This window comes from Felis catus, chromosome D2, assembly GCF_018350175.1.
Source record: "Felis catus isolate Fca126 chromosome D2, F.catus_Fca126_mat1.0, whole genome shotgun sequence".
NCBI lineage: Eukaryota > Metazoa > Chordata > Mammalia > Carnivora > Felidae > Felis > Felis catus.
The window spans coordinates 49,709,137-49,852,649 of NC_058378.1; the positions used below are offsets into that span (position 1 = coordinate 49,709,137).

Sequence of the window (143,513 nt, forward strand, 5' to 3'; positions counted from 1 at the left end):
TAAATATCTATCTTAACATACCCCAAACTCTTACGTAACAAACTCTTAAGCAACAATGTTGAGGAAACAGTGTTGTCAAGTATATAAGAAAACGTGGGATTTAAAAAATTCATTATCATTTCTTAAAGAACAAATAGAGGCTCTTCTCCAAATTTGGTCATAATTCTGAAGAAATTACGAGAGTGTAAAATTGGAAAATATGAAACAAGAGACATAAAGGGCACGGAGAACACAACAATAGGTCTAACATGTTATTGGAGCTTTTGAAAGAATGAGGTAAAGACAATGAAATATAATAGCTGAGTATCTTTCAGAACTGATAAAAGACAATAATAATCCAAGGGGCCCAAAGAATCTCAAGCAGGATCAGAAAAAAAACAAAAACAAAAAACCCCCAAAACTCTACAAACACACATATCATAGTGATACAGAACAAAGAGGAGATCCTGAAGGCAGCCAGGAAAAAAAAGTTGATTACTTTCAAAGGAGTATCAACCTTAAGCTGATAACTTACTTATGAGGGAAATAACTGAAGCCAGAAGACAGCAGAATAACATCAATGTGCTAAAAAAAAAATTCCCAACCTAGAATTCTATACTCTTCAAAAAATATTTTTTAAATGAGATAAAGATATTTATGAACCGAAATGGAGTTTGCTATCAGCAGACCTTCACTGAAATTCTAAAGATTGACTCTTGACTCCCACACTATATACATAAATTATTTCTAGATGCATCATAGATCTTAGTATGAATGGCGCAACAAAGATGAGAAGGGAAGTTATAAGCAATCTTAATAAAGCACCTAAAAGAAAACAGGAAAATTTCTTCTTTACTTTGGAGCAGGCAAAGGTTTCTTAAATTGGATACCAAAATCACTGGCTATCAAAGAAAGAAAAATGATACAATGGACATTAAAATTAACAGCTTTTGTTTACTAACAGCATTAAGAGAATGAAAACAGTCCCCTGCCCCGGGGAGGGTATTTGCAATACATAACCTGACAAAAGACTTGATCCAGAATACAGAATTCCTACTAATCAATTAAAAAAAAAAAAAAGGCAATTTAAAAACAAGTAAAAAAATTTTACTAGGCATTTCAGAAAAGAAGATCTTCAAGTGGCCAATAAGCACATGAAAAGATATCATCTCCCTAGTAATAAACTAATAAAACCAAAATGAGAGAACTGTACATACTCAATAGAGATTAAAGGGTCTAAATTGAAAACATTGAAAATACTATGTTGGGACAATGTGACACAACTGGATTCCTCACACGTGGCTGGCAAGAGTGAGTTATTTGAAAGGACTGAAAAAATTGGTCAGCCTCTGGCAAGGTTAATCAAGGAAAAACAAAAGGCACAAATAATATCTGGAATGAAAGAAGGGTTATCACTATAGATCCTGTACATATTACAGATATAAGAGGATATTGTAAACAACTTTGTATATTTCATCTAAATTTTCAAATTTATCACTATAAACTCCTAGAAGACTGCACCTTATCTAAAATAACACAATCAAAACTGACTTTAAAAGAAAGAGAAAATCTGAATAGATCCATAATCATTAAATAAATTGAGCCAGTGATCAGAAATCTTCCCAAAAAGAAAACTTCATGGTCATGTGGCTTTCAGGTAGTTCTGTCAAATATTCAAAGAGGAAATAATTCCAGTCTTACAAAACTTTTTTAGAAACAGAAAGAGGAAGACCTATCACTGACTTCATAGGTCAGCATAACCTTAATAATTAACTCATGAACACAGATGAAAAACACCTCAAATATATATACACATAAACACCCATACACACACGATACATACACAGATATGCAAATGAAGTGTGTGTGTGTGCACGCACACACGATAAACTAAATCCAGCAATGCGTAATAAAAATAATATATCATGAAAGATTGGAGTTTACCCTAGGAATGCAAGGGTACTTCAGAAAACTGATTAACTTAATTTAACATCTCAAAGATGGAAAAAAAAACATATGATCATCTCAACAGATGCAGTAGTATAAAGTAACTTTGTTAACTTGATAAAGGGCATTTATAAAAACACCTTCAGCAAATACCATACTTACTGATGAAACACTGAGAGTGTTCCCCTTGAAATCAGAAACATGGGCAGGAAGTCCACTATTATCACCTCCAGTCAACACTGCACAACAAATTCCAACAAGCACAGTAAGACACGGAAAATAAAGACATAAAAACTGAAAAGAAACAAAACTTTTACTACTCATAGAGATATGATTGCATAACAGAAAAATACGAAAGAAGCCAGAAACACATCACTAGAATTAAGTGTTTTTGGCAAGGTTGCTGAACACAAGAATCAATTGGGTTTCTAAGCACCAGCAACAGACAATAAAAAAAGAAAAAAGATAGTTACAATGGCATAAAAAATGCAAAGTATCTAGGAAAACTCTATAAAATAATACATGTAAACCCACTGTGTGAAAAAGTATAAAATTTAATTGAAAGACAATAAAGACCTAAATAGATATGTCGTGTTCAAGGACTGGAAGACTCCGTATCATAAAGATGTGAAATGTCCCCAAGGTGATCTTAGAGATTCAATGAAATCCCAATCAAATTCATGAAAGTTTTGTGAAACTTAACTAGCTTATTCTAAAATTTATATGAAAATACCAGGGCCACAAATAGCCACGACAATTGTTAAGAGTGGGCAAGCGGGCTAGCTCTTAGAAATACTGATTTCTTATAAAGTTATAGTAATTTAGGCCATGATGTAAGGGTATGGTGATGGACAGAAAGCCTAATTGAACAGAGAGAGCCCAGAACCAGACCTCTCCATGTATGGAGATCTGATGGATGGGAGTGGTTCTGCAGATCAGTGGGTAAAATATGGACTATATTGTAAGGTGATGCTGGAAAAAGTGTAATACAATCCTTGCCTCACGGCACATATAAAAAGCTCTTCCAGTTAGGTTAAAGACCTAACTAGGAAAAGCAAAGCTATGTATGAGGTATTCAGAAGACAATATAGAACAATAGCTTTAAGCCCTCTTTCCTTCATATAAGGTTATAAATCAATAATAAAAAGTAGAATCCATAAAGGGAAAAAATAGTCACATTAAAGTTAATTTTTATTAATGAAAAAGTACCAAGTACCATCAAGAATGGGAAAAAACAAGCCACATCCTGGGAGGAGATAGTTAACCAATAAGAACTGGTTATGTGATGAATTCCTATGAACTGACAGAAATGGGCAAAAAGACTGAAATGCAAATTGTAATTATAATTCATGCCTAAGGCCTACTAGATTAGCAAGAATTAATAAACCTAACAAAATTATTGCCAAGGATGCAAAATGAACTGTCTCACAGTGCTAAAGATGGTCCACTTTGGAAAGGAAACAGAATGTACACACAACTGATGACCCAACATTATTACTAAAGAAATTCTTGTACACTGACACATATATAGTCGGGAAAACTAAGAAAAACAAGTGAAAAATTATCACAGAAATCAGAATGGCTACTATTATGGGGGGTGAGGGTGTGTGATTAAGAAGGGGCACACAGAGGCCTTTCACTGACAATGTTCTTTATCTCACTCTGGGTAGCTGTTTGCTTTATTACTCTTTGAATTACACAATTACATGTTATATTCTTTTCTGTATTTATGGTATTTTGCAACAGAAAAAAATTATCACATTTTCTTTTAAATTTTGATAATAAAATACTTTATTGGTACCATTTAATGTCAAAGCCACAGTGTGTTTCCATTGCTTAGCTTCCATTTTTAAATTAAAGGCTAGTTTTTTTAAAAAAGGAGAAAAGGTAAAATCACTTGATTCTGTCAAAAAACAAGATGCAACTTACCTTCGCAAATAATTAGGTTCTCTCAGTTTAAATACCAAAATTCACTGGTCTTCATAATAAATAACTGTATATAAAGGAGACAATGGCCTAATAATTCTGTAGAGAACATTTTACACATCTTAAAAAAAAAGCCTAAATGCTACCCAACTTAAAACTTGTAAGAATAATTCATAAGAGTTACTGTAAAATGAATTCATGTAGCACCAAGAAATTTGGAATTTATATTTCAGATGATATGATTTACTGAGTAAAAAGTAATGACTTTTCTTCTGTGAATTTTCAGGGGTTTATATACAAATAGGAAGGATACAATATAGGTCCCTTTTAAAAGCCAAATCAAAATCTATGCATGCCTTTCACCTTATCTCCAATTTCTGGATCTAGCAATTGACCGTATGGTAAAAGGTCCATGTGTGATAAATAACATAGTACAGTCCTATCTGAATATAACTTCTTATGCATCTTGTCTCATTAACATAATTTATACCTCAAGTAAAACAATATTCTATCTGCAAACAATACATTTCTCTAAAATATTCTGTAATTCAGATTTCCATTCAGATTACTTTCCCCTCCACCTCTTTTTGCAAATCAGTGTAATCTATGGTATACCTCATTAAATTGTTTTTCTTCAAGAAACTCTCTCTCAACTCAAAGTAGCATAACATTACAAATACAGATGTAGCATATATTAACATATTAGGGAAAAAAAAGGATAATAAATATATACGGATTCAAGCTAAATGAGACAACGCAAAGCAAAAAACACACAAAAGCATGCTATGTTCATCTATTCTGAACCACTATAAGAAGGCCCCGGTAGCACCTGGCTCATGTAAACGGATGTTCCCAGATATCACCTGCTCTCCAACATAAGTAAATGTTCTAGTAAACACATTTCCATGTTTGTTTACTTAAAACAATCCATAGCAACTCTGACTACTAATCCAGAACACGATAACACATTATAGTTTTAATCATGAGTCATAGATTCTAACCTAAGTACTTTCACTATTACTCATTTGTTTAATACCAGACATTCAGGGAGCTAAGCAACATTAAGCGTTTTTATTTCTGATTTCTTTTGATTGATTCTGAATTTCAGATGTGTCATTTAGTCATCCTCTGCTTCAGTGAAAAGGTTTCTTCAAGCAGCTGACTAAAGGTCTTAATATAAAAGCAATTGACTCAGTGGTCAGCAGGTGAAGAACCCTTGTCCACACAATCCCTCCATAACACTCTGTCCTCTGTGCAGGACTGGATGCTCCTGACCCACCCTGAGCACAACACATTCCATCCCTCAACCCAGATGCAACCCGGGCACATCAGAACATGGGTGCAGGGTAGAAACGACCTCAAAACTACTTTTGGGGCAAACACCAGATTTCAATTTGTCAGTGATTCCAAAGTATGGTATTCTCACAAAACAGGCTTTGCACTGAAACACTTGCTTTTTCTTCCCATATCAAGTTAAACTGCTTAAAGTAAAGTAATGCCAGAAAGAACACAAAAAATAAGCATGTCTTCTCTGAAAGAGGCACTGCATCTGTTATTGGAATTAAGGCTAAAAAAATAGTGCTGGTTTGTGGTTCAGACTAGTGTGCCAATGATGACATTAACCAACAGCTTCACTATTTGTCCTGTATGCCTGTTTGTGAAGATGGGTCTCTATTTCCTCCCTGAAGACCAGCATTCCCAGGTGCGAGTGAGAGGCCTCGTTCATGGCTTTGGACTGGATGCACATACGGTACTGCTCGGGGGTCAATTCATCAGCACAGCGTTTCTCATGCCAGAGGTGGAAAAGACCAGGAACCGGAGTCCGAATCACAATCAGGTCACCATGTAAGTATTTTCGATAAAGATGAACATCTTCTCCACCCCAACCTTTTACTTCCATGTCGAATCCACCTGCAGGATTAAATGGACACTGTACGTAACTGACAGCTAGAGCACAGTCAGACCTGATAAGGATCAAGATGTTCTGCTTCAAATGACATGGCATGGTATGGCCTAAAGACACCTCATGGAGAAGACTGACATCCTGCTTTGGAAGTCAGTTAGGAGCAGACATCTAGGAGTGCAGGGTCTGTTGTCGAGAGTATCAAAATGAGATTAAATATTTGAGAATGCTTTGTAAATGTCAAAGTTATCTAGAAAATCTGGAGAAAATCAAAGGAGAAGGAAATATAAATCACCCATAATCTCACCACCCTTATTATAATTAACATAATTATCCTTTGAGACGTAAGTTTTTCTGGGTCACAGAAAATTTTCCAGAGGAGAAAAGAGAAGAAATGTCTAAGCTGAACATATACATTTGAGAATGGGCACACAGATGATTTAAAGCCATAGGAATGGATGAAATTACTGAAGGCGTTTAGAAAGAAAATAGGGCTCGGGTCTAAATCCTAAGTAAGTAATGCCAACATCTGTAGGTTAAACATGCAGAGAAAGATAAGTCAGCAAAAGAGTCTGACAAATGGCACCAGAGGATGGAGAGAATTCTGGAGATCAAGCTATCAGAGTAGTGAAACGAAGAAAGTGTCGTGAAGAAGAAATGGTCATGTGTGTGCTGCTCAGTTAAGAACTTAAAAAGACCCAGGTAGACCTGGAAACATACATGTTATTTATAATCTTACCTACTAGAACAATTCTGATGCAGTGATGGGGCAAATGGATAACTGGAATGGGTAAACACATGAAACAGGAGAAAAAGTTGAGACTATTTTCAAACTGGCTTAAGCTGAACAATGAACTTTCTAAAGAAGCATGGAGAACATAAACCATTTGGAGTTTTCTGAAAAACTAGAAAAGATTCTTAAAAACTGAGAACAACCTAATTCTTTAGGAGCTAGGTTTCCAAATTATGTCTTCTGTCAAATAATTATATGCCACTTAATTTCACCCTTGAAGGATGACAATAATCCTGAGCTCTCTGAAAAGTATTACTTTAAATAGTCACAGCCTTACTAATAAACACTATGTATAATATGTCTTGGTTTTTCTTCCTTGTAGATATCAGTTGTTCAAATATTAGAGATGGTGTAGATACTTAACATAAATGGGAGACTTCCAGTTTCTGGTCCAGCACAAACAGAGCTTAGAAGTCATTTCATCCTACCAAAAAGTAAAAAAAAAAAAAACAAACAAACTGAAAAATGTACAACTCTTCTCAGATCCCTCAGAGAAATAAGGTCACAGAGCAAATGGCTACCTCCAAATTGGAGAGACAGGCAGGTAAAACAGAATCACAAGTATCAGAGCAGAAACCTACCAATAGAAATCTCCAGGGGAACCAGTACTGGGGTAAGGTGGCGGTGGGCAGAGTGGGGTGGAAATCTGAACTGTAAAAGACAGAGAGTTGAAAATTTCAGGCGGCCCAGTCATAGGAAGGTCCCTATACTCCTTTAGGAGCTCTAGCAAAACTGTGACGACTGGAGCAAAATCCCCTAGTGCTTTCAGCAGGGCAGTGGAAAGTGATCATTTTGAAACAAGCCAGAGAGAACACTTTATTCTTCTTAACAAAACCTGCCATTAGGAGAAACTATTTTACCTGAGTCGAATCTACCTGGGGGAAGGACATACCCAACTCTAGCCCACTCTATCCATCCTGTTCCACCTTAGATTGGGGCAGTGTCTGAGAAACACTTGTGAAGACATATAATCTCACTTCAAGGACTGAGGCCTAATCACAGGTATATAGAATGCTTCCTCTTTTCCTACACTTCACCACCGATTACTAAAGGCCTTGCCCAATACATTATGTTCAGCTATGAAGAGAAAATGAGGCATACTAAAAGACAAAAAACGACTGAAGACATAGAGCAAGTATCAGAACCAGACTCAGATATGGCAGGGGTATTGAAATTATCAGCCTGGGAATTTAAAACAACTAATTGATATGCTAAGGACTCTACTGGGAAAAGCAAGAACAGATGGGTAATGTAAGCAGACTGAGAGCTTCTAAGAAAGAATAGAAAAGAAATGCTAAAGATAAACAATGTAACAAAGGAAGAATGCCTTTGTACTGGCTGAGGAAAGAATCTCTGAGCTTGAGGACACACCAATAGAAACTTCCAAAACTGAAAAGGCAAACCCAAAGAAGACTGGGGGAAAAAACAGATCAGAACAGAATTTCTAAGAACTGTGGGACAACCACAAAAGGTATAACGTATGTATAATGGGAATATCAGAAGGCGAGGAAAGGGAGAAAGGAATAGAAGCTCCACAATGAAAGAGGCCAAATTCCAAACAAGTGCTGAGAGGATTGGGACTCCCTTTCTCATCCAGCTTATAGTTATAAGGTAGACGCTCCATTCCAGAAGGGAGTGGGACTGCTCTTCCCCTACCCCATAAGGTAGGGATGCCACTCTGAGAGAAGGGTGCCACTGTCTTCGACCCCCCCCCCCCCCCCGGAGGAGAGGCTCAGACATTTTTTCCCCAGGGGAGGAGGCAGTACATGAGAACAAACTGCTTCAAAGCTCGACCCCAAAGAAACTGACTTTATTTGAAACAGTGTGCAGAAGTTCAAGCCTAACAGGGCTCTTGAAAATAACGGAGATTTTGGTGGTAAGCAATTCAGAGGAAGCTGATAGCTCCATTAGAGCAATAAGCTAAAACGTAGGCCAGTTAGTTTACTGGAGAGAAACAGGGAAAGAGACAGCTAAGAAGAGCCCTTTTGAGGTCTGAACAAAACTCAAAGATTTGCCTCAAAAACTACCTTGCAAAAGGGTTCAATTTAACTGGGTCAGACTGTGGAGCAATTTATGCCCCAGAGCCCTGTCAAAAACAAGAGTGCAAACCAGTGAGCAATTAGTGGAATCTAACAGATGGGAGTTACCAACAGAGGCACAGAAAAAGTAAAAGAGAGCTCTACTAAATTCATGTCATCCCAGGGTGACTGTGCACATGCCCTAAGGAGTGACAGGAGAGGCTTCATATTGCTGGGGGGTGGAGGGAGGGTGGGGAGTTAAAATTCATTAACATAGTAAAGCCAAGTCAATAAATAAACAAGCAGAAAACAGAACAAAAAACAAGCCCTGGAGGCAGGGGGGAATTCAATATCCAGACTTGCCACAATAGATTAACTAAGATGTTCAGTTTGCAAGAAAGAAATTAGGAGGCATGTTAATAAACAGAAAAGTGTGACCTGTATACCAGAAAAAAAGTAGGCAACAGAAACTGTGAGAGGGCCTAGATGTTGGTTTTTACAAAAATTCCAAAACAACCATTATAAATATGTTCAAAGAATTAAAGAAATCATACTTAAAGAGAAGGTAAGGGGCACCTGGGTGGCGCAGTCGGTTAAGCGTCCGACTTCAGCCAGGTCACGATCTCGCGGTCCGTGAGTTCGAGCCCCGCGTTGGGCTCTGGGCTGATGGCTCAGAGCCTGGAGCCTGTTTCCGATTCTGTGTCTCCCTCTCTCTCTGCCCCTCCCCCGTTCATGCTCTGTCTCTCTGTCCCAAAAATAAATAAACGTTGAAAAAAAAAAACAAAAAAGAGAAGGTAAGATAACAATGTCTCATCAAATGGGGAATATTAATTTCATGGGGAAGTCATACATATATATAACATATATATAGATATGTATATATATAGAGAGAGACCGAGAGTGCCAAATGGAAATTCTGGAGTTAAAAAAGTACAATTTAAATAAAAAACTCATTAGAGCAGCTCAACAGAAGATCTGATCTAACAAAGAATCAACAAACTTGAAGACAGATCAACTGCGATTATGTAATCCAAAGAACAGAGAAAAAAAGAATAATGAAAAATGAACAATCCCAGAGAAATGTGGGACACCGTTAACTGCACCAACACAGATCAAACAGGAATATGAAGAGAAAATAATGAGAAAGGAGCAGTGAGAAGTAACACAGGTTAGAAGGCAATGATGTATACTCCCTGTTTTATTAAGCCAGAAGTAAGGGAAAAGGGCATTAGTTTCACTTAAGTCTTTTCATTGCTATTTGCTGATTTTCCATGATTCAAATGTTACAATAATAAAGAGACAAGGTGGAGGAATTTCCAAAACAAATGCATGATTATAAAAATGAATGTCAGACAGACCTAAAAAGTACATAAAATATATTCTATTATAAAATATAAAAAAAATAGATGTGTGTATATATATATATATATATATATATATATATATATATGTGAGAGAGAGAGAGAGAGAGAGAGAGAGAGAGAGAGAGAGAGAGAAGGAGGGAGGGAGGGAAAGCGAGCATGCACAGGAGGGGGAGAGACAGAAACCCAAGCAGGCTCTGCATTGTCAGCACGGAGCCTGATGTAGGGCTCAAACTCACGAAGCAAGATCATGACCTGAGCTGATATCAAGAGTCAGACAATTCACTGACTGAGCCACCCAAGTGCCCCTTCAGCCTGCTTTCTTAAACTGTACTCTGACAATCTATTTTTTGCTGGGTAAGGCTGAAGCCAGAGTGGGGGCAGGGGGCTTAGACCAGATTCTTCAGGGTCATCTCTGGCTTCAAGGAATGCATGATTAAGCCAGTGACTGTAAGTCCCCCACTCTAACTTCAATCAGAGCTAGAAAGACCAGTTGTCTTTTCATTTGTTTTTTGAATACTAGGATTTTCATAAGAGTTAACAGATAATTAAAGAGGGGTTTCATCTCTAAATAAAAAAATGCCAAAGCCCCTGGACTAGATACTCTAATATTACTTCCAGATGTAATAATCCATGAGCACAACACCAAAGTTATGTAGAGATCTTTTGTAAGAGCATTCAAAACAACTGCAAATATTGGTAACAAGACAAACCGATGTTTTTAAAAACCAGTGTTTGATTTTCAAGAAACAAGTAAATATTCTGTTACACCTTCATCTTTATGATCTCATTTTTGCCACTCAGAGACATTATTATAAACTTTGCCTTTCACATCTCCAGACTCCTCTTTTTAGCCAATCTCAGACATTCATAATTTAATAGGAAAACACTCGATTCTCAGACCTTTAGAAAATGCCATAAGGCCCTACAGTAAACATGTATAGTCCTATTCTTAAATGTAAGATACACTTACCAATGGTCAGGAAATCTGATCGATACTGACAAGTCATTCCAAAGCCAAAATCTCGCCAAAAGCCAGAATCCTTTTTGTGAACCTTTGGTTAAAAAAAAGAAATTCAATTTAATCCCTCCAGACCTAGGTGTCAATCAACAATGAAAAAAATTAAGATACTTTCCAAATAATAATTTTTCCTATCGCTTATGTGATTGAAAATGGATCACATGCATTTGTATTATTAAATCCTTACAAAACCAACAAAAAAACAGTACTCTACATGAGCAAAGGATTCTTGCCATATTTAATTTACCCGAATTCAAGCCCTCACAAGGTGCAAGCTGAAGTTACTGGTAAACAGTATGGTGTCTGAGCTCAAAGGAGCTTACATTCTATTCTGGGAGGGTAACAGTTGCACAAACGCATACTGTAATACAATATAATTACTTCTACACAGATCTTATTTGGTGCCTACTCAGCATTTATTCCTTGCCCCTTTCCTGACTGTACACACTTCTGCTCTGGTAATTCTCTGGCCTCATGTAGCCCATGAGCTTCAGGGAAGCTCCTTCCACCTGCAGCTTCAGACTGGGCCATGACTACTCTTTACCAGTGGCACACTGTCACCCCACTAATTGGAGGAACTGGTTCACTAACAGGAATCAGACAAAATTCAGGACAACATGGCAAAAGAAGAGGGTTGTTGGGAACTCTGGAAGACAAAGCCCCTTCGTTCCTCTGAGAGAGAGCTACTAGAAAAGACGCTTGCTTTTTTGGAATGGTATAGGGCAGGAGTCAGCAAACTACAGCCTCCAGGCTAAATCTGGCCTGCTGCCTGTTTCTGAAAATAATTTCATCGGAATATAGCCACACTCATTTGTTTACAAACTGTCTATGCATATTTTCATGGTACAGTGGCATAGCTGAGTAGTTGCAATAGGAATTTAACTGTATGGTCCCGAAAGCCCAAGATATTTTCTACATGGCTCTTTACAAAGTAAGTTTGACAATGCCTCAAGTAGGGGTGGACATGAAGCTTGGAACTGCTGCACTCCTTCTCTATCACATGGGAGACCAGTTTTAAAATGAAGCTGTCACCACTAAAGTCCAAGCAGAGAAAGAAAAAGAAAAGCAGGGCTTTGATGAGATAGAGCCCCCAGAATCAAGTAAACGTCGAACCTCGATAAACCTTCTTTATTTTATTCATGCATTCAACAAGTATTTGAATCCATTAGACACAGTACTAGGAGCTGGGACACAGCAGTATGAATAGAGCAGTATGAATAGACTCTGCCATCACAGAGTCTCTGTTTTGATGGAAAGATAGCAAATAAATCTATATCTCAGGTGGTAACATGCTAGGAAGAAAAATGCAGTAGGACAATGGGAGAACATGAGAGAGAGAAAGCCTATTTTGCCATAAGGGGCTTCTCTGAGGAGATAATGTTTGAGCAGGGACTGTAATGAAATACTGAAGTGAGCTGTGCAAATATCTAAAGGAGATCATTCCAGGTAAAGAGGGTAACATGTACAATGGCTCAGAGGCAGTAAGTGAATGACTAAGGCAAGAGTAGAGAAAACAAGGGCAAGAGCAGAAGAATGAGGCCCTGCAGACAAGAACGGGCTATTAACATTTTAAAAAGGTAATTGGTATTACATGATTTTTGTATGTATATGGTAATGATCCATAAGAGGCAAATGTTAGGATAGGAGACAGTGAAGGATGGCAGGGACGGGAGTCCTTGTTTAGGCATGAGGGATAAGCTCTAGTTCAACAGAAAAGGACAGGCTAGACTTATGAGGGGTCACGGGGAATTTGTCCACTGGGAATGGGGAGAGGCTGAGAGATCTCACGACAGAGTAAAGAAGAATGTCTGACCACTCCTCTAAGTGAAAAATGAAGCAAGATATTTGGAGAGGGAGGAGTGGTGAGGAGTGCTGGGAGGCACGAGAAGGACAGTGTGGCTGGCTTGGAGGACAGACAGCAGGTAGACTATGGTCAGGAGCAGAACGTTAGGGCAGCCATGGAACCCTGAGGCCTATGGTCATATATTTAAAGCAATGGCCCTATAGTGGGGCTGTGTTTCTTGCCCTCCACATTCACTGCTCAGGGGCCTGGGTGAAAGTTGTCCTTAACCAGGCTGGGGTTTTAAGAGAAAACATTGGGAGGAGGGATGAAGGAGGTGAGTATAACAAGAAGGCTATGGATAATGACTGACTATGGAGTCTGAGTTGGGTAAGGAGAGATGTAAGGATACGGACATGAGGAGGATGACAGAAAAGAAAGATCTCATCCAGCGTGCAGGGTTCTGAAACAGCTTTCTAGAAGAAATGAAGTTGGAGCTGGGATCTGAGAGAGAAGCAGGAGTTAGCCAAGTGAAAGTTGCAGACAAAAGAACAGGTTGTGCAAAGATCCAGAGATGGGAAAGAGCACTGTGGGTGAAGGAGGGTGGGACCACATGAGAGACAGAAGTAGAAGTGACCACAAATCTAGGCCAGGGCTCAGCAAACGCCTGCAACACAATGGGCAGTAAATATTTTGGGCTCCGCAGAACACAGAGGTCTGTCACAACTATTCAACTTTGCCACTGTAGTGTGAAAGCTGTCATTGACAATAAGTAACCAAATGAGCATGCTGTGTTCCAACAAACTTTATTTACGGCCACTGAAATTTGTATTTCATATCATTTTCATCTGCCATGAAGTATTATTTCAAAAATATTTTCCAACCACTCTTCACCCCTGGGCCAGAGAAAATCAGGCAGCAGGCTGTTTTGGGCAGCAGGTTGTAGACTGCTGACCCCTGGTTTAAGGGATCCACAGGCCTCATTAGAAAGAATGGGGTACCTGGTCACATGTTTTGGCTTTTTCCTAATGGCAATGGAAATTTCCCTGAAGAGTCAGGGCAGAAGGAGTAACGGGATCAGATGACATTTTTGAAAGATCACTCCGGTTACAGTGTAGAGAAGAGATATAAAAGGGGACAAGAAGGGAGGCTGGTTAAAGAGGCACCAGTTATAATCTAGGAATGGGAAGCCTAGTTTTAGACTATCATGGTATGTTCAGAAAGCAAAAATTGCATGGAGGTAAAAAAGATTGAGTACAAAAACTGACAAGTTAGCAAGTGACTAAATGGGCAGGAGTAAGGGTGAGAGGGAAGGATCAACCAAGAGTGACAGCAGGCTGCTGTCCTGAACAATGGTAGTACCATCCCCCAAGAGTGGGGGCACTAGGGAAAGGGCCAGCCCAGAGCAGAACAATGCAGAGCTGGGTTCTGGATATAATGAATGCGAGTGATCTGTAAGCCACATGGGAATTACTGCTTATCTATAGAGGAGGCAAATCTTGAGGGGAGTGAGGAGAGTCTGAAAAAGCTGCTGTGTGGAATAGAACTGGCTGGAAACAGAACAAGGCAGCAACTGAGGACTCAGCTTTCTTTCTTTTTTTTTTTTTTTTTTTTTTTTGCAGGAGAGGGGCTTCTTCCCCTTCTAGAATGTAAAGCGAGGATTTTGATCACTGCCCTATCTGTAGCACCTAGAACAACATGTGGCACATGGTAGGCTGTCAATAAACATTGGTTAAATGAATAAATAAATTTATAGAGGCATAATTTCTGTGGCAAAACCAGGCTCTAATATTCTTATCTCCTTAGTCAAAACAAAAGTATTAAAACAAAACACTCACTTTGACATTTCTACTCCATGACAATTCTGATTTTACAAATATTATGACTTCCTTTATAACTTAACTTCTTTTAAAAATCTCCAGTTATCAGATTCGGGGAAAGAAGTCATTGGTTTTGTTTGATTTTTAAACCACCACATTTCCACTGTCAATAATCCCTGGTTATTCATATTTTATCTGTCCCTCTCCTAAGCATGTGGGGGACATAGCTATCCACATTATAACCTGTATCTCTAGCCCTCAGTGCCTCACAGGCTGCCAGGTTCAAGAATCCATGTGGCAACCTGACACCTTCCCTTGAGGATCTAATCGACCAACATGTTCAGGTTGACCTCTTTATCTCTCCTCTTGCCATTCTTGTCTTTTTCCTACTCCTCACATCTTGTCCACCAGCAAGTTCTGTCAGCCAAATCACACCCAAACCGTTCTCCACAATCACCATCCTTACTCAAGCCACAGTCACCTCCCTGGTCCGCTGCAAAAGCCCAACTGGCTCTTTGCAGCAGGAGCCACACACAATCCATTCTCCATAGAATCAAAACCCTCCCAAGGCTTTCTATCACACTTAGCCTAAACTCCTTAGCGTTAACAAGCTCTACGTGACTGGCTCAGCTTTGTGCCCTACTGCCCACTGAGCTCCAGCCGCCTTAGGAAACCCACTAGTGTCTCCTTCTGCCTGCAACTGCTTTTCCCCAGTAAGGGTAGCAGGTTCCTTCCTGTTACTTGGATGGCCTCTCCTACAGCCCAATCTCAGAAAGGTCTTTCTGACCAAGCACACCACAGAAACCACCTAATCACTCTTCACAACTCAGCCTATTTTAATGATCTGTATGGTATCTATTAATTGACTTTATCTTCCATCTCCTCCTACCAGAATAAATATTCCTGTGAATGGTAACCATGTCTATATGGTTCCAGGTGCTGGGGGTTCCAGCGGTGAATAATGGCTGGTATAGCATGAACCCTACTGGATGAATTAATATAACAGAGGCAGTTTGTGCACTGGGTAAGAGTGGAGACACATGACCCAGCCTTCTGGCCCCAACCCTGCCAGGCCCGTGGGCAGGCACTCAATCACCATACAGCTGTGTCCTTGTCTGTAAAACCGGGGTAAAAATAGCACCTACTTCAGAGGTTGTAAGAAGGATTAAATGAGTTAACATGTATGAAAAACAGAACAGTACCTTACACAGAGAAAAGGGTACATAAAAAAATAGCCATCCTTAACATTAAAGTATCATCTAAAAAAGATACACCATTTCCCGTTTTTTAAAAATTTTATTTTGATGTAATCTCTACACCCAACGTGGGTCTTCAACTCATGATCCTGAGACCAAGAGTCACATGCTCCTCTGACTGAGCCAGCCAGGCGCCCCCATTCCCCACTTTTTAAACTTTATATTTTCCGCTACATTTACACTGCTGTCTATATCTACATTTCATGAACATTTTCCTTTAGGTACATATTCACCACTGTAGGTACTATAATTCAATTTATTATTTTATCATTAGAGTTTTACTTGCTTTCAATGTTGTCAATATTATTATGTGAACTGCTACTCCAGAGCTCTGCTTCCTCAGGAGAGAATCCTGGGAGTGGAGATTACTGGATCAGAGAGATGAACCTGTTTGAAAACTCCTGGCCCAGGGAGCTTGCCTGCATTCCTACACCACCTGCAGGGATGGGAGACTTCCATCCTGCCGGCCTCGCTTGCATGGCTGTTTTAAACAGTGATTTTACAGCAGCAAAAAAGTTTCGCACTGCTGTTTTAATTTATTCTTCGTAATTTTACTATTTAAATATGTTTATTGTGAATTATTACCAACTGTCTTTTAATCATTTTTTTCTATTGGTGTATTTCCTACTTACTTTGAATATTAAGGAGATAATATTACACATTAAGGAGAGCAAGCTTTTGTCTTACTTTAAGTGGGGAGACTGAAGTTTAGAAAGGGTAACTTGCAAAGGTTACAAAGGAGCGAAGCTAGAGCTTGAAGTGGAAGCACTTAAACTTATCTTTCTGCATAACATCTAGAATGAACCTACATTCAAACTATTCTTTTCCCACATCTTCCCAAACCAGACAAGAATATTAGTATGCTTTTATATTCCTCTTCACCCTCATATGTTGACTCCATTTGGCACTTTTTTTATCAAGTAATTTTTTTATAAATAATTTTTTTTTTTGTTTTGGAGTAATTTTACATTTATAGAAAAGTTGCAAAGCAGCAGAGAGAGTTCTCATATACTTCTCATCTAATTCTAACTTCCCCTAAATGTTATTATCTTACATTGTTGTGGTACATTTATAAAAACTAAGAAATCAACACTGGTACATTACTATTAATTAAATTTGAGACTTTTGTTTGGATTCCACCAGTTTTTCCTTTAATGTCCTTTTTCTGTTCCAGGATCCAGTCTAAGGCACCAAACTGCATTTATCTGTTATGTCTCCTTGGTCTCCTGAGAACCTGTCACAGTTTCCTAGTTTTGTTTTTAACGACCTTGACACTTTTAAGTTTATTTTTTTTAGTAACCTCTACACCCAACGTGAACCTCGAACTCATGACCCTGAGATCAAGAATCATCTGCTGCTCCTCTGAGCCAGCCAGGCACCCCTGATCTTGACAACTTTGAGGAGTACTGGTCAAATATTTTGTAGAATACTGGTTTTGTCTGATGCTTTTCATGATTAGGGTTTTGGAGGGAAGGCCACAGAAGTGAAATGCCCTTCTTGCTACATCATATCAGGGGTGCATAACAACCCTGGTAATGTTAGCCTTCATCACTTAGGGCTTAAGGTGGTGTCTACCAGGTTTCTCCCCTGAAAAGTTAGTTTTTCTCTTTCCATACTTGATTCTTTAGAAGTGAGTCACCTAGCTCCACCTACTGGAAAAGAAAATACCTACATAAGTTGTTTGGAATTCTGTAAGAAGACTGATCTCTTTCCCCTCATCTACTTTTATTTTATGTAAAGAGCTTGTCTACCCATTGATTATTATTTATCTACTTGCTCATTTATTAATTAAAAAAAAAATTTTTTTTTTTTTATGAGACAGCGAGAGAACAGGGGAGGGGCAGAGAGAGAAGGAGAGAGCATCTGAAGCAGGCTCCAGGCTCTGAGCTGCCAGCACAGAGCCCGATGCAGGGCTCGAACCCACAAACCGCGAGATCATGACCTGAGCCGAAGTCGGACGCTTAACCAACTGAGCCACCTAGGCGCACCTCCACTATTTATTTATACCAGTATGGGCTCAAGGATATTTATTTTATGCTTGGGGTTGCAATCCAGGACTATGTTATTTATCTTGTGCTCAAATTGTTCCAGCTTTGTCATTGAGAGTTCTTCCAGGTTCCTGTGTCCCTTTGACAGACCCTCACCTCACCCTTTTGTTGTTTGAGTACTTCCTTACTTTCTGGACCTTCAGGCTCCTTAATTTCCTGTCCCAGCACTAAGATCTGGAAGCTTGGCATGCTTGTTACTCTTGGGGTATCACTGCTTCTAGGTCTTCTTAGGGGACAGAGCTAGGTAATACTTGTAAGCATGTACCGTTTGACTTCTAAATCCCCAATTGTTATTCATTTCTTTTTTATTATGTGTTTCATCAACAACTGTTTAAACAAAAGTTTTACTGGGGTTTTGTTGTTGTTGACTACTGTTACATTCTCAGATTTTCTTTCATAGAGGCTCATTTCTCATTCTGCTGAAGAGGTCTGTAAGAAGTAAACCGAGTCCCTGAATGTTCAACAATGTCTATTTTGCTCTCAAACAGATCAAATATGAATTCCAGAATTAAAGTTGTTTCTCTCAGAATGTTCAAGGTATTGTTTGATTGTCTTCTAGCACCAATATTATCAAAATGAAGGTGAATGCCAATCTGATTTTTACTCCTTTGTAGACAAGCTGGGGTTTGCTATTTTTGGTGTCTCTAAAAGCTATCAGGATTGTCCCTTCATTGTTCTCAAATGCCAGAAGACTTGTCTTTCCTTGGCTCTTTGAAGTTTTCTTCTATTTCCTCCTCTGTTTTCTCTTTTTTCTCCCTTCTGGAACTCCTATTCAATCAACAATTTTGGGAGCTTCTTGACTGATCCCTCATGTCTCAGTTTTTCTCTCACATCATCTCTCTTGGTCTTTGTGTGCCCAGATGGCTTGTCTTCTAGTTTACAAATTTGTTTCAACTGTGACCATTCCACTATTCAGCCCATTTACTGAGTTTTAGATTTTCGTGATTTCCCAATTCTGACCTTTTTAGCACCAAATCTGGTTTTATGAATTTAAAGTTTTCTCTTCCTAAACACATATTTATCTTAAAGTTGTTTTCATTCTGTATTCATATTCTCATGTGTTAACTTTTCTGTTTTCCTGGTTAACCGCTACTGATTTTTGTTTCAAAAATCACTGTTCAAAAACCTTTGGCTGTTAGCTGTGAGTAGAGGGGCTTATCTCCAGTAATAGTGGAAGAGGGGCAAATGTGCCAAGAGTAGCTCATCTTCAGAGCCTGGGGCTCCCTATCCACCCTGCAACTCAATATTCCCCAAACCCTGCTCTGCCTCTCTTGCTCCAGAACTACATACCCTGCTGCAGGCTACAGTCCAATGCCTAGGATGCCTGTTGCTGAGCACATGGCCAGAGAATACATACTTCACTACTCTCTGCCTTCTATGAGCTCAGAGGATGCAAAGCAGCCCCATCTTGTGTTCTCCTGAACACGTTCCAGATTCTTCTCTCCACTACTGATCCTATGCCAACTACTGCCATCTTACAGAAATTTCTCAAAATATGGATCTACCAGTGAGTGGCACTTCTCTCATTTTGCAGTGCTAATACACCTTTTTGTTTTTAGTAATTCACTTTTACGAAGAATTTAGGGTGTCAGATAAGGCAAATGTGGGTGCTTCATTTGTCATTTTGATCCCATCTGTTTCTATATTCCTCAGTAACACTAGCCTACAGATAAGGTACAGGGTATGTGTATATAAACGCCTTGCCAGGTGTTCCTCTGAAGAGAATGTTGGCTTCATAAAATTTATTAAGTAGATCATATGGTACTAACTGTTCTTTTTTGGAAAAACTCACCAGTAAAACATTATACCTATGCACCTGCAGGATAATTTTTTGATAACTGTTCTAATTTTTTAAGTGGTTCTTAGTCTTTTCAGAGCTTCCATCTTTTTTATTCATAAAGCACTAACAAAAACTTTGCTCATGTTAATAGTTTATAAATGCTCAAATCTTTTATCTAGATTTTTTTTAAACTTACCATATAAAAACGATTTCTCTCAATGTTTTCTTATTCTAATTTCCAATGATGTGTTTTTCTGTTTACCCCAAATCTGTCCACGTTGATTAAAATATTTTTTTTAGCATGGGGCGCTTGGGTGGCTCAGTTGGTTAAGCGTCCGACTTTGGCTCAAGTCATGATCTCACAGTTTGTGGGTTCAAACCCCGCACTGGGCTCTGTGCTGACAGCCTGGAGTCTGGAGCCTGCTTCGGATTCTGTGTCTCCCTCTCTCTGTTCCTCCCCTGCTCACATTCTGTCTCTCTCAAAAATAAATAAAACTTAAAAAAAAAAAAGAAAAAAATTTTTTTTGCACATAAAGTCCTATAGATTAGTGAAACTATTATTTTTGGTTCATTAATTTCTGCCTTTATCTTTCTTTCTTCAGAGTTATTTTTCATTTTTTAACATCTTAATTGACTTCTTAGTTTGTTTCCATTTTTATTTAATATTAACAATAAGAGATTAGGCTAAGTGCAATATAGTATCCTGGTCTGGAACCTAGAACAGAAAAAGGATGTTAGTAGAAGAAGTAATGGAATCCTAATCTATAGTGTAGTTAGCAGTACTTACCAATGTTAAGTTCTAATTTTGATCATCACTTATATAGATATTAACCTTAGGGAAACCGGGCGAAGTATAGGAAGGCTCTATATTACCTTTCAAGCCTTTCTGTAAATCTAAATTATTCCAACATAGAAGTTTATTTAAAAAAAAAAAATATTAACTCTATCAAGAACTAGAAGTTCTAATATGTGGCATTTCCACACCATGACTTTCTACGTAATTGCCCACAGAATATTATTCCTTCTTATTTAGTTTTAATTTCTAGTTAATAAGGTTTCTTTTAATTAAAAAAAAAATTGTTTTTTTACTGTTTACTTATTTCTGAGAGACAGAGTGCCAGCAGGGGAGGAGCAGAGAGAGAGAGGGAGACACAGAATCCAAAGCAGGCTCCAGGCTCTGAGCTGTCAGCACAGAGCCCAATGCGGAACTCAAACCCACAAACCATGAACTGAACCATGAGCTGAAGTTGGATGCTTAACCAACTGAGGAACCCAGGCGCCCTTAGTTAATAAGGTTTTTAAAATTAAAATTTATTTTTATTTATTTTTCTTTTATTAAAAAATTTTTAATATTTTTGAGAGAGAGAGAGAGAAAGGGGGAGAGAGAGAGAGAGAGAGAGCATGAGTTGGGGAGGGGCAGAGAGAGAGGGAGACACAGAAACTGAAGCAGGCTGAACCATCCAGGCGTCCCTAAAATTTATTATTACTGAAAATATGTTGGCAGAAATGACTAAAATTTTCATATTCTAGAACATTGCTTTCTCTGTGTCCTAAATTTTTCTTTCCCCCTCTAGAATGGTACTTAATTCTAAAACAATAAATGTGAAACCATCTTATCGTGGGGGGTGTAAAAGAGACAATGAAAATATGTTTATAATAACTACAGTTTTTTATGGAAACTTTCTTTTCTACTTGTGAAACAAATATAAAGGAATCTAGCAAGATCTTTGTGGCTTTTCCTGACAGTGAATCTTACCAGCTGCTGCTCCACAGGCGGTGGTACATCCTGACTGGCATAAACAATGGCAGGGTTGTAAAGACTGAACACCACAGGGTAAAACACCTTCTTACCTATAAATTAAATTATATGATTACATCACACAAAGAAGTCATAAAATGAAAAGACTCATCAGTACTGCATTATCAACATTTTATTAAAGTCTTTCTTCAGTCATATGACTTTATCAATATTGTATTTTATCAATTTTCAGGCTACCAAACATCATGCTAGATTTGACGAAATAATGATGACACATCAGTAGGCCAGGCTATGAAATTATAAGCTAAAATAGACTAAAAAATAGACTAAAGGGTGTTCTACACATTTATTCTCTTTGATTTTAGGAAGATACACAAAGGTGTTCTCTCAGCTATTCATTAGGTAAGCTATTTATTACTCATCATTTCATCTAATTAGTAGGGATAGATGTAGGTTAACCTTTGACAATCACCAAGAACTTAGAAACTTCTGTTAAAGCCATCCTTCAAAACAAATCATAGAAACAGTAAATCCAAAGAATATTATACAATGAACAGATATGTACAGAATTAAAATATAGAACTGTACATGGATTTGAATAAGATTTCTAAAAGCTGGGAAGAGTTAAAATTACCTGATCTAATAGCTGCTGCAGAAGCCTTTGTCATTAGTATTCAAATTGATAGCACTAAAGGGAAGCTAAAGACTAGCTCATCTTCCCCCCAGTAAAGACTGGCCTCAGTCAGTTGTGATAATATGAAGTGCTCAGTAACTATCAAGTACCTGTGGCAATGTGGTAGGCTTTTTATTGCAAGATCCAAACTAGATGCTCATCTCACTTTTGTTAAAACTCACTTAGGAATGGGGAGGTCAATTCTCAGAGGCCAATCTATTTCTAGACATAAAAATATATCTTTCACGTTGAGCAAACATGTTTCCTTCTACTTCCACATTGTGAACTTCATGTTGACTGGTGTCACAAAAGTAAACCTAACCCTCATTTATTCACTAGGTTCTCAAAGAGTTCCTGACAATCATCCCTCATGAAAATAATAAGAAAGTAATAATTTTCATGATATGAATAGTTCTACAAAAAAAATTTACTATGAGATTTTTTAGTACAGAAAACTTCCTTTTCACATTTAAAATAAGATTTGGGGGTGCCCAGGGATGCCTGGGTGGCTCAGTGGGTTAAGAGTCCTTCTCATAGTTCATGAGTTCAAGCCCCACATCAGGCTCTGTGGTGACAGCTCAGAGCCTAGAGCCTGCTTCAAATTCCGTGTCTCCCTCTCTCTCTGCCCCTCCCCGCTCGCACTCTATCTTTCAAAAATAAACAAACATTAAAAAAAAACATCTGGGGGTGCCTGGGTAGCTCAGTTGTTTGAGTGGCCAACTCTTGATTTTGGCTCAGGTCATGATCCCAGGGTCATGGATTGAGCCCTGTGTTGGGCTCCATGTGAAGCCTGCTTAAGATTCATTCTCTCTCTCTCTCTTCTCCGCCTCTCTCCCCTGTTCGCGTGCTTTCTCTCTCTCTCTCTCTCTCAAAAAAAAAAAGATTTGATTTATAAAAATGTCATCTGCCCATACATTTTCAAAAAATATCTACAACACAGGCAAAGAATAGTAAATCATCTAAATCATCCCCATACACATAGCAAGGACACCAAGTACCATCTGTATCTGGACCTGCACGTGTGTCTTTGTGTTGGCACCACCTGCCTGAGGCACAGTGCTACTGACTCACACATCTCCACATTGTCTGCTTGGCTCTTTTTCTGAGAAGTGCTGCTTCCTCCTTGTCAATTTTAAGGCCTTTGCTTATCTGGATTCAATTGTTGGCAACAGAATTTGGCCGCAAGAGAAGAAGGGTATGAACTTCAGAAGGGCAAATTTTCACTTTTCTACTTAATATTCTAGTTAAAGTATGCCTAATATACCTTTAAGAAAACATAATTAACTTGATTCAAAATGTGGGACATGCTGACACTGCGCTAAATTTCTACACTCAGTTCATCTACCAACATTTTACGCACCTGGCTCAGCATTTAACCGGCAGCTGTTAAGGAATTCGGCTGAGAAATATATATCAACATCACAGAAAAACATCAAGACCTCTCCCTTGTCCCAAGCTTGGGCACCCACATTTAGTCCTTGTCCACGATTAAATTCTTCATTCAATGGGATCAAAGTATAATTGTGAAAATTAGACTCACTAGGAGGAAAACATATACAACAAAGGATAAGTCCCATTTAAAGCTTAACAACTCTCTTCTTTCAACACAACTTACGCAGTATGTTTTACGCTCTAGATATTTTTTTACTTTGGTTCTACGTTCATACAGGGAAAGGAAATCTTCAGCTTCACATGTATGATCATCATCAGAGACAGATACTCACTAAATGCCCATATCTGAGGCAATGTGCTGGTGGTGTGAGCTTAAAAACTGTTGAGGGGCCACTGACCTTCAGGATGTTAAAAACTTATTGGGCAGATAAGAAACATACACATGGAAAAATGGCCATTAATATTTGGTAATAAATAATGCATTCCATGTAAATGGTACATGCAAAGAGTACTCTTGCTCTAGAGTTTTTCAGATCTTTGCTCACACGTCTCCTTATCAGAGGAGTCCCCCTCACACCATATGTGAAGTTGCTCTGACTTCCCTCTCTTTCTTCAATATTTACCGCCCTGCCTGGCTTTGCTTTACTCAGTACCACCAGACATGTTTATTCGTGTGTCTTCCCACACTGGAATATAAACTCCATGAGAGCAGGGGCTTTGTTTTGTTTGTTACTATGGATACAGTGCACCTCCTCAAAGAGTAGGGTTCAATAAATATTTGCTGAATGAATGAATGAACAGCAGTTCTGAGAAAAAAGATTGCTTTTGTCTGAGAGTAGTTAGAGATGATGTTAGAAGCAGAATTTAACTTATGCCTTGATTAAAATCCTGACTTCAGTAGTGAGTTTAGAGGTTATTCCAATTAATTATTCTCAAAGGTAAAGAGATGAGAGTAGAAAGCATTTTAGAGAACAGGGATCAGACAAATCAGATTGGAACAAAGGGATCCTAAAATGGGAACAATGAGAGAAGACCAGAAAAGGGTCAGACTGAGGAGTGAGTGCCTTCTGTGAGAAGTTAAAGGACCTGGTCAGTGTCCTTGAGGCAAGGAGGAGTTTTTCTGCCAGGGCCGTGGTTCTCACAATGAAGTCCCCACACCCACAGCATTAGCCTCCCTGGGAAAGTATTAGAAACCTTTCCTGGGTGGGTCTGGGCTACACCCCAGACCTCTGAATCAGATACTAGAGGTGACAATGAGCATCTGTGTCTCTCTTGAGACAGATCATTCCAGGTCGCTCTGATGTTAAAGTTGGGAGAAGTGCTGTGCTAGGGTACAGCTGGCTCAAAAAAGGGACATTTTAGGAAGATAATTCTTGTAACAGTATGGAGAATGGAGAGATGGAAGCAAAGGCTCAAATAGTGTATGGAGTGGACTCCACATGCTCTGAATGCCCACAATGTCCTCCTCATGGGATACAAATCTCTCCTTTCTTTTGGGAAAACTGCTGATTACCACCTCACACTCCCAGCACCCAGCAGAGGAACTAATCATAGAACACCCCAACCACAGTAACTTCCTAGGGGCGGGGACCAGACTCAAGCTGGGCCAATCACAATACCCCCACCCCTCATGAGTGGGCAAAACTCCTTCCCTGGGCTTTTCTCAACTGGATCTGGGAGAAAGCTCTTTCCTCTCTGATGGCAAAGCTGAGAAGATGTGAGCCCAAAGCCGCCAACAGCCATATACCTCACATGTGGAAGAAGCCAATCTGCAATAGGAGAATGAAATCAACATGCAGAGAAAAACAGACAAGAAGATAACAAGAGAATTTTCATGGTATTCAAGTCTCTGGTTCCAGTCCCTAAGATATCAAAGCTGTTTTGTTTTTTTCCCCCAAATTTGGTAATAATCCCCTTAGTTTGGGAGCTGTCCAAAATTCTTTCATAACATTCCCAGTTTCCTTAAGTATTCCCTAAGTTTAAGATAGGTTTCCATCATGTGCCACAGAGGAGTCTTGATTAAAGCAGGGACAACTTCCGTAATACCAATAGAAGTGCTTGGCACTTAGTAGGTGACCTGAAAATGGTAAGCAGGGAAGAAATGAAGGGAGGGGAAACCTGGGTTAGGTGGTGGCAGCAGCAAGAAAGAACAGAGAAGAGGTCCTGTGTAGTAAGCAAGAACTTATTAGAGGTAAAGAATGAGTGAAAGATGCCAGCTCTCAGACATTAAACCCAGGAGATCATGAGAATGGTCTTCGTCTAAACTGAAAGAGGGCCATCGGGAGAAGAATAGCTAGTGTGAAGTAGGAGACAATGTTTGTTTTTTATTCATGTGCTGTGAGAGTCCCTTTGGGGTAGGGACTCCAAGTCCTTCCTCTGTGCCCGTCCTACTCCAACCACCCCAGTCAGACTCCCGAGCGGTGTACCTGGAACATAGTTGGTGGGATTCAATGAATGTTAGTTGAACGGTTCGAGAGGAATGGCCGGCCAGATCTGGACTCTTAGGGAATGGCCACAACTAGCAGAAAGGTAAAGAAGCAAGTAAAAGGATACAGAGTTGGCAGCGGACAAGACAATCAACCTAATACCTTACACTGTAATACATTTATATTTACAAAATATTTACATTTTACAAACATCAGAGGAAAGTGTCAAGAAGGAACTACTGGGTGGTTAGGCATCAAATATAAAAAAGCGATCAAAGAGGATAACACAGAAAAGTTTGAATTTGGCAGCTAGGTCCTAACTTTGGGCTCATAACTTAGAGATGAAAAGGCAGAAGGGCTGTAGAATTAATAATGGAGTATTAAGGAATTACAAATTCATTCATTCAAACCTCTGAGTACCTACTATGTGCCAGGTACTGTATGAGTTGCCTAATTAGAGAATTATTGTTCTATGAGGTTTAGCCAGAAAGGACAGAAACCTACTAGTAGCTGATGAGTATTATAGAGTCAGGTGGTGGTGTCTTAATGACAGGGGAGACCTAAGCATCATTTGCAGGACAAGAAGAATGAACTTGGGGAAATGGAAGGAAAGAAAAGGTGACAAGTGAGAGAAAGCTCAGGAGATAATACTAAAGTGAAGGGATTAGATTTAGAAAAAGGAGAAGAGTCCAACACAAGGGAAGGAAGAAGTAATAAATGGAGGCAAATAAATAGAAGGTAGGTGGGCCACAGAGTGAGAGGGCCCAGATCATGCTAGGCTATCTGTCAAGAGGGCAGGGAAGACATATTATTTAGAGTTGCGTGAGTGAATTGAGGGGTGAAATGAGGAACTTATTATCACCACCACTCATGTGCCCAGCCAACTTTTAAATAGCAGCTATTTAAAATTAACTAATTAAATATCTGAAATTCTCATTCTTCTAATGTTACATATCAAGGACTTCAATGTGGACATGGCTCACCAACCTTGTGACAGATTCTAGGATAGACTTGACTTTAGATAGTCCTTCTTTACCAAAATACACCACTGTGAGATGAATTCTCTTGTCCTGATGAATACACACATCCCTAACAGAATTGAAAAATAAAGTTCATTCAAGAAAATATATAAGGCACTACTCATTCAGAAAGCCATCACATGAAGCTTTAACAAAATGAATGAGGCATTACTCATTTAGAATGAAACTGCAGAAACTTTAAGTAAATATAAAAGCGGCAATATCGTTGAATTATTAAAGAAGTCACAGCAAATGCATAACAACATATGCACATGAATATAACCCTTTGAGGCCCACAGAAGTTGCCATATTTCAAAATCCTTTTGAAACATTTGCTTTGGTATTGCCTTCAGAAGCAAATACAAGCTATTCAAGGAAAGAAGTCTAATCAGTTCATAAACAAATAAATATTCAAGTTGTTGGTCAAGAGTTATTTTGTCTCCAGACTGGCTAATTCCAGAAATTATACCTATCATTAAGGAATAAATATTTGCCATGACTGATGTTACTTACTGTAAAGAATAATGTAGCATCTGAAAGCAATTCCAAGAAGGGCAGTAAAAAATGCTTTAGGAAATCAGATCTCAAGTGAGCTATTCCAAACAGGTAAAACTCATTGGAAGCATGATTTCTATATATTTTGCTACAGAACAGCATTAACTAATTTTTAAGTCCAATGATTTCAATATGAGAATAAAGATGGGATTATAAAGCATTAAAACTAGCATATTAGAATATTAAAAACATGGCAAAGGTTAAATTAAAACAAAAAAGCAAACTTTCCCCAGCTAGCTACCCTAATAACATACTTACTAATTTTTTTTAACACTTAGCATTTTAAAATATCCAAATTTAATGACAAAAAAGTTTTTAAAAATTATTAAACTCTCTGCTTCTCAAGATGGAATAACTGTCTCCCATTTTTAGTTGAATGTTTGTATTTCCAAAATTCATTTCAATTTTGAAATTCAAATTGTTCTCAAGGGAATCTTCTGGGGAAATAGCATTGTCCTATATCGTGATTGTGAAGGCAATTATGAGTGTATAGATATGTCAAAACTCATGAAACTTCTACTTAAAATATGTGGGTTTTATTTATGTAATTTATACCTTAATAAAGTTATTTTTAAAGATTCAACTTGCCCTAAAGTGAATTCACACACAATTATAAAGGTCATCAAATGTAGTTTCTAATAGTTGTCACTCTCAATTTATTTCAAAGTTCAAACTGTCAATAACACACTATATTACACATGCTTAAAAAAAAGAGAATAGCAAAAATTAAAATTCCCAAAGCCTACAAAATTACTCTATAATTCTAAGTAATCATACTCAATGAAGATGACTTAAGTAAATCTGCATGAAATGTGATTTTTTTACAAGTGCTTAGTCAAATCATGACACCCTGAGAGTTACCTGAAGTTCTGCATAAACTGCGCAAAGGCTTCAGTTCTTTCAGCAAGTGGCACAATGATATTAATAATTGATCTAGTAATGTCAATCATCTCGCTCTTCACTTTCATGAGAGGTCCAAAAGGGCGGAAGAGGGTCACATGTCTATATTCCATAAGGTCTGCTTTCTTAAAAAAGAGTTCATACTGTGTGCCCTTATCTCTCTCGGTGCGATAATAACCTAAAGGAAAGAGTTAGGGATAAAGATGTCTCTATGTCAAAGTTTACAAATTCAATGTGAATACTGATTTTACTCAAAGATCAAGAGTACAACAGTAGACTGCAGGGTTTTTAATCATTTTGTGAAAATATTTACCCCATTGTACAGTTGTAAACAATTCTTTCTTTAAAAGGAGAGGTTAAAAAAAATGTTCACTGCTCTGTTATTATTCAATCCATAAATATGCTTCAAGTCACAACTGCCCCTTTTTACATATAACTTTTTTTAAATAGTAGAGCCTATCAACATAGTAATCTTATGATAAAAATAAATTACTTCTAGCAGTATTAAATTCTAGACCTGAGAGTCAAAACTTCTATTGCTCAGTTCGGTTCAATGAAAATAAATGGAATACCTTCGTGTCATTCATTGGTAGTACAAAGAGGGCTATGTGGTCCTGGTTTTGATAAAGGGTTAGTCTAGTGAGGAAGACAAAAATAAGTAAAAACAATACAGTGATATATACCTTACTCTACACACACACACACACACACACACACACACACACACACACACACACACAATGTCTTTCTCTCTCTCTCTGAAGAGAGTGAAGTCAAAGAAAAATTAGTACAGATTTAAACATGGTGTTGTGAGATGCCTCCAGGAGAAAAGTCTGGAAGTCTATCGGGCAATCTGATTTTTAAGTGTGACATTCAAGAGAGAGGTAAGACCTATAGATGTGTGAGTCAGCCAATATCTGGGAATAAAACAATGAACAAGACAGACCGATTCCACTCCCTCCTGAGGCTTACAGTCTAAGAGGAACTACAAATTAGGAAATGGGCAATGCCAACTACTATGATAAGTGCTATGAGAGGAGACATGGGTAGAGGTAACAGGAGGACACAGGAAGCACTGATATCTTAGACTTGTAGGTTGGAGATGACTTCTAAGTGAAGTGACATCTAAGTTAAAGTCTGGAAGAGGAATAGGAGTTACTCAATCTTCCTTCCTTCCATCTTCCTTCCTTCCTTCCTTCCTTCCTTCCTTCCTTCCTTCCTTCCTTTCCTTCCTTTCCTTCCTTTCCTTCCTTTCCTTCCTTTCCTTCCTTCCTTTTCTTTCTTTATTGGCAAGAGGAGTAACAGAGTGGAGGAAAAGTGGGGAAAAAAATATGTTCCATACAGAGAAAACTCTGTCAGTGAAAGATTCCAAAGAGTTATAAGATAAGCAGAGGTTGTAGAATATAAAACTGACATAGCTTCCTTTCTTTTAGGCAAATGTGAAGACATTTTGCATTTTAGTGAATTATTTCCTCAGCAGCTTTCAATTCTGCCATAAACTACAAATATGGTGAAAAGACAAAAACTGAGCTTGCAGAAAAATTAGAAGAGTTTTGAGAGAAACAACCCATCCAAAATTGCAGTAAGTGACAGCAGAAAAAAAAGAAGTGACTACAATGAAAAGATAGCTGCAATGCCACAGAAAAGCACAAGCCCTCCAATGGTCTCAAGGTGCTACCATATTGTAGTATAGCAAGTACTACCCATGATGATTCAGGGTCAAAGAAACTACATACGGTATACTGTTCACAGAATCAAGCAAAGAGAACTTTTTTTTTTTTTAATTTTTTAATGTTTTTATTTTTGAGACAGAGAGAGACAGAGCATGAGCAGGGGAGGGGCAGAGAGAGAGGGAGACACAGAATCCAAAGCAGGCTCCAGGCTCTGAGATGTCAGCAGAGAGCCCGATGCGGGGCTCAAACTCACAGACTGTGAGATCATGACCTGAGCTGAAGTCGGATGCTCAACCGACTGAGCCACCCAGGCGCCCCAAGAGAACTTTTAAGAAAGATTTATATCCAAAATGGTTTTTAACTTTGTAATTAAACATCTAGCAGGAGATATAAAGTTGGAAATGGGTAGGAACCTGTAATTATTCCTGTTTCTATCCATCAGCAAATGTCTTAAATTTATGGAAGTGTTCCTCAACTTTTGAGTCATACCCCATTTTGGTATGTATAAATGCCATCCCCTCTCTGCAGTCTGTATTAGCAAAACAGGTTATTTCTTTACTTTTCCAAAAGCCAAATATGCTTTTCAAAATTATGTATGCCTCCTTGATGTTCTGACATGTGCTTCTCTTCCTCCTAAAATACAGAATAACTACCAATCTACTAAATTAGGGTTTTTTTTCTTTTCTTTACCAAATAGTTTTCAAATCATTAACTTTAGTTCATACATTTAAAAAAATATAAAAAGGAATATCAAGACCAGATAAGAGAGGAATGCAAATACATACATGTACACACATAGCCCTAAGAGCCCTTTAACTTGACTAGTACTCTTCTACATAATCTTAGAAATATTCTATTTCCCTGGTCCTTATTCTTTTATTATGATCACGATATAACTTTTTTTAAAAAGCCACTTCAGGGCACCTGGGTGGCTCAGTTGGTTAAGCATTCAACTCTTGGTTTTGGCTTAGGTCATGATCTCAGGGTTTGTGAGACTGAGTCCCACGTCAGGCTCTGTACTGACAGAATCCCTCCTTGGGATTCTCTCTCCCTCTCTCTCTGCCCCTCCCTCCATTTGCTCCCTGTCTCTCAAAAATAAATAAATAAACTTAAAAAAAAAAGTCACTTCAAATTCTTGGTGGAATGAAGTAGGTAAAAAATTAAATGTTCCACTACTGTAGATAATGACTTGTATTTCCAACATAGAATAATAGCATTTTGTCATACGAACAACTATGTATGAGCACATTTTTCACATTACCTTCTATGAAGTCATTTTCATTAAATATCATTTTCTCTCCAAGGGGACTGTCCTCCTCTTCCTGTTCATCATCTTCATCAGGATTATTAATAACCTCTAAGCCGGCTTCAATAACTTCTACCAATTCATCTCGCTTGTCTTTTCTAACTGGCTTTTCCTCAGGATGGCGAGTGAGACCCATTTCCAACTGGAATACTTTCATTAAGGTAAAACTTTCAAAAGGAATGACTCCATACTCACTAGGTAATTTGGCTCCTATGCTAACTTCAGCTTTGTCAATTTGGGAATGAAGAAACTCTAAAAGATCACTAGGTGTTTGTTCTTTGTTGCCTTGATAGCCTATGCCATTAGCCCCTACATTCTTTCTCTCTTGCAATGATCTCATCTTCTCACTCATTTCTTGTAATTCTTGTTTTAGTTGGGCAATTTGGCGTTTCAGACTGGTAGCCCTGGTTTGATAATGTTCTTCTTGCTCCTGTAGGAGGGCCTGGTAATACTCTTTACCATAGTTTTCCCCAATAACACCAGGAAGAGGTGCATTTCCATCAGTCTGGGGCGCGCATTCCAGAAGGTATAAAAATAATACCAAACTGCAGAGTAAAGCAAGACCCAACAGCAGCCAGTGGGTCCGGGTCTGAAGAATCAATCCTCTTCTAGGCATTCTTATTCATGTGGACTTGCCTAATGAGATAAGTTCTTTGGTTGTTCATTCCTTTAGAAAAAGGTTATCACAAATTAAAAACAAAATCAGGATTTCCATTAAAGGTACCAAAATGAACTCTGCTATAGCTTAAAAACTTTCTTCCGTCAGCAGTGAAGGCTGCTTGCAGAAATGAAAAATAGTGCATACTTCCTGTATTGTTACCATGACATCCAGAATAAAGAAATCCGATCTACAGAATCAGATAAAATTCCATTATATGTGTGGTGATTTTTCTGAAAGAAACAGATCAGAATCAATCAGAATTTTGTTTCCTTAAACATATCAAATTGTTGGTAGTTTCGGTAAACTTAGCTATGTGACTACTATATGTAGAACACCATAAGAAGTGCTAATAACAATGTAGAATATTCAGTAAATGCTGGGAGAAAGGATTAAGAAAAATACCTTATATAACACTAAAATGCCATATGTAATACTTTTAACCAGAATGTCTACACATCCATAACCTGAATAAATCAAAGAAACATTAAAATTATGTTTAGCATAGTTATTGTTACATAGACACTAACGTTTCTAATTACTTGAAAATTATATAATTTATAACTTTATTAACATAATATTTAGATTAATACCCCATTTCCCACCTAGAGCATATCACCATTTGGGAACTGAGTTTCCATAAATTGTTTCCGTTATGTTGGTAATGGCTTACTAGAGAGATATATTTTCTTCCAGTTTATTCAGTTCAAGCATTGTTTTATTAAATTTCAATGGATGAACTCAACCAATATTAAAGCCTTAAAATTAAGTGAGGGGTGGAGGGGAGGGACAATTCCAAAAGGTCACAGACATCTGGAAAACACATTAAGAAATATTTTTACATCCAAAGTCCTCCCATAGAGTATTTGGACATTAGATCACATAATTCTTTCCACTGTATTACACAGCAACAGATTTCCTACAAGTCTGGAAAGGTTTAGAGTCTATTTTAAAAACAACAACAACAACAAAAACTCAAAGCACAAAACAAAACAGAACGACCATTTTAATGTTTACCTATGAGGAAAAAAATTCAGAAACAATTTATAAATTTACAAAATCGCATGCTCTGTTCATACCACACAACCAGTTGTGTGAGTCTGTATTTCTATTTAAACTAAAGATTCTTCATTCTATAAATAGAGAAGGTTAAATTTAGGAGAATGGAGGCAGGGGAGGTCCCTGCTGCAGAGAGAACTTTTATTTTAACAAAGTATTTGGCAAGAAGGATATGTGATACTCCAGCAGACTTTTTATAAAGATGGTTTCTACCGGTGCGGCAGACCCTATGGAAGATCACCAGGGAACATCAGCCCTAGTCACTTTCTTAGTGAGTAGGGAAAGCCTGGATGCCTTCTGTGAAAAATGTTGCAATGTGTGTTGTGGTTTGTTGTTGTTGTATATGTGTGTATGTGTGTGGAACATATCTGTATAAAAATGTAGGATAGATTCAAACTTCTTATGGCCAGTAGACCACAAATAATGGTAATCACCCTTAGCCATTTATTACTTACGTTAACCAAATGATAACCAAGTATCATGAAAATTTTAATTTACTACTAGGAAGTTTTACTATGATGGCATCTCTTTCATTGATTATAAATCTTATTTTAAGTGATGTAGAAAAAAACAGGAAAAAAACTTGGTATAAATAAAAGTATCTAGGGGTGCCTGGGTGGCTCAGCCAGTTGAAAGTCTGACTTCAGCTCAGGTCATGACCTCATAGTTTATGAGTTCAAGCCCTGCATCAGGCTCTGCGCAGACAGCTTGGAGCCTGGAGCCTGCTTCAGATTCTGTGTCTCCCTCTCTCCGCCTCCCCCGCTTGTGCTCTCCCTCTCTCTATAATAAATAAATAAACATTAAAAAATTATTTTAAGAAAGGTATCTAATTAAAAAATAAGGATGCAAAGCTAATATTAGTTCTAGGACTTTACCACGTCTCAAAACCATAGTTCTTAGCTTGAATATCATTACTTAAAAGATAAAATTCAGAGGTATCTCTTTTAACTACTTATAAGTTATTACTAGCCTGCTTATTAGGGAAAAGACTAAAACTGAAAATGTAGAGCCACAATCTTACATAAGTTATTAATAAAGTTATACATATTTAACACATTCTAGGTAGTTTTGCTATAAGCATCTTTCCCACAAGCATTTTTGCTGAATAACTAATAAGGTCATAAGGCAATTTTGCTGTCAAAGATTAAAAAAAAAACTGGCTGACAGTTTCTTGGTTTTATCAACTAGATGACAGCTTGGTTTCATTTCTCCATTGACCGTAGTACTCCCATTTTTATATTATATAAATCTTAGCCCCCATAATATTCTATCCAGTGGTTGAATTTTGAAACCACCCTTCCCACAGAACTTTGGAATGTCTATCAATGGACATCTGACAATATGACAAAAACAAACAACAGTGTAGAAGGATTTTACAATACAATACAAAGCTAAGTTACAAATATGTATCCTAGTATTTGGAAACTGATGCCTCTCTTTAATGAAGGAAAAATTTTTCATGAAAAAATAAAGTGCAATGCTGAACACGGACATGGATCAACAAGCAAAAAAAAAAAAGTGTAATACTATGAAAAAAAGACTTTGAAGACAAGTGTTTAGGTACAATTCACAAAATAAAATCAGTTATTTGCACAATACTGCCATAAATCTACACACATTTTAAATATATTCAAATATTTTGTATTTTACAATAGTTTTTAAAATTTTGTTATTCATTTTTCATTTTTCACTATGTCCTTTTTAATAAATGCCCCTTTTTTATTTTTCATGATTTTATCTTTTATGGTGAAGTTGCTTTATGGCCAATTAGCTATGCAGGAAAAATGCTTGTGGCAAAGATGCTGCAAAAACACCAGACATGATTTAACTAAATATAGTATACTCAAACTGTTTTGAAATGAAATTTGATTAATAGAACTAAAAGCATGTAGTCGAAGTATGTCTACCTTTTATTAATATGGTACCTCATAGCTTTCTTCTTTATATAGCATTGTATTTGAAACTGTGAGATGTGATCCATTACAAGGGTCACTTCTAAAGGTTTACTTTTCACTGAAATTGAACAGGAACTATCAGTGTATACCACATATAGCAGTAAGTTTTTTATTACAATTATGTATATGTATGAGATCTACACATAAAATATATTTATAAGAGGGTTGTGGTCCAAAAACCCTGGACAATACTGATTAAAAAAGTATTTTTAGGGGCGCCTGGGTGGCGCAGTCGGTTAAGCGTCCGACTTCAGCCAGGTCATGATCTTGCGGTCCGTGAGTTCGAGCCCCGCGTCAGGCTCTGGGCTGATGGCTCAGAGCCTGGAGCCTGTTTCCGATTCTGTGTCTCCCTCTCTCTCTGCCCCTCCCCCGTTCATGCTCTGTCTCTCTCTGTCCCAAAAATAAATAAACGTTGAAAAAAAAATTGAAAAAAAAAAGTATTTTTATACATTTCCTATGCCAACTTTTAAAATAATGTTGATTAATTATAGCCAAAGTATGGAGAAAGTAAACGTGCACTGACTGATGAATGGATAAAGATGTGGTGTGTATATGTATGTATGTATGTATGTATGTATGTGTGTGTACACACACACACACAATGGAGTATCAGTCGGCAATCAAAAAGAATGAAATGTTGCCATTTGCAACAATGTGGATGGAACTAGAGTGTATTATGTATGCTAAATATTAGTCAGTCACAGAAAGACAAATATCATAGGACTTCATGCATATGTGGAATTTAAGATACAAAACAGATGAACATAAGGGAAGGGAAGCAAAAATAATATAAAAACAGGGAGGGGGACAAAACCTAAGAGACTCTTAAATACAGAGAACAAACTGAGGGTTGCTGGAGGGATTCTGGGTGAGGGGATGAGCTAAATGGGCAAGGGGCATTAGGGAGGACACTTGTTGGGACGAGCACTGGGTGTTATATGTAGGGGATGAATCACTGGATTCTACTCCTGAAATCATGATTGCACTATATGCTAAAAAATGTGGATGTAAATTGAAAATAATAATAATAATAAAACAAAAAAAAAATAATGTTGATATTATCTTCATTTTGGCTAAGAACAATAAATGCAGAAATGAAAGGTTTAAATAAAGGTTCTATAAAACTATTACATGGTAGCATTAAAAAACCAAGGTCTTTCCCCCCTTCAAGCAAAATACAGGTTTTGAGATATCTTACATGCCTATTTACAGTTAAATCTCTTACAGTTGAAATGAAAGAAAAGTTGCTGTAATTACTTTAGAATATAAATGTTATTTGCATAGCTCTGTGGTTAAAAATAAAAGATACCAAATTAAAGTCTTACTTGCCTAGTCTGTGAAGGAAACTCTTTAGCCAAACTCTCAACTAGATTATAAAAACTTTAAATATGTTAAGTATGTTGGAGAAAACATCCATTTTTCGGCTGTTACAGCTTGATTGCCCTCATTCTATGTGTTTATATCATAAACAAGGTTCATTCATAACCCAGAGTTAATCCCAAGCAACCTTCTATGAACAAACAGCAAACAGTTAAATGTTGTGAGGAGAGAATGGACACTATGGAGATAGGAAAATGAGCTGTTCAAAGTATGTAATACAAAATAAAAAATCTCAGGGTTAAAAAGAAACCTTAGGAGCCATCAATTCTTATTCTTTAAAAACACATTAAAGAGACTTCCTAGATGAAACAACAAGGACAGATTTACTCTTGTACTTGGGACAATAAAAAATCAACCAATAAAATCCAGAACCCGCCCCTCCCAATATAAAACAATGTTTTTCAAGATACTGAACACTGGGTAACAAAGGGCAGTGATCCTTGGAGAAACAAAAAATAAACGATTGCCCAGCTTACTGCCTTAGTTTCCAGGTCATAACACAGGGAGTCCCCTCTAAGCAGGGACCAGTTGACTTGTTGAGTTGATGAGAGGGAGCCAACAGGCTGAGAAGACCAAGGCTGCTAGCGTGAAAGGATATAGTACCAGAAGAGAGAGTTGCACAGAGAGAGAACTCCAGAGATCTGAGGAGGACACCCTTTGGGTATTCAGCAGAGCACTGACCAGTGCAGGCATATAAAAGAAACTAACTGAAGCTAAAAAAAAAAAAAAATTAGAGGACACAGATCTCAGCATTCATACTGGGCCAGGAATAATGTGCATGTTCCCACCAGACAGACTGGAAAACCTCAAAATACATGGGACATTGGGTAGAGTACTCAAAAAGGTCTTGCCTCAGTCATGGGAAAAAACTAACTCTAGACTAAACATGGCTCTGGTCTTGCCTAACAAATCTTAAAAGCAAGACCTGAAAGGATCAAATTGTTTTCAAGTAACTGCACAACAAGCCTCAAAAATATTTATAGGAATATAAAAATATCTAGCACCTAGCAAAATAAAATTCACAATGTCTGACATCCAAACAAAAATGATCAGGCATACACAGAAAAAAAAAAATATAACCCATAATGAGAATAATCAATGATTGAAAATGTTTTAGAACGGACAGATGCTACCCCAATGTTTATAGCAGCGCTACTGACAATAATCAAAGTATGGAAAGAGCCCAAATGTCCATCGATAGATGACTAGATAAAGAAGATGTGGTACATATATACAATGAAGTATTACTCAGCAATCAAAAAGAATGAAATCTTGCCATTTGCAACAAAGTGGATGGAACTAGAGTGTATTATGCCAAGCAAAATTAGAGAAAAACAAATATCATATGACTTAACTCATATGTGGAATTTAAGATACAAAACAGATGAACATAAGGGAAGAGAAGCAAAAATAATATAAAAACAGGGTGGGGGGGGGACAAAACATAAGAGACACTTTTTTTTTTTTAATGTTTATTTATTTTTGTGAGAGAGAGAGACAGAATGTGAGGAGGGGCAGAGAGAGAGGGAGACACAGAATTCGAAGCAGGCTCCAAGCTCTGAGCTGTCACCACAGAGCCTGATACGGGGTTTGAACTCATGAACTACGAGATCATGACCTGAGCTGAAGTCGGAAGCTGAACCGACTGGGCCACCCAGGCAGCCCAAACACGAGAGACTCTTACATGTAGAGAACTAACTGAGGGTTGCTGGAGGGATTTGGGGTGGCGGGATGGGCTAAATGGGCAAGGGGCATTAGGGAGGACACTTGCTGGGATGAGCACTGGGTGTTATATGTAGGGGATGAATCACTGGATTCTACTCCTGAAATCATTATTGCACTATATGGTAACTAATTTGGATGTAAATTAAATAAATAAATAATTAAAAAAAAAATGACGGATGCCAGAATTCATAGAAAAGAACGTTAGGGAGCACCTGGGTGGCTCAGTTGGTTGAGTGTCCAACTCTACTGACAATAATAGAGTCATTATTATTACTAAAACTCTAGTAGGTTTCAGCTCTGGTCATAATACCCAGTCATGGGATTGAGCCCCTGCATCAGGCTCTGTGCTGATATGAAGCCTGCTTGCAATCTGCCCCTCCCCTGCTCGTGCACAAGCTTGCTCTCTCTCTCAAAATAAATAAATAAGCATTATAAAAAAGAGAAAAGGATATTAAAATGGTTGCAACTGCTTTTAAAAAGATATTCATGTTCAAAAAACTAAACAGAGACACAAAGGACATAAAAACATCCAAACTGAACTTTAGGAGATAAAAACTTCAATGTCTGAGATGAAAAATACATTGAATGGAATTAGTGGTAGATATTTCAGTGCAAAATATTAACAAATTGAAGACACTGTAATAGACGTTATGCAAAATACAGAAGGAAAAGAGAATGAAAAGCATTAACAGAGCACCCAGAAAGCTGTGTGACAGCTTCAAGCAGTCCAGTATACATGTAATTAGAGTCTCTAAAGAAGTGAGAGGGGGGTGAGGAGAAATATTTAAAGAAATAAAACTGAAAGTTTTCCAAATTTGATGAAAACTATTAACACAGATCCAAGAAGCTCAACGATTACCAAACACAAAAGCCATAAAGAAAACTAAAGCCAGGCACAAGATAATCAAATTGCTCAAATTCTATGATAAATAGAAAATCCTGAAAGTGGCCAGAAAAAAAACACACACCACATACAAGAAACAAAGGGAGTGGAGCATTATCTTTAAAGAACTGAAAGGAAAAATATGTCAACCTACAATTCTATACACACAAAAAGTATCTGTCAAGAACAAAGGCCAGTAATTCTTTAGACATTAAAAAGCTAAAAGAATTCATCACCATCAGACCTGCACTACAAGTCCTTTAGGCAGAAGTAAAATAATACCAGATGGAAATATGAATCTATACAAAGCATGAAGAAAGTAGAAATGTTAACAACATGGATACAAGTTTCAAATTATTTAAATCCCTTTAAAATATAAAGACACAAACCACTGAATCTGACTTAGGAAGAAATAGTAAATATTAACAGACCTATGAGACCAAATTAATAATCAAAGACTACCCACAAAGAAAAGTCCAGGCACAGATGTCTTCAATAGCAGATTCTACTAACCATTTGTAAGAATTAATACCAGTTCTTCACAAACTGTTCCAAAAAATAAAACACACTTTCCAAAGCATTCTGTAAGACCAGTATTACTTTGATACCAAAATCATATAAAGACATCAAAAGAAAACTAGATACCAATATTCCTTAATGATAGAGACACAAAAATCCTCAACCAAACTTTAGTACTCTGAATCCATCAACACATAAAAAGTATTATATAACATGACCAAGGGAGATTTATCACAGAAATGCAAGATTGGTTTACCATCTAAAAGTCAATTAATTTAATATACCATATCAATAAAGGACAAACCCCACACAGTCATGTCAATAGACAAAGAAAAAGCATTTGATAAAATCCTGCACCTCTGATAAAACTACTTAACAAACTAAGAATATAAGGAAACTTCCTCGACCTGATAAAGGGCAGATACAAAAAAGCTAACACACAGCTAACTTCACATTTAATGGTGAAAGACTACATGCTTCCCTCTAAGATCAGGAATAAGACAAGGATGTCTGCTCTCATCACTTCTTTTTAACACAGTACTGGAACAGGTTCTAGCCAGGGCAGTTATGCAAGAAAATGAAATAAAATGACATCTAGATTGGAAAAGATTGCACATGATATGATCTTGTATATAGAAAATCTTAAGGAATTCACTAAAAATCTATTATAACTAATAAATAAGTTTAGTCAGTTTGCAGGATACAAAATCAATACATAAAAATCAATTGTATTTCTATATACCAGCACTGAAAATTTGAAAACGAAATTAAGAAAACAATCTGATATATACCAAAAAGAATAAAATATTCAGGAATAATTTTAACAAGTATAAGACTTGTGTTCTGAAAACTACAAAACATTGTTGAAAGAAATTAAAGATTTAAATAAATGGAAAGACACCTATGCTCATGGATAGGAAGACCTAATGTTATTAAGACAGCAATATTCTCCAAATTGATTTACAGATTCAACATGATCCACTTCAGAATCCAGCTGACTTTACAGAAATTGACAAGCTAATCCTAGAATTCACATAGAAATTCAAGGATCCCAGGATAGCCAACACAGTCTAGAGAAAGAAGAGCGAAATTGGAGGACTCACACTTCCCCATTTCAAAACTTACTTCTAGATAGTGTGGTACTAGTATAGGCATAGACATATAGATCAATAGAATTTAGGGTCCAGAAATAAACCACATTAATTGATTTCAACAAGGTGGAAAGGTAATTCAATGCAGAAAGAAGTCTTTTCAATAAATGGTGTTAGGACAACTGGATATTCACATGTAAAAGAATGAAACTGGGCTCCTACCTCACACTATATTCAAAAATTAACTCAAAGTGGGTCAGAGATCTAAATGTAAGAGTTAAAAACATAAAGCTCTTACAAAACCTAAGTATAAATCTCTGTGGCTTTTAGGCAATGATTTGTTAGATATGACACCAAAAAAGCAAAGACAAAATAAATAAATTGGACTTCATTAAAATTAAAAACTTTTGTACTGCAAAGGGTATCACTGAGAAAGTGAAAAGACAATTACAGAATGGGAGAAAATATTTGTAAGTCATATACCTGATAGGGGTCTGTGTCTAGAATATGTAAAGAACTCTTATCACTCATTATCAAAAGGATAAATAACACAATGGGCAAAAGATCTAACTAGACATTTCTCTAAAAAGATTAAGAATGGCCTATAAACACATGAGAAGATGGCTCAACATTATTAGCCAATAGGGAAACACATATCAAAACTACAATGAGATAACTACTTCACATCCACTAGGATATAATTCAAAATGAATTACAGATGAATGAAAAACCCAAAACTATAAAAGTAGAAGCACAGGAGGAAATCTTTGTCACCTTAAGTTATTATGCAAAGATTTCTTTGATAAAACAGTAATAGCATAACTGAAAAACTGGATTTGTCAAAATATGTTAATTTGTGCTCTTTGGAAGATGCTGTTAAGAGAATGAAAAGACAAGTCACTGATCTGAAGAAAACAGGTGCAAAGCATATTTTTGACAAAGGACTTGCGTTCAGAATACATACTTAACCACTATCAAAATGCAGTAATAACAAAACAAACACAACTCAATTAAAACTTGGCAAAATATTTGAGCAAACACTTTATATAAGAACATGAAAAAAATGTTCAACACCCTTAGTCACTAGGGAAATGCAAATTCAAACCACGATGAGATACCATTACATAGAATGGCTAATTTTAGAATGGCTAAAATTAAAAAGACTGATGTGCTGGTGACAATGTGGAGGAACCAGAACTTTCATATACTGCTGGTAGGAATGTAAGACGGTTTTACACAGTTTCCTAACAAGTTAAACATAAGCCTATCATGATTGCATCTTTTCATTCTTAGATATTTATCTGAGAGAAATGAAAGCATATGTTCATACAAAGATTTGTACACAAATGCTCATGGCAGCTTTATATGTAACAACCAAAAACTAGAAACAATTCAAATGTTTATCAACAAGTGAATGGATAAACAAACTGTGGTAGAGCCATACTGATACATGTATCATTACCGGTGAATCTCAGTAATTATTCTCAGTGACAGAAGCTCAACAATGAGAGTGTATATTCTATTTATATACAATTCTAGAAAATGTAAGGTAATTTGTAGTGACAGAGAGCAGATGAATCAGTGATTACTGGGACCAGGGGTGGGTTGGGGGAAGTGGTAATAGTAAGCAATTATAAAAGAGCACAAGGAAACTTTTGGGAGTGACAGATACGGTCTATCATTTTGACTTGTGGTGATGATTTCACAGGTATATACATATGTTCAAATTATCAAATTGTATACTTTAAATATGCATAGTTTATCATATGTCAATTATACCTCAGTGAAGCTATTTTTAAAAAAATCAGATTTAGTTTGAGTAGTAGCATCCAAGAGACATTTTTAAGAAAACTCCATTTTGTTCATTAAGAAGACAAACATGAAGGTTTGCTGACTACCAGCTTGGACTTAACAAAAATAAGAGGGGCGCCTGGCTGGCTCAGTCAGTGGAGCATGCAACTCTTGGTTTCAGGGTTGTAAGTTTGAGCCCCACGTTGGGTGTAGAGATTACTTAAAAAATTAAAAATCTTAAAAAAACACAACAACAACAAAAAAACAAAAACAAAAATAAGCAAAACCTGCTCTCCAAAAAAAGTAGAACTCATATTACCTTCAAGGTCTCATTACATCTTTCTATTTGCCTTATGATTCTGAGACAAAAGATTGCTAAACATAGTTCATTCTGTGGCACTGATCCCTACATAACGTTATGGCCTTTAAGCAATTTCTACTCAATCTTTTGATTCTATAATTTTGTAGTACTAATACATATTTCATACATAATTTCCATGATACTTACACTGTAATGTTTGCATTTAGAATAACCTATTGCCTTTTGCAAAATACAAACAATTCATTTGAATCTATTTACTTTAAAAGTTCTATTCTGGGGGTGCCTGGATGGATCAGTTGGTTAAGTTTCCAAGTCTTGGTTTTGGCTCAGGTCACAAACTCACAGTTCGTGGGTTTGAGCCCCATGTTGGGTTCTGTGCTGACAGAATGGAGCCTGCTTGGGATTTCTCTCTCTGCCCTCCCCCAGCTTGCTCTCTCTCAAAAAAATAAACATAAAAATAATTAAAAATTCTCAATTCTGAAGATAAAAACAGAGAGGGAGGCGAACCATAAGAGACTCTTTAATACAGAGAACAAATTGAGGGCTGCTGGAAGCGTGTTTGTTGGATGGGTTATTGGGCTAAATGGGTGATGGGCATTAAGGAGGGCATTTGTTGGGATGAGCACTGGGTGTTATATGTAGGGGATGAATCACTAAATTCTACTCCTGAAACCATTATTACACTGTATGTTAATTTGGCTTTAAATAAAAATTTTTTAAAAAGTTCTATTCTGTATAATCTTCCTGAATTTCTGTATAATGTCTTACTAAAGTTTTCAAAAACTACATTTATAATTTGTAGTTCATTTTTTACACAACAAAAAGCCAAAACATTATTTGGAAAACATAAGCACTGTCAGAAATAAACAAACTAAAACATTATGAAGCATAAATATTTGTAAGGGAAGGAATTAGAATCTTTTATTCCTTGAGCAATTTATGAGTTACGGTGATACACGGATTCTTTAACATGTCAATGAATAAGTGGTTTGTATTTAGAAATAAAAGTACTGATCACCAGAAGGTAGTGCTCATTCAACAAATATTTGAGTACCAGGGTGCCTGGGTGACTCAGTCGGTTAAGTGTCCACTTCAGCTCAGGTCATGATCTCATGGTTTGTGGGTTCAAGCCCTGTGTCAGGCTCTGTGCTGACAGCTCGGAACCTGCTTTGGATTCTGTGTCTCTGTCTCTGTCTCTCTCTCTCTCTCTCTCTCTCTCTCTTTGCCCTTCTGCTGTTAGTGTTCTCTCTAACTCAAAAATGTCTGTTAAAAATGAATGTCTGTTTCTGTCACTCAAAAAATTAATGAACACGTTAAAAAAAATATTTGAGTACCTATTCTGTGTTAGGCACTGCAATGGACTGAATGTTTCTCTCAGACACTCATGTTGAAATCCTAACCCCCAATGTGTTACTTATAAGGGGGTAAAAGGCCTTTGGGAGGTTAACTAGAGGTCATGAGGGTACAGCCCTCTTTAATGGGATTAGTGCTCTTATAAAAGAGATCCCAAAGAGCAATTAATGTAGCCCTCTTTCTGCCATCTGAAGAAACAAGTTGGCAGTCCATAACCCAGAAGAGGGCCCTCACCAGAACTCAACTATAACTGGTACCCTGATCTCAGATTAAGAAAAATAAATTAAGCCAGTCTATGGTACTTTGTTATAGCTACCCAAACTGACTAAGACAGACACTGTATTGGGTGCTAAGAACAAATAATACCAGAATAATCATTCTGACAAGTGTTTCTGGGGAAAACTATACTCAAGGTACCCAGATTTCAGCAAAACAAATGGCAGCAATACTAATGCTATCATTACAGGTAAAACAGAAGAATGTGCCAAAAGCAGCCTGTGGCACAGTAAAAACAACTCAAAAAGTCAAGTGTAATAGCTACTTAATAGCTGTGTAATCTTGGACATAATACTTAACCTATATGGCCTTCATCTATAAAATAATTTGTTTGAATGGCCAAGGTTCCTTCCAAGATGTTTCAATTCCTTTGATTAAAGATAAATTAAAAATAGACACACACACACACCTTATTTTTGGAAGGACAAATTTGACTTACGCCTTTTAATCCAGCAATTCACAATTCTACTTTTAAGATTTTTAAGACTTCATACTACAGAAATACTAGCATATAGTCACATGCATAAGATGTTTACTACTGCTACATATAACAGCAAAATAAAAGTAACTTAAAGTCTATCAATAAGAGAGGATAAATAAACTGCAGACATTTATACAACAGAGCATTTAAAAGGAATGAGGTAGATCTAGATGTGTTGACATAGATAATACCTGTAAAATAATATCTTGTTTGCACAAATAGGTTTGGGAGCCAGATGGCCTAAATTCATACATCTGTTCTATCACTTTCTAATTCTTTATTATAGATAAATTCTTCAAACTCTACAAGCTTCAGTTTTCTCATCTGTTAAGTGGGAATAATTATAGAACCTACTTGCAGTGTTATTGTAACAGTCAAGTAAAACATGACAAGCAAGCATTAAGTGCTCAGTAAGTGTTGGGTGTTATTTCCCTTGTGCGAAGTTTTCTTTTGTTGCTGCTGTTAATGGAGTCAAATCTATCAGTCTTTTCCTGCATGACTTCTCGATTTTAGCTTCTGTACTGGAAATAATCCTAATATAAAACTTATTTTCTCAAATAACCATTTCTTATCATTTATTAAACAATCCATGCTCTTGTCACTCATTTGAAATTTCACTTTTATCATAAGCACAATTCCTTATATATATGGAGGTCTATTTCTGGCTCTAAACCAGGGATTAACAAACATTTCAGGTAAAGGGCCATGTAGTACCTCTGCCTTGCAGCACAAAAGCAGCCACAGAAAATGTGCAAATGAATGAGCATAGTTGTATTCCAATGGATACTGAAATGTGAACTTCCTAGAATTTTCATGTCACAAAATATTCTTCTTTTAGGTTTTTTCCCCCCCAAGCCCTTAAAAATATAAAAGTCACTCTTATGTCACAGGTAATACTAAAATAGGTTCCCAGTCACATTTGGCAACTTGTGCTCTAAACCTTTACATTTGTATACACTCCTAGAATTTTTTTCTATTTCTAAAATTCTACAAAATAAATACATGTGAGAAAAAAGTTAAACATGATATAAGGTCATACAGTGAAACCTCTGCCTTCTATCTCAGAGGCCCAGGTTCCTTCTTCAGTTTTTGTGTATCCTTCCAAACCTACTGCCACTATTAAACATCCCAGCATAAACAGCCTTATATATACATGACCTCCCACGTATTATTTCACCCACAGGATAAATCTCTGAAAACAGGACTGCTAAGTTAAAATTCCTTAAAGTATTCATTTCAGCATGTAACTGGTCAGTTTCTATAGCCTTCCCTTGCTCAGGATAAGCCTTTCAGCATGGCTTTATCTATATCTCACCTTCCCAATCAACTTTTAAAATTATGTTAAATATTTGCTCCAGATTACAGACTTCAAACTATAACTATTCTGGTCCATTAATCCTTCCTTAGCATTCCATTATAGTTCTTAGCTTATCATTATCAATGTCTTGGAGTTAAGTTATACTATTTTCTTTGCTCACTGTTTCTTGAATTCCATATCTATTTTTCTTGGATTAATTTTTCACTTGATAGAGTACATCTTGGGGTATTCCTAGTGGGTATGGGTGAAAATGACTTTATTTTGCTCCCACCTTTTTTTTTTTTTTTTTTAATTTATTTGAGAGACAGAGAAAATGCAAGTGGGTGGGGGGAGGGGCAGAGAGAGAGGGTGGGGAGAATCTCAAGCAGGCTCTGTGTTGTTAGCACAGAACCCAACATGGGGCCTGAACTCGAGAAACTGAGATCATGACCTGAGCCAAAATCAAAAGTTGGACACTCAACTGAGTCACCCAGGTGCTCCAATTATGCCCTCACTTTGAATGACAGGTTGATTGGTGAGAAGTTTCTGAGTCTAAAATATGTGTCATGAACACTATTTATGTTAGATATTATGTTATATTAGACATTAGATATTATGTTAGATAACCACGTCCCAAATTAGAAGTCTGATCACACATCTGACTTTCACTCCTTTATAGATAACCATATATTTCTCTTTGGAAGCTTATGAGACTGTATATTTATTTATCCATGAAGCTCATAAATTTCATTGGAATGTATCTAGGCGTGCCTATCAACACTCGTTTAAGACACTCAGTATGTCTAGTCCATTCATAAACTCAGATACTTCTACTAAGACAAATTTCTTTGTTTCCTTCCTTTCTTTCCTTGACATAGTATTTTATTTCCATTCTACGGTAAGGTAAGAATGGGAAATCTGGCATCTATTGTCAATTGCGAAGGGAGGAGAATGAGGGAATAGGAGTTGTTAGCACAGCCAGAAACCCTCAACCTGTGCCACACCTTTCTACAAGCTCTCTGAAAAGGTTATACTTACTGATCATCCCCACAACACAGATGAAATGGAAGGTGTAAGAAGGAAGGGCTGATTTACATTTGCTGGTACTTTGTCCCCTGATAACATTTTTCTGTTTGGCTCTGGATGACCAAGATACTGCCTGGATACTTCTACCCTCACAATCTCTGTGGTTATTTCTCCCCTTCTAATTTCTATTCCTTCCTGGAATTGCTGTTAGATGTGCATTGACTCTTTTGGATCTATTTTCCATGTCATAGCTATTTTTCCTTCTTTCTATGTTTTACTATTCAAGAACTGATTGCTTGTTTCCAGGGCAGCCTGTTCAATAAGCATGGTACCCTCCCAAATCTGAGCATACTAATATTAATTTTAAAGTATTCTTCTATTTCGTCTATCAATTCCATTGCTTCAGGTCTCGTTCTTGTTATTTGTTCAGTCTGGGGCACCTCTCACATGCCACAGATTTCTGTTGTCTGTCCCTTGATATGAATGTCTCTGATTTAAATGTTGCTGTTTCTGATATAAATGTATCAGCATCTCAGTATACATGGAAATCACTGCACTCCTACAGTAAATTCGTACTTGTAAATAACCCTAGAATTCAATTTTACATTTACACCTAGTACTTGTATAGTATGACAACAATGTTAAAAGTTTACTGACTTGCAATCCCATGATTCTTCAATCCATTTTTAGTCATATCCTTTTGGTGTTTCGTTTCCCCTAACAACCACCAATTTGAGTAACACTGTTCTTACCTAAGTGTTATGCAATAAGCTTCAGGGACACCAGCTCTATCTAGCAGACTTCTCTAACAGATAGTTAAATAAGTAATGACAGTCTGGGAGAAGATTGTCAGAGGTGTACAATTCAAAAAATAAATAACCACAGGGTAATGAATCACTTAAGTCTTGAACTCATAATAGTTTTGCTTTTTACCAATCTTGAATGTCATATAAATTAAAATAACAAATTCTATTGAAAAAGAAAAGAAAGAGTCCAGGTTGGTTAAAACAATTTTCTGCCTACCTTATGACAGTTACTCCACAGCTGATAGAAATGCACACAGGTGTGTTCACCAAGAACATTTACAAGAATGTTCCATAGCATTCCCCAAAATACGTAATAACAAAAATTGGAAACACAAATATCCATCAACAAAAGAATAGTCATATAGCCATACAATGGAATATTAAACAGCAACAAAAAAAAGAATGAACTACTGATACATGGAACATCATGGGTGAATCTCACAAGCAACGTGCTCAGCATTCTGCGTGAATCCATTAACATCGAGCCCAAAATAGACAAACCTAAGAGCTGATGACAGAAATCAGAATATTGATGGGGGGGGGGGGGGGCAGCAGTAAAACTTGGACGAAGCAGAGGGAAACTCCTGGGATGATGGAAACGTTCTATAAGTATAATTTGATCTAGCCTGTGGTTATACAAGTTAATAAATCTATAAAAATCCACTGAGCTGTACAATAAAGATTTATGAACTTGATGACTCCATATGTATTTTATACCTCAATAAAAAAGTTAAGAAAGAAATGTAATTTCCGAACTGTTGGGAACCAAAACGGTGTGTACTGATGTCAAAATGTCCTAAGCCATAGATATTGGACACCCGACATCCTTCTTACATTCTTTTAGTCACAAGACAGTTTTAAACAAATGGTATCAGAATAACAATACAAAATGAAGGTCAACATTCTCAGTCATACAATACTTGGTTTCCCACCAAGTTTGGAAGTACCGTTTTGATGCGACCTTTAAAGACAACATGAATTCCACCAGGAATGAAGGCCCAGCTCCTAAGAACCTTCAATGAGGCTAAACGTCCACACACTGCATATAAATCTCCAGAGCAGGCTGAAGGATAAAAGCTTAAGATTTATAACCGATGTTTCCTCCTGTCATCATAAAAGCATCACTACTGCCTTTACAAATGAGTCCTCAGCAAGCTGTTCAGCAATAGTGCAATTTTCCAGATGCAGCCTGAAAATGCCAGAAGCTCCCTGTCCTGTAGTCCCCGCGGCCCCACTAATTCCGACACAAATGTGCATCTTTTAAAGGCGCCTGGTGTCTGGCAGAAACTGCGAGGGGCTGCAGCTGGCGAATACTACTTTAACGCAATAAAGGGGTAACAGCGGACTGCAAAGTTATGCACTGAGAGAGCCACAGGCGGGGGTGAGTTAGAGCTTTAAAAAAAAAAAAAAAGTGACAAAAATAAAACACACCCAAACCAACGGTCTCTGACAGCATCGTTCTCAACAGAAAACTCAACCCGCTCCGAAAAACTGTGGCTTTTCCTGACACCGCAACGGTCTCTGGAGGGCTTCTCCAGGAGGCGACCCCACCCGGAAAGGGCCCCCCCCCGGAGGGCTCGTCGGAGAAGCGACCCGACCCGCACAGGAGGGATCCACAGCCCTCGGCCCGCGCCCCGGCACCACTCGGGCCCTAGTCGCGAGAGCCGCGCGGGCAGGCAAGGCCGGGTGGGGCCGGCTACTCACCGCGCTCCTCAGTCCTCGCAAGGCGACCGCCGCCCAGCCGCCTTCACCCCGGCCGCGGGCATACTCCGGCGGCGCCCGGCGCACAGGGGTGCAGCCACCTCACAGCCCACCGCACGCCTCTGCGCCGACAACCGCCACTTCCGGCGCGCGTGAGGAAATGAGGCTGCAGCTGCGGCTTGCGCCCGCCCAGCCCCGCCCCGCCCACGCCCAACACCGACCACGCCCAACACCGACAGCCCCGCCTTGGCCCCGCCCACCCCCGCCCGCCCCCAGTGTCAGGCACCGGAAGCTCAGTAACTGGCATACGGTACTGATTAATCGATTATCTGTTTCAAGTATGTGTGTGTGTAGCTCCAAAAAACGATTTGTGGAGACCAGGAGAGTGCCTCAGGCAGAAAACCGTTCTTCCTGGAGCAAGCGTCTGCAGGGACAGGAGTACCAACTCTGGCGGACCGCTGACTTTGCCAGAGGGAGGAACTCAGCGCAGGATGGCAGCGCTGTCCTGTCGGGGACCCCTGTCCTGGGAGCCCAAAGGGGGCGATGAGTGCCTTTGTGGGCACTGAGCTAAGGACTGACAGGTCGCCAGAAGTGTCCGAGCATCCTAGCATGTACTGGGCTGTGCGTGAGGCCCCAGGGAGGAAGTCCTGAGCTGCCGCTGGACCTTTAGCCATTCCATTTCTTTGAACCTGGGTTTCCTTATTTGTGAAACGAAGGGTTTGAGGTAGACATTCTAGAAGACGGCTTGAGATCTGACATTGTATGATTTAGTGAGTGGAAAAAAAGAAAGCCCTCCCTAACACCCCCTCCACTCAACTGCTTATTTTAGGGACATCCCCAAGGCACTTTGTCCTGCCCTGGAGAGCAGTGGCCTGAGCAGGGGAGGGGATGCCAGAGAGCACCGGCACCTGCCTGTGTCTGGAAAGGCAGCTCTGGGGTCTGCCTCTCACCAGGTTCTGCTTTCCTTACAGGGCTACCTTGGCAGGTTACCATACTTAGCCTCTCTAAGCCTGTTTCCTCAGCGGTGTTGTAGGGACAGTAACAACAGCACATACTTCCTAAGGTTGTTGTGAGGGTTAAATGCAGTTTTGTATTTGAAGTGTTTGGCACCGTGCCTGGCAGATGGCAGGCAGTCGGAGTTCACTGTCACCATTAAGCACATCAGTTAGAGCAGAAGACTGAGGTGAGTCCGAGATGCACGCTGTAGAAGCGGCACTGCTGGGAGGATCTGCTCCTAATCACAGCTGTCTTCCTTTGATGATGGTTATTGGGACGTCTTTACCACAGATGTTCTCCTCAGATATGTCTTGTGGGAAATTCCACCAGTAAGAGAGTCTGAATAGCCCGTTTCTAAGCATGGCTTGCTGAATGTGCAACTTCTTCCTAATTTCAAGGTGTCATTACTCATGTTATTATTTTTTTTCTCGTATCACTTGTGAGCAACTGTAAACATTTATAGTTTTAACACTCCTGGGGCACCTGGGTGGCTCAGTCGGTTAAGTGTCCGACTTCGGCTCAGGTCAAGATCTCTCAGTTCGTTAGTTCAAGCCCTGTGTTGGGCTCTGTGCTGACAGCTCAGAAGCAGCTGGAGCCTGCTTCGGATTCTGTGTCTCCCTCTCTCTCTGCTCCTCCCCAACTCATGCTCTGTCTCTCTCTCTCTCAAAAATAAATAAACATTAACATTCCTTCCTCCTAACCTGGTCCAAGAGTAAATAATTCATCTAGTCATAGATTCCACGGGTCTGTGACCTTCTGAAGGTAAGGACCATGTCTTTTTCATCCACCAGTACTTTATGCATAGTAAGGGTAATGTTCAATAAATGTGAATTGAATTGATTAAAATAAGAACACACAAGGATCTCTCCCTTGTCCGGAATCTCTGCCACTTGACTAGCCCTTCCGGCAGGTGGCACGAATGATTAACTTTGCTGTCATGAAATTAAGTTTTCTGTCTGGATGCCTAGTTATGCTCTAGTATGGCCATCAGCCTTGTGGGAGTCTACTGAGTGTAAATTAGTTATCTAGTGTTTAAACCTGCCATGAGCGTTTGTCCTGTAAGTCTGAGGACCCAACTTGGGAGTGTGAATGCAAAGGCAAAGTATTCCGTCTTGGGAGAATTAGAGAGTGGATCCACAGCATTGGTGGATTTAAGAGGATAAGACAGAAATTCTTTAAATGCTTAAGGTGTTACTTCAAGTAAACATAAATGTCAGGCCACTGAATGGTCAGGGGATTATGTTCCCAGGCTGGCAGCTTTGAAGTTCTCAATCCAAGTTCACTACATGTTCTTAGTTAAGATGCTATAATCAGCCTGTACTTGAAATTCCTGCTGATGGTCCTTAGGCATTCCGCAGAAAAAGGAGTATCTGGACCTTGTACTCTAGCCTCATATCCAGTAATGGCAAATGCTTAGGCCGTTCCTTATGTTGTCCCTAGACACTTTAAATTGGCCAAGACTATCTGTCTCCTAGGGCAGGGACAGCACCCCTAAGCCAGGCAAGGGGCCTGACCCCATTATAGGTGCTCACTGCATACGCACGGATATGTGAATGAATGAATGAATGAATGAACAATAGTAAAATCTACAGCTCTAACTTTCCTCTACTGGGTGTCAAAGTAACAGCAAGGGAAGTCTATACTTTCCCTCACCAGATGCAAAACAGGCTCATTTCCTAATGTGCTGCAATGCACAGTAAAACCACTCCCCTCCATGTTAAACCTTCCATTCTTTGTCTATTTCCACTAGCCTTATAAGTGCTGGCCTTTCTTTTTTTATAGCATTTGCTTTTCTTCCTTTATCCTATACTTTCCTTACTGATCATGCTGTGTAGCCACGTCTGGCACAGGCTGAGGGTGCACTCAGCAGCAGGTGGTTTTCCCACTGCTCCCTCCGTTTTAATCCCTCTAATCCTCTTGACATCCTTGTGGAGTAGGTTATGGTCCTCAGTTTACCACGGAGAAGACAGAAACTCCGAGAGGAAACTGCAGAGGCTCTTCCAGCACAGGACCTGACGTGAAATGGAAGCAATGGGGTTAGGGTTAACTAGTTGTCACTTCTCGTAAACTGTTATTTGAATCCTGCATTAGAACAGTTGTTTTTAAAATAATTGAGATTCTGCCATCAATGGATTTAAATTGTTAGTGTTTTATTATTTTCTAAATTGCTACATCAGATATTAAATGTGTCTAATTTAAATTTGGAGAGAAAATAATGCATAATTCAAATTCTTTGGCAGATAATGGGTGATCTACGGAGCCGCATAAAATAAGTAGTTCCATTGAGAAAAATACTAAAGTACAGTTGTGGTATATTAATATCAGAAGAATATAGCGTCCCTCCCCCAAATATCCAATCTGAGGCTTCTTTTTTAACTATAAAGCTTTCCCACTCCACTAAGCCTGCTTTTGAGCTCCTGCCAAATGAGAGTGATGGAGGCTGACTCCTTTGCTGTAGCAAACTCTCGATAGCCTTTTCCTGTTTTCATTTGGGCCATCTTTGTTTCCAGTTTTCCTAGTGGCCCCACCAAGGTATGGTCTTCACTGCTTGTTGCCTTCCATCAAGTGTGGTATCCACAGAAGCTCCTTGTGCCTTGTGTTTCTTGGTTTATCAAGTCTACAAGGATATGGTAAATTGGCATTGGGTCTGACCTCTGCTTGCTTTGCTTTGCTTTGCACTGAGTTCTTTGGCTATTTATTCTCAGTGTGGCAATCTGGTTTTTGTTACTGATTTCCATTTGTTTGGCATCTTGGATGGAATCAGTCCGTTCCTTTCATCCCTTTTTGCCGTCTTTTGTGTTACTATCTTGTGTCCTAAGAGTGTTGTCTGTCATATGGAGAGTAGTGGGGTAGAACACTGACACAGGCTCTAGAATCCTGTTTCTCTGGCTGGCTTCTCAGACCTGAGGTTGGGGTTCTCACCAGACCAGCATCCACCTTTATGTTCTTCCTTGTGTGCCTTCCTTATGTCCAAATTTCTCTCTTCCTAGAAGGGTGCCAATCATTGACTAGCCCCTCAGGCAGATGGCATGAGAGACTCTTAAATACAGAGAACAAACTGAGGGTTGAAGGGAGGATGAAAGGGCAGGGGGAAATGGGCGATGGGCACTGAGGAGGGCACTTGTTGGGAGGAGCACTGGGTGCTGTATGTAAGTGATGAATCATGGGAATCTACTCCCAAAACCAAGAGCACACTCTGTATACTGTATGTTAGCTAACTTGACAATAAATAATATTTAGGAAAAAAAAACATTTCAAAAGATAAATGACCATTTTTCCAGAATGCAGTCTGTTGTTTAGGGCATGATCCATGTAGAAGGGGGAAACCATTCTCTTGTGATAGACTAAAAACTACTCAAATCAATGGTAGATCCCTGACAAAATGGCATTTGGGAGGATTTAAAGGTTTAACTAGATTTTGCAGACTATCGGTGCTGATTTTTTCTGTAATTTTGACACTTTTTTAAGGAACTATATGTTCTTAGTAAGAGAGTCTCTCTTCTGGGAGCCCAAACATGGACAGGCTTTCTGGAACCTGAAGGTAGTTCCCCAATGGCCTCCTTTCCTAGACATCCCAAACGACAGAAAGCCCTTTTGTCTATTTGTGCATGAGCAATTTGGACAAGCCCTTGGAGTTTCATGGGAACTATCCAAAAGCCATCACTTACTATAGCCTTCCCTTGACACGCTGTAAAGATGTCTCTCCCTAGTGTTAGGACAAGTGTTCCGCTGCAAAATTTGCTGATGCTTCTGCTGAGCTAGTTCCAGGCTCTTCGCTTGACCTCATGATTCTTCCTGAAGTAAAGCCATTACTATTGACTGAGAACACAGCACTTTTCCGGCAGCCGATTAACCTCTTATGAAATTCTATTACTCTCTCCCTCTCAGGTACGACTCACCACTACAACCCCCCAAATCCTGGCACTCTCCTTCTTTTCAGAAGAAGGGGAGCCTCGTGATGATTTTGCCTCAGATAATTTGGGAGCACTCTGCACCTCCCTCAGATTTACTACAGTCTCATGTTGAGAACCCTGAGCTAATCCTGTTTGTTGATAGATCATTCTCAACGCTAGACGTTATCAAGCAGAATATACTATCATTAATCAAAGGTCTCCTTTAGAATATAGCCCTCTACCTGAGGTAAAATCAGTCTAAATGGCAGAACTTATTGCGTTTACTAGAGCTTGTTAACTAGCCAATGACTAGGGAGTGAACATATATACAGATAGGAAATATGCTTTTGGAGTGCTACACGACTTTGGGTTGCTAGAACCTCCACAAAAATGGAGAGCAAATTAAGCAACTTTTAGATACACTCTACTTACCACAGAGGTGGCTATTATGAAGTCTGAGAATGAGGCAAAAAAAGAGAATGTTGAAGCTAAAGAAAATGCTGTAGCAGATCATGATACCAAACAGCTACATTTCTCCCTGAAACCAATCATAGGGCACAAATGGATTACTACCTTACATCAACACTGGAGGAGAAACTGTAAAGAGACAGTGGCATTGTTCTAAATTTCATGTCGGTTCGTCATGGTGTGTGCCATTCCTAGTACTGTACTTGGATCAGTGACACAGGGAAGGTGGGATAGGCTATACAATGCCTTAAAGAGCAAAAGCTACTTGCTCTGTAAGGTTGACTCTCATGACCTGTGTGGGATTTATTCTTGGCCTGGACTAGGGTTGTGGATTCAAAGCATCTTACAGGGGTTATCGATTGTTCTTGTTTTTGTCATAGTGGTCGTGATACTGGTCCACTGCATTCTATCCAGGGCCTGAAATGCTTCTGCACAGACACTTCCTCGTCGGATGGAACAGTATGATGAAACCCATCATGTACAACAGAAAGGCCGAGAAGACCTCATGGTACAGTTGGCCATGGAGATGTCTGGACGATCGGTCTCAAAGCGGTGAAGATCTGGATTTCTAGGCTTCCCTAAATTGGTCAACCTCTCACAAGCAAGAAAATGACCAGAGAGGCGGACGGAGAGACTGAACATGCAGCCAATGATCAGACCACATGTAAACTGAGAAACTCTGACCCACACCTGTGCAGCAACCAGCCCGGAATGGTCAGGGCTTGGTCAATGACTGCCTGTTTCCCTATCTTTTGCTCCTGTTTCTGAATCAGGACCAACCAGAGAAAGCCAGTTATGTTCCCAAAACGAATCGCATGAGATTCCTGGCTTCCAGATAGCCTACCTCCAGTTTTCCCATGCCAACAACTCCAATCACAACACGCCTGAGGCCTCTCTCCATCACCCCCTTTTCTACTATAAAGCGTTTCCCTCCTCTGCCTGCCTTTGAGTTTCTGTCAAAAGCTAGTGCTGGTGGTCGACTCCCTTACTATATAGCAAGTTCAGAATAAATAACCTCTGCTTGTTCTCATTTGGATGGTCTTTACTTACTTCTACGAAACTAAAGATTATAGATAATTAGACTTCTCTTAAAAAATACAATTTTCAATCACTATCTTATGACACACCAGAATCCTGGCAACCTGTGTGTCACTCCTTTTCCTAAAAATCACATCTGATGATCTTTCCTTTCCACACACTTACAAAGCCCCTCAAACCCTTGGCATGCTCCTGGCCTGCTGTGGCCACAGAGCCTCCAGGAACATTTTGAAGCTATTTATTTATTTATTTATATATTTAAGTTTATTTATTTATTTTGAGAGAGATAGTGACAGTGTGGAGGGGGGGTGGGGCAGAGAGCAAGGAGAGAGAGAGAATCCCAAGCTAGCTCTGTGCTGACAGCGCAGAGCCTGACATGGGCTTGAACTCACGAATCTGTGATCATAACCTGAGCCAAAACCAAGAGTCGGATGCTTAACCGATTGGAGCCACCCAGGTGCCCCTCAAGCTCTTTAAAACCCTCAAGAGGCACAAACTATGAAGCAAGTCATAGGCTCTTGGTGAGCGAAGCCTCTGAGGACAGGGCTGTGATACAGGCACTGTGTGTCCTCCGGGCAAAGTCCTTTGCCTCAGGTAGTAAGAGGCAGCCTCATATTCATCCTTCTCCCGAGAGCAGCCAAAAAGCATATGGTTTACTCTGGTATTGTTTACAAAGTTGACCAAGATAAATAAAAACAGGGATGCTTAAAATGAAGCCTCACGTTTTTATTCAAGCAATTGACAGTTTTCATGGTAAGTATTATCTGTGTATGAATATCAAAATGATTTCTTTCTCAAAAAAATATTTTTTTAGTTTTAGAATGCACTTACTGTCCTTACCTTGCCTGCTCATGCTAACTTTGAACTTGAATTGCTCAGTATCCTCTGAAAGGATGCAGGATTATGGTACCTCCTGGGGTCACAGTGGCTGTGGTGGTCTCGGGTCGTGACTCCTTCGGCGCTGCCTGGCCCAGTTCCCCGTGACACTGATGTTCCTGCAGCCACACGTTCCTGCAGATGGCTTCCCTGTCGCGACTCTGGGCCCGGGCTCCCGCTGAGAGATGTTGCTTGGCCAGGTCCTGTGATTTAGCACATCCCAGAAACCTCTGCAAAAAATATCTCCTCGCTTGACACAGCAATCAAAACCTGAGTTGCAAAGATTAACCGTGATGTCTTTTGGGCATCGATAGTGTGTTCCTCTTTAACTCTGGATGTGATGCTTATTCTTCCTGCTGTCACACTGCCACCCATCCAGCCTCAGCTTCAGACCTGCCCCAAACTGAAAAACTCTCTACATACAGGTTCTGCTTTTTTCACAATGTCTGCTAAGAATGCTTCACGTGAATCCCTAACACGGTTCTAACAAGGCCACTGAGGCTGCTGCCTGGGAAGAGACGAGGACACAGCAGGTGGCCTCAGCAGAAAGGGGTGTTTTCTGTACACATGAGGGCGACAGCAGGGGATAAGTTCTGTGCCTATCTCCACACTGAAGATATGAGGCATTCCCAGCACCCCCTACCGCTGCACATGCCCTTCAGACCCACACTATGTCTTTCCGGGGCCACAGAGGTAAGGGCTTCTCAGGCACCTCCTAGAACTACCCTAAATACCACCTGCTAAGTATCCTACAAGTCAATATGCTCAAAGGAGGAGAGGAAACCATTCACTGGAGAAAAAATGCTTTATTTCTACTGGGGGAAATTATGTTTTACCTTAGAATTTTCTTTTATATGTGAAGTATTTGTCCGGACCCCATTCTCAGACATTATATTCAGCTAAATTTCCACCCAAATAAGCTGGCCTTGTGGTGGGAAAGCATCCTTTGTGGAAGACAGTGGAAAAATGGGACTTTTAAAGACAAATAAACCAAACACACACACACACACACAAACACTCCTGATGGAAGTTCAATGCTCTTGAAAAAGGGGTTTTTAGTATTTTTAGTATGAGATTTTTCTCGGCATATGTTTCTAAACATTCAGAGAGAAAGGCTATAGCAAATAACTGACCCTAGAAATTATATTTATTTCCAAGCCCCGTGGCCAGATTGAAGGAGGACACCAAGAGCAGACATGGGTGCCGAGGGTCAGGAGCTACAGCTCCGAGGGCCAGGGACAGCCTGTGTATGCGCACATGTGCACACACACGAGGGAAATGACACAGGCCCTCGCCATCTAGCACACGATACAACCAGAAATCAGATTTATGTTGGTAACAACACGTGATTATCAACTGACCCGCCTGCTCCTTGCCAGGCCTTGGAGGAGGAGCTCAGAGCATGCCTCCACGACCCAACAGGAAGACATAAACAGAAGCACTTAGTGTTTAAAGCTTCATGGTGGTTCAGGACAAATTTTTCCCTCTGACTAATGGACCTTCACTTATGGCTATGCATTTTACATCCTCTCTCCTACAACTGCCCAACTGCAGTTTCAAGAAATAAGCCATAGAAAAACTGCCAGAAAGCCACAAATACCTGAACTAGACTGGCTGCTACTCTATTTTAGGGAAGGAAACATAAAGGAAGGAATTTCCTGAATGGCAGAGTTAGAGGAGTTTTAACTGTTGCCATAAACGGGCCTCATCACATACATAATGGGTGAGACAAGTCAATAAATACAACAGATTTCCCTGTGATACTTCAATCCTTATATTGAAACTTCAAAATCAGAAACCTGAGGTTTCCAACTGGGAAGTTAAAAAGAGAAAAGAAGTTTACACATTTTATGACACACAATTTTATTTACATAACTGAAATTATGTTCTTAGTCACCTTGATTACAAAAGCAAATTAACATGGTATGGTTTAATAACCTTTCATAAATAGATTTTACAAACTTTAATAACTGACAGATTGCTACTTACAGCCAGTAATATTTAATACTTAGTAACTTCTGTGTATATGTATATGAAAATTGTCTGATAGGACCAGTAAATATGAATGCTGTTAAAACTCAGGAATAGACAATTAGATTATTGGTCAAGAGTTAATTCCCCATCACTGGGTCAGCCAGTTTGACCTGGAGTTCTCACCTTGCCAAGAACAAACCTACTGTGGCAACTCGCACTTATTGGGAAGGTATTTTTAATTAGGTGAGAGAGTTTCTCCTTATTTTTGCATTGCTAAGACTATCATTAAGCACATCTGAAAACCGAAAGTTTACCACAACTAGATATTTGTAACAGAATTCATCACAGTGCATCTAAAAAACGGCCTAAACTAAAGCCATGTTCCATCTCCAGTAAGTGTTTTTCCAGCGCTCTCTCTGGGTGTGTGTACACACACATACACATACACACACATCACGAGGCTCTGATACATACTCATCCAAGCCTTCTTGGCCACAAAAATGCCCCCATTTCATTGCTTTTGTGAAATGCCTGTAGGATACAGTATTTGGATGAGGCTACTGTCAATCTTTCACAGTGCTTTAAGTCTGAAGACCAGGCAGTGTGTTGGTAACCGACCCTCTCCTGCAAAGTTACAGACAGAAGAGCTGTCGGGGACTTCCCGAAAGCCGCCTCCACAAGATGGGCGGGGCACTGAGTGTCTGTGACCACAAACAAGCAGTGAAGAATGACAAGAAGCTTATGAGTCATGGTCAGAATCTAATAAACAAAAACGTCTTGCTATATAGCAGCATTGAGTTACAAACACAGAATGAATGGATACACGTACCTTTTCACACAAGCTCTATGAGAGCCAAAACATTGTCTTTTCCGCATCAGAACTGTGATCAGAAGGGTAGCAATCCTCGGTCACTGTCAACGTTACTTCTAACAGAACTAGCTGAACTGTCCCTTTTAAACTGCGCACTAACCCCACCCACTCCTAATGTGCGAGATGAGGCACCGCTTTCTGGCACTGGACGGATGCGGCACCCTGGGGGCTGGCCGGGGTGGGATTCATGGCAGCCGAGTCTCGGCTGTTAGCAATCCCGGGACGGGAGGCCACTCCACTCAGACGCCCCTCTTCTTCATTCTGTTCTTGCCAGAAGGTAGTGATCACTCAGTGATGGGAACAACAGTGAAGTGTCCAGCGAGCCCTGTCCTCTCACACCGCCTATCTACTTAGCAAATATGGCATCAAATCTATTGTGCTAAATTGAAGAACCCATTTAAATCATGATAAAAATCAAATGTCTTCCTAAGAAAAGGTTACACGATTAAAAAACAAAAACCAAAAAACAAACCGCTCCCAGGATCTCAAATGCTGAGCTGAGGCCTGTCCCAAGGTCCCCTTGTCCCCTCCAGCCCTGGCCAAGGGTTCGATACCACAATAGGGCCTTGCTGGGCTTCTTGTTCTGAACAAGGATGTGTCATTTGGGCCAGTTTTGTTTTTTTTTTTTCCTGCTGCCTTTTTTGGTGTGTGTGCTTCATGTTTAAATCGTGTTGCCTTGTTTGCTGGCAACAAGAAAAATCAAACCGCTCAGGTAGTGAGTGAGGGACCCACACGTCTGAGCACAGGGTGTGGTGGTCACTGATGAACACAGACCAACACAGAGCACTGCCAAGGGCTGGAGAGGAAGGAATTCCTAAAGGCTGGACTCAGAACTCTGGTCCAGCACGCTACGTCTGCCAGGAGGGAAAAATCACCAGCCAGTGTGAAGTGCACAAAGGAGGGGCCGGCAGACTTTCTGTTCTCGGCATGTTTCTTCCCCTTGTGAGTCCGTTACCTTTCACAAAGAAATGTTAACTATCAAATGCGTCCATTAATTGTGCCGCTGAGGGTGAAACCATCCAGTTAGCATATACACTATCATTTGCATATCTTGGACACACAGTGTTAGTGCCATCAGCTCTCGTGAGTGGTACAGGACTCTCTTCAGGCCAGTTCGGGTCTGACATGCCTAAAAATGAAAACAGATCATTTGCTCTGCACTGAAGAACCAAAACTTCATGTGCAGACAGTAAGGCCTTGGCAAAACTCCCTTTGAGGTTCAAACCAAACTTTCTGGTTTTCTGTGCCAATTACATGAACGGTTTCGTGCTCCGGGTTTCCAAAACACTGTCATATTTGGGGGGAAATATCACGTGCTCTCTTGGTAACTGTAACTTAACAGAAACTCCCAATTTTGACTTTTATAAGCTTCGAACTCCCAAATCTGATACAAATATTTGTTGACCTGCTTAAGTCTTTTTCTAAGGCAGCATAAAGCATTGCTGAATTAAAGGGCTCACTGCAGTGGGAAGCTTCTATAAAAAGTTTTCTAATGTAAAGAAGCCTACTCATCTTCCATCCAAACCCACCACGGAGAAGAGAATCTTCCAAATCAAGGGTGCGCACGGGCGAGCCCCACAGCGTCGACAAGACAATGGTGTGTGGCACCAGACCCAAAGCCAGCAAGGAATCAGTGACTCAGGAGGCATGCAAAAGGAACAATCTCGGCTGAAAACTGCTTGACACTCCAAGATTTAAAAGCAATCAATGATCAAGTTAGGAAACAGAAAAAATTTTCAAGTATTTAATCAAAGACAAAAGAAGGAGTTTTGGCAAGAACCGTATTTACTGTCCATTGCAAGACCACAGCACCACAGACTATGTTCTTTCAAAAGCATTTGCTCCAGCTTGTAGCACTGACTTCATAAGTGACAACTGTCATGACGGTGTGTAACGCAAAGGATGTGAAAACAGCAGTCTTCATGTGTCCTCCCTGATGGTGGGCATGTGGGCTGGGCTGAGCTCCCTAGTACGGAGTGGCCTGCCAAGAGCCACCTGCCCACCCAGAAGGGTTCTGGGAGTGACCACAGGCTGTGCCCTCAGTGCAGGCGGGGTGGTGCCGGCTCCTCCTGTCTGAATGAAATGCCTCCCCAGATTGGGTAAATTTATCCCAGTAGTTAAATTAGAAGTACTATGACTCGATGCATACCCACCCAGAAATGACTTGTTTATCATTTTCTCAATATCCCCTGAGAATTCTGCCCAGCGCTTTCTTTTCTATTGTCATAAGTTGCTAGGCAGTGTGGTAAGTATACTCATTTTCACATCCTTTAAAAAAAAAAAAAAACACACACACACAGTTTCAAAAATGCCTGAATGTAAACGGATGCAAAGTCAGACATTTACAAATAAAAAGGTTCAGAGAGAACTTTGGTTTCATTCAGACCAGAAACACTCTTAAAAAGCATTACAGAGAGTAAGGATAGTGCAGAGAGGAACGATGTTGCTAGAATCTAGTAAATGCATGTGAAATTCTACCATAGAGTTTGTTTTCAATCCACGTGGAGGGGAGGGCTCGAGGGAGGGGAGCATTATTACAGTCCACCAGGGGCGTCTCCTCCTCCGAGAGGCCGTCGTCATAAAGCAGGGAGTCGGATGGGGTGGAGGCAGCCAGGTCCAAGTAGTCCTGGAAGACAGAGATAGTTGGTCATCCCAGCGTGGGTCACTACTGGACATGGCCCCTGCTCCTCTCCTCCCAAAGGCAGACTCACTGGCTGAGTCCCACCTCATGTTGGCCTACTAGCCTCTCCTCACGACCTGAGCCCCTTGCCAGACAGCCAGCACTGAGCCCTTCCAGCCTCTCCTTGGCTGGCCTTGCTCCACAGCCCTCATTGCTCCCTCTAGAAAGTCACCTGCCTGGGACAGAAATGTGCTCCTTCATTGCCTAGTCTTACCTCTGCAACATGTGGGAAGGGGGTGGGTTACTACATCCAGCACTGGGGAACCGGCCCATTTTACCAAACCCAAGGATCTGGGAGAGCTCACTGCAGCCCCATTACTCATGTGCGAGTGCCAAGAAGCATCTCTGACCTGCTAACATTTTTCAGCTTTCCTCTGAGGACTCCCATCTAGAACAGAGCATCAGGACTCAGAAATCTGAAGTCATTGACGTGGGTTTTGCATAGGAGGCTGTTCTGGGCTTTAGCTCCCAAGCATGATGATTTCTCAGTGCCTGCCACTTCCACTGCCCTGGTTAAATGTGTAAAGAACAGTTGTAGCATTTTCCTGGACGCTTCTCTAGGAAGGTTGGCTCTCTTGGCATCACCTGTTATTTTTATTTAAGGTAATCCTGCGTTCACAGGATTTGGAGGCTTGGCCCAAATGGTACCCTGATGTTAGGTTTTATTATAAGCGGCCTACACCAGGCACATTTGTTTTTGTGTTTGAAGAAATGCCAACTTTTAGTAAAGGTGCCAAGGTAAAGATGAAACCCTGAAACCCTGAAGGTAAGATCTGTGTCTGTATTGTTTACTTGTATCCCCAGCATCTGAGACAGAAAATGGTACATAGCAGTTGCTCAGTAAATATTAATTGAAACTTGTCGGCTTTCTCGTTTACCTACAGAGCTGTAACCCAGAGGCATATGGGCTGAACTTAGTCTCCCAGATATGATTTATTTGGACCAGACTGAGCCTTTGGAAGTATGTATGTATGTATGTATGTATGTATTTATTTAGAAAGAGACAGAGAGAGGGAGAATGCAAAGAGCACAAGCGGGGGAGGGGCAGAGTGTCTGACCCGGGGCTTGATTTTGATTGTGAGATCATGGCCTGAGTCGCAATCAAGAGTTTCAAGCTTAATCAAGTGAGCCACCCAGGCGCCCCAGCTGTTGGAAATTTAAATGAGTTACTAACATTAAAAATTGGAAAGCTTCGGGGGTGCCTGGTGGCTGGGCGGGTTAAGGGTCCAACTTTGGCTCAGGTCGTGATCTCATGGTTTGTGAGTTCAGACCCTGCGTCGGGCTGTGTGCTGACAGCTTGCCTGGAGCCTGCTTCAGATTCTGTGTTTCCCCCTCTCTCTGGGCCCTCCCCTGCTCAAGCTCTGTCTCTCTCTCTCAAAAATAAATAAGCATTAAAAAAAACTGGAAAGCTTTACATAAATATTCTTGAAAATTCAGAAGACTAGGCACTCTGGTACTCATATTCCTATAGATTATGTGTGGCTACAACGAGAGGTCCTTTGGAGGGGCTGGCGTGCTCCTGTTGGCCGCAGTCCCCACCACTCTGTAGCCGCTTCCAACCCCCCGCGGGGCCCCTCGCAGCTCTACTCTGATGACTTGTTTCTTCACTGAAAATGATGTTGTTTGACTTTGGAATATTTGCTTCCCACACCTGTCTGTGGACAGCTCTAAGCATAAAGGGAAGAATCTTGGTTTCTTTATGATTTGAGAAGGGGCCTGGCTCAAGGAGAAGGGTTCAGGTGCTGGCCGCCCTCAGGGGACGGCACGACCATCTCCCTTTGTACGGCCTTGCTCTGACCCTGCACTGGGAACTCCACAGAACAGGGGTGAGGCTGGAGTCCCCCCACTGCCATGTTCCGCCTGCAGGTGGGCAACACCAGGAATTAGCTCCAAGTACTCACTCTGTTCTTAACCATCATCTTTTCCAGGTCTTTGCTGATGTCAGCAAACACTGGCCTCTTGTCTGGTTCCTGCTTCCAACACTGCAGCATGAGACCGTACCTGGCGGGAAGCACAGATGAGCAGTTATGACCCAGCATGGACTGCCCAATCACAGCCGCCATACCCAGCACGGTGCCCTGGGCCCACAGGGCTCTGTTCTCAAACCCCAAAGCTGTTTCTGCGTCACTGGACATCCTTCACTGAGCTGAGCCAAGATCCGAGGGTCATTAGGGGGTCAGTGTGCCTGGTGCTGTGGTCCAGCATCCTGTGGGTCTCCTTGCCCTTGAAAGAGATTTGTTTTCCCTTCCTTTTCAAAGATGTTGGTAAACAGCTGACAGGATGCCATGCTCACTACGGGGGCTAGTCCTTAAACTCTTATCAAGTATGAACTGGTTATGGAAACAAACAAAAGCTTCTGCCAACCACACCTCTGCCTTGGGCCGTCCTCACTTCCTCATTTCCCTGGGGCCCGGGCTTGGCTGCAGGGCCTCCAGGGCTGCCACGTGGGTGTGCCCTGAGCCGCCCAGGGACGTGGCACCTGCTCACCCCTGCACTCCCTCATCTAGCCCTGAGCCAGGCCCGTGGCAGGCACACAACAGGTTTTGTTGAATGAATGGACCGGCCCTGTTTCTGCCCATGGTGGTGCCTTTCCCATGTGTTCTCAGCCTGGCCTCTAAGAATCATCTGCTGGAACTCCCATGTGGAGACTCCGGCACTCTTGGGCTGTGGGGCAGGCTCTTCCTGCCTGCCACCTGCCGGCCTCTGTGCCTCCATGTGGGCCCTCCCCAGTGTGCACTCCTAGGGTCATTCTGAATTATCTGCCCCTCCCCAGGTGTCCGAAAGGGACAGACCTTGGGCTCAAGCTGCTCTCTGGGTCTGAAGCACCCTTTTATCCTTTCCACCACCTCTCCTTGGCCTTGCTCCCCCTCATCCATGTAAGCCTCCACCCACAGGAAACCCACTCAGCTCCCAGCAGAGTCAGGGTCCCCAGCACCTGCCATCGTGCCCAGTGCTGGTTCTCAGCCTTCTGCCTTGGTGTGCTCTGCCCTCTTACTACCTACTCCCTGGTTCACCGTGGGCTCGTGCCCAGGGCTGCTCAGGGACAGCGAGGGAATGAGTGCATTGTCTGTGTCTGAGGGAGGCTGGGCCAAAGCAAAGCCTGCTCACATCTCCTCACTGCAGTTGTCGGGCCTCTCCATCCGGTAGCCTGTCTTCAGGAGGTTGAAAAGCCGCTCCGGAGGGATCCCAGGGTAGGGGTTGCCCCCCAGAGTCACAATCTCCCACAGCAGGACACCAAAGGACCACCTAAGGGGAGTGAGACAACCAGTGGGCGGCTGCACTGGGCCAGCGGCGTCCCCTTCTCAGCAGACCAGACGTCCATCCCCCCAGCTGTTGCTGACCTCATCAGCGCCCCCAGTGCAAAGAGCCAGCCAAGTGCTCACGGATTTCAGCCTGGGCCTGACTGCATGGATGGATGTGGAATGGAGGTAGGGATGAGCCGGCTGCCTGCCCTGCTCTCACGCCTGCCGTGCACAAGGCCCACCAGGCCGCCGCCAGAGCTCGGCCCCCACACCCACAAGGGGTACTTGGCTGGCCCCGTGGAGATGCGCCAAAGCACCAGAGACAGCACGGAGCAGCCGGGCAGGTACACTAACATGTGAGGCGGGGACTGAGGCCACGGGGCTGCCTGTACAATTCCTTCACCTCTTCTGTGGGCTTGGAAATGTAAAATCTTCAAAGAAAAACAGCACTGCCACGGAAAATCATTTAACTGTGAGGGAGAACTTACCGTGAAGTGGGACCAAAATCACATTGTAAAATAGCATCATCACATGAGCCCACTTACAGAGATAAGAAGCATATGCCTGCACACCATGGAAAACACTAGACGGTCTTGTAGGCCAGGACCTTCAGGAGCTACTCAGAGGCCGTGCGACCCAACTGACTTGCAGTGTCTTCGTTACCCTTTGCCTTTGCCTTTTCCAACTGTCTATAGTCAGCTTTACAGAATCCGAACACAGCTGCTTAAAACTGTTTAGGAACTGCCTTTTCTCAGCCCACATGATTCAAGAAATGCATGTGCGTTGATGGAAGAACACTCAGAAACAAGTCTGCTGTGTTTTTGAAAACTATCAGGTCTTATGATTTGACCTGGAAGGCCGAGTGTTGGTTCCTTTCTTCGAGCAGATTGGGACACGCCAACCCAGCAACTCACCCAAGGCCACCCTACCTATGGTAGGACTTGTCTGAGCCCAGCCCACGCTCAGGCCCACAGAGGGGAACGGTTCAGCGGGGCCTGCGTGGCACTAAGATGCCCAGGGAGGAGAGGGAGAGGCTGGCAAGGAGGATGGTGAGGGAAATTTCCAGTTACCCCTTCACTGTTCTCACGCATTCCACTGTGACTCTCAGAACCACTGCGTGGGCCCCTACCGTTTGCTGAATGAATACATGAAGGCCCCTCAACTTGGCAGGGGGGTGGTCATTGCAGATGGTTGGTATGAGCCAGTGTTGGGGCCAGTGTTGACCCCCCAGCCAAGCTGCCCGGATGGGCATCGTGGCACCCTATGAATTATAACCTTGACCCCAGGAAGGCAACACCCATACTTACACATCACTTTGGGTGGTGTAGATATGATCGAAAAGAGACTCAATTGCCATCCATTTGACTGGAATCCGACCCTAAAAAGGGAACGACGGAAAGACATTAACATGGCTCTGACACCCTGGGAACTGGGGGTGGGGAGTGTGGGGCCATGTCCCGTGCATTTCCAGCTCTGGAAGGATGCTGAGGAGCATTGCCCAGAGTGCTCCCAGGCACAGAACTGGCGGCAGAGCCTCAGAGGGGCTGGAACTCTGGTCTCCCAGGCACAGTTGAGATGCTGGAGGGAGTCAGCTGGCCTGCCCACAGCTACACAGGGCGTGCTCGTCATGCATCACATCCCTGCTGAGAAGAAACCCAAGGAATCAAGACCACACCCAAGCCAGGTTTCCCTAGGGCCAGGTCCGGAGGGCTCTGGGGTGCCCTGGGTGGTGATGCCCAATGTGTGGGCCAACAACACCATCCAGCAAGACCTCCTGATTTCTGAGGGTGAATGAGTTCAGGAAACCAACTTCCAGCGTTTCCATCTTGGGGACTTCTGAGGCAAACCAACACACTAAAGGCTTTTCTGAGAAGCCCTGAGAGAAGAAATCTGTTTCCATGTCTTGGGGCTTCTTTTTTCCCCTATCATTTTATCCCACAGCCCTGTGCTAACAGGGCTGAGAAACTGCGCCCACTGCAGAGTTGTTGGGGTCAGACCTAACAAACGCTTTCCAGAGCAACTTGAGAAACAAGTTAGTAGGTAAGTCTTAGGACAAGAATCAACCAAAAATGTGGTTGATTGATTTTAATGCAAAATTTACTGCGGTTTCTTTTTCTTGAAAGCATTCTTCACGATTTCCAACCTTCACGAAGTGTGACTTTCTGAGGTGTGAGTGTTCGTAACAACACTGCCTGCTGCCTGTGCTCTCTAGGAGGCCTTGTGCTTGGATGTCTGTACTTCTCTGCTCCCTGACACAGGCCATTTTGGGGGAATCAGTGCATCTATAGAAAGGCTGTGTCCACACCCTTCCATAGGGGAAGCGGCCCCTCTCCACTTCCCCTTCAGCAGTTCTGAGATATGCTGTCACAACAGAAACCCCAGAGGTGCCTGGGGTGCCATTAAGTCCCTTAAGTGACCAACTCTTGATGTCAGCTCGGGTCACGATCTCATAGTTTGTGAGTTCAAGCCCTGTGTCGGGCTCTATGCTGACGGCACGGAACATGTTTGGGATTCTCTCTCTCTTTCTGCCCCTCCCCAGCCCATGATCTCTCTCTCTCTCTCTCAAAATAAATAAGCTTAAACAACAAAACAGAACCACAGAAACCCCAGAAAAAAATGAGACATCACACAGTCTGTGGCGACACGGGGCTTCTCCTAATCCCTTAAAACAAATCTGAAGTGTATGTGGTCACTTTCTGTGCTATTCTTTTTTGAGCAGTGTCTGTTCTGAAAGCCGGTAGGCATGGCTCTTGAAAGGCCCCAGGAGTGATCCTGTCTGGTCACCAGGAGGCAACAGGAGAGGGGCTGAGAGGGCAGTGGAACTATGTCCCCCTGCCAGGCTGCCCAGATGGGCATTGTGGTGCCCCATGCATGTAACCTTGACCCCAGGAAGGCAACACCCACACTTATACATCACTTGGAACTGCCACAGGGCACTGGACAATACAGGGACACAAATTTCCCCAGAAGGGCCCCCAACCACCTATCCCAGTGGTTTGGAGAAAGCGTCTAAGAATCCTACATTGCGTCTCTGGACTCCCTCTCCAGGGCCTCCCTGTGAGCCTTCCAAAGTCACCCAGCCAGGGGTTCCCAGGTCCCTGTTCCAGGGGAACCCCCACCTGTAACGCAGTTCATTCCTTTCTGCCCAGAATGACTGCCACAGTGAGGCTTATTGACTTCAGTCTCCTTTGAGCGAAGAGCTAAGTTACACAGAGGAAACAAGGGACCTTTCATCCTGTAGAAGGGAGGGGAACAACTGCGGAGAAGAGAACTGTCATTTCTGCAGCGCTAGCTGACCTTCAAAGGTGATGAAAAGCAAAGGAAGCTGCAGGCCCAGCTTCCCAGGGGTGCTCTGAAAGGACGGGTATGGCCCTCAGGAGGAGAAGGAACAGACACAGGGACGAGTCCTGAGCTGGGTCTCTGGGGACCCACAATTAGGGAGGGATTTGAAGATGACAGCTAGAAGTTTATACTCTAAAACGATCTGCTCTCTCCTCCCCAGGTGCTCTAAGGGCTCTGCCCAGGCCCACTGCGGGAACCCGCACCCCCCCCGCCGCCCTCCAACCCCTCTGGGAGCCCTGGGCCACACCCCTGGGGACCCGGTACCTTGCTCCTCTTCACATAGGAATCCTCTTCATAAACGTCTCGGGACAGGCCAAAATCCGAAATCTTCATCTTCCGCCCCTCAGCTACCAGGACATTTCTGGCTGCCAAGTCCCGATGGACAAGCTGCAAGGAAGACAGCAGCAGGGACGCCTGAAGCCCGGGCCCCAGCGCAAGTGGTGGGGGCCCGGGCTGGCAAGGCACACACCTTCATCTCAGCCAGGTACCGCATCCCCCGAGAGATCTGCCAGGCGAAGGAGATGAGGTCGCCCATGGTCAGGGCCCGCTCCTCGGGGTTGTCCAGGTAGCTGGAGCTGCGGCTGCCTCCGCTGCCCACGTAGCCGGGCCCCGCCTTGCGGCTCTCTCGGAGGAAGCCCCGCAGGGAACCGTACTTGGCATACTCCACAATGAGGAAGAGCGGGCCTGGGGGCAGAGAGGGGGCTGTGAGCTGGCTACCTGCAGAGCCTGGGCCGGGAGGAGGCTGCAGGGCCCCTAGGCAGGCTCTGCCCCCACCAGTAAGTGGGCACAAGGACACAGCCCTCTCTGGCCAGTGGCCTGGGCGCCATGCAGTGCGTATTTCAGTCCTGGCTCACTCTCGCACGGCCATGCCGTGCCGGCCATGCCAAAGAGGCTTCCTGGGTGGCCGAGCTCAGCCTTCTTCTGGGGTGCCCAAGGCAGGCGGCTGCCTCACTAGTGCTGCCCCGGGAGCCAGCCCCCTGCTGCCAGGACGTCACATCTTTCTACATCCTCGGCCCTGCTGCAGCACAGGCTGGGGACGGCTGACGGACGCAGAGGATCTGGAGCCTCGTGTGGCACCTGCTCCCTGTTCTCAGCAGCTCGTAGGCTGCAGTCTTGTCCCAAGCCCAGCCTCGAGTCCTGCTGGTGTCCACCAGTGTCCTTGCTGCCCTCTCCCTGGGGCACCCTGCCCTCTCGTTCCCCCAGCACACACACATCTGCGTGTACGAGCACACACAGTGAGAGGCCCTCGAGCAGCACAGACCAGGCCAATCTCCTGTGTCCTTATGTGAGAGATGGTGACGATGCTTTCACCGTGCAGGGCTGGGCTTGGGGTCACCTGGAGGTCACGACACTCCTAGTCCCCAGTAGGTGCCCAGGACATACCATCTGTTTCTAGGGCTCCCTGCCCTGGAGCTCTGCCTGGAGCAGGGTGCTGACAGACCAGGATGTCACCACAGACCTCTGTGCAGCTGCAGCAGGCCTGGGGGCAGGAGCCTCATGCAAACACCGCTGCAGCAGCCCTTCCTGATCCTCTCACTGACGCGGGAGGATGCAGGCTTCGGGTGGGGCCAGAGCCAGAGAGGACAAGGAAGGGGAAGGAGGAAGAACGAAGCAGCCCAGAGCCCCCAGCCTGCACTGGGCCGCTGCCTGTCCCTTGGCCGGCCTTACCGTCCTGGCTGCAGGCCCCGTACAGCTTGATGACATGTGGGTGGTTGACCTGCTTCAGGAGGTTGAACTCTGACAGCAGGTCCCGCAGCTCACTTGGGGAAGCGTTCTCTGAAATGCACGTAAACAGAGCAGGCTGCAAACCAATCCCTTCTGGAAGCCCCCTCTGTGACCACCCTGGGTCACTGACCCATATCACGGGTCTGCACAGACCCTGGTTATCTCCTTCCCAGACAGCCTACCTAGGTTTAGACAAGGCCCCCAAAGACCCTGCTATTCAGGGCTTCTCTCAGCCTGTAAAGAGGGTCAACAGCTGCCTCATCTGCTTCTGGGGAATAACAACCCTGAGGAGCAAACTTCCTTATCGGCAGGCTCTTTCCATGGAAACCCTCCTGGGACCAGGCTGTGTGTGGAAGTGGCTGCATTTCCCTGCAGTTGTCATCTTTCAAGGACAGTGGTGCACAGAGACCGTCCTCATAAATCCCGGGAAGGTAAGACGCGTGTCCCGTGTCCTAAAACACCTGCCGACCAAGCACGCAACAGGAGGGTGAGGCCCTGGAGAAAGCTGAAGACGATGAGGCTTCACAGAGGTGGCCTCTCACCATGCTGAGCACGTGCGTCCTGAGGGTGGGCTGAGCTGGGCTTGGGCTCCCCGCAGGAGCCTAATCTCGAGGGGAGGGATGTGGAGTCAGAAGCTGGGGCTCAACAGGCCTCCTGGGGCAGCTGTGCCACATTGCGTCCTCTGGCTGAACACTGGAAGTGAGAGGGCGGCTGGGAGATAGGGTGTCAGGACCCACATGTGGTGGCCTGGGCTGGTCTCAGTGTGGCCCCTTAGTTCCTGGAGCCTCAGGGGGGCATGGGGAGACCCCAGTCTGAGGGCCTAGGTAAGCATTCAGAAGCACCCACTGGTTCAGGTAATGGTTGTCACGGTGTAGCCCCACCTGCAGCACTAAGAATTCTCATGTACATCTGCCTGCTTGCACCCAATGAATGGCCACTGGGCCCTTGGGCCAAGGACTGTCCACCCAGTCTCTGGGTGGACACCAGTGTTTGCGTATGGGTAGGTGAGCATATACCCACTTAGAGGCAAACTTGTGGCATGACAGGTCACAGGGCCCTCGCTGAGGGCCACAGGGACAGGCCAGGCAGGGCCCCAGGGGGCAGGGGCCAGTCCCTACAGGTGGCTTCTTCACCAGGACCCCAGGGGCTGAGAGGAATGAATGGGGCAGACTGGGGAGGGAGAGCTGTCAGTTCAAGACAAAAAGGGCTTTTAATTTTTTAAAAACTCAGATCTTTACCCAATATTGATGCAAAAGCAATACCACTCTAGAGCCTTCCAAGCGAGGAAAGTCCTCTTGCCCTGTTTCTCCAGGGCCCACCCTGGCCCATTTCATCCGTGACAGGGGTCTCCAGAATGCAGCCCCTCAAGAATAGCAATGGGGGGCTCTGGAGAAGGCTCCCGGCTGGCTGCCAGCACCCTGGTTGTCAGGGGGGCTTCGTCCAGCCCTCGGGGTTCCTGCAGAGCCACCTGTGCACAGGGCATAGACAGGTACCTTTCAGCATCTTCACGGCCACAGTTGTGTACCCTGCTTTGCCTTTCAGCCGGAAGGCTGTCGCCTTAACCACTTTTCCAAATTCGCCTTCTCCCAGGGTTTTCCCAAGAACCAAGTTCTTTCGAGGGAATTCCCACTTTGGATCCTCCTATGTGGGGTTGAAGGAAGAAGAAGAGAAGGGAGAAAGCTGGTGAGGGTAGGAGGAAAAGAGGACGGCAAGGCCCATAAGTGAGCCCCCCCTCCCCCCACCGTGGGCAAGCACCAGTGTGTAAACAACGGTCACCTGAACCTGTGGACAATGGGCACCCACCTGCACTGAGGGCAGGACCCCAGCTGGGCAGGATCCCACACCTTATGGGAAGATAGGTGCTGACACAGAATGGCCTGGACTCTGGATGCCTGGACCCTTGCTTATCCCTGGTCTACTGAACATGCCTTGGGCCCTCCCAGGCCCATGTCCTTGTCTCTCAAACAAGGGGTTCGGGGCCAGCCTAGCACCCAGGGGGTACTCACATGGGAGTGTGGCCTCTTCCCTGGGAGTTAAGCCCAAGCCTCCCAGTGCTGCCTCTGCTTTGGACACCAGGCCCATAAGCCACTGACATCCCACAGACCAGGTCCCAATCTGTCCTCTCTAGAGAACCCCTGGACCCCCAAGAGGACTGAATTGGCACCAGTGGCCCAAGCTGCCTCCTGGCCAAGGACCCACAGCTATGGATGGAAGCGTCCAGGGCAACTTCCCTGTGTGGTGCTCCAGAAAAGGTACCACCGTGCTACTTGGGAACCTCCGTCCTCCTCTGTGGAAGACGCTGCTCCTCCCATGGGACTGGCCATTTCCCTGGAACTGCCTCTACCTGTTCCCCATGCTTCCCACACTCCCCTCTACCCACCCTGCCTTCCCACTGAAACCCAACTCAGATTACTCTGGGACACCTTCCCAGACCCCAGCCTGGCCCCGCGTCCTTGAACTCTGACCGGGGATGCCAAAGCCTATCAGGAACCTTCCCTCCTGGGCCACTGTGGGTGTCTGTTGCCCCCAGCTCTCCCTGCAGCTGGGTATGGGTGTGGCCTGGGGGCGCTGCTATGATGTGATCTGCCAGACTCATCTGACCCACACAGATGACACCACTGGGCCCCAATGCCCTGCTGAGCAGGACCATGGTTTCCAACACCCATGTACAGGTGTGTGTGCTCTTCATGGGCAGAGGCAGCCTCCCCTAGGCACCACATCCAGGGTCCCTGCTGGCCAGCTGCCGGGCGTGCTGGTGTTGCCTCAAGTTCCCCAGGAACCCACAGTCAGGGTCAGGGTTGACAATGTCATCACTGTTACCCTGGTGTCCTCAACCCACACTGCACTGGAGAAGTTTTCACTGCACATGGAAACTGCACTAAGCATGCGTAGACAGCACTGACTTGATCCTCTTAAAAGACATTAACGTTTCTTCCCACTTTATACAAGAGACCAGCAAGGTCCAGCAGTTGCGTAATACGTCCCTAGAGCTGGTCAGGGTCCTCAGGCTGGGCTCTGGCTTCTCTGTGCCGTGGGCCCAAGCGGACGTGGGTTGAGATTGGTGTGTCCACTTGCACAAGCGCCCACAGGCACTGCCCTTCCTGTGCACCTCACCATAAACTGCCTGGGTTTACAAAGGATTCAAGTGGCTCATCCCACAGGCCTGCTGTCGAGGCTGAGACGCTTCCTGGGACAGGGGTCACAGACCCCCCGTCTGCTGAGCGACTACAACTAGGAAAGCCAGGACGGAGGCCGCAGTATCTGCGACAGCTGGGGATGGCGTCCGTGGCCCAGACCCTCGCTAAGGGGGAGTACCCTTGAGTAGCGCCCCCTGCAAACCCCAGCCACCTCCCAGCCCTGCTTGGGCACTGCCAAAGGCCCCGTGACTCCTGAGCTCCCTACTCGGTGACCCCAGTCAAGGTGCACACTCTGTGATGCTTGCTGCCAGGCCGTGGGTGGGGAGCCTCTGTTCACATGCACCCTCGGCGCTGAGTGTTCTTCTCAGGTCCTCTTAGAACCTGGCTTCCAGCTCCGTGGCACCTGCCAGCAGGCATACAGAAGAAGCGTGGCAGGTTGAGGGGAGGCCTGGCCAGGACGGGGGCTCTCAGGAGCACATAGTGACTGCAGGCCCAGGACCTCCCATGGAGAAAGGGGATCGGGAGGCTGCCGGCTCTGGGTGGCACTCTCCATCAGCCAGCCAGTTAGGGTCCTCTCGGGCCTGCCTCCTCCACAGCTGGCCCAGAGGCCCATGGCACCCCCTCTTCCACTCCACAGATGAACTCCCCTCCCTACTGCTGCCACCCTGGCCCAGCCCCTGCCTGCTGCCATCACTCGCCTAGCTGAGGACAGTGCCTCATCACAGGGCTCCTACTTCTTCTTCTTCTTCTTTTTTTTTTTTTTTTTTTTTTAGTGTTTATTTACTTTTGAGAGAGAAAGAGCACAAGCCAGGGAGCTGCAGAGAGAGAGGGAGGCACAGAATCTGAAGCAGGCTCCAGGCTCTGAGCTGTCAGCACAGAGCCCAAAGCGGGGCTTGAACACACCATCTGTGAGATCATGACCTGAGTCGGTCAGATGCTCAACCCACTGAGCCATCCAGGTGCCCCACAGGGCTCCTACTTCTGCACCCACCCCGGCGACTCCCCAACAGAGGAGCCTGCAGAAATGAAGGCAGAATATGGGCCTCCTCTGCTGAACCCCCAACCCCCAGGGCCCCACCCTCTGGGAATAAAATCCACATTCCTCCTCAGGGAGGAGCCCGCAGCCCTCGGGGCATCTGGAGGACAGTTGCCTATCAGGTATGGCATGGCCCACCCTCCCAAATCTCAGTCCACCTAAATGAGCACCCATCACTCTCCACTCTGCTAAACTGCCTCCATGTCCTCTGCCCTCCTTGGAAGGCAGCTCCGCGGAGGCTGGGGCCTTGCTTGTGATGTCTTCCTGGTGAGTGAGGATGCATTAGCCACTTGTGGGCTACAGGACGTGGCACCAGGAAACCCCGTGTGCCCCTCCCCGCACCTCCTAGCTTCCCCAGGCCTGGGGTGTCTGTCACCCACAGTGTCTCCAGGAGGGCTGCCTCCCAGGCGGAGGTCCTGCGCGGAGCCTCACCGGGATCTTGAAGGCGTCCACAGAGACCTGGTTCTCCATGGAGTCCATAGAGGGCCGGCGGGCGCCGGACGAGGAGTAGCTGACCGGGAAGGCCTGGGCAGGCCGGCGGAAGGTCATCTCAGCAGAGGCAATGGGTGGCTTGTGGGCGTTCTTGTGGTAGCGGTGGATGCAGAAGGTGGAGAGCAGCATGGAGACGACGAAGGAGAAGAGCACAGCGGCCGCGATCACCGTGCGGCAGAGCTCGTCACACAGCGGCTCTGCAGGCAGGGGCGGCCGTGAGGGGCAGCGCTCTGCGAGGGTGCCCCGATACCAACGGGCACCAGCGTGGCATGATCGCAGCAGCGGGAGGACTGCTGTGACAAGGCGGGCGGCCCGGCAAGTGTGGCAGCGCGAAGTCGTGAGCGTAACGCAGACACTCACACGGCACCGACCGCTTGGCAGGTCGCTTTCCCTGCGGAGACTGCTATCACCCTCCTACGGAAGGGCCAGGAGGCACAGGGGGTTTAAGCAGCCTGCCCGAGGCCACCCAGCAGAGGCAGTGTATGCACTGTGCTAGCCCTGGGATGCTGGCAGCCGGGGGGCTGGCAGGCAGGCAGGCAGGGTTCCTCTGCTGTGTTCCCAGTGTATTCTGTATTTTCTTTGTAAAACTGGGAGAGGGAAGGAAAGCGGCTCAGGGCCTAGTGCCATGCCGCAACAACTCAAATACAAGAAAAACATCCCTGGGCCCAGGCAGGAAAGCTTCCCGTGTGCTCAGACCCATGCCACCTACCCGCACTTGCTGGCCCAGAAGGAGCACCTGGAGGCTATGGCTGGGAGAGTGGGGTTCCAGTCAGATGGTGCCATGGGCCCAGAGAAGGCCCTGCCCAAGGACAAACTGAATAGATGTGGAGTTACTAGGTGGAAGAATTTTCCAGCCCAACCTTTTACCATAAAACTTCAGGGCAGAAAACTTACTCTGTAGAGGCCCTGACCTAGATGCCTCTGCACAGATGAGGGAACCGAGGCCCAGAGGGAAGGAGGAGGGTCTCCCGGGGTTTCACTTGCCTTCCTGCAATTTCCTCCCTGGCTCGCCGGGGCTCAGGGAGGTGTGGGGAGCTCTGCCCTGCATATGGCCCCCGCAGTGTCCCCCACCCACTCACCCTGGCTGTCTTCAGGTTCGCAGAAGCACTTCTTCTCCTCTGGGAAACAGTTGCAGATACCGAAGCCAGCTTTAATCCCCCAGCGCTCCCCTGGCTCATGCCCACCAATGATGCTGCCGCCCCCTGGTGACAGATGTAGCCCACTAAGCCTCCTGGTGTGACCAAACCACCCAGGACCACCCAGGAAGAAGCATGAGCAGTCCCTCTGCACGTGATGTCAGCATATTAGGCCAGGGGGTGGGGTGGGTGGGAGACATGGGGGTAGGTGGGGGTGGGAAGGGTAGTGAGCTCTTAAGTCTGGGTCACCTGGGCAGGAATCAGCACAGTCTGCCCCCAAACCAGTGGCCCCAGCTGGTAGAAGAAGGCCCCCACAGGCTGTCCAGGGCCCTCGCTGAGGTCCACACATAGTTACTTTTCAGAAGCAGACAAGAGGCAGCAGGAAGCCAGGACAATCAGGGGTTGGGAGCTGTACCCATGTGAGCTTCCCAGGGAGACACTGGGGAGTGTTGGTCCAGGCACCAGTCTCCAGAGGTTTTTTTTTGTTTGTTTGTTTGTTTGTTTTTGCGGGAGGTGGTGCAAAGCCCTTTGTTCAAATGAAATGTTAGAAAAAGTCTTGGCAAAAAAATCCAGGCATGAGGCTTGTCTGGCTGAAGTGCAGGTGGGAGTCCAAGCCTCTCCCTCCCGCTGGCTACTCCCACCCACCCGGGGCCCTTGAACTTGCAGGCCCAGTAGTTGCTTACGGAGGCAGTCCTGGGGGCAGATGTTGACATTTCTGCTCTCCACGGCATCACAGTGGCCGTCGGGGCAGGTCTTGATGCTGGGGGAGCAGGTGGAGAAGTTCCTGGTGATTCCTACGACACACGGCAGGCTGGTCACTACCACAAGGTCAGATGGCCAGAGCCAGAAGGGCGGCACCCCAGGGCCTCCCAGGCCAACCCTGTACCCCCTAAAGGAGCAAACTGAGGCCCAAGCAGAGAATCCGTGAGTGGGATCCATGGGGTGGTGGGCACAGTTCAGAATTTGCTGCCATCTACACCCAAGCCCTACTGCCTGGGGCCACATCCCAACTTTGGCCCAGACCTTCCAAAACCCAAGAGGACCTGTGGTCCCATGGCGATGAGAAGACTGCACGTCCTTGTGCCGCCCGTGCTCTGTGTTCATGCTCACCCTCTCCTGACATCAGGAACTACAAACGGGGACAAAGTTCTGGAGAACACATGTGGAGAGGGGAGGGCCATCACAGTGGCCGGCAGGGCCTACATGGACCCCATTTCCACTCAGCCACCATTACCCCTCTCCCCCGCCTGGCCGCAGGCCCCTGGCTCTGCGTGGGGCCTACCTTTGCCATCTCCCTGTCTCCACTCGCACCTGCCCGTCAGAGAGCCCAGGCCGCCGCACTCCTCACATTCAGGGCGTCTCTTGCTGACTGCACAGGACAGGGGGCAGCCTGGCTCCTCAGCCACATCTGGGGGTGGCAGAAAGCTGGTCACAGAGGGCTGGCCTGGGCCCGGTGTCCAGCCAGCATCCAGGGGCAGAGGGAAGCACTGGCCAAGCTTCTCTCATGGGTGAGGCTAGAGGGGTGGGGGTGCCTCTGCATCAGGGCACAGGGCAGTGATGGGGCCCACTGAGGAAGTAGGGTGGTACCACAGTCACAGCAGGGGGTGGGGCAGCTACTGGGCTAAGCATGGAGGGAGGATGTGACAGGGCTACACTCAGCCAAAGATACACATGCACGGTTACACCTGAATTTCAGAGAGAACACTGAATGCTTGCTTTGTGTAAGTACATCCCTAACACTGCATCGACACACTTGGAAGTCTGCAAACGTTGTGTGGGACATACTTACAACAAGAATTGCTTGTTGCTTACCTGAAATTTAAATTTAACCAGGGTCCTGTATTTTATCTGGCAGTCCTATAGCAAGGGCGTGTATAGAATGCACTGGCAGTGGTGACGGGGAATAGTGACCTTTCACTACTCAGTCACTCTGGGCTAAGCTGTTTTATACTTTCTCCTTGTCACCCTTCCCACTTGGCTATGCAGCGGGCACTCTTAGTCTCATTTTGCAGGGAAGGAGACTCGCGCCCAGGGGCACTGCCATTGGGTGAAGGGGGCAGGCCCAGGCCACTTCTATGAGGGAAGCCCATGGCTCTACCATACCCTGCCCATCTCCATCCTCCACGCGGCCCCGGCACTCACATGTCCCCTCCACGGTGACAACCAGCAGGGCCTGGGTCTGCTTGCGGGTTGGCCGGTCGGCAGCCACTACCGTGTACCGGAGTTGAGAGCAATCGGGCCGCTGCAGGGCTTCTGTGTCGTTCACGAAAAGGTTCCCTGAGGTGTCCTCGGCTGAGGTGACCACCCCCAGGACACTGCAGTTGGTGCTGGAGAGCTGCAGCCTGTACTGCACGTGGATGCCGCTGAACTCTTGGCAGTTTTCCACACAGACTTTCCCAATCTAGGCACGGGGCACAGGAAATGCCTCAGCTGGGTGCGGCACTGGCTTGTGATGGTGGCTGGAGGGGCCCCTGGCCGGCCTGAGTCCTGGAACAGTCCCCTACGGGCTCCAGGTATGACAGACCCCCCTCAAGTCCCCGTCCTCCATGCCCCTGGAACCTGCAGACCCATCCAGATGCCTGGCCCTCCCCTGCCCTGTCCATCACACCACCGCCTACCTCCTGGGGGCCAGAGGTGGAAGAACTCAGGGCCCTGCCTCCAGGCAGGTGCCCACTCTCCCGGCTCATTCTTTACTCACCGGATCCTTGAGGCATGAAGGCCAATTGGATCCCCCCTCCTCCCCTCCCCGGCTTCCGGCCAGGCCGGTTTTGTTATGGGGACCACTGACTGCCATTCTCAGTGCATGTCGCCTGGTTGCTCCAGGTCACCTGCCTGGTCAGTCAGAGCACCGTGCCCAGGCCACATGATTCTGCCTGTCCCCCACGAGACCCAGGGGCCTTCCTGGCACTCTGGCTGGAACCGCTGGGAAAGAGGGGATGCTTCTCCAGGGGATGCTAGGCAGGCAGTGCCATTGCTGGGGCCCGGAACTCTCCTTACCCCTTGGCCACTGAAGTTCAAATTAGACACTGGTTTCAGTGGCTTAAAACCAGGAGCTCTGACTAGTCAAGGCCGGGGGGCAGAGGGCAGGGTGGGGCCTGGCCTGCAGCCACTTAGCAGGCGTTCGCTCAGCCCTGCTCAGGCCCAGGGCACAGCCAGGTTCCTCCACTCAGGCCCGACACCACAATAAAACTACTACCTCCTAGATCTCCCAGCACATTCCCATATAAAATGTGCTCACTTCCACTCTCCCGTACGGTCCTCAAAATTGCCCAAGGTCACTATCCTCGACTTACAATCTCAAAGACCGGGGACGGGGGTGAAAGATCACAGGGAGTGTGAGGCCATATTGGGACTCAAGTCCCTCTGATCTCAAGTCTGCTGGAGCACAGGTGACACACCTCTTACGGTATTGCTTCCATTTGGCACCCCCTCAGAGACCCCTCGGACCCCTCTGCCTTGTTACTTCCCACCACCCTTGACCTCTGCTTCCATGAAAGGTCCGGGGTTGGGTGGCAGGTCAGGGAGCTTGGATATGTCCAAGGGTGGGGTCCTTTGTGTGCTGGACCTGGGTGGCTGTCAGGAGTGGAGGGTGCATGGGAACCAACAACAGAAACGGGGACAACTGGAGATGGCCTTAAACATGACATTCTGAAGAGGTGTATCCGAAGCTGCTCCATTAGGAAAGAGCAGTATGTGAAGTCATATGCATGCTGTAATGCCAAGTAAAACTACAAAAATCCTTAAGAGAAACATTCTAGAAAGAACTGTACTAAAATGCTAAATGCTAGTTGATAGGGAGAGAAGGGATCTCTCCTCCCTGTCCTGCATCTTTTTTAACGGATACTTACTACTTTATGTTTTTTTTTTTTCACTTCTGTTATTTTTCAATGACAAATGAAAGATAGGCTCTAGTAAACGCACATGCAGAAGGCAAAGTGGAAGTGCTCCCCACCTTTCCCAGCAGAGGGCGCCACTGTTACTTGCTGCCTGCATTCACACGCTCGCAAATTCCATCAATGAAAATTTGTTTTTGAACATACGGAGTCATGGGAGGCCAGTATTTTTACAAATCACTTTTCACTTAACAATCCACCAGGAGCATCTTTCCAAGTCAGCCTACGTAGATTTAGCTGGCATTGCTTTTACAGTTGGACAAAATATGTTTTAAAAATACAAAGGAAGACGGCCACAAAGAGGTCCATGGTGCCCACTAGCCCTACCCTTGTGACTCTGTCAACTCTGTCATGGCCCCAGCCTCCCTGGCCCCGTGCCCGTGGCTTCCCCTGGGCCACTCTGTGTACACGTTAGGCCAGGGAGGGAGTGTCTCTCAACACCAGCCCTGCTTGCAATCTGTAAAATAGAGTGCCCCACCCTGGGGGTCCTCGGTCCCTCCATGCCCCTCCCCAGGTAGGCACTGGGCTGTGGGCTCACCTGGGCAAAGCGGCGGGCCCGCCTGCTCACAGTGAAGGTGTAGGTGCTGGGCAAGTGCAAGCTGACAGGCAGCACGGACACGTTGAAGTGGAGGAAGAGGGTGCCCTCCCCGGGGCCCTGGAAGTCCGAGTCATTGACCAGCACGGTCAGCTGCAGGGAGCGGTTCTCCGAGATGGGGAGGCTCCGGTTGAGAACCAGCCCTGTGGGTGGGGGCACGGTGATGACTGCCTGGGCCCACTGCCCCGTGCCACCGCGTGCCTCCTCCCAGCCATGTCCCCGGCACATATACACATGGGTGCAAACACAGATTTTCACACGTATGGTGCATGGATAACAGAGGTGGCTAAGTCAGAACCACTGTTTAAATGTTAACCGTTGTGCTGAGCTGGAAGCTGAGAAAATCCTTCTCAGCTGGGAGGTAACCTGTATGTGTGTGTGGTACGTGTTATGGGGTGTCTGTGTGTTGTGTATAGGGTATATGTATGTATATGCGGTAGGTATCGGGTATGCACGTGGAATGTGTACGTGCGGAGCATGTATGTGTGGGTGTACACGGGGTAAAGATGTACCACCACCGAGGCCCTGGGAAAACTATACTGGCCTCCATTCCCCCAGAGAACTCCTCCCAACAGCAGCAGCCTCCAGTGGAGTCCTGGACTCCACAGGCTCCCGGTGCTCGGAGCCTGCACGCTTCCGTGCACCTGCTGAATGGCGTGGCTGTGGTTCTAGTTTCACAGAGACAGGAAGATGAGGGTCAGGAGGTTTTGGTACACAGGGTGTTTAGAGTGAATGAGCCCGGGCAAGGATGACATTTCCCCTTGTACAGGGCAGGAGACCTTCAACGGCTCAGAGTGTGTGAGGAAGATGAGAAACAAAAAGGATCAGGCCAGGCAGAAAGGGGTAAAGGTACCAGCGATTCTGGGTTCCCCCAGAAGCAGATCCCAAAACAAGGATTCAAGTGCAACTAGGGTATTTGGAAGGATAATCCCAGAAAACATGAGCAGGAGGGTGGGGGGGGGGGGTGGCGGAGGCAAGGCAGCTGATGAAGATGCCCCATCCTGCAAGGGAGCACAGCAGGCCCCTGGAGCTTAGCCCTGTGGGAGCCAGACAGGACAATCTTTGCAGGATCCTCTGGCTCAAGCACACAGAGATGCTACTGGGTACTAACCTCTGTGAGTAGAGAGCTATGGGGACTAGGGAGAAATAATCCCCAGGTACTTGGCCACCTCGGAGGCAGCAAAGCAGATGCCAGGAGCCAGAGGAAGGCCTCAGGAAACGATGTATTTGTTTGTAGTGGGCAGTGAACCCTGGCATGGTAAGCATGGGGAAATGTGGGAGGGTCCCGCCAAGGCCTGCCACGAGGCAGTTCAGTGAGAGAACAAAGCCGGTAAAAACCCACCAAGGTGGCCAAGGTGAGACCAGTAGAAGATGAGGAAGGGCTGGGTGGAGTGGAAGGATCTTCATCCTAGGGCTCAGAGAGCAAGGACAAGTATCTGTGTTTGTAGGATGCTACAAGGGTGGGATTCCCTAGGGGGCCCAGCCAGGCCACGCCTGGTCCCTCTTACTGTAGTCATGCACAGTTGCCCGCACAAAGCTGCCGTTGGCCTGGGCCAAGGTCTCGTTGGGGGAGTGCTCGATACGGAATGTCTGGAGGACCCAGGCATCCCCAGAGAGTAGTGTGTTTGTGTATCGCTTCAGGAGCTCCCCGGATGCTGGCACCACGTCTGCATCGAAGACACGTATTTTGGCCACCACAGTGCCCTGCAGAAAGTAGGGGGTGCCAGTCAGAGCTGGTGAGAGGGACCCCTCAGAGACCCTGTAGCCTGAGACTTCAGGAGGGCACGTGCACCAAAGGCGGGGCAAATGCGCACATTCAGAGCCAGTTCTAAGGACCCACTGGCCTGGGTTCAAGTTCCCAGAGGGTCCCTTGCCAATCTGGCTCAGTCACCCTCCCTGGGCCACTGTGCCTCACTTGTGCAACAGGTGTGACAGACATCTACAGATTTCTCCTAAGAATGGATGAGAGAAGATGCCCAGGTGCTTTGCTGATAGGCTTCACCCAGGTCTCCATGGAGCACAGTAAGCCGGGCCCCACAGGGTGGAGGAGTTAGCTTACTGTCACTTAGTGATAGGTGGCAGAGCCAGATCCAAGCCCAGGTGTACATCAAAATGTCCTCCTCCAAGGACCTTCTATATACCAGGCTGGAGGGAATCATGAGGAGAGCTCTGAGCAGTCACAGGGCATCTCTGCTTCCACTGCTAACCAGACTCCTTGCTGTCACCCCAAGGCAGCCCTTCCAAGCTCATGCGACCTTTACCAGCGAGACGTGCCTTCCTCCCATCCGCCCATCTACCACTTGGGGTGCCTAGAGAGGCAAGCGACGGACAACACATTTCCCATTGTGCCCTTGGCCAGCCGGCTGCAGGACGGCCCAATGCCCAGGAGGTGGCAGTCACGATCCGCCTGCAGGGAGGTGGGTGGGCCGTGCTGTGCTGGGAGCGGCACTTGCCAGTCTTACGCACTCCCTGGCCACCCTCCACGAGCCTCTACCGCCCTCTAGCGACAGCTGACACGGTGGAAGGGAGTGCCCTTCTGGCAGCTGTCCTCTCCCCCTCAGGGCAGCACCGCTGTGCCCACGGGCAGCGGCACAGGTACACCCCTGACACGAACGCCCACCCTGGGCTTTGACAGCCTGGTCAGACACATGCTAGGCATTCAGGGCGCCCGGACATTCATCAGAGGACAGCTAGGCTGACCTCCCCTCTCCTCCTCAGCTACCCCCAAGACAGGAAGAAAGCCCCAAAAGACAGTTGGATGGGCCAATAAAAGACGAATAGCTAGACGGATGGTCAGCCACACAGCTGGATGGCCAGAGGGACAGCTGAACAGACCAAGGAATAAATGGTGGACAGAATGGCAGACACCCAACAGATGGACGACACAAAACAGACAAGCCCAAGGGCGGCAGACAGGCACCTCCTTCCTCTTGAACTCCACCACAGCGCTGGCGGTGTCGATGCCCCCGAGGAAGGTGGGCGCCGAGTCGTCCTCATCATACACGGTCACGGGGAAGGGCACCATCACCACCTCCTCCTTGCGTGCGCCGACGCGCACCGTGCAAGCAGCCACCAGCTCGTACTTCTCCCGCAGCTCGCGATCCAGGGGCCAGCGCGTGCTCACTTCCAGGCTGTCCGGGGCGCAGTGGAAGGGCAGGTTCTCACCTATGCACCAAGCAGACCAGGAACCCCAACATGACTCCAGGGCAGGGAGGAGGCTGGGGAGGGGGGCAGGGCGAGCTGCCTTTTTCAGGGGCCCTGCCAATGGGTCAGAGTTGCCGAGCATGCTGGCCGTGCCCTGAACTACTCCTCCTCAGTGGTGGGTGTGGAAATTCAGGCACGGGTTTGCAGTGATGACCATGCACTAACTGGCTGTCCTGTGCCTGCCACCTTCACTCGTGCTGCTGGGGACGCGCAGGAACCAGGAGGCCTGCATCAAGTCCTCACTCTGATAACCTAGGGAAGGCTGCTCACACTACTTGCCCAACCTCCAACCTTGCCTCTCTGGGGGGCGGGGACAGCTGTGTCTCTGGCTGTGTGATCCCAGACTGGTCGTTCCGCCTCTCTGTGCCTCAGTTTGCTCACCAAGAGATGGGATGATGAAGGCTAACATGCCTGCTCCTGACCAGGCGCCGCTACATGGTCAGTGACTTATGTACCTTCCCACTACCCGCTGAGGGGAGGGCCAGTCACCATGGTACACTCTTCAGCCCAAACCTGTCCTGAAATTCATCCTCCAGGAATAACTCGGAAAAGGGGAAACGCTGAGGGCTTGAAGGTCAACACTGACTGCCCCCACAGCCAACCAGGAAGGGTTAGGCCAGCTCCATTCGGTGGGAAATCAAAAGTCCCTTCCCTCTCCTCAAAGCCACATATTACATGTGGATTACATGTGGGAAATGCTTATGATATAATGGTTCTCTCTGATGTTTATGACTACAAAAAACACGCTCAACAAAATTTGATGATGTAACCTTTATGAGGAAGGGCAGCATGCTCAGCCTTACGTTTGGCTAACAATCCTGCACAAAGACACCCATCCCTGCTGCGGGGCAGTGTGAGGATGCTGGGGGAGTGGGTGGCTACTTTTCTTATCTTACTGAGATTTTCTGTAACATGATTACCTCATTACGGTGTGAACGGTAAACCTGCTGTGAAGCCAGGTTCCTCTTACTACTAGCAGTCTACCTTCTGGGCCCCAGTTCTTTGCTTTTGAGTATTTTAATGGTGCCTCTCATCGGAGGTCTGCTCAGGTGCCCCCTCTCACCTCCACTGGGACTCATCCACCATCCCCACCTTGGCTGGCCTCCCCAGGGCCATCTTGTGGCAAAGTCTACTACCCTTGCAGCTGCTTAGGCAGAATCCTGGAGCCACACTAGCTCCCCCTTCCCCTCAACACCCACACCCAACTCCTCAAGAAATCCTGCTGGGTCTTCCTTCATAACATGCCTAGAAGCTGCCTGCTTTTCATGTCCCTGTGGCCTTTCACCCTTCTTCCGGTCTCTATCCTCTTGCTCAGGGATTTCTCAGGTAGCCTCCTAACCGTTTCCCCACTTCCACCCTACGCTGCCCCGTACCAAATCATTCCTAGCACAGCAGCCAGAATAATCCTTTAGAGGTAAGTCAGGTCTGGCCAAGCCCCCCTTCCCGACAAGCCTTCCATGACTCCCTAGTCCCTCAAGGGGAAACCCTCAAGAATTTCTCTGTTCTCATGCACCTCCACTGTCCCCTGTGGCTCACTCCACTCCAGCTATACAGGGGCTCCACTGCAGGGATCTCAAAGGGGCCAGCCCAGCTTGCCTGGGGCCCTCCCACCTCTGCTCCAGCTCTCCCTTCCCCAGCCACGAGATTTAAGACCGCAGTCTCCACCCCTCTATATCCTTGGAGCTTTACTTCCCACATAGCACCTTCCAGAAGCCACCCCATTTCCTTGGCATGTGCATGGTCTCCATCTCCCAGGGAAATGGAGGCTGCGGGCAGGCAGGATTTTGACTTTAGTTCACTGTCACATCCTTAGCCCCTAGAACACTACCTAGTCCCTGACAGGCCATCATCCATGACAAGAAATATTTCTGGAATACTAAATGAGCGGGTGGTGTGGTGGTGGAGAGTAAACCAGATGGCTCATGTCAAGGGCTAGTGGTCCTGTGCTCGGCACATAACAGGCACTGAGGATGGCCCTACAAGGCCGGCACTCACCTTCTAGGAGCCTGTAGGCCACGCTGATGTTGGGACAGAGGAACTGCACAGGCAGCAGGCGGAACTGGTGGAAAGTGCCAGGAGGCCTATTCTCTCTGATGCGGAAGGAGACACTTGTCTCAGGAAAGCAGAGCTCCCGGGGTTTGAGGGAACCACAAGCCGGGAAGGAGGTGTTGACAAAGGAGAAGTACACACGGGCACAGCTGGGCCATTGGCACTCGCCCTCACGCAGGGATGTAGGTGACAGGAAGACCTGGAGGTAGATGGTGAGCACAGGGAAGCCGCCATCTGCAGAGAAAGAAGTCAGGTCTGGTGGGGCATCAGCCACATCTACAGGTGGTAGGGAACAGCATGGGGAAGGGACAGGAGCTGGCTGCAGGGCTAGTGTAAAGCCCAGTCCTCACGGTTGTCCACAGGGTTCCACTGGGCTCTCTGCACCCCACCACCGACTTCCCTGGACCTGGGGCGTGTCTGTGCTTCAGGGTCCCATGGTTCTGCTCCCTCTGCCTGGAGGTACCTGGCAGGCCCGCCTCTCTTGTCATTCAGGTCTCGGCTCAAATACTGATTCCTCAGGTGCCCTGAGCACTGGGGTCTATTGTTCCCCCTAATTCTCCCCACATCATCGCCCCCCTGCAGAGGGGTGCCCTGAGCCCTGGGTCCAACTCCCCAGGCTGGTTCCTACTGCATGTGGTGATCAGCAGGCCGCTCCCTTCCACACCCTCCCCAAGGGCTTTCATTGTGGAGTCACCTCTCCACAGACTTCCCCAGCACCTGGAGGGGGAATTTCCAGCAAATTCCATCATGGAGGCTCTTTCTCCAACAAGGTCTGGATCTCTGCCACAGTGACAGGGACGCTTCCTGGGCCCTCTCTCTCAGCCCTAGGGTAGTGGCTGCTCCCCCACATCTCCTCCTCCCGTATTCATTAGAGTTCTCTTTGCTTCTTACCAGCCTGTCCTTTGTTGCTTCAATCCCGGGCTGTAGTTAACCATTCTCTATACAAACTTGCCCTGTTCAAGTTACCGTGTGGTTTCTCTCCTGACTGGACTTAACAGGTGCAATCACGAACAGAACAGGCCTCCTATGAAAAGGGGCACCTTGGCAAATTCCACTCTGGCCTCTGCCCCTGGAGCCCTAGTTCAAGATCCCCACAGGGGCTTGGGATGAAGACGGCAGCGGTTAAGTGTGCACGGAACTGAGATCCATCTCAGATGCCACCTCCTCCAGAACTGGGGGTACCCGGTGGGGGGCTCCGTCGTGTGACCCTGGCTTTACCTGGCAAATGGGGGTGCAACCACTCCGTCCTGCTGGGCAGTGCCGCCCACTCTGCATGCATAGGCATGCCACCTGCCTCTTGCCCGTATGAGGGGGCTCAGGGCTGGTGGGAGCAGGCAGTGAGGCCATGTCTTTGGAGGAGATGCTTGGAGGTGGGGAGCTACTGGGTATGTGAACACCATTTTGCACCACCAGGCAGAGCTGCTGCACCCCCCAGGACCAGGGTCGCATGTGGCCTCTATTCTGCTCTGTCCCCGACTCTGAGGAGCTGGCCAGGCCCTCCTTCCACACCACTTTCCTCCCCAGCACCAGGCTGGAGTCCCCACCAGGGACCAAGGGTAGCCTGTTGCGGATGGGAAGACAAGCTTTCTGCAGAACTGCTCCTTCCCCGGGAAGTTCCAGATCATTTGCTAAATCAAAAACCTTCTGATTTTTCTAGCCCCTTTTAACCCCTCTTATAACCCCAAATCCTGGTCGCCCAACTGGAAAAGGCATCTGAGTCCAGCATAGAGAGAGCACCCAAACCTTCCCAGGGGTTCTCCAAAATCCCAACAGACTTAGGAGGCCCAAGGATCAGCAGCAGCCCCCAAACTCATCCGTGCCCTGGCCTGGCTGGACACAGAGGCAGGCCAGCCTCGCCTCACTCTTCACTCTGACACAACAGGAATTGCATAGCAACCACCCTCTTGAGCCTCCCCGTGGCTGTGAGAGGAGGAGAGGCATGAGGTGGGCTGTGGGAGGAGAAGGAGACAGGCTGGGGGTAGGCAGCTCCCTTACTGCGGATGCTGAGCTTGTCCCAGGTGCTGTGATCCAGGCTCCGGTTAAGGTAGAGAAGGCCAGTGTCCTCCTCGATGCGAATCCATTCGTTCTCATGCAGTCTTGCACGGTAGGCGATGCCGTAGAGGTGCTGGCCCAGGCGGAAGGCGGGCACCTCCTCCGGCATGTCCCGCAGGGCATGGACGTAGAGCAGGGGCATGCCAGCTGGCTGGTCCACGTAGAGTTTCTCCCAGTAAGCATCCCTGGCGAAGTAGAGTCCCAGCGGAGCTGGAGAAGGGAGGGAAGTGTGTGAGGGAGGGAGGGGTGAGGATGATGTCCAGAGCAAGCCTCCCAGGCAGACCAGCATTCCCCAGCAGCTGGACTTCACACCTTGATAAAAGCTTCTTTGTGGACCAAAAAACTTCCTAATTTAAAATTCCAACCTAGCGTAAGGAATAGTTTGCAAGCAAAATCAGATGCAAGTGTTAAGTCTCCTCATTCTTAAATTAGAAGAGATATCATCCTCCATAATTTATAGGATTAAAGTCTTTCATACAGAAACAAATAAATAAATAAATAGGTAAGTAAGAAAATTCTGATCCTAGTAGGACTTTCTCACCTGTAGTCCTAAAAACATCAGCACACAACTATCCGTGTAGCTAAACACAAGCTGAAAACGGACTGCCTTAAAACAGAAAAAGAAAAGAGAGGAGGAAGAGGCAGTGTAAGACAACTGCAAAATCATTCTCAATTACCCAAGTTTGTTAAGTACGTGAATTGCACAGAGCTGGGAGTTCACACAGGCTTCTCAGCAAATCATCTGGATCCGGAGTTTTCTTTCTTTCAAAAAATTTTTTTAACGTTTATTCATTTTTGAGAGAGAGAGAGAGAGAGAGAGAGAGAGAGAGAGACAGAGACAGAGCGTGAGCAGGGGAGGGGCAGAGAGAGAGAGAGAGAGGGAGACACAGAATCTGAAGCAGGCTCCAGGCTCCGAGCAAGCGGTCAGCACAGAGCTTGATGCGGGGCTCGAACCCACAAACTGTGAGATCATGAACTGAGCCGAAGTCGGATGCTTATCTGACTGAGAGACCCAGGGCCCCTGGATCCAGAGTTTTCAAGTGAACAAGATGATGTCAGATAAGCAGGGCTGGCAGTAGTCACCAAAAATGAACCTGGGCACTTTTTATTTTATTTTTAAAAAAAAAAAAAATTTTTTTTCAACGTTTTTTATTTATTTTTGGGACAGAGAGAGACAGAGCATGAACGGGGGAGGGGCAGAGAGAGAGGGAGACACAGAATCGGAAACAGGCTCCAGGCTCCGAGCCATCAGCCCAGAGCCTGACGCGGGGCTCGAACTCACGGACCGCGAGATCGTGACCTGGCTGAAGTCGGACGCTTAACCGACTGCGCCACCCAGGCGCCCCAAACCTGGGCACTTTTTATAAGAGAAACAAACCTTTTCCAAAGTTAAACATACTCCTACCTTTGGACCCAGAAATCCTACTAAATTTATCCAAGAGAAATGAAAACACACGTCCATCAAATGACTTATTCACAAGTGGCAGGGTTATTCACGCAGCCAAGAACTGGAAACACCCCAGAAGCCCTTCAGCAGGTGAGTGGATAAGCAAAAAGTGGTTTTCACACCACGGAATCCTATGCAGCGACGAGAAGGGATGAACTATGGATACACATCACAGCCTGGAAAGCTCTCACAGACAACCATGCCAAGAGGAAGCAGCCAGGCACAAAAGAATATACATGGCAGGATTCTAGGCTAATTTCAGGTGACGGAAAGTAGCCTGGCTACCTGGGGTGGGAGGAGACACAAGCCTGGGGGGGGGGTGGCAAGAAGGAACATTCTGGGGGATGTAAAGGTTCCACATCCTGACAGCAGTGTGGGTCACATGGGCACATACATTTGCTGCTAATGTACAGCTGAGGGCTGTGCATTTCAACTTCTGTAAAGTTTCCCTACAAACCTGATCACCAAGGCACTGTGGGTAGAGCTGTGGTTGCCACGAGAGGAGGATGCTGACCATGGCCTCACTGGGTAAGCCCACGTAGGAGCTCACGCCTCTGCTGACTTTGCGTGTGTTCAACATCTTTCATAATAAAAAGTTTTTTAAAATAGTAAGAATTTTCAAGGAGGTGGATAAATAGGCAAACGATGCTTAAGAACCACAAAAGTCCTGAAAATATAATGCATAGGAACTACCCAGCACACAACGCAAACTTTAGGACTATTCATGCACTTGTAGCCAATTTCTTTCTCTCTTTTTTATTTAAAAAAAAAAATTTAACGTTTATTTATTTTTGGGACAGAGAGAGACAGAGCATGAACGGGGGAGGGGCAGAGAGAGAGGGAGACATAGAATCTGAAGCAGGCTCCAGGCTCTGAGCCATCAGCCCAGAGCCCGACGCAGGGCTCGAACTCACGGACCGCGAGATCGTGACCTGGCTGAAGTCGAACGCTTAACCGACTGCGCCACCCAGGCGCCCCATCTCTCTCTCTTTTTTAAATGTTTATTTATTTTGGGTGGGGAGAGACAGAGGATCCGATCCGAAGCGGGCTCCGTGCTGACAGGAGAGAGCCCCATACGATGCGATGCAGGGCTCTAACCGTGAGATCGTGACCTGAGCCGAAGTCAGATGCTTAGCCGACTGAGGCACCCAGGTGCCCCGCCAACTTCTCCTTTCAATCAGCTTGTTTCCACCCAGACCCCACTTTTTTCGCAGCTGCCGGGGTGAGCAGCCAGGCCAGTCGGCACCAGCAGAGGAGACCCTTGGCCCTGCCTGCTCCAGTGTGGGTGCTGCCATGTCAGACAGGCCTGGGCTGGGAAGGAGCAAGGGGGAAGGGGTGGGAGAGGGAGAGAGAAGGGAGAGAAGGAGAGAGAGAAGGGGGTAACAGGAAAGGGGGGAGGAGGGCGAGAGAGATGGTTTTGTCAGAGCCAAAGGCCTGGCCCTGCACACCCCACACTAAACACCGTGATGGGGGGACGTGGGGGTGGGGGTTGGGGGATGATGACAACACCCATAATGTGGCCTTTCAGACCTTTGGAAAGCCCCTCTCCAGGAGAGGTGTCCCTGGAGTGGGACCTAGAATTACTCAGTCCCTGTGGGTGAAGTTCAGGCAGGTGGAGCAGGCTAGGACCTCCGAGGAGCCCACCTTTTGCTCTGAGCTGAAGTTTCCCAGGGGAAGGATCCGCTCCAGAGTGCCACATGGGCTGCCATTGAAGGGGGAGACAGCTAGTGGAGTACCATGAAGAAGCCACACTGGGGAATTCTGGGGAGGGAGTGCTGAGACCACACTCCCCCCACCCTGCGGTCTCGCTGGCAGAGAGCATGGTCCAGGAGGACACAGGTTCTCAGAGGCACTCAGGGCTGACCTCCTTGGGATTTAGCCGCTGATGCCAGCAGGGACAGGAGGGCAGCTCAGAGGGCTGTGTTGGCCTCAAAGGGCCACAAAACTGGCCTCTTGCTGCTCCTGCTGAAGGGTCAACTCATGGTACCAGCACAGAGCTGAGCTGAGTGATGGGTCATGGCTGTCAGGTCCTCCGAGGGTCCCCGCACAGCTGGGATTCACTCCAGAGGCTTGTGTTTCCCAGAAGGGGCACTCACTCTCCCCACAGTGTGGGGGCCCAAAGAGGACCCTAGCAACCACTCAAGTCATGACGCAAAGACAGGAAAGCTCCCTGTGGGTGTCTCCTCACCCACAGGGAGGGGACAGTGGTGGAGGAGTTCCCGAAGGGGGTTGGCGGCCACCTCCCACTAGGAGTGTGCGGGAGCCCCCTCTGTACTACCTGGCAGGGGAACCCCTGGCCTGCTTTCCTCTGCGGGGCCATCCGGCCTCCCTCCACAGGAATCCGGCATTATGGGGGCTCCCAACCCATGGCAGCATCCTGCCCCAGAGCCAGCATGGCCACGTCCCGGAAGGCAGGCTCAGAAGGGGGATCAGAGCCGGGCACAGCACGGCTGCTCCATGACAAGGGCCTGAATCATGAGCAGCAGCCAAGCTTCCTTATCCTCCAACATTCCATGAAGGTTCCAAGTCAGAGCATCCAGCAAGAGCCCTGGGGGAGGGGCTGCGGTGGGGGCGAGGCAAGTGATGCTCATTGCCCCATGGACAGAAAGAACGGCTCCCCCTTCCCCCTGACTGTGTCCTGCCCCCATGACATTCTCGGGAGGGGCCGGCCCCCTGCCTCTCAAAGGTGGAGTGTGGGGAGAGCACTGGATGGTTCTGGGAGGCAATTCCCCACGCATACCCACTGACCTTCCATCCTCTCCACAGCCCCAGACAGAGGCACTGTCAGGACCACTGCTTTGCAAACACAGACACTGAGGCGGAAAGAAGGAAAGTCATTTGTTTGCTTAAGGGCACACGCACAGACAGAAAGAAACTGGAATTCGTAAAGCCGTCTTTCAGAGAGGCACATCCTTCACCAGCCCACTCAGCTTCCGGGGGCCCCCACAGCTGCCATGCTCTTGCTCCCCAGCTGACCAGGCCTGGGCCCCCCCACCCCCACCCAGGGGGCCCTGCCTGCTGGGACAGGCTTTGCTTCCCGACAAAGCCCTCAGTGGTGCTAGGGCTCACTGCAAGTCAGGAACACCAGCTCAAGAGGGGAAGTGGACCCTGATGACAGACCATGTCTCTGGGCAGCTCGGCACTTCCGGGTACAGAAAGGAGAGGAGACTGTAACTCCCAGGGGCCTCACAGGGTGGTGGCCAGGGGCAGTCTGGGCTTGTGACACCAACACCAGGTAAAGAGGGGGCTCAGCCCGGATGAGCGCTGCCGACCTCCTCAACGCCGTGGCAGAAGGGCACACGCTAACCACTAACGCTCTGAGATGCTGCCCTGGGGCCTGAGCGCCCAGGGCTCCCCCCAGGGAACACTGCTGGGTCTACAGGATCGGCCGTAGACACAGACCAGGGCAGCCTGTGTCTTCCAGAGCCCACCAGGCCACTAGCTTTCCTTAGGGTGCCTGACCCCTCCCTGGAGAGGTGGGGTGTGCGTTCTGGCCTCCAGAGTACCAGTGAGGGGCCGCTGCATGTCAACTGAGCTTACGTCATGAGACTCAATACAGCAGCTGCTGGACATTCTCTCAGCACCCACACTCCTGGCCCTGGTCAGCAGGGTAGAAGCCAGTAGAACCTGGCTGTTCTTGGCGTCACTGTGGGGAGGGCCTCTTGGGGGTGGTGACCCCTGAGGCTGCAGAAGGTCTTGTCAGGTCTTGCTGGGGGAGCTACTCTACCCAGAGCACCCCACCTCGCAGGTACGTGGGAGCAGCTCCAGAACCCTGTGGGTGGCGGGGGGAGGGGGCCTCCCTGACTGCACATACTTCCAGTGGTACAGGGGCTGGGAGGCAGCACAGCCCGAGCTCCCAGAGCCCTCTCCCACCCCTCCTCCAGGCTGGTCACTGCCACACAGTCCACATGTGCGGGAGAAAATGGGGCCTGCCTGCTCTCATCTCAGGGAGCCCAGCCCTACGGGATCCGTGTGGGGCCCAATCTATTGCTGCCAGAAGGGATTTGTGGGTTGGGCGATGATTGTAAGCAGAAACAGACTTAAATGCACTTAAAATACCTCCCAGGTGGTCTCTGACGCAGGGCATGGCTCCCTTAATGCTCTTCAGTGTCACAGACACTTCTAGATGGAAAAACACATGGTCCAAGGCAGGGAACTGAGGAGGTGGGTGCGGGGCCGGCCTCAGGGGGGTATAGCCTAGGCAGTCCCAAAGGGCCCCACACTTGGTTTAATGCTCTGATGTCACGGTTTTGAAATTCTTCACAATTCTAGAACGAGGGGTCCCCACCTTCATTCTACACGGGGCCCCACAAATGATGTAGCCAATCCTGGCAGGTGAATGAGGAGAGCCTGAGACGGGCCACTGGTGTCTACTTCCACAGGGCTGTGCAGCCTCTGCAGCCTCAGTTTCTCCAACTGTGAATCAGAGCAGGGCATGCTGGGGAGAGGAGCAGCCAGTGCAGGTTGCAGCCAGGCCTCACCTGTGCACAGGTACGTATTACACAACGCTGCTAACTTCAGATTCACAGCCACTGGGTGCAGATCGCTTTACTACCCCATTTCACAGTTCGGAACACCGAAGCTGGGAGGTGGGAAGCCTTACCAAGGTCACTCGGCTGGAGGTTCTGAGACTCGGGATTTGGTGCAAGGGCTAATGGAAGTGGCAGCGGGAGTCAGGATAAAGGCAGACGCTGAGCCCACCAAGAGGCTCGCTGCTGGCAACTTTCTGCCAGGAAGGGCTCTCTGGCCTATGGGCTCAGAGTGGCCTCCAGTGAGGACCAAACCTGGCACTTTGGACAGGTCGACACAGAACTCGCAAAGCCTTCCGTACCCATCCCTCTCACCTGTGAATGCCACAGGGTGTCAGAATCCTCCCCCCGCACCTAGTCTAACATTTCTGTCTGGACAGAGTTGGCCAGCATCACCCTCTGGTGGCACCTCCTTGCACAGTGGGTCTGGTTGCCCGGGCTGCCCCTGTTCCAAGGCACCACACTGAGGGGTGAGGAGCTGACTTTTCCTCACACAGCACAGGTGGGTCCCTCCCACACTGCTCGTGGCACACCTGCCCAAGGCTGAAGTCACTGCTCATGTTCAAAGAGACCCCATCGGCTCCCACCCTGCCTGGCCCTGAAAGGGACTGGCTCCCACCCATCCACAGCCTTGGCTCCCCTGTGCCTTGGAGGATTGTCTCCAGCCAGCTCGAAGCTGCAGGCCAGTCCCGGCCAAAGCAACTCAGCCAACTTCCCCATGAGCAGTGGGCTGCTGTCCAGCTCCGCCAGCACGCTCTGACCCCCGGCCGGGGAGCAGGGTCCTTCCCTGGGTGCCCTCAGCCTGAGGTAGCCCACAGAGCTCTCCTATGCCCACTGTTGTCCTCTCAACACAGATTAATAAGTTACGTTCACCTCTCCTGTTTCAACTGCTGTGTGAGTGCTGAATCCTCGGTGAGCCCGCACTCATTCACACATCTCTCATGCACACACTCATTGTCTCACACACACACGGTTACATATTCACGCACATGTCCTGTGGCTCACTTAGGGTAGTGTGGTATAGCCCGGTCCTGACTGTGGGCTCACCTTCGCCAGCTCTCCATGGCCCTGGCCAGCCCTGGCCATCACGGCCACACACAGCTCACCCGAGGTGCCTCAGATTTCGGTGCCACCCTCTGTGGTGGTTGTGCCGCCCTCTGACCATGCCAGTCCGTATCTGGGCAGGCACTTCCTGGCCGGGTGCCCTTGGTCTCTCACCCCATCTCGGGGCCTGTCCTCCCGGCTGCTATGAGCACTGGTGAGTCACACTCCCCGTGGCACACGCTCACCCTGCCAGAGAAGTGCAGAGAGCCCCCAACAACTAAAAATGTGCTGCACTGCAACATGAAAGTTGGAACTCAGGGCTCCTAAGAAAGAAAAAAAGAGTGAAACGGTTTGATCCAAGACCTGGGCAGGGTTAGCACTGTGTGCAGGGCAGGCCCTTCCTGCAGAATCCACTCTCTACACAGCCCTGGCTCCTGCCCTTGATGAGCGCCAGATCGTGTAGATGACAGTTTTATTATAACCCAGCAGAATCTCCTTAACAGACGATTTCCTAATGCCATCATCTTTGCTGGGAATGGGAAACAGACCTCACTGACTTCTCCCCAGGGGCAGCCCCTCCCCTGCAGGCCAGCTGTCCCTGGAGGGGGTCTCTCTAGCCCCCAAGACCCATGCTTGGCACTGTCACCCTCTCAGGATGTGGCCTGTCCACACCACGGCCCCTCCTCTATCACATTCACATTCTCTCTTTATTCTAATTGTATATTTGATATACACAAATTCGTCATACAGAACATTTACACTGCAAGTAAATATAACCCCACCACCACCACCACCACCCCGAGCCCAAGGCCAACCTTACTGGACGCTTCGCAATGTTCCTGCCCCTCCCCGGTCCCCACCTTCCACTTCATCCCACTCACTTCGAACATGAACCTGGGTCTTGGGTTTCTCTTGCCTTAAAAAAAACTTTTTTTTTTTTTTTTAACCTTCTGCCTCATTCATGGAAGGTACTTCTGCTGTGTAGAGGATTCTGTAGGACAGTTATTTTCTCTCAGTCCCTCGGAGGACTTTTTTTTTTTTCTTTTGCTTTTGTTGCTGCTGCTGAGAACTCTATCCTCATTCTACTTGTCACTCCTTAGTATTCCCTCTTCTCTCTGGCTCCTATCTGGTATTCTCTCCAGTTGCACTACAATAAGCCAGGTGGCCAACCTCCTGCGCTGGTTTCCTCCCCCTCGCCGCCCCTCGGGGTGTCGGAAGCTCCTCGTTCTCTCTCCCTGTTCTCTGCTAGCAAACGGCAGTCAGTCCCACAGCATTTGTGGCCAGGTTCATGAGTCTTGTGCTGACAACTGCCATGTTCACACGCCCTGACTGACCTCCTCCTCGGTGCCAGGTGCAAATCTCCGCCGTCTTGTTCCAGCCCCTCTCACATCTCAGTCCACTTAGAGGAGGACCCAGACCTTCCCCCCACCTACAGCCCGCCAGCCTGCTGCCATCTTTCCACCCCAGCCAGGGCACCTCCTACCTCGCTGCTCAGAACACACACCTCAGGCTCACCTGGAGCCTGTCTGACTTCCACCCCTTCCACCAGCCCACAGACCGCCCTCCGCCATCCCCAATCGAAGTCGCATGCTCCCACACCTCCCTCACCTGGATGACACTGCCATAATGCTCAAGTGGCTTTCCTGCGCCTGCTCTCAACCCCACGGGCCACTTGTACAGAGCAACCAGGGTGAGTCGGCTCATATCACCCTCTGCCTGACGCCCTGTATTAACTGTCCACTGCTTGCAGAATAGAACACAGCTCCTCACCAGGGGTGAGGCCCCAACTCACCTCCTCCCCACTCTCCTGGGCACCCACCTTCCAGTCGCATCAGCCAACTCACCACATCTGAGCTGAAAGAACAGACTAATGAGTGAACCAATGAATGCAACAAGGAAGGAACAAACCAATAAACACATGGTTTCATGGGGGAGGGGATGCTGGGTGTTTTTGGGAAATAGTCCAAATTTGGGATGAGAGAGGAGGTGGGGCTAGGATACTCTGGCTTGGTCTGATGGGCCCTGGGAGCCACAGGGGGACAGTCAGCAGCAGGATGAGCCAGAGAGAGTCATATGCACAAGACACACGAGGGACGTGGAGGGCCCTCTGGTGCACTGGCCATCTTAGTGAGGCCGGTGGTGGGTGCTGAGCCAACAGCCACCAGGCTGAGAACAAAACCTCTGATCCCAGCTCAGCAAATGACTTACTGGTGACTGAGGAGCACTGCCAACTGTAGGTGTTGGCCAGGATGTGTGTGCTCACTCACACACACACATGCACACAAGTGTGCATGCACAGGCAGGGTCGCCCTGCAATCACTGTGCTTTGTCTCAGCTGGAGGCCCTGCTTTTACAAGGGATTGTGATGTCATTCAGCTTTTAGGAAAAAAGCATGGATCAAATTGCAAATCAAATTTATAAAGAACAAATCTGGGGAGGCACACAAAGGGAATCCCAGTTTTTAAAATTAATCACAGTAGAATACACATAAAATTTACCATCTTAAAAAAATTGTTTTTTCAATGTTTATTTTTGAGAGAGAGAGAGAGAGAGAGAGAGAGAGAGAGAGAGAGAGAGAGAATCTGAAGCAGGCTCTGGGCTCTGAGCTGTCAACACAGGGCCCAACGTGGGGCTTGAACCCATGAACTGCGAGATCGTGACCTGAGCCAAAGTTGGATGCCTAACTGACAGAAACCCAGGCACCCCTACAATTTATCATCTTAATTATTTTTAAGAAGGAACTGAAGGAGGGCTAGCTACTTCCCTGGTGCCCAATGAGGGCATTAGTCACATCACGGCAGTGCAACTTCAGTTTCAGTCTTCCATTCCTTCTTCCCAAAATGCTGCCAGCAGCCCTCGGGAGGCAGCCTATGCCACTATGGCCACAAGGCTGAGTGGCCTTCCTGGGGGTGCCTGGGCACACAGCAAGGGCAAGCTGGGTAGGCCCGGCACACAGGGAGGAACGAATGGGGATCCTGGCACACACACTGGATGCCTGAGCTTTCAATAATGCGCTCTGGGGCTCTCCATGTTCCCAAACGTTCTGTCTAGCACAACGCCCAGGGCTCCTGCCTGCCTGTCTGGCCAGGGACTTCGCACCAGCTCAGCTCCCGAGGTCCACATCATCCCTGCAGCCTAAGCCCTCACCGTGTGGTTCACGGTAGAGAAGGGCAGGAGACCCAACGTGGGGTGCGGTGTTCTCCCCACATACCTGTCCTCTTGGGCCCTGGCTGGGAAAGGTGGCCGGCATCCTGGGAGAGCAGCTGGATGGAGGAAGAGAGAGCTGGGGGAGCTTCAGAGATACCTTGCCTCAGAGATACCACTCTGCACACACAGGCACACCCCTCTACCTTTGTGAAAAGCTCTTCCTCGCACCCCTCGCCTAAGCTCTTGCTGTAGTCTAGGGACATCACTCGGCCACCCACCCACCCCCATTCAATGATGGGAAACAGAAGCTGGGGTTCACCTCTCACACTCACGGAAGTGCCATCGGGGCCCAGGTCTCCTGACACGGCCCACGTCATCCATGTAGCCCTCTGCCAAGAGTGGGGAAGGGGTCTCTGCATGGTTGAGGTTGAGGTTTGGGAAAGTGAGGTCAATGACTGAGGTCTACAGCCCAGGCAGCATGGGGAGCCAGCGGTCCAGGCTTACTCTCTGCACACAGGCCCCAGCCTTCTGCTCCGAGGGGCCCGGGCCCCAGGCTGCACCCTACGTGCACCCGCAGCCACCACCCACACTTCCACACCCATCCAGGCCAGCTGCAGTGGCCTCACTGAGATGATGGATGCTCCTGCCCAAATGTGATTTCCCAGCTGCTGCTGAGTTAATCACCAGCCTCACTGGCAGCTCCTTCCGGCTTCTATGCAAAGGAAACTGCCAATTAGGTTACAATTAATTTCTTACCCAGGGCAAGGCCTGGCTGGAACAAGATTGGCCACCCAAGTGGCCTGCTGATGACTGTGTGGGGGTCACCAGGCCCACTTGGCTCCAGGACTCTCATGCTGCAAGGTCCCAACTGACTTCGGGGGTGCTAGCTCTGGCCTGGGGGTGACTGGCCAGGACATTACCGGCTTTGACCCTGGTGCCTCCGCCTGGGGAGCTGTCCCTCATGTACCCAGCAGGGCACTGTGACTCAGACTTAAACAAACCTGTTATCCCACCTATCTTGAGATCCCTGAACAGAGATGGTCCTGTCCATTTTGGTCCACCCCCCCGCCCCCAGCCCCATGCAGCACTCTTCTTGTGCAACATTAACCAGCAAGACTTCTAGGGTGCACTCCTTGTGAGAGTCTCTGTTCTGAAGTATTTCACATGCATTGTCCCACTGAATTAACACAACAGCCAGAAGCAGGATGATTATGATCCCTGTCTTTGCAGAGGAGGAAACTGAGGCAGAGAGAGGCTAAGTACCTTGCCCAAGGCCACGCAGACAGTGAGCCAGGACTGAAGCTAGGGTCCTGCGTAGGGTGGTATGCATGCCCACCAAGCTCTTTTGCTCAGTGACGGCTATGCACACACGCGCAGAGAAGCCAGGGCGCTGAGACCTGGGACCCTGTACCACCCACCCACCCGCTTACAGCCCAGACCGATGATGCCATCATAAATAACGATCCATGCCTCCCTTACCTCTTCTAAAAAGCAGGTGCCCCTAGAGGTTTCCTGGTATAAATTTGTTAACATTTCAATGAAATGGGATGAAGGCCCAGGAAAGTGTGACTGGGTGGGAGTCTGCTCAGGCAGTTATCTGCCTGACAGGGACAGACACAGCGATGGTTGCTGAATGCACAGGCAGGACGTGGCAGGGGCCCACCGATGCCAGGGGCCTGACATGTCTATCTCTGCTGGACCAGAAGTGACTTTTACGGGATCCTGCGCTCCATCCCCATTGGGTCCTATTATCACCAAATACTTGAAAAGGTGGAACCAGCAAAGTCCGGCTTCTGCAAGTGGCCAGTGATCCATGACTTGTACTTCCTGAGGGGAGGGGTCGGGGCAGCTCCTAGGAAGGTAGCACTTACACAGGGTGGCTGGGACAAAGGCACCTCCCTGAGCCAGCAGCAGCCTGTCCGTCAGAGCAGGGCCTACTGGGACTGCTGCAGCTGAGTGGGGGACCGGAAGGCCATCCTGTGGTCTGGACGTGCTATGTGCTTCTTTGTTAGGTCTGAGAGGAACACCAAGGGCCCTCTCAAAGGAAGCCCCTTTCCTCAAGGGCTGAGCGAACAGGTTTGCCCTCCTGCCCCCAGCACGCACTCCCTCCTATGCGGGGCAGGCTTGGGATGTCACAGTGCTCCCACTGGTAGCCCCCCCTCAGTCCCTCCCTGTGGCTTTGGGCTGCCCCCTCTTCTCCCTACTCCTGCTGTAAGCAAGGGCAAGTGCAGTCAGAGTGAGCAGCAGGCAGGACCCTGAGGCAGGGCCACCACGATGGAAAAGCTGGGTTCTCTCTGGGGATGTGGGGTTTCAAAGCAGGCCTAAGGGTCTGCTCTGCTGGGAGGGTAAGCCTCTGAGAGAGGCAGGTTCCAGCACAGCATGGACCTGGGGCCAGACAAGCCTAGGCTGGGGCACATGCACCTGCATTTGGCTGTTGTTATTAAGCCCACTGGAGCACCAGACCTCAAAGGCCTCAACGTCAAGAGTAAAAAGGAGCCTAACTGCAGGGCTGGAGAAGCTGTATGGAGAAGGGGTCATGGCAGGCAAGTCCTCAGTTGATGCCTCTCACGTGTGACAACTCATGGTTCCCTCTGGGCCTCAGTTTCCCCATCTATAAAATGATAAGGTTGCATCCGATGCTAAGGCTCCTTTAAATTCTGATTCTCCTATGAGTCTATGTGATGTCGGTGCAGAAGCATTCACTGAATGAACTTCCTGACCCGGGACCGGGAGGCAGGATGGTGGGCATATTAGAAATTGGGATGGGCTTTGACCTAGGTGGCCTCTGGGAGGGGAGTGGGATATGGGATGGAATAGGATTAGGATCACAGGTATCTCCCTAGGCCACCAATGGTAAGGCAAAAAGACATGGGCCTAGATCCAAAGGAGAGATTTTAGTGCAGCACAAGGAAGCAGAAAGACAAGGGCAGAGCCGGGCCCAAGCCCACGCTCCTTGACTGCCTCGCTGTGTGACCGCCTTGGCATATTGCCTCTCTGGGTCTGTTCCCAGCTGTGAACTGGGACAGGAACTCCTCCTTGGAAGCACGGCTGGGACAGACCAGGCATAGAGCACCTGCTGACTGAAGCCGGTTCTCCTCTGTTCTCTCTCTGCATTCCTGGTTCCCCAGTCTGGAATCAGATCTGCCTGGGGCCCACAAAGCCTTCCAGCCACTCTTCAGTCAAGGCCTTGTGATGCCCATGCCACTGCCCAGCCCTCCTGCCAGGCTGAGCAATGCCTCGGTACACGCTGCTGTCCCAGGAAAATGGCTTCAAGGGACTGGCAGCATGACATCACAGAGCTACAATTACGGTAATCAACTTACACCGGATCTGCCTGGTTATTTTTAGAGTCAGGATTGAGATTTAGCAAGACAGGGCAGCCCTGGGTTCCCCTGCTGCTGAGTCCTGGCTTGTCAGGTGGGCTGGGTGGGCTGCTGATTCCTGGCACCACTCCTTTCCCTGGTCCTTCACAAGGTGATTTCTGGGCGTGGGCATCACACACACAAGTTGTGACTCCACTGCCTCTGGGGCATTCGAGCCTAAAGTGGCCTCAGGTCCAGGATTTCTGAGAATGTCCTCAGGGTCCCAGTGGGGTTATGGTGACTCAGCCTCCCACCTTGAACATCAGATGAACCCACATCCTCCTCAAAAGGGATCTGGGGCTCAGATACCGACAGAAATGCCACTGACACAATGAAATGCAATGACACAAAACAGCTTCTTAGCAAAACTTGGTGGAGATTTGATGAAGCAAGGTAAACCCAACAACAAAAAGACACCCCACCCAATTAAAACACGGGCAAAGGACCTGATTAGAGATTTCTTCAAAGAAGATACAAATGGCTAATGAGCACGTAAAAGGATGTTCAACATTGCTAATCATCAGAAAAATGCAAATCAAAACTACAATGAGATACCACATCATACCCAGTATGCTGGCTATAATTAACACAAAACAAAACAAAACAATCCAAAAAATAACAAGTGTTGTTGAAGATGTGGTGAAATTGGAACTCTCCCACGCTTCTGGTGGGCATGCAAAATGGTGTAGCTGCCATGGAAAACAATTTGGCAATTCCTCAATAAATAAAACAGAATTACCATATGGCCCAGCAATTCTAACTCCCAGGGACACACCTAAGAGAAGTGAAACCAGGGACTCAAACAGGTATTTGTATGTGAATATTCACAGCAGCATTATTCACAATAGCTAAAAGGTGGAAATGAGCAGATAAATAAACATGATATTTACAATCCAAGGAAACATTACCCTTACAAAGAAATGAAGCACTGATACATGCTACAATGTGGGTACACTTTGAAAACATCATGCCCAGAGAAAGATGCCGGATACAAAGTTCCATTTATGTGAAATATCCAAAGTGGACAAACCCATAGGGACAGAATGCAGAGCAGTGGTTACCACGGGCTGGGGGCTGCAGGATACACGGCAGTGCCTAAATGCATTTGGGGTCTCCTTCTGCCTCGGTGAGACTGTTTAGGAGCTACATAGATGTGATACCTATGCAACATTGTGAACGTACTGAAAGCCACTGCATTGTTCACTTAAAATCGTTGATTTCATGTTATGTGAATTTTACCTCACCAAAAAGAAGCAAATTGTAATTATTTGCTACCCTTCCCTCCGGCAGATGCTGGGCAGGACACAGGCCCTGGCTGTGCTGACCAGGAGAACTGCCATGGAAGAGTCTGTGTGCAGGGGTGCCGTGTCGGGAGCAGGGGTGCCCGAGAGTGTAGGCAGGTGCCCCGGTGTGTGCCCTCCCACCCGCCATGCCCTCCTTTGTACTCTGGGCCTCTCTTGTGGAGAGAGGGGCCATGTGATGGGGTTCTAGCCTGTGGAACATGGGCAGAGTGCTGCGGGTCCCTCCAGGCCTGGCTCTGTGCCCCTCCTTGAGCACACAGCTGGGCATGGAGGAGCTAGCAGGAGGGACCCTTAGTAGGAAACAAACTGACTGTGTTGAATCACTGAGGCCGTGGGGCTTTCTGTTACCAAGTGCAGTCTCACCTGCCCTCAAAGATAGGAGTCGATGGGAGGCTGGGAAGCAGAGAATCTTCGAGTGGGTTCTCACTCAAGAGCCTTCAAGGCTCTGTGGAGTCATGTCTGTGGTCCTGCTGGGTGAATCTCCTGCAGAGACCACCCTGCAGGCTGCCTACCTGACGTGGGTCATCCCTCTGGTGGCAACACCCATCTCCACAAGGCTAAGTGCATGTTTACCCTGCCTCCAGAAGTGAGGAGATGGAGGGTGGCTACCCCACTAAGTGGCTGCTGGAATGGTGCCCTGCTCCCCGACTCCACCCTTTCTTCTCCCCGGAAAGGACAGAATGCAGAAGATGCCCCACAGCCAGTGTTGGGAGGGCAGGACGGGGGAGCAGGCAAGGAGAAACCCACACCCACCCAGGAGCAGCCCCAGCTTCTGTCTTGAACCATTTCACTGTTTCTGTGTCTTTGCTGGTTTCACCAGCAAGAGAAATTGAAGGAACAAACCCTCTAGACTCTTGGATGGCCCCATCACTCTGCACAGGTCCAGGTCAACACCCTCACACACCCCACCCCCAGGTCCTGGCACACAGAGTGCACATTTCCCCCAGGATTTTGTAGGTCATTAATGATTTGGGGCCATTAATCACATTTTTTCTTTTCCCCCTTCTGGAAGGCTGAGAGTCACTGCAATTTTCTGGTGATCACACAGCCACCTATGGGACACTGGAACTAGCTTTGGTGGCTACTAGCTTGCCAGGGGCCTTCTAACTTATTTTAGCAGCAGAACCCTTTCTCCAATCTGGCTGGTGCTTGGGGCAGGGCTCAGAGCTTAGATACCCTTGCGTTCCCTCCCCCTCCCCCGCCCCGGCCCCCAGGCCATACTGCTCTCTAAGCACTTCTGGAGCCCTGGGCCCTGCAGATCACAGACATCAGCACCCCATGTCACATAGGAGCAAAGGCCCAAGATGGCCATGAGGTACAGCCGCCAGCGCCTGAACTTGGGAAGAGGGCTGGGGCCCTAGGACCCAGGCCTACGGGGGCACAGGCACCTTCCCTGAGTTGGGCCCAGAACTGAGCCCTGCCCAACACAGAACTCTAGCCTTGCCCTCCCCCCCCCCCCCCCCCCCCGGCTTTGATATTGTCATGGACAACTTGCACTAGCCAGCCCACCAGGTGGGCACACACCTGTTCAAGTGCACAGGTGACCTCTCCGCAGCAGTACCCGGGCTGCTGTACTTTGTGGAGCCACTCATAAGGCAAAGGCAAACAGAGGTGTTTGCTCGCGGCTGGCCACCTGCTCTCCTTGGGGGCCCAGGTGGTGCCTAAACTGTCTCCCTCAAGGTCCTGTTAGTGTCACCTACCCCCACAACCGCATTTTCTAGGGGCATCAGCTCCAGCTGAGGAAACAATGGCACACTGCTGCCTCCTCTTGTCCCACCCCCTCCTGGCCCAGAGTCTCAGAGGAGACAGCGCAGGGGTGCACTGGCTTCATAGCCTCCAGCCTCAGGGACAAAGGGAGGTCCCAGGGGCCCCTACAAAAACACAGCTGTGAAGTCTGAGCTTGATGGGAGCCCAGGCCCTCATCTGGTCCCAGAGCTCAGGAAAGGTGGATGGTAGGAGGATCGGGCGGGGAGGGAGGGCAGGAGGGCCCAGTCTACAGGGCTCCCAAGCGTCTTGGAGTGTTGGTCCAAAGAGGGGTCTTCTAAGGTCTTCTGAGGTGAGGTGGAGCCCTGCCTCAGAAGTCACAGTCTCCCTTCAACCCTCAAACACCAGGCATGGACTACCACTCTGGGGCTGGGAAGGGAAAGTCAGGTGGGCTCTGGGAGGCCCGGGCATTTCCACCCCTTCAAGCCTCTCAGGAGCGCCCTCCCCAGGCCACCAGAGGGCCACCCTGGGTGTGCCCTCTCTGAGTCATACTGACCCCACAGCCTTCTAGGGGCTGAAGCACCCCGACCCACAGAGCATGGAAGAAAGGCCTCAGAGACCTACGGGAAGCTGAGGAGAGGGAGCAGGGAAGAGGAGGGAGCCCAGCAGGGATGCGTGATCCCCTGCTGTCATAACCACACTGCAGCCCACAGCTGGGAGGGTCACTTGCCTCCTGGCAGCCCAGTGCCCCCCCCCCCCGCCCTTCAGGGGGCAGGGTGCTCCTGCTGAGCACCTCTGAAATCACACACATGCTTTTGGGGTAAGTGACAGCTTAGTGCTTCCTTTACTGCCTGTCCCTCCCTGCACAGTGACAGCTCTGAGGTCAAAGAGCCCTTCTGTTGTCTCCCCAGGGGCATCCCCAGCCCTGGAGAAGCTCTCTAGGCAGCAGGCGGTCCCTCAGGGAGTGTCTGTAGATCACTATTACTATTACTATTAAACCACTCACTCGGGGAAACTGCAGAAATGAGGCAGAGGATGACACCAGGAGGAAGGAGAGGGAATGGGGAACAGGAAAACACAGGCAGGAGAAGGAGGACATGGGGGGGAGGAGGAGGAAGACATGGAGAGAAGGGCACTGGGAAGAAGAGGAAGATATGGGGAGGAGGAGGACATGGAGAGAAGGACATTGGGGAAAAAGAGGACAGCAGGAGGAGGAGGAGGAGGTTATGGGGAGGAGCATGAGGACTCAGGAAGGAGGAGGAGGACACGGGAAGAAGGAGGATGTGAGAAGGAGGAGGAGGACATGGGGGGGGGAGGAGGAGGAAGACATGGAGATAAGGACACTGGGGAAAAAGAGGACAGCAGCAGGAGGAGGAGGAGGTTATGGGGAGGAGCATGAGGACTCAGGAAGGAGGAGGAGGACACGGGAAGAAGGAGGAGGACACGGGAAGAAGGAGGATGTGAGAAGGAGGAGGAGGACATGGGGAGGAGGAGGAGGACACGGGGAGGAGGAGGCCATGGGGAGGAGGAGGACATGGGGAGGAGGAGGATGTGGAGAGGAGGAGGACACAGGAAGGAGTATATAGGAAGGAGGAGGAAGACACTGGGAGGAGGAAGGCATGGAGAAAAGGACAGGGAGGAGGAGGACACAGGGAGGAGCATGTGGGGAGGAGGAGGACACGGGGAGGAGGAGGAGGGCATGGAGAAAAGGACATGGATAGGAGAAGGACACAGGGAGGAGGAGGAGGCCACGGGGAGGAGGAGGACATGGGAGGAGGAGGATGTGGAGAGGAGGAGGACACAGGAAGGAGTATATAGGAAGGAGGAGGAAGACACTAGGAGGAGGAAGGCATGGAGAAAAGGACAGGGAGGAGGAGGACACAGGGAGGAGCATGTGGGGAGGAGGAGGACACGGGGAGGAGGAGGAAGACACAGGGAGGAAGAGGGCATGGAGAGAAGGATATGGATGGGAGGAGGACACAAGAAGAAGGAGGACACAGGGAGGAAGAGGGCATGGGGAGGAGCATCTGGGAAGAAGGAGGACGTGAGAAGGAGGAGGAGGATGTGAGAAGGAGGAGGAGGACATGGGGAGGAGGAGGAGAGCATGGAGAAAAGGACACAGGGAGGAGGAGGACACAGGGAGGAGCATGTGGGGAGGAGGAGGACACGCGGAGGAGGAGGAAAACACAGGAAGGAGGAGGAGTCTATAGGAAGGAGAAGGAAGACATGGGGGGAGGAGGAAGGCATGGAGAAAAGGATATGGGGAAGAGGAGGACATGGGGAGCAGGACATGGGGAGGAGGATGTGGGGAGGAGGAGGATGTGGAGAGAAGGACATGAGGAGGAGGAGGACACAGGGAGGAACATGGGGAGGAGGAGGAGGGCATGGAGAGAAGACATGGGGAGGAGGAAGATACAGGGAGGAAGAAGACACAGGGAAGAGGAGGGCCACAGGAGGAGGAGGACATGAGGAGGAGGAAGAAGACATGGGGGACCTGAGCTGAGTGCTGCCAAGGTCAGGAGCCAGAGCACGGCCTTCACACAGGAAACATACCCCCCCACACACACACCCACAGGAAGGGGGAAATGGTTCCGCAGCAGAAATGCAGCCACTTCCACAGGACAGAAGGAAGCACTACTATGGGAGTGGGGGAGTGCCTCTCCAACTCTGTGCTTTGCCTGGGTACTGGTTGGGCACTTTCTCCTCCCAGTGTGCCCTGAGCCCTGGGGAGGAGGGCCCCGTCCTGGATACGGAGACACACTTGTACCCACACCTCCTGAAGCCCCGCACCACCCCCCCCACCACCTCGGCACAGTAGCTTCGGTCAGGTACTGCGTCCCCAGGCAGAGGGTGGGTGCAGAGGCTGCACCCTCACAGAGACCCCTTTCTGCCACATAAGAGCACACACACCCCTCTCCTGGGGCCGGCTACGACAGGGCCATGCTTGGTGGCTGTCTCTAGACCCATGAGACTCCCAGACATCAGCTAAAGCAATGGTCCAGCCAAAGAAATCTGCCACGACCCAGATGATCTTCTGTTTCGAGCACAGTGCCACACTTCCCTCCCATGCCTGGGCTGGCCTGGAGCCCCGAGCAGGTGAGTCACCGGTGGGCGAGCAGGCTCGGGGCTCCTTTCCCTTCCCAGGAGCCCTCCTCAGCCCCATCCCTGGTCCCCACCACCACTGGCTCAGAGAAGGCATTTGCCAAAAGGCGTAGGACTAGGGGTGAGGAGTCACTAAATCTCCTCCATAGGCTGGAGTCCACAGGTGATGTGGGGCACGGCTTCCTCACCTGCGAAATGGGATACCAAGGCCATGTCCCTCAGGGTTTCGGGAGGTTACGGGAAGCTGGCAGACAGGCAGTGCTCCGCAGAGGACCAGCAGGCTGTGAGTTCCCTGGAGTGGCTCCTCCTCAGCCTTACCCAGTTAAGAGCAAGGACAGAGGAGTCCTCCCTCAGGTCACAGAGAGGGGTAAGGCCACGGGGGAAGTGGCAGCTTCCGGGCCTTCCATTCCCCCTGGCACCCTGGGCTCCATTTTAACAGATACCATAATTTTTAATTAGTTTTCTCTTCCCCTGGCTAAAAGGCCATTAGCTCCCCATTAGGTGAATGCATCCCATTTTCTTCACACCATCAAGGAAACAGCGATTTACTTAGCCATCCCTAAAGCAATTCTGCAGAATAAAGGCAATTTAGCGATGGGCTCAATAAACTTCCTCATTTGCTGTTTGCAGGCCCCACCCTTAGGAGCCCACCAGCTAGCCCATCCCCTGTGTTCTTGGGTAGGCTTGGCCCTGGTAGGGCCCAGGGCAGGCATTGTGGGATGCAAGCAGCTCCCAGAGGTCAGAGAGGCATAGTGGGGATGCAGGCTAGGGTGGAAGAGACAGAAGGCAGGGGTCCAGGTCAGCTGGTGAAGGAGGACATGTCTTTTACTAGTCCCCGGCCCAAAAGAGGGAGGGTCCAAAAGAAAGTAAGAAGTAGGTGAGGCAGCCTTCCCAGCATGGCTGCTCTGACATCTGCTGGTCCAGGCATAAGTGGCCTGCCCAGGCCACACTACAGAGGGCTGGGCCTGGCATCCTGGAGGGGAGCATGCCAAGTCATGGCAAGTTCTTCCTTCTTTGGTGTCAGGAGCTGAAAGTCCCAGGGGTCTGCAGGTAGAGAGAGGGCAGGTCCGTCCTTGACGCCACAGGTGCAGCAAAATGGCACCCAAGGAGACAGGCCAGAAAGATGAGACATGTGAGGCCTGCTGAGGAATTCCAAGAGTCGGGGAAATGGTGCTACACGGGGAGTCAGGCTGGGAGAGCCCTGGGCTGGGACTTAACTGCTCATCCATGCCACAAGGGTGGTTGCACCTGTGTTGAGCAGCAAAGTGCCAGAGACTCTCCTAAGAACAAGTCTTAGATGGAAGTTCCCAACTCTGGTTCCAGGATCCCTGGGGCCAATGGGCTGTGTCCCTAGTGTATGAGGGGGTGAAGGGCAGGGGTTCCTATGTATATATGTGGGGTCCCAGTACGTGTGAGTGACAGGGGCTGGGTTCCCTGGGTGAGGGTGGAGTACGAGTGGGGTTAGGCCTCACTCATTGTGGGAGTGTGTGTGTGTCCATAGGTGTCATGATCACATATCCTTGAGAAAGGGCAGGAGCGTGTCTAGTGATGAGCATTATGAGTGTGTGTGTGTGTGTGTGTGTGTGTGTGTGTGAGAGAGAGAGAGAGAGAGAGAGAGAGAGAGAGAGAGACACCCTGTGGGTGTGCACCCATGCATGGACACCAGGATGTGAGAGAGGAAGTCTGTGTCAGCACCTTTCTCTTAAGGTATATGCGGTCACACACAATGACACTGTGCACATGTGGAAGGGGAACAAGTTTCAGGGGTCTGTTTATTATGTCCCATGGCCTTGCTCCGGGCATCCCCGTCCCCCGTTTCTTGGCCAGCCCTGAAGCAGTGGGGCTCCTTCCGCTGTGCTCTGGTTTAGGCCACTGCCTCTTCATCTGGGTCACCTCCCTGCTCCCATCCTGTCAGTCTCCCAGCACAGAAGAGAGCTTCCTGCCTTGGGGAATTGTCTGGCCACAGGGGGAAGGTCTCATCCTCTAGAGACCAGCACATCCCCTGAGCCACAGGCCTGGTCACCGGAATGCTGCATCCACAAGAGGGCGCCCAGAGGCTGAGCTGCTCTCAGTCTGGGTGGGTCCTGGAGCAGCATCAGGGCTCATCCGGTGCAGCTCAACGAGAGCCAGGCTCACGAGCTCCAGGAGTGCTGCTTCAAGTGAAGGGTGCCCATGTGCCTCTCCAAAGGTCCCAGATGTCTCCTGTGGGTGCTGCGGGCCCACTTCTCCACCCTCAGCACCAGCCAATCATGGCACCTTGGTCATCCCAAGGGAAAGGTGGGCGGGGCGGGAGGCTCACTTGCCCTGGATTGGAGAGTCTGGCCACCAAATTGCGTGGGCCAGAGGTGTAAAAAAGCCAACTACATCCATGCCAAGTGCCACAGGTTGACTCTTGCAACCTGGGCCCCACAGTCTAGCCCTTGAAGCCTTTCCAGGCACCCCAGTTAAGCTAATGGCTGTGGAAGAGCACGTACAAAGTTGCAATTCAGAGTTACAAGAGATCTTCAGAACATTCTGTCTGTGTTTACTTCTGCCCTGACTGCAGCTTCCTAGGGGTCCTCCTCCTGCAACCCAGTGACCCCAGAGTCCCAATACTGGAAACAGGCTCCCTCCCCTACCTTCCTCCTCAGGGCAAGGAAAGAGCTTCTCCCCTGCCCTCCCCATGGCAGGTTGGGAACCCATTCTGGCTTCAGTATCTACCAGTGGAACCCAGGACCCAGTCACACAAATGAAGCCTTGGAGCAGGCCTGTGAACCCAGAGTCAGCAAGACCAGGGGCTAGAGGCAAGGGACCACCGCCTCTTCTGTTCCCAAAGGCCACAAGGAGGGAAAGTCCTTTGTAAGCAGTGGGGGCGGGCAGGCTTCCCTGTCAGAGAGAAACTTGGTGCATACAAAAGCATTGAAGGAGGAGATCAAATCAGGACTCTTCCAGGGACACTAAAATGTAGGGCCAAGAGGATCAAAGATTCTATGGCCTTAGGATTCATTCTGTCAGTCTGGCATCGGGGGCGGCGCCCAGCCTTTGCAAGGCCACATCTAATCCTTTCAGCCCCTACGCTGGCTGGCGGCACATAGCCCTGCCCCACTCTAGGATGATCAAAAGCGCTTGGTAAAGGTTGGCCAAGAGCGGTCTCTCCGTCCCAAAGGCTGTTCCCTTAGGTGGCCCTGCCTGGCAGCGGCGTGCGGCGTGCGGCTCTAATGCTGCCTGTTGGAACTCTGGCCATGGCGGGGCCTCAGCCGGCTGCGCTGGGCCAGTCAGAGCGGGCCCTCGAGGGCAGCCTCCCAGAAACCATGGGCTTTTCGAATTTTTAAAGACTAGGGCGGCAAAAACGCACGAGGGAAAAGCAACCTTTTACAAAAGAGCAGATCCCCTCCGCAACCCTTGGCGGGCCAGGATATCAGAGCTGGAGGAGGAATGCACCGACGTGGAGCGAGGACAGGAAACCAGGACGCAACAATCTGCAAAGACAGAACTCCCCGCGCCAAGTCGCGGGCTTTCTGGGGCTACCTCACCGGGCCTCCCCCACCTGCGCCGAAAACCTCGACAAGATCCGTCCGGGTCGCTCCAAGACGCGGCCGCGGCGCGGGGCGCAACCAGGCTGGGGCGCGCCGCTGCGGCTCGGGCCCTGCACACCGACCCCGGCCGCCCGGCCCGGCTCACGTCCCGTTCTGGCCGGAGACCCGCCCAGTCTGGGCCTCGAGGCGCCGGGTCGGCCGCTCCACCTCGCTCCCGGCCCAGCCCAGGCGGCCGGCAACTGCGCAGCGCGCTGCCCGCCGCAAAGAGAAAGGCGTTTCCGAGCGCGTCCACTCCGCCGCTCGGCGCCGGGCGCCAACTTCGCCCCGGCCGCTGCGGGCACCGGTCCCCGGCAGGACTCACCTTCGCCGAGCAGCGGCAGCAGCAGCAGCAACCGCAGCCTCGCGGCGCCGGCCGTCGCCGTCGCCTTCGCCATGGCCCGCGCACGCCGGGGCCGCAGCAAGAGGGCTGCTGGCTGGGGCTGGGGGTCTCGGCGGCGGGGTGCGGCGGTCAGCCTGGCCGCCCCATGCCCGCCCGGGACGCGGCGGACGCGGCGGACACGGCGGACACTGCGGGCGCAGAGCGTCGGGGCGCGGACTCCGGCTGCTCCACGATGCTGCGCGCGGGGCTCGGGTCGCGGGACTGAGGCGGGGCGGGCGCGGACTGCGCCGGAGGAGTGGGCAGGGGCGGGGCGGGGCGGTGAGGGGGGCGGGCCAGGGGCGGGCCGGGCGGGGCCAGGGTGCGGGCGGGGTGCGGGGGGTAAGGGCGGGGCTCGGGGTACCGGCAGCGGGCGCCTGGTGGGGATCCCGCCGGGCGCGGAGAGGAAACCTGTGCGGGACGCGGGATGCTGGCCGGGCCCGGTACGAGTAGGAGCGAGGTGCTGGACGCGGGGTGCGGGCCTGCCACCCGCAGCCCCAGTGAGCGCACCTCTGCACGCACAGCCACTCTTTTCAGCCTGTGCGCCCGCTTGCGGTCCCTGCGCTCCGCTCTTTCCGGCCGCCCGCCGGCTGAGGGCAGGGAAACCCGGCGGGGATGAGGAGTCAGGGCGGACTGGGTAGGGGTGCGCCCGATCCGACAAGGAGACGAGGCGGGCGCCCCGCCTCCAGGCTCTCGGCGCGGAGCGCATCCTCCGCCATTTCTCAGAGGGGGGAGGCGCGGTGGGAGCGCGGCCTCTCCTGGGGCCCGGCGGGAGGAGGGGAAGAGCCTGGGCAAGGGAAGGGGAGCCTGAGCGCTTTCTGCGCACTCCTGGAGCGAGCCTGGCGTATGGCTTACAAAGTCCGAGGTCGCGCTGAGGGATAGGGTAACGTTTCCTGGGGCTAGTTTGTGATCCCCCTCTCTTTAGGACTGGTTCAACCAATGGGAGCAGGAAACTGGATCTGGGCACACCTTTCAGAGAGGCCTGGCACTGGCAGCTGAATGGAGTGTTTGGAGGGCAGGTGTCCTTTCCCAAACAGAAGAACTCTTAGAATGTGGACTGACGGGGTAGGAGAGCAAGTAGCAGGAAGGAGCTGGAGCCCAAAGTAATTTAATTTTTGCCCAAATAAATGAGACCCATGAACACATCCAATCCCATAAAGGGGGAGACTCTGGGCCCCTAACATGGGGGTCCTGGAGTGAGGTTGTGGTTGGATTACCAGGTCTCTGTGGGAAAGGTCCACTGTTCTACCACTCCTCGCTGTCTTTTGAGGAATGGTCTCCACTTAGGTGAAGAGGAATAGAAACCCATGGAGCCTTGGGGTGGGAGGGTTCCTGGGCCTGGGGCGCCCCTACTTCAGTGTCTCTTCTGCCTGCTGCGCACAAAGCCCCGCCCCCTTCAGGGCTGAATAAGAGATCCGCACATCACTCTGCAGATATGAAGTCAAAGTGAAGTCACCCTCGCAGGCAGGAGGAGCTGCCAAGACAGAAGCTGGCTGGGGGCTCTGCCAGCTGAGATGTCCAGAGCAAGCCTGCTGGCGGGAGGCCAGGGCACAGTGCTGCCAGCTCAGGAGAGCCACCCTGTGGCCACCAGACCTTGTGTTGCTTGCCACACCCCCCACCCAGAGCCCCGGGGCCCTTGGATTTACGGGGCTGGAGTTTGCCATGGGAGGGTTTTCTTGGGTGCGGACAGGCCCTACTTCTGGTGCTAATAAGGACTGCCAAGGCTGTATACTCAGGCATCCTCCCAGGGAAGGGACTTGAGCAGGAAGGAAGGGGCTGAGGGGGACTTCTTCATTACAAATCTCCCATGGCAGGAGAATGCAGAAGGAGAGGGGTGGCCTGGCGCATTCTTTCAACCAGTCTCACCCCCACACCTCCCAGGGACCACTCTGGCTAGGCCATGGCTGACACTGGACGGGCTGGATGTTTGGTTGTGCTCTGTGTGACTGTCTCAGGGCTGAGGCTGTGGTCCTGCCTGGGCCACCTCACAGTGCCTCACCTGACACTATGGTGGGGCATTGCCCTCTTCTTAGAAAAAGGCCTGGGAGGCTTCATATGTAAACTCCTGTACAGAGGTGCATATGCACGCATTTATACATATGTGCGTATGCCTGTGTTCACATAGATGGACATTCCTACCGTCTCCCGCTGCATGCCGAGGGACCTGACCAGAGTGGCATCCAGTACAGGGCAGAGGTGAAGGCTTGGTCTTGCTAGCCTGAGAACTGCAGGGAGGGAGTGACTCAGCCCTGTCTGGGCCTGGGCATTGGCTCAGGATCCCTAATATCAGAGCAGCAGGAAGGAGCTTCCTCAATCAGCAGAGAGGAAATAGATGTGGTCTCCCTGAGGACCCACAAGGGGAGGTCAGAGGTCACACTGGGGTACAATCCAAAAAGGCCAGGCTGTGATTTCCCAGGAAGTCCTTCTCCTAACTTCCTGTCCCAGGGGCTCCTGGGACATTTGCCTGGGAGAGCCTGCAGGAGGTTCCTGCTCCCTGTCTTGGCTTCCCCTAGTCATCTCTCTCTGAGCCTCAGTTTCCCCAACCGTAAACACTCCCCTCTCAGAAGGAAGAGTGAGGATAAAAAGAGGGAGGACACCTGAGGGTAGACCTCAGTGGCAGGTGCTCAAGAAATCATGGCCATTGTCTTGCCCAGGTTTAGGAGTTGGCCATGGCATCCTTGCCCCAAAAGACCACAATGTTGTGGGGTGTGGGGTCCCACAGGCACTGAGAGGCTTTCTGGGATCTGGGGAGGGGGTGCGTTACTGTGTTGTCCATTAGTGCTCCCCACTGCTGCCCACAGACCCCCTTGGAGTATCACCAGGGTAAGTTTAATCAATAGATAGATCCCTGAGCCCCACCTCCACAAAAAAATCCACCTTAAAAAAAAGTTCCCCAAGAGATTCTGATAGGGGATTCTGCTTTGAAGTGAGTCAGACCTGAGTTTTTATTTTGCCACTTGTGCAAGTCCTTGACCTCTCTGAGCCTCAGTTTTGTCATGTATAAAATGGGGGCTGAGAAGCGAATAGTGTCTGCAAGGCCCTGCCGCCAGCACAGGGTAAGGTGCTCAGTGGGCAGGCAGCTCACACGTGCTCCCAACGGCAGTCTTTGCTTCCGAGCAGGTGAGGCCTACCTGGAGTCCCTTGGGTCTGGCCCCCAAACACAGCATAAGGAAGGGAGGGTGGAGGTCAAGCCCAACACAGAAACGGATCCCACCCAGCACAGGCTTGCCCAGGTGGGGAGAAGCTGCTGCTGGGAGTACGAGGCTGGGCAGGATGCATTGTGACCATGACCCAGGTGGCTATGGGGACTCAGGGAGGCCCAGGGGAGCTGAGAAGGCCAGCTGTTGCGGGGGGGGGGGGGGGACACTGAGTGCAGGGACAGGAAACCCTGGCCCTGGGGGGCCTTGCAGGAAAGGGGACACAGCCCAGTCCAGGGGGCACTGAAAGACCAAGCAGCCGTTCCTAGAACTGCCGACAGAGGCTTCTGCCAGATGTGGTCAGAGTGAGCACGGCAGAGGGTCTCAGTCCCTCCTGCAGGCAGCTTGACGCAGTGGCCGGAAGCATAGACTTTGAGACTGACTGTGGGTGCTGTTAGCTAACTGCTCAGTGCCTCACTTTCCCCCTTGTAAACGCGGGTAGCAATAGTCCCTACCAGTACACGCTGCACCCCCAGTGGGGTGTCGAGAGGGAGGAAGGTCTATTGCCATTGCACGGTTTTCCCTCCTCGAGGCACAGCTGCCCAAAGAGCCAAGGCCCACCAGCTGGCTCTGAGGCCCCATAGTGGGGCTCCCCACCCACGTAATTAAATATGTAAATATGCTGTCCCCACGGCACACTCACAACACACCAGGACTGGGCTCGCAGGGTATGGCGCAGGGACGCTCTTCACCTGACTCGGAGCAGGCCCCGCCTGCCTGCCTTGCCACCCGCAGCTGGTATTTGCAGACAGGGCCTCAATCTGGCTGGTGGGCCTGACAAGGAGCAGGTGCCTGAGGCCCCAGCCCAGGGCTCCAGAGCACGAGCAACTGGGTCCTGCGTGTCTGTCAGAGCCCCCGTGTAACTCACCTCCACCCAGAGGGCCTGACCTCAGCTCTTTGCCCCCACTCCCCCTTCCTGTTGTGGGCGCCCTCAACAGACTTGTTTTTCTCCTCTGAATTTCCTCCCTCAACTCCCTTCCCGCCTCTGTTCTCCCTTCTCCATCTTCGCCTCCTCTCCTCCCCCCTTCTCTCAAAGGAATCTCTTCTCATTCCTTCCTTTTTTTTAATTTTAAGTTTATCTTATTTATTTTGATAGAAGGAGGGAGGGAGGGAGGGACGGAGAGAGAGGAAGGAGAGAGAGAATCCCAAGCAGGCCCTGTCAGCGCAGAGTCCGATGCCGGGCTCCAGCTCGAGAACCGTGAGATCACAACCTGAGCCAAAATCAAAGAGTCGGATGCTCAACTGACCCAGCCACCCAGGTGCCCCGTCCTCCACTCCTTTCCACCAGCACAAGAACCAGGTTCGCTGCATCAGTGGGGCCCAGGTTCTCCACCTGTTACATGAAAATAATAATAATAATAAATAATAATAGTAATGCAGGGATGTGAAGTTAAACCCAAACGAGGTTGGGACAGGATCAGCACAGTTCCTGGCTCAGCAGGAAATGGACATTTTTCTTACTGTTCTTCCAAGGGCTCCTCTGAAGGGCAGGGAGCCATCCGGGTGGTAGGCCAGGGGTCCTGGCGTGCTATGAAGGTTGCAGGTGGTCTCTGAGTCATGTCCTTGTCTGTATGACCTGGGCGTGTTCCAGTTCTGTATGTTCTGGGCCTAGGTGGGAGGGAAAGCAGAGTTCCTTCCTCCCCAGGTGCCCGAGAACAAGTGAGTCCCCATGCAGTCAATGTGAGCTGTCACTGTTATCATTGGTTCCCATCAGCTGGAGAAGCTGAAGCTAAGAGGCCAAAGAGGTCAGCGGACGTCGCTAAGGTAGCACAGAAAGCAGGTGGTTCCTAACCCTGAGCTGTCTGCTTCTCTGTGCTCTGGCTCCCCACCTGCATAAGGAACAATTCACACCGCCTGGGGCTGGCGAAAGCGAACCTGGCCACGTGAGCCTGGCCCCCGTCTCTCGCCCACCCCACGTGACAAGCTGCCTTCTCCGTGGAAAGACAGAGCGAGCCCTGGAACCGCAGAGTCTCTGGACGCTGCAGCACTTATCTGGCCATGTAATTACACATTCGGGAATGCTGGGTTGATTAATGCCTGTGCCCCACCTCAGCTGAGTCCCCAGCTCCAGGGCACCGCTGGCCTGAGGAGGCCGGAGCCTGGTGGGGCCTCCGGCCTGACCATGCCCACCTCTTGCATCACGTGGACGCCAAGGAGAAGGCCCATCCTGGCTGACAGGCGCGTTGTGGAGATACTAAGGGGCTCAGATTGGCAAGTCCAGCACATGTGGCCTGAATGCCTTTTAGAAAAAACATCTCCCAAGGCAGTTTCATAATCTGCCTTGTAATGCAGATTTAGACAAGTTTTTACGAATGCACTTTTTAAAATAGGTCTTAATGGATCCTTTGCAGTAGTTACAGCCCATTGTGTAAATGCAAACAGAAGGCTTTTTGAAAACATGTATTATTGATCAGAAAGGCAGCAGCAATTAGAAGCCAGTGTGTCATATTATTCAATACACACTTCCTATACAGGCCTGCTTGTACTCACTCATAACTTTCTGACAAATTATCCTGTCACTAGGAAGCCTTTTCTTTTCCCTTTTGCTTCTGAAAGCGCAGGAGGACCTCCCCATCGGTTATTAGCTGGAGGCGAATGAAAAATTAAGCTTATCTTTACCAGAGCAAAACTTACTTACGACTTCTCCTTTGGTTTCAAGACTAAAATGGCAAAACCTTCAGGCAAGATGGATGATGCTTCTCGATTTGGTCTATGGCCCAAATGGAAAACAAAAAACAAAAAAGCATACAACGAAACACCAAACTGATGACAAGGTAGCAGTGTGCTACAGGAAGGACAGAATCACCTGCCCGGGGTGGGAGTGTGGGGGGGGTGTGGAGCCAGGGGGGACCAGCTGGAAAGGCTGCTCTGTGGGAAAGATGCGGAAGCAGAGGAAGAAGCAACCCAGCAGCCCAATGAGGGCCCACAGGGAGAAGTGCCATCTGAGCCCCTAATGTCCCCCAATGTTCTTATTTTCCCTCCCCAGTCACAGAACCTAAAATGATCAGTTGATCAAGTTGAGATCTGTTTTCGCTCAAAACCTCATGCATGAATCCGTACTTTACCCAATCTGTGCATTTCCCGTTTACCCTCCTTCTTGAAGAGTTCATTTATGTAACAAACATTTACTGGGCACTTCACCATATTCTACGTGCTATTTTCAGTATTAGAGACCCGACAGTGAATAAAACAAAGGCCTTCCCTTCATGGTGCTTCTTGCAGACCATTACCAACACAGGAAGCACATAGGCAGTACATCTTAAAGTGACCCCAGACAGCAAAGTACACAGGGGAGGACATCTGTCAGGGCTGGCTGCCCCAGGGAGCTGACTTGGGGCAAGCTGCTGGGGAGCACGCTGCTCTCTCCCTGGAGATGGTGCTGGAGGTGGGAAGGGGCCTTGGAGTTCTGCCCCAGCAGAAGTGAGATGCCACAGTTGGTCTTCTTAGGAGAGCGTCTCCTCAAGCAGCCTCACCCTTGCCTTCTGGAATCTGCAGCTCTGGTCTCTGCAGGGCAGGATCTGCAGGGCAAATACTCTGGCCTGGGCAGTGTTTTGGAGCCAAAACCGTCCGCCGTGCTGTTGGAATGCTGACAAATAGGAAGTCCATTGACTTAATGCCCTGTAATAGCTTCTGAAGGATCCTTGCCCAGGATGGCGTGGGTTGACACTCCAGGCATGGTGTGCAACTTCTAGGTGCATCTCAAGCCTGGGTGCAGGTAGTAGCTGTGAGCTAGATGGGCTGGGGAAAGGGGGGCTGGCAGAGCTTGGAGGTATAGACTGGGTGGCTCTCACAGCCGCTGTGTTTGCAGACGGGCCCAGGAGCACAGCACCTACTTGCCCCCCGAGCTTGGAGTTCTCCTGCAGAACTTTCTAGGCTATTTCAGAACCCCCAGGCCAGTCTTGGGCAGATGACTGCTTCTATTCTGGGTTGCTTCCTGAGCCTAGGCCTGCCCAGAGCTCACACCCTTGCTGCAAACCCCTCATGCAGGCCAGATGGGGTCCCCTCTCTGCATGCTCCGAAGTTTTCCAGGCTGGCCTTCATCTCCTAGAATAGTGCTGTCCAGTGGAACATTCTGTGATGATGAAAACATTCTCCTCTGTGCTGTCCAATGTGATGGCCAAGCGTGGCTATCAGGCACTTGAAATTTGGCTAGTGGGACTGAGGAACTGAATTTTTAATTTTACTGTATTTATAATAATGTAAAATTAAATAGTCACATGTGACCAGTAGACTTACTGGGCAGTGAAGCTTTAAGAAACAGCTCCCCAGCCCCTTCCTAGACTTCCTGGCACAAAGCTCCCCAGAAGGCAGAGCAACCAGAGCCTTCTGAGTTGCTTAGCCAGAGACCATGTGGGTGCCCAGTGTGGTACCAATGGGCTCTCTGATCCAGAAGCCTTCTTCCTGTGGTTTGGAGAGGCCACAGCCCCAAGGAGAAGGGCAGCATTGCTGGGGCACACCGTAGGCACCCCTCACCCTAGGGCACGGCTGTTTCCCTCCATGTCCAGCCCCGGGCCTGACCACCCCTCCTGAAACTCTGGGCCTCCTCAGGCAGAGTGCAGCAGCTCTCAGGGGCCTCTTCGCAGAGGGGCTGATGAGCTCGTGCATATTAAGATGCAGTGATGAAGGGCTGTCAGGGGACTCTGTGCAGCAGCCTGAGACCCAAGGGCCTACTCGCTGATGCTGGGAGCTCAGCACCTGGCCCTTCTCCACGATCCTTGTCCTTCTGCTAGTGAGCTCCCCCCACCCTCACTATGGTCTCAGACTCCCCACGTGTTGCCTGGCCACTGGCCTCCACTGGCTGTTCCTCCTGCCTGGAACATTCTTCCCACCTCCTCCTGGCCCCCTCTGTTGTTCAACTTCTACTTGTCACTCAGAAGTCTTGGCTCTAAGGCACCTTCTTCCCAAGCCACATAGATACTCCAAAGGGGACCCGGTATACCTTCTGGTCTAACTGTGCTGGATTTATCTCTGAGCCCTTGACTGGGGACCCAGTGAGGATTCAGAGCATGGGTTAAATGTCCAGCTATAGGAAACAGTCCTCTAGGTGGTGGGGACAGCCTGGGCAAGGCAAGGCGGTGTGCTCAGGAAGGTAGGTGGGGGAGCATGGGGTCCTGGGCTGAGACAGCATCTGTCCTGCTGCCCCCTCCCCATGTGCACCCCCATGCCCCTGTGCCCCTTCTTCCTCTGGGCTGCCTCCCTTGGTGTGACTAAAAGCCATCTGTAAAAATCACCGGAAGGAGTTACATGACCATGGGCTTGAGCTGTAGAATAACTTGCAGGGAGAGAAAAAGGCGCCCCAAATAAATCATTTGGGGCCTGACATTTGGAGCGTTTGAGTTTGAGACCAAACACAGATGCCCTTTAGATAAATACATTTTTGAGAAGTGTTCCGTAGGAGAAGTTTATGACTTTAATAGGTTTTTAGTGTCAGAGAAGCATCAGGAAGTGTTTTGTTGAGAGACTCTCTCTTAAAAAGCTCAGAATCCTTCTTTTCCCTCTGGCCCCTTAAACATAAGGATACAAGGATTCTCAGCCAGGGGTGCATTCTCCTTTTCAGGTTCTCTAGGGATTTGCCCTGGGCTGGGATTGCTCAACTGAGGAATGTTCAAGAGGGTTCTTAAGACCTCAGTGCTCCAGACAGGGGTGAGGGATGGGAGGGGTCTCTTGGGAAAATGATTTAGTGGCTAAGAAGTGTCCTTTTCATTCAGAGCAGCTCCCCTCCCTGCCCCAGCCCCCCTCCTCCTCCCCCGGAGGAGTCTGGATGGCTGGTCCTCAGGAAGGAGAAGGGCTCTGTGTGGAGTACGTGGGTCCCCCTGAGGCTTCCAGAGATTGGCAATTTTCTATGGATTGGAAATCTTACGAAGTTCCCCACACTGAAGCCCAGGAGTATGAAGGAGCTGAGCTCACCTCGGGCCCCATGCCAGAGAGAGGAGACATGAGAAGAAGGTCAAATGCAGTCATGTCTGGAAGCTTCTCCCTTCCAGCTAAGAGACAGGCCCCCACCTGCCCATCCCAGTCTCTGCCCCAGGACTGCCCGGACCCCCGGGTCCTGCAGCTGCCCTCTGCCCAGCTCTGGCCTGGACACGAAGTGCTCACATGTGGGGCTGGTGCCACTACCTCTGTGCATATGCTGCCCTGCTCTCAGCCCCCGCCTTGCCCCCCAGGACGAGGGCTACATTATGAGGGGGTGAATGCCCTCCTGGACTTGCAACCCATCCTTGAATGGGTCCAGCACCAAAGAACTATGCCCCAGATCACCTGTGCTGTGGCTTAGGCTGGGGATGTGGGGTGGAGGAAGGGTGTCCCTGGCCAAGCTGGCCTGACCTCAGACTTGTCTTCCCACCATCGTGGGTGGGCTGGGGCACACAGAGCCGAGGCAGGACCAGGAGAGGCCCACTGCGATCCATGACCTGGCTCCCAGTAAACACGCGGATGGAACTGAGAGGCTTCAAGGCAGTGCAGGCTCTGAGGGCACAGGTAAGCTGCCTCCTAGCACAGCTGTCTGATGAGCACTGGGGGTGGTAGGGACCAAGAGAGAAGGGACAGCTGTGTCTGTGCTGTCTTCCCGGGGGCAGCAGAAATGTTCTATTCAATCGATACACCAAGACTCAACATTGATTGCCCAGGTGACTTTTTCAGCACATTTTCAACAATTCCGGCTGCTATAATGGAGAAGCCTGGCCTCGGTTTTTCCATTTCTGAGGATATGCTGCCCTCCCACCCTGCCCCTCCATCTTCCATCTCCTAGCCTGGCCCTCAGGGACCTGTCTCAGACCCTCCCTGCCTCAGACCCCACTTGTGAGGATCTCCCCATCTTCCAAGATGGGAGTTTGTGTGTAAATGGGATTGTATGTGGTCAAAGTCCTGGTAGCTCTGTCCTGGCTGTCTCGGGCAGTGAATGGACAGGGAGGTGGATGTTGAGAGGCTGGGGTCTGGGTCCCTCCCCCCACCCCAAGGGTCACCTTCCCCTACCAGGGCCCTGAACTCACCTCCTCAGCCCCTGGGACCTTCCAAGACCCCGATCAGGAGTCCATCTAATGGGTAGATGAGAACAGATTAGACAAAGTACCCACGATCTTCTAAAGCTTTACTCCTGCCTCATAATTTATTTCCTTGCAGGATCCAGGCACTTGGATGCAGCTGATTTCTTAGCACCATTTACAACCCTTTTGTTTTTTCTCAGTTATGTCTTGGAAGCAGCTGCCCACAGACTGAAAGCAGCCCATAAACTATGTATAATCTTTGAGGGCTCTTGTGACCTTGCCTGTGTGGGGCAGAAGGCAATGACCTCTGTTTTATTTCCCAGGCTGACACCCAGGCTTGGATTGGGGTGTTGGCTCGTTACCTATTTACATCTGTAACTTATCAGCATTCTCCAAATCCTAGAGGTTTAGGGTTTGATTACGCATGTCTGACCTCTGAATAAGATGCTCTGGGAGGTAAATCTTTGGGGCAGAGGGGGTGGTGAGGCTGAATCATCTCTCCTAGAGAAAGAAGCAAGCCCCAGAGGGGCCTGAATAAGAATGGCTCACAGGTCGCTATTGAGAAACTACCTGTAGGCAGCCCTGACCTGGAACCTCCAACTCACTCAGGGTCACAGCACCTGCTCAAGTGGTAACGGTGTCCCACTTTACAGGTGAGGTCACTCAGGTGCAAGCCCAGGTGTTCTTTCTCTGGAGCCCTCATGCCACATTGTTCCTGGTTCCCAAACTCTGGTGGGGGGCTGATCAAACACAATGTGGCCTGCCCCCCTGGGTTCCGACTCTGGACATGGGTGGGGGTGAGAGACTGTACTCATAACCACTTCCCAGGAGCTGCCAGTGCTGCTGGTTCCAGGCCCACAATGTGGGATCCATTGTTCCAGAGCAAGTGGGATGGCAGAGAGGTGGGTGACAGTCTCAGGGTGGAAGGCACACACACACACACACACACACACACACACTCTGACCAGTGCACTATGTCCTTGGCGTGTCTCTCCACCTCCCCTGGGTCACCTCCTGGTTTCTAGCCTCTATCCACCCCTGACTTATGCCCACGGTCCTGGCTTTGCTGGGGGCCCACCAAGAACACATGTGCTGTGTTCCTCTGCAAGGACCCACCTGCATTTGCAGCCAGCTCTGTTTCTTCCTAACGCTCCTTTCTTCAGCTAGGATCCTATGTGAGGTTCAGACCCCTTGGAGTCCGCTTGGGATGGGGAGCGTCCAGCACCTTCACCGTGCAGGCAAATAGGGTGTTTATTTCCATGATTGGACTGGATTCAATGCATGATCCGTGGCTTGACCCTTGCACAGTATTCGGCTTCAGGGAATCTACAGCAAATGCATTTCTCCCGTCTGTAGAGCAAGATGGCTATTGCCATCATCCTGATGACCTTAGCTCTAGGAGAACTGGCTTTGCCAAGCCATGGTCATTTGGTAAAGGCTGACTCAGGACCTGTGTATGGCCAATGGGGGCCTGGGGAAGCCAAGGGATGAGAGGGGGACAGGGGATCCTGTGCTCTTAGTTGGAGGCACGCAGGCCCCTCCAGGACAGCACGCTTCGGCGGCAGCAGCAGCAGCAAGGACTCTGGCTGGCCTGTGCATTGTTATTTCCAAAGACTAAGGCTTTGGAACAAAGGAATTTTCATTCTTTAATGAAAACCTTGCAGCGAGAGGAAGCACCCCACTAAATGACTGATACTCACCGAGATATGCACTGCTTAGAAATGTCTCCTAGTCAATGAAGAAGAGATAACGGTCAGTGGAATAAAAATTAATCTGGCCACTATAGGAATTAATATAAAAACATCAGATGCAGGACTTATAAGGGATGCCACCTCCAACTAACCCTCCCTGGGTTAAATACCCTGGGGATGATGATTTACGTTCTGTGCTGTAGGGCTCTGTGGCATAATCAATAGGGATGAGAAATGGGGCCACTCAGCTGTTCCTGCCTCCAGGCTGGGGAAAGGAGCCCAGGGGAGCACATGGCTGCCCTGGAGGCTGCTGGGAGCAGGGGACACATCTAAGCCCACTCACCTTCCTGTCTTCCCCTTCCTCTCTCTCTCTCTGGTGAGTGCCAGGCCAGTGGCTGACAGGCTTCTGGAGGCCTGGGTTATGACACCCCCTCACTAGGACTCACCCCACCCCCAACCCTCCCGGCTACAGGAGGCGCCAGAGGAGAAGAGCCCAGGGTAGAGGGGGCCAGGTGCTGCCTGAGACCAGAGCAGTGGGATCCTCCCCCCTGCCCCAGGGGGCTGGGGCTCTGGTGAACGTCCTAACGGTAACCAATCACACACACCCATCTTTGCTCTGTGAGAATTACTGCTCCAAACTCTTGGTTCAGCTGACGCTTGCCTAAACAACCATTCATTCTCACTACCCCTAATCTGAGGTCCACTCTTTCCCTCCAGGAGATGGAAGTCCAAGCCCTTTGGCCAGTCCCTGGGGTGCTTCTCTGCAGGGAAGCTTTAAGTTAGGGTTCACTGTAGCTGCCAGTCTGGCCTGCCTGGCATGCCAGCTGAGTGGTGAGGTATACTCACTCCTTCGTGGTGAGGGCCATACTAGCTCAATTCTACCCCGCTGTGCATATGCCCACCTGGGCAGCCAGGTGGGCGAGTGGCATCAGGGCCAGCCAGGCTCCAGCCTCACACAGTGGTGTCTGCCCCCCCCCATAGGCTGGCTCCCTGGCTCTCCACCCTTCGCACACCTGCTCCTGAGGGATAGAGGAACACATTACCATTTGTCTCCTGATACAAGGCCCTGGAGGAGACCAATTGAAGGAGGATGGAGGGTTTCTCCCCAAGCCCGTCTCTGCCAAGCCCCACCTCCCCTTGGGGGTCCCTCTCCCTCTACGCTCTACCAGATCTGGACTCCTAGCTTGTGTCAGGGATCAGGGAGACCAGCTCCCCACCATGCCAGCCTCTTACCATGTTCTGCTCAGCCCTCTGTTCTTACACTGAACTGTAGTCATTGCCCTTCAGGTATGCCCTCTGTTTCTGCTGAGCTCCGACCACACATTCCTTAAGGAAAATTCCTGCAAGGCTAGTAGTAAGGAACATCGTGGGGAAAGGCCTGCTTTCCTGTTTTTGATGACATGAGAACTTGGCCCTTCCCAGGGAGACCTATTGATGCCTCCTTTGTGTGCCCCACACTGAGCAGCCCAGGAGAGAGCCTGTGTGTCCCCCCACACTGCTGCCCATGCTCACACTGGGCCAACCCAGGGAAAGCCCCCATGCTATAGTCTAATGTTAGGGACAAGTGACCCTGAATAATCTCAGGCATAGAAGGGCCCCGGGGGACCACCCAGTCTAAGCCTCATCATAAAGATGGAGAAACTGAGGCCTTTGGAGAGACTGGCCAAGGCTATAGAACAAAGCAGGCCTCCCAGCCTCCAGGGTAGTGCCCTCTGCCCTCTGCCTATTGGACGTGGCTGCGGGGCTGCCCACAAGGCTGGTCTGGGCTACCATAGTATCGTATTGAATCATACTAAGGAGATAAACATAAATCCACAAATTATTCTTCGCATTATGTCATGGGTTCAAAAGTATTTCTCCAAATCCATATGTTGGATTCCTAGCCCCCAGTGCCTCAGAATGTGACCTTATTTGGAGATAGGGTCCTTACAGAGGTAATCAAGTTAAAACGAGGTCATTAGGGTAGACCCTAAACATATACGACGAGTATCCTTATGAAAAGAGGGAAATTTGGACGCTGAGACACTCAGGGAGGGATGACGTGAAGAGGCACAAGCTGAGGAGAGAAGCCTCAAATGGATTCTTCCTTCCCGGCCCTCGGAAGGAATCAACCCTGATTTCAGACCTCCAGCCTCCAGAACTGTGAGAGAACACATGTATGTTGTGGTCTGGGCCACTTTGTTGTGGCAGTCCCAGGAAACTGATACAGATGATAAAGTTCATGATAATGAACTTAGAGCACTATTACTTTTTTTTTTAAATGTGTATTTGTTTTTTAAAATTTTCTTTAATGCTTATTTATTTTGAGAGAGAGACAGACAGAGCGCGAGTGGGGGAGGGGCAAAGAGAGAGGGAGACAGAATCCGAAGCAGGCTCCAGGCTCTGAGCTGTCAGCACAGAGCCCGACGCGGGGCTCAAACTCACAAACTGTGAGATCATGACCTGAGCAGAAGTCAGACCATTAACTGACTGAGCCACTCAGGCGCCCCAATGTGTATTTATCTTTTGAGAGAGAGACAGAGTGCGAGCAGGGGAGGGGTAGAAAGAGAGGGAGACACAGAATCTGAAGCAGGCTCCAGGCTCCAAGCTGTCAGCACAGAGCCCGATGCGGGGCTTGAACCCATGAACCGCGAGATCAAGACCTGAGCTGAAGTTGGAGGCTTAACCAACTCTGAGCCACCCAGATGCCCCAGAGCACTATTACTTTTATTTGTTTTTATTTTAGTGAGGAGGTTGGTGTTTCAGATATTTTTTGTGGTTTTAATTTTTTGTTTGTTTTTATGGATTCACAAATTGGAATGTATTTATTTACACTCAGTGGTTTAGGAGACGCTGGTGGGGAAGGCTGCCTGGTGCATTCTAGGGGTGGAGGCCCAAACGGGAGGTTGGGTCCACAGTTGCTGGGATGGGCGTCACAGAATTGCTGGGTGTGTGGGCTGTTGAGGTGCAGAGCAGACAGGGAGCCACAGCCCACATCTCCCACCATCTTGGTGACAGTTTCTGTTCCCCAATGTCCCCGATGGCGGTGACATTTGATCAGGAACCCCATGGCAACCCATCTAGGGCACCACCATCCGGCCAAAGAGACGGAGGGAACAGGCTACTGAGCCCTTGCTTGTCCTTTCACAAAATAGCAGGTCAGTGTTATTTTAACAGAAAGAACTTCATGGGAATTACTGGTGTAGGCGTCATCGTACAACATGTATTTTAAATAAAATCACAGACCTTCACTTGATGAAGCTTGTTCCGGAGAATGTCAATGTGTTGTTTAAAGCCCCACTGACCCACTCAGCTTAGTGACAGTTTTTGTTCTTACAGCAGCCCCATTACTGCTGCTTTTCAGTGGAGGCCTAAAATAAGCAATTTCTCTTCAGGCCAGAACACAGCTTGCTGCAGGTTCACAGAAGGGATTCAGAGACTTCACAACCTTTGGGAAAATGACCAAATATCTAATTCGGAAGCCTAATGCCCAGCCAGAGTTTCCAGGCATGGAGCATGCCCTGCCCTCCCCCCACCCAATGCACGGTGGATCCGGTTGAATGTCGCTCTCCACTCTTCCCACAGATCCATTCCAGTTGGAAGTTCCCCCAGGACAAGGAGCCCTATGCTCACCCAGAGTCTTCTCTCTGTCATCTATAGAGTCAGTGCTGCATCCCTGGGACAGAGAAATCCCTGGAAGTCCTAGAGATCACCCAGGGTACTGTTCCCGTTATCTATTGCTGAATAGCAAACCATCCCCAGTGGAGTGTCTTAAAGCAACACCATCATTTCTTTTGCCCACGAGTCTGCAATTTGAGCAGCACTTGGCTGGCTGGGGTAGTTTGTCTCTGCTTTACTCAGCTTAGCTTGGGGTGGCTTGCAGGCAGGGCTGGAATCATCCGAGGGCTCCCTCACAGGGTGGAGGTTTTTGCCGGTGTGTCAGCCCAGAACCTCAACATTTGCTGGAGCTGTTGGCCAGAACAAAGACACCTGGCACCGTAGCAGGGATCTTGGGGCCTTACAATATGGCAGTCAAAGTCATAGGGTGATCGAGCCTCAGAAATCACCCTGCACCCCTCTGCCATGTTCTTTTCATCACAAAGGTCACAAAGGCCCACCCAGTTTCAAGGAGAGTGGAGATGGAATCCTCTTAATGGGGGTGGTGATTCTGGAAGAACATGTAGCTGAGAAATATTGCTGTGGTCATTTTTGGAAAATACAGCCTGCCACACCATGGGTCAGAGGTCATACTGGGGACTCTGGGTCAAGGCAGCACATCCCAAATATGATTCACCCCTTGGAGTTGGGGACACAGCCCAAAAATGCCTCCCCACTGCCACTGAAGTGAGGCTGAGTCAATACCCCATGGGGCACTGTGTTCCCTCTGGCCCCATGGGTCCATCAGCATGAAGAGAGCAGCCTTGCACCTCTCTCAAGTCCTCTTAGCAATGACTGTCTGTGATGTCAGGACTCTCCAGTCTGAAATGAGTCATCAGCGGAATCTCCTTCAGCAAATGACCCACTCAAAGGGAGGATTCGTCATGCCTGGGGCATTTTATAAATCTTGTCACTCGGCCTGGCAAGCTGTGATTCCATTAGTAACAGCACGGCCCGCCTGAGGTGATGTTGCCGGATCAGACACTCTGCTCAAGGGCAAGTGGAGAGGGACACAGGACCTGTGCTCTGGCTGCCTCCTCCCCAGTAGGGGCCACCAGAGATCACCTGCCCAGGGGGTTAGGGGCGGAAGACCCTCAGTGGTCAGCTCCTCCCAGCCAGGGTATTCGATTTGGGTGGGGTCTACACACTCATCAAGCTTGCCCTTCTCTACCTGTGACACTCATGCAAGGGACAGTGCAAGTGACTTGTGCCCTGAGCTGGGCTCCTGTGGGACCCACCACGAGGGAGGAGCCAATGAAGGTGCTGGGACAGCAGTTTGTACCCACATCCTGCTCCTCTGCTGCCTATTGGGGGACAATGTTCACACGTCCACTTGAGGCCTCCTTCCTTACCTGTCACACAGGTTAACACCTACCTTGGAGCAATGTGTGTTGAAGGGTCCGGGCCCACGAGTGCTGGGTGTCTCCTCTCTCAGTCTTCCCCCAAGGCCTAGCACAGTGCTGGGCACACTCGGGGTCCTAGGTCAGCAGCTGCTGGCCTCTCTGGACTCCTGGTCATTCTCAGAACGAGGACTGACCTGTGGCCACAACTTAGGCTGGCCAGGACTGGAGGAGGAAGTGGAACCCCAGGGTCGCTGAGAAGGGGTGGAGTGGGCAGGGCTGCCGCTTTCCTTCCTCTGGCTCAAGTTCCCTCTGAATGTCCATGTTCTTGATTGAAACCATTGGGTTTGAGACTTGGAAGGGGCGTCAGCAATCTCCAGGGTCTAGAAAAGAAGGATTCCACTCTTCACTTACCCGGTCAGCATTTTCTGAACCCTGCCACATGTGGAGCTTTTCAAAAGGTGGGGGTCCTGGACCAGTTGGAGCCTCTCCTACCCCTGATCCGGCCCCCATGTTCTTTTGCAGGTCAGCCCGTCGTTAATCCCTGGGTCCCCCGGTGGAGAACCTGCCCATTTACGGAAGCCTTCCTCAGCTGCACCTCGTGAGCACCCAGCTCCTATAACTCAGCTGCAAGCCTCATGTTCAAAGTGGTTCAAAGTGGTGCCTCCTGCCCAGGGTGGTGGTGCGGCAAACCCACAGAGCAGGGCCCAAGTAAGGGCCCTGGGAAGTGAGCGTGACCAGGACGCTCCATGTACATCCCCACCCTGACCCCAACAATGCTATGTTCTCCTACTCACCTGGCAAAACCTGAACCCTGGAGGAGAAGCACCACGCACTTAGCCACGGCTCCTGAACCTGCCCTGTCCACCTTTCCAGTCCTTCGGCTGCGCCCCCCCCTCCCACCAACACCCCATCTTGAGCCTACTGGAACATTCCCTTCAGAATGCAAACAGCCTGCGATGCTCCTCCTATGGAAATCCAAGCTCCAAGACCCCATGCCTCTCTCTTATTTCTCTGCTCCCTTGACAGAAATTTGCCTTGACAATGTTACATTCTTTAACTGCATCCTCTCCTGGCCCCTGCACTCCTCGTGGCCCCCGCCACTCCCCTGATTCTGTCCCTATTGGAGCCTGAAGGCCGAAGGCCTCCACCCAGCTGGGCCTGCAGTGACCCTCTGCACCCACTCAGTCCCTGGGAGTGCTGGACGTGCCCACCACCCTCCCCCAGGCCTCCCTCACTTGGCTTCCCGGACACCTGCCCCCATCCCGCCACCTCTGGCTCTCCTCTTCCTCATCCGTGTGCCTTCCTCACCTCCATTTCTAAACGTGAAAAGTGTCCCCAAGGACCCCCATACTGGGCCCTCTGCTTACCCACACCCACTCCTCGGCATCCTCACCCAGGCCTGGCTGCCCAGCCGTTCCCTCAGCCTTTCCTCCCCGTGAAGTCTGCTTTCTGAGCTGCCTGCCCTCCGTGGCCTCTCCCACACGGACATCAAGCAGGCATCTCAAGTTGAACGCATCCAAAAGAAACTTGATTTGCATCCTTCCCAACCCCCACATCTTGCTTCTCCTGCAGCCTTCCCATATTTATCCGGTTTCTCAGGAGAAAAAACAAAGAGTCACCCATGGCTCCTCTCTTTCTTTCATTCCCCACATCTGATCCAGCAGCATATTCTTCTGGTTCTTTCTTCAGAACATATTCGGAATCTCACTCACTCACCTTGGTCGTGGCCACCTTGGTCCAAGCTGATGTCCTCTGTAGGCCATTATGGTGGCTTCCTCTGGGGCTCCTGCCCTTGTCCTCACCCCTTCCTAATCTGTCCTCCCCACAGCCCCAGAGTGATGCTGGAAAATAGCAAGGCCCTATCACATGGAGGAGGCCCCCCGCCTACTGGGGTTGATATGTCAGTTTGCCCTACCCGAGGCTGCAGCCTGGGGGTGAGTGGAGCCTGCTCTGATGGATGGTTGTCCTCCCACCCCCAGCCCAGCTTACCCACCTTCCCTGGCCTCACCCTCCTCCTCCTCACTCTACTTGGGCCCCTCTGGCCTGATATGCTCTTCCCAGAGTAGAGCAAGTGTGTTCGTACTTGGGGACTTTGCACTGGCTGTTCCCTCTATCTTGGGGGCACTGGTCCTGCATGCTTTGGCCTTTCCCTCACTTTCCCAGGTGTCTGCTCAGATGTTGCTCCTCAACAGGCCTCTCCTAGTCATATGCTCCCACGCTCTCCCTGGCCTGCTTTGCTTTCCTTAGAACCCTGTTATATTTCATTATTGTATTTGTTTGCATGTATCTTTGCCCCTGTATATGATTTTATACTATAATGTAAACCTCTGAGGCCAGGTACCTCCTTCTTCTGTGTCCCTAGTGCCTAGAACAATACTTGGAACATAGTAGGTGCTCAACAAATATTGACTGGTGGAATGAATGAACGAGATGGTGATGCGCCCACAGCAGGACATCTGGTTTACCTTGGTCTTCCTTACAGCCACGTGCAATTCCACTGTGTGGCTGGTCCACAGTTTATTTAACCGCTGCCCTGCTTGAGGACATTTAGCGTTTTCATTCTTCTGCTACTGTCAACAAAATTGCATTGGACACCTTTGTACATGTCTTTGCCTTCATGTGTGAATATAGTGAAAAATCAATATTCCAGGCTCTGGACTCGCTGGGTGCATTTAAAGCTTTGGCAGAGAATGCCAAACTGTCTCCTAAGTATGTTTTTAACAAATTATGATTTTTTAAAAAAATTTTTTTTTCAACGTTTATTTATTTTTGGGACAGAGAGAGACAGAGCATGAACGGGGGAGGGGCAGAGAGAGAGGGAGACACAGAATCGGAAACAGGCTCCAGGCTCTGAGCCATCAGCCCAGAGCCCGACGCGGGGCTCGAACTCCCGGACCGCGAGATCGTGACCTGGCTGAAGTCGGACGCTTAACCGACTGCGCCACCCAGGCGCCCCAACAAATTATGATTTTTAAAAATATTTTAAAACACATAGTTTAAAAGAATGAAATTAGCACAACTGCATTACAGAGCCCTTGAGACTATGAGTTCAAGCTCTGGGACTGAGTCTCACTTCCCACGAGCAAGGCCCAGGCTCAGAGAGGGGGTGGGACTGCGATCTCTTGGCCGCCATGGCTGTGGTGATCAGGATGGCCCCAGCCTTTCCTGCTTTTACAGAACAATCTTCAGTGCCTGTCACCAGATCACTCTGTAACCCAGGGAAAGTACCCTCGGGGTGGATGGCCGTTACTCATGCTGCATTGTAAAGTGCTTCCTGAAGTTCACCAGCACCTACCCAACGAGCCTTTACTCAGCACCTGCTCTGTGCTGTGACGGTGCTGTTGGAGGTGGTAGGGATACAGCCTGCAACGGCACAAAAAGGCCCTGCCCACAGGGAGCTTGCATTCTACTTGGGGAGACAGACCATGAAGAAAACACATGAGCCAACTGTATAGGATGTTAGATGAGAAGAAAAACAGTGTGGTAGCCAGTGTCAGAAGTGGCTTCAGGTATTCACACCCCCAGGTGTTCACATACTTGTGTGATTCCCCTCTGCCCTCCCTTTGAGTGTGGGCTGGACCTAGGACTTGCTTCTTTTGAGAGAGAGAGAGAGAGCCCAGGCGAACGGGGGTGGGGTGGGGGGAGTGGACAGAGGAAGAGACAGAATCTCCAGCAGGTTCCATGCTTAGCATGGAGCCTGACATTGGGACTCGATCCTGCAACACTGGGCTCATGACCTGAGCCAAAATCAAGAGTCGGATGCTTAACCAACTGAGCCACCCGGGCACCCTAAGTTGCTTCTTATGAACAGAACAGGCAGAATGATGGAGGTTGCTTCCAAGATTAGGTTGCGAATGCCTGGGAGTCTCTTACATGCACTCCCACTCTCCCTCGCTCACTTTGATGTTGGAGCAGTGCTATGGTGGGCCGGTGTGTAAGGGACTGAGGGCAGCCCACAAGGAGCCAATTCCTGCCTACAGCCTCGTGAGGCAGCCTGAAGCAGATCCAGCCCTGAGGTGACCATAGCCCAGCGAACACCTTGACTGAAACCTACAAGAGACCCTGAGCCAGAGGGACACCTAAGCCACACCCGATCCCTGACCCATAGAAACTGTGAGATGACAACGTACAAATGTTGTTTTCTTAGTCCACTAGGTTTTGGGCTCGCTTGTTACTCATCAAAAGCTGACTAACACAGGGAGGAATAGAGAGTACCAGGGTAAGGGGTGCAGTTTAAAATGGGGTGCCGGGGAAGGAGGTATTTGAGATAAGACTTGAAGAAGGGAGAGCCATGGAGTCCCAGGGGCAGAGCTAGAAATGGGGACATGTATTTTGTGGGAGCTCGGGAGACAAGGTTTGTAGGAACAGAACAAGAGGGGCAAGAGGCAGAGGGAAGGGAGAGAGCAGCTGGGGGCGTCATGCTAGCATTTGGGCTCCTGCTCTGAGCTCTGCAAAAGGGAGCCGTGCGGTCTTTGAGGAGTTGCACATTTCAACAGGATTCAGGGGGTAATAAGAGTGTTTGGGCAGGTGGGAGGCAGCAGGGAGATGACCAGAGGTGTCAGGTCCTGGGTTTCCTTCACAGGCGACCAGATGAGAGGTGTGTGTAAGGAAAGAGAGCTGTTTTTGCATCAGAAGGAAGGGGGAGGCAAGCAGGCCCGGTGAGGCCGGGAGGTTGGGGTTCAAGCTCTGGGTGCCCGTCTGAACTTGAGGTGGTTGGGCAGGGCGGCATGTGGAGACTTTCTGAGCCATGAGACGGGAGGCAGGAGGGAGTGGAGAGGAGGCCAGGGGGTGGCAGGGCCAGGGTAGGGAGCCTGGAATGCAGGTGAGGACAGTGTGGAGGACCAGGGGCTGGGGAGCTCAGTCACCCTGACGTCTGTAAGGTGAGGCCAAGCGCCGACTTGGGTTTAGCAACTCGAGGGTCACTGGCAGTGAGGGTGTCACGAATTTTTGCCGAGGGCTCCAGAGAGTGTTCAAGGGGGCAAACCACATATAGGAACACAATGTGAACCAGTTTGACTGCCAAGAGGAGCAAAGAAATAGGGCAGCAGGTGAAGGAACAAAGTGAGTACAACAGAGGGTTGTCTTAAAGATGGGGAAATAGCAGTGTATAAACCCAATGGGAATGGTTTGGCTAGAGAAGGAAACATCAGGACACAGCAATGAGGGAGGCTGGCTGGAAGTTGTCCCGAGAGAGGGAGCTGGAAATGTCCTTAAGAGCCGGTTGGGAAATCAGAGCATCAGATCCTCAGGAAGTTCCGGAGGGTGCGGGTGCCCCTGTGGCACGCATGGGTCCCCTGACATCCCACCGCGCAAGCTGGCAGACAAGTCACCCTGGGGGTGACTGAGGGAGCTGGAGCCGAGCTGGGAGACTGCCCTTGGAATTTCCTGACCTGGACGAGGTTCAGCCTTTAATCTCATGTTGCATCTACAGCCTTGTTTCATGTGGCGTTTGAGAAGCTGAAAAGAAATAGATTGATAAGCTTTACAGAGCGGAGTGGAGGCCAGCCCTAGACACCCTTGACTGACCCTCGGAGGTGCTGGGGGCAGGACAGGGACTCTGGGGACACAGCGGCTGGTCACTGCTGAGGGAGCAGCGGGTAGCTGAACACCCTGGCTGCGAGATCAGGCTCAGGCCCAGGGTCCGGCCATGGTCTCAGGCAAGGGACTACCTTCCCAAGCCTCAGTTTCTTCATCTGGAGAATGGAGTGAGTGAGAGCACATTCTCACAGGCTGTGTGAGGGGTGTGCGAGGAAGGCCTGCGTGGGGCAGTGACGTTGTGGAGGAAAGGGATTAGTCATCCAGTAGGGGTGGGATCAAGGTGGTGCAAATAGGACGTGAGGTGCCCTGAGCAGCCAACGTATTGCCGTGTCAGGGGGCTAAAGTCCTTCTGAAAGAAAGCTTAAACTTGCTACTGAATTGAGGAAAAGTCCCTTGTTTGAAACAGCTTCTGTTCCCCTTCCTCCTCATCTGTGCCCTGGAGGATTTGCTCCCTCTCAATGGCCAAGAACACAGGCAGTAGGAGCAGAAACGGAGGGCTGGGTGTCAGGGAAAATCGAATTTTCCCTTTCTTCTGGCCTCTAGGAGAGATATCATCTCCTCCATTGGTGCAGATGTGTTCATGGTGCACTTCCCACGAACTCACAAATAACAAACTGCCTTTCCTCAAGACCTGGGACCGTGGCTGTGGCTTTCCTGCCAAAGGTGGCCCATGGCTGTCCTCAGAGCCGGCGCGTGGTGATGGGTGGGCCAGGGGAACCACCGAGTGTGCACAGAGGACAGCAATCCCAGGAAGCTTCTGGTCCGCTCCCTTCACTTTAGTGATGAGGAACAGGGCCCCAGAGAAGGCGCTCAGCTCCCCGGGGGGCAGGCAGGAAGCCCCGGGCACGCAGCCGGCTTCTCCTCCTCCACCATCCGTCTCCGACCAGGCTCGATTTCTGGGAAGCAGCAAGTTTTCAGCCAGGAGTTGGTATTCGGCCAGGAGTTTGGGTTTCAGCCAGTGGTTGGTATTCGTTAAAAGAGATGAAGAAGGCGAGGCTGTTATCAGGAGAGAGTATCTGGGGTCTGGGTTCACTGTAGGGTCTCAGGAACTAGATACCATCAGCCTGGCCTGCCCAGCGGATGTGGAGGGAGGCTGCGGCTGTCACACATGGGAGCCGCCTAATTCCAGGCCGGCCTGCCCCGTGCTCCTGGGAGCCCGGAAGACGCAAAACAGGTTCCAGTCCAGGAGGAAATGAGCATGCGGCGCCCTCGCTGCCAAGGGCTGGGGCCAGCAGCCTGACTGCTTCTGGCTCCCTCCGCCGCAGCGATGGCAGTTTCTGGCAGGGGGTTGGCTGAGTTGGGAAGTTGGATCTGGAGGCTCTGGACGCCCTGGATCCTGGTCTGCGCTACTCCCAGCTTTGCTGAGTTCCCAAGAGAATGTGAGCTCCCAGCTGGCCCATGTAGCTAGAGGTTCCCCTCCTGTTTCACAACAGGTGGGCCTCTCTTTAGGCGGACCCCAAGAGCAGGAGAGGGACAGAAACACTACAAAGGTCTCACTGCTGAGGAAGCATTTGCTGAATGCCACCACCTGCTCCTGATCCACTAAAAGATGGTCACACGGAATTTTCTTTAATAGGACAAAGAAATTGTGGCCGGCTCTGCGGAGGTCATCCCCGACCTCCTTTCCATTATGATCTGCACTAGCAAGGCTGAAAAGCGAACTATATTCCCGGCCCGTCTTGAACTAAGTGTGGTCAAATGACACAGTTCTGGTAAATGAGACATAACTGGCAGTCAGCTGGGGGATTCTGAGAAGGCTTGCTTTCTTAATAGAGGAGCCAAATGTGGCCGGTGCTTCCGCTTTTCGCTCCATTTCTCTTCTCCCTACCTTGAAGGTGGATGCGATGCCAGGAGTTGGGGCAGCCATGTTGCAACACTGAGGCAGAATGCATGAAAGAGAGGCTAAGCACTTGCCGAGACAAAGCCCTGACACGGCTGAGGTGCTGAACACCAGCCAGCATCTTTCTACTTACAGGCTTCTTGTAAACTGAGGCAAAACAAAGCCTTGTTTGTTTAAGCTGCTGTGTTTGGAATTCTTGTAATAGAAAGGATTCCTAGCGAATGCACACCACTACGGCAAACTATCAGCCAGCATCACAAGTAACACTGAAACTCTAGCTGCGTTTCCATTACATTCTGAGACAAGGGTGTGCCCGCTGTAACAGCTAGGAGTGCTAATAATACAAATGTTGTTTTATTTTTCATTTTTTTGAGTGTTCACTACATGCCAGCTACTCTCCTAAGCACTTGGCATATTTACTCATTTTATCTTCCTGCAGCCCCGTGGGGGGTACCTTATAGGTATCAAAACGAAGGCATCGAGTGATTGAGAGAACTTGTCCAAGTTGGTAAGCTGTGACCCAGGATGTGATTTCGGAAAGTGTGGCTCTGGGTGCTCATAATCCCACGTGGTGGTATTATCTACCTATAAGATGAGGAAGCCAGGAAGAGCAGCACAGCCCAGGTCTCAGGACTCTTGTCCCAAGCCTCCTGGCCACCCCATTCTCTCCCTCCCTGCACTACTCCGGGAAAGCCAGTTACATTCCGAAGGAGGGCGGGGAGCCAGGATCGGAACTGGGGACTAGACACCCGGAATCTTCAAGAGTCTGGGAGAGCCTGGGGGGCCGCTCCACAGAGAGCCAAGACCTTGGGCCAAGGCCCCTCCTCTGCTCCAGGGCACGTAATGAGCAAACACTGCCAAGGTTTTCTTTCTTTTTTTCTTCCTCTGTTTCCAAAGCTGATTGACCCCACTTCTGATGAACGTCTTTTTCTTTATTTTTAAAGCTACTTTTCTATTCAGAAATACTGGTGAGTCTCCTGGGCTGGGAGCTGGCTTGTCTCTTCTTTACCTATTATCTCTTAACGCTTTTTTTTTTTTTTAAGTTATGAAAGAAATACGAGGCTGCTATAAAATCTTCAAATAGTTCAGAAGTTTACGAAATAAAAAGTATAATTTTCTGCTCCCATCTTTTCAACCTCCACCCCCCTCTCCCCATAACTCAGAGGGATAGCATTACCTAGGAGATTAGAGCGTGTCCTTTCAGAGCCTTCCCTACACAAACACACTCATATGTAGGATGCACACGTCTTATTTTAAATAGAAAAAATTCAGGCTCTACACGGGAGTCTGTAAGTTACTTCTTATCCAATAATAACCCATGGACTTAAATCTGGCTCATTGTTTCCAACATATGCTGACTTTTCCTTAGGAAGAAAGTACTACGATTTCTTTAGCTAACCTTGTGTCCACGGACACTGGTTACTTCCAATGTGTTGCTTCTACGTATTTGTACGCCAATTTGGATTGTAGAGACTCCCACACGTGGCCTGGCTGTGTCCAAGCCTGCATTTGACAGGTGTGGCCAAATGTCATTCCTAAACTCCTGCACCAATCACTCTCTCCCTGACTGAGAACGAGAGCGCTCTTTCCCTATGCCTTCACTAAACTTGGACGCACTTAATCTTCATAAATGTTGCAAACACCCCAGTAGCCCAAAGCTTGGTTTCTAAATGCTGTCTCCCCTAAAAGGAACCAGGAATCATGACTCCTTGGAGAAATGACTGATTCCAGGGCTGGGGTGAGAACAACAACGAAAAAAGAGCTTAGAACAGTTTGATGTGACAGGAAGTAAGGCAGCACTCAAAGAAAGACAGGGACACGTCAAGGGGGCACAAGCTAACTCGAGGGAGCTCCCGCTGACCCAATTGGGACATTTTGAGCATCAGACTAAATTATAGCAATGAATTATAGCGATTGAAACTAAAACTCCATGAGTCAGTCTGTAATGATATTAAATAAAAAGGAAAAGCTTGTACTTTTAGTAGAATTTCAGCTAATACATGTAGACAGAATTTAGAAAAAGCTTCATTTGGCAACAGTTAGGATAATAATCGATCAGACAAGAATCGTCAACAGACGCAAAATTTGTGGGTGAAAGTTTGAACAGGAACCACAGACTCGACGTATCTTCCCACAAAAATACTTCTTTATCACAGAAGGGAAAAGAGCCACTTTATAATCAAGAAACCCAGTGAACATCAGAGTCCATATCACCCGCGATGAACCACACTCCCCTGGCCGTGTTGGTGACCCACTGAGAGGTCACAGCAGCACTTCTGAGGCATTCTTGCCAAAAATTGATGATCTGGATCTGACACTGGGGAAATATCACAAAACCCAAACTGAAGCACATTATACAACATAAAGGGACAGTGCCCTTCATAAATGTCAACGTTATGCAAGCAAAGTAAAGCAGAGCCTTCTCCAGATTACAGGGGTCTACTGGGCCATGACAATTAGTGATCCTGGCCTAGAAAAAACTGTTATTAAGGACAATATCAGGACAGCTGACAGAATTAAAGTATGACTTCAGATAATATATGAGAGTATGACTAACAGATAACTTCTGTATTCATGCTAGTTTTCCTGCACTTGATAAATGTATCGTGGTCAAGTAGGAAAATGTCCTTGTTTGTAGAAGACACAGATTTAAAAATTTAGGAGTAAGGAGGCATGGAGGTGTGCGACTTACTGTCAAATCATTCAGGAAATAAACCACATATATATAATATATGTACATATGTATACATGTATGTATTCATATGAGACACACACAGAGAGAAAGGGAGAGGTAGAGAAAACAAATGCAACCAAATACGAACAGTCCAGTGAATATGGGTCAGTGGATAGGGCGCCTGTCATGATCTCACAGCTTGTGGGTTCGAGCCCCGCGTCGGGCTCTGTGCTGACAGATCAGAGCCCGGAGCCTGCTTCGGATTCTGTGTCTCCCTCTCTCTCTTTGCCCCTCCCCTGCTCATGCTCTCTCTCTCTCTCTCTCTCTTTCAAAAATAAATAAACATTAAAAACATTTAAAAAAATATATGGGCCAGTGGTGAAAGGGAGTTCTTTGCACTGAGTTTAGAACTGTTTTCAAATAAAAGGTTTAAGGGAAAAATTATGTTTGCCAAAGTGTTAGGTACAAAATCGTATCTCGCAGGTATTTTAATCTGTATTCACTTCATCACAGGCAATGTTGAGCATATTTTCACAGGTTAGTCATTTCTAGTTATTTTGTGAATCATTTCTCTATTAAATTGTTTTTGTTTCACTAAATGGAATATTTTCTGAACTTGTATTAAAGTTCTTTTCTCTTTTGTACATGGTGAATAATTCTCCTATTTTGTCATCTGTCTTTTGATTTTTATGGTGTCTTTAGCTGTGCAGATGTTTTACACTTTTATGAATCAAATCTATCACCTTTCCCTCCCCCTGCAAGAGTATGAAACATGTATACTCTTTAGTAATTAAACAGTATAGCTAGAGCTCAATTCTGCCTCTAATTTCATCATCATTTTTTTAAAATTAAAATTTTTATTTGGAGATCATTATAGATTCACATGCGGTTGTAAGAAATAATACAGAAAGATCTCATATACTCTTTTTTTGAGAGAGAGAGAGATAGCAGGCACAAGTGAGCGAGGGGCAGAGACAGAAAATCCCAGGAGGGGCAGAGAGAGAGGAACAGAGAGGGAGGGAGAGAGAGAGGGAGAGAGAGAGAGAAGTGGGGCTCACCTGAAGCAGGGTTCGGGCTCACCCAAAGTGGGGCTTGTGTTTACCTGAAGTGGGGTACGAGCTCACCGGATGTGGGACTCCAGCTCACCCGAAGCAGGGATCAAGCTCATCCCTGGGACTTGTCATGGGACTTGAATTCATGAACCGTGAGGTCATGACCTGAGCCGAAGTCAGATGCTTAATGACTGAGGCACCCAGGAGCCCCAAAGATCTCATATCCTCTTTACCCAGTTCTCCCCATTGGTACAAATTTGCAAAACTCCAGTACAACATCATAACCAGGATGTTGACATTGATATGGTCAAGATACAGTACATTTCCATCCCCACAGGGATCCCTCATGTTGTCCTTCATAGCCACACCCACTTTCCCTCGCCATCCTTCCTTAACCCCTGCCAACCACTAATCTGTTCCCCATTTCTATAATTTTGTCACTTTAGAATGTTATGGAAATAAAATCATATAGTATGTAACCTTTGGGGTTGGTTTTTTATCACTCAGCATAATTCTCTGCAGATTCATTCAGGTTGTTGCCTGTATCAATAGCTTGTTCCTTTTTATTACTGCGTAGTATTCCATGGTATAGCTGTACTGAAGTTTGCTTAAACCATTTACCCATTGGAGGACATTTGGGCTCTTTCCAGATTTTGACTGCTACAAATAAAGCTGTTATAGATTTTTATGTACTGGTTTTTGTGTTAACATAAGTCTTAATTTTTGTTGGATAAATATCCAGGATTGCAGTTGCTGGCTTGTGTGGTAGGTGCCTGTTTAGTTTTTTGTTTTTGTTTATTTTAAGAATGTCAAACTGTCTTTAAGAGCAGCCCTACCATTTGACATCTCCACCAACAATGTATGACTAATTTGGTTTCTCCACATCTTCATCAGGATTTGGTGTTGTCACTTTTTTATTTTAGTCATTCTGATGATGAGGTGTCATTATGGTTTCAATTTGCACTTCCCTAACAGCTTATGATGTTGAATCTTTTCAAATTCTTATTTGCCACCTATATACCATCTTCAGTGAAATGTCTGTTCATGTCTTTTGCCCATTTTCTAATTGAATTTTTTTTTTTTTACTTGTTGAGTTTTGGGAGTTCTTTAAGTAGGAAAATGTCCTACAAAATGGCATAAAATGATATACTCTAGATATCAGTTCTCGGTTGGACATGTGGTTTACAAAATAGTTTCTCCCACTCTATAGCTTATCTTTTATCCTAAAAGCAGAGTCTTTTGCAAAGCAAAAGTTTTAAATTTTGATGAAACTCAAGTTACTAATTTTACCTTTTAGGGTCATGCTTCTGATGTCAGGTCTATGAACTCTTTGCCTAGACCTAGATCTCAAAGTTTCTCTCTCTGTCTCTCTCTCTCTCTCTCTCTGTCTCTCTCTCTCTCTCTCTCTTCTTTTTTTTTTTTTTTTTTTTTTGGTTTTAAGGTTCACATTTATCTCTGTGATCCATATTGAATTCTCTTTTGTATAAGATATGAAACTTAGGTCAAGGTTCAGATCTATGACTAAGGATGTCCAATTATTCCCGTACCATTTGTTGAAAAGGTGATCTTTCCTTCATTGAATTGCTTTTGTACCTTTGTCAAAAATCAGTTGGGCGTATTTTTGTGGGTCTATTTCTGTGTTCTCTGTTCTGTTCCATAAATCCATGTGTCTCTCCCTTTGCTAGGACCACACAGTCTTAATTATTGCAGCAACATAAAAATCTTAACATTGGGTACACTGATTTCTTCTTTCTTCTTCGTTTTCAAGATTGCTTAAACTACCCTAGTTCTTTTGTCTTTCTATACAAATTTTAAAATAATCTCATACATATCTACAAAAATTATGCTGAGAGTTTTATAAGCATTGTGTTAGGCATATATACTGATTTGGACAAAATCAACATCTTTAGTATGTTGTCTCCTATTCCATATCTCTCCATTTCTTTAGATCTTCTTTGATCTTTTTCAGTAGTATTGTATAGTTTTCAGGCTAACAAGTTTTGCTAGATCTACATATAAATATCTCTTTTTCTGAGTTACTGTAAGTGGTTTATTTTTAATTTCAGTGTCCATGTATTTGTTGCTAGTGTATAGATATAGCACTTTGCATGGTTTTTTTTTTTTTTTTTTTTTTGTATGTTTATCTTGTATCCTGCAAACTTGCTGGACTCACTTACTAGTTTTAAGAGATTTTTTTATGTTGATTTCTTAGGCTTTTCTACCTAGACAGTCATGTTATGTGCAAACAGGGACAATAGTTTTATTTTTTCCCTTTCAATCTGCATGTCTTTTATTTCCTTCCCCTCTCTCCGACCCCCTTGTTGCACTGGCTATAATTTCCAGCACTGTGTTGAATGAGAACGGTGAGAATGAAGAAACTTGTTTTATTCTAATTTTGGGGGAAAGCAGTCTTTTACCATTAAGTATAATGTTAGCTATAGATTCTTTTTTTTTTTTTTTTTTTTTTTTTTTTTTTTTTTTTTTTTTTTTTGGTACCTGCCCTGTATCAAGTGGAGAAAGTTCCTCAGTTACTATTTTTTCTGAAACTTTCTTTTCAGGAATGAGTGTTGAATTTTATCAAGTGTATTTTCTTCACCAATTGAGATGTTCATGTGATTTCTCTTCTTTAACCTGTTAATATGGTAGATTACATTGATTGATTTTCAAATGCCCAGCCTTACAATCCTGGGATAAAACTCACTTGGTTATAGTATAAAATTCTTTCATTATTTTTTAAGTTTTTTTTTTTAATTTTTATTTATTTATTTATTTTTTTTCGACGTTTATTTATTTTTGGGACAGAGAGAGACAGAGCATGAACGGGGGAGGGGCAGAGAGAGAGGGAGACACAGAATCGGAAACAGGCTCCAGGCTCCGAGCCATCAGCCCAGAGCCTGACGCGGGGCTCGAACTCATGGACCGCGAGATCGTGACCTGGCTGAAGTCGGACGCTTAACCGACTGCGCCACCCAGGCGCCCCTTAAGTTTTTAATTAAAACATATCTCTATCTATCCATCTATCTTAATAAGTAAACTCTACACCCAACGTGGGGCTGGAACTCACAACTCCAAGATCAAGAGTCACATGTTCTACTGGCTGAGCCATCCAGGCACCCTTAAAATTCTTTTTTTTTAATGATTTATTTATTTATTTATTTATTTATTTATTTATTTATGATGGGGGCAGGGCAGAGGGGCAGAGAGAGAGGGAAACAGGATCTGAAGTTAGCTCTGTGCTAACAGCAGAAAGCCCCACACAGGGCTCAAACTCACAAACCACAAGATCATGACCTGAGCTGAAGTGGGGTGTTTGACTGAGCTACCCAAGCACCCCTAAAATTGATTTCAGCTCAGGTCATGATCTCACAGTTTGTGAGTTTGAGCCCCATGTTGGCATGTGGAGTCTGCTTGGGATTCCCTCGCCCTCTGTCTGTCCCTCCCCTGCTTATGCATGCTCTCTCTCTCAAAATATAAGTAAACTTAAAAAAAAAATAAATTAAAAATGTTTTTTCCCCCTGAATTCTCTTTGCTATTACTTTGTTAAGGATTTTTACATCTATACTGATGAAGGATATTGAGATCAATAGTTTTTGTATTCTTCATCTAGTTTTGGCATCAGGGTAATACTAGCTTCAT

General features: G+C 47.7%; 2 protein-coding genes and 1 long non-coding RNA gene across 17 annotated transcripts; 1 reads left to right on the top strand and 2 right to left on the bottom strand.

The window, feature by feature from the left end:
* Window positions 1–3,699: 3,699 nt before the first annotated feature.
* On the bottom strand, window positions 3,700–49,826 carry CSGALNACT2 (chondroitin sulfate N-acetylgalactosaminyltransferase 2). Of its 14 annotated transcripts, none has more exons than XM_019814155.3 (9): window positions 49,662–49,824; window positions 31,291–32,226; window positions 28,318–28,534; window positions 26,870–26,971; window positions 23,425–23,603; window positions 10,901–10,982; window positions 7,130–7,199; window positions 6,912–6,972; window positions 3,700–5,763 (listed from the first exon to the last, which is right to left on the bottom strand). In XM_019814155.3, the coding sequence occupies exons 2-9, from the start codon at window positions 31,949–31,951 to the stop codon at window positions 5,471–5,473; spliced, it is 1,665 nt and encodes a 554-aa protein (XP_019669714.1). In that variant the 5' UTR covers window positions 31,952–32,226; window positions 49,662–49,824; the 3' UTR covers window positions 3,700–5,470. The 14 variants fall into 14 exon arrangements, 12 of the variants coding, with proteins under 12 accessions (XP_019669714.1, XP_019669715.1, XP_003994243.1 ...); XM_019814157.3 differs by lacking the exon at window positions 3,700–5,763 and adding an exon at window positions 21,389–21,483 and having other exon boundaries at window positions 6,948–6,972; XM_019814156.3 differs by lacking the exon at window positions 26,870–26,971 and having other exon boundaries at window positions 49,662–49,826.
* An 84-nt stretch (window positions 49,827–49,910) lies between these two features.
* LOC109492907 lies at window positions 49,911–56,045 on the top strand. Of its 2 annotated transcripts, XR_006587134.1 has the most exons (3): window positions 49,911–49,968; window positions 50,630–50,841; window positions 55,396–56,045. It is a non-coding gene; the product is annotated as an uncharacterized LOC109492907 (long non-coding RNA). The 2 variants fall into 2 exon arrangements; XR_002146884.3 differs by lacking the exon at window positions 50,630–50,841.
* A 4,330-nt stretch (window positions 56,046–60,375) lies between these two features.
* RET (ret proto-oncogene) lies at window positions 60,376–112,139 on the bottom strand. Its single transcript, XM_023240699.2, has 20 exons — window positions 111,870–112,139; window positions 88,301–88,567; window positions 86,252–86,539; window positions 83,973–84,217; window positions 82,561–82,756; window positions 80,996–81,195; window positions 78,707–78,965; window positions 77,847–77,972; window positions 77,248–77,358; window positions 76,508–76,630; window positions 75,369–75,625; window positions 72,257–72,404; window positions 70,707–70,814; window positions 69,508–69,722; window positions 69,303–69,425; window positions 67,004–67,074; window positions 65,563–65,700; window positions 64,356–64,455; window positions 62,253–62,400; window positions 60,376–60,903 (listed from the first exon to the last, which is right to left on the bottom strand). The coding sequence occupies exons 1-20, from the start codon at window positions 111,940–111,942 to the stop codon at window positions 60,746–60,748; spliced, it is 3,354 nt and encodes a 1,117-aa protein (XP_023096467.2). The 5' UTR covers window positions 111,943–112,139; the 3' UTR covers window positions 60,376–60,745.
* Window positions 112,140–143,513: the final 31,374 nt, after the last annotated feature.

Coding starts and splice junctions, on each gene's coding strand:
- CSGALNACT2 (XM_019814155.3), bottom strand. CDS start 31,951: ATGCCTAGAAGAGGATTGATTCTTCAGACCCGGACCCACTGGCTGCTG. Junction 10,983..23,424: donor CCGGTTAAATGCTGAGCCAG/GTGCGTAAAATG, acceptor TTTTAACCAAAG/GTTCACAAAAAGGATTCTGG. Junction 7,200..10,900: donor ATCAGATTTCCTGACCATTG/GTAAGTGTATCT, acceptor TGTCTTTTACAG/TTCAGATTTCCACCCCACTC.
- RET (XM_023240699.2), bottom strand. CDS start 111,942: ATGGCGAAGGCGACGGCGACGGCCGGCGCCGCGAGGCTGCGGTTGCTG. Junction 84,218..86,251: donor GGCCTACAGGCTCCTAGAAG/GTGAGTGCCGGC, acceptor CTTGGTGCATAG/GTGAGAACCTGCCCTTCCAC. Junction 62,401..64,355: donor AGATGATGGTTAAGAACAGA/GTGAGTACTTGG, acceptor TCTGTCTTCCAG/GACTACTTGGACCTGGCTGC.